The 144,179-nt window shown below is 41.5% G+C and overlaps 1 long non-coding RNA gene and 1 other non-coding gene across 2 annotated transcripts; both read right to left on the bottom strand.

Annotated features, from left to right (window-relative positions):
* Positions 1-349: 349 nt before the first annotated feature.
* Positions 350-54,891, bottom strand: LOC118586576. The gene is made up of 3 exons (XR_004945385.1): positions 54,815-54,891; positions 17,968-18,082; positions 350-1,681 (listed from the first exon to the last, which is right to left on the bottom strand). It is a non-coding gene; the product is annotated as an uncharacterized LOC118586576 (long non-coding RNA).
* A 44,801-nt stretch (positions 54,892-99,692) lies between these two features.
* Positions 99,693-99,855, bottom strand: LOC118588166. The gene has a single exon (XR_004945560.1). It is a non-coding gene; the product is annotated as a U1 spliceosomal RNA (small nuclear RNA).
* Positions 99,856-144,179: the final 44,324 nt, after the last annotated feature.

Below are 144,179 nucleotides of genomic sequence, written 5' to 3' on the forward strand. Positions count from 1 at the left end.
GGTATTCCATGAAGGCAGGTAGTGTGTGCATATATGTGTGCAGACAAAGGTAGATAGATATAGTGATAATCCTTTGCTGGCTGCTTCCAGACACCGATGCTGAAAGAAATGAATTATGGGTAAGGAGAACTGTCAAGCAGGGAGTTTTGGTCAATTTGTAGGTACTTTAAAGCAATTGTGATGGATGTGGGAAGAGAGATCGATGGAGAAATATCAATAGGGATTTCGCCGTAAAGATGCCATGGCCACCAGTCTCACTAGTCACCCAAATGACTGTAATCTGAGCAAATTAAAAGGGGAAGTACAATCCTTGCATATAACAGCAAAAATAAAATACTCATGCACTTACTCTCACAACTGATAAGATCAGTCTCAGAGGCCAAGGATAGATGAAATTGTTTTTGGTCGAAGTCAGAGGTATCTTACTTGGCTGACAATCATGATCATAAGCTTTGTTATATCATTGCAACTGAGCCTCAAATACTCCTGTATGATAGACAACCAGGGTAAGTTCTCCTTTGCAATGAGAGGTGATGCTCGAGGCCCCACAATGTACAATGTCTACAAGTGTACAGGTGTAATCCTGGCTTATTCTTCCTAAAGAAGATTGTGTCTGGCCATCCCACAGTTTCTCTGTAGATTTTTGTGGACACCACAGCTATTTTGCTCTAGCCTGTCCTCACCCTTCAGGAAACCCTCTTTTCACTGGTCCCTCCTCATAGCTGGACACTTGCATACCTGCTCTCTGTGAGGAAGACTTTACCCTCGAGTCAGCATACTCTCCAGGGCTTTCTTGAATGATAACATATCATATGGTCCTGGCAGGACTCTAAGTGTCTCCAACTGATGCCATCGAGAGTTTCTTGTCATTGCCCAGTCAAAGGGAAGCTCACAGACAGAAGGTGAGAAGACAGTCACCCAGGAGCGGCCTAGACAAATGGACACTGGAATTCCAGGCGTCTGTTTAGCCCGCCCCAGTTTCAGATAATTCAAACTTTCTTGCTGAGTTCACTGGTTATTTGTTGACCATTCAGTCTAATGTCGATGCAACAACTCTCCAGGGAGACTTGTACTTCGTACTTGATTTTTGCTGGATCTTCTTTTTCATCCTTCCCTGCTCTAATTATTGCATCCTTTGCACTCGCTCTCTATCTCAAGTTGTTTGTAACCTTCTCAATCAATTACTTTCTTGTATCCTACTTCCAGTATATCTAGGGGCTTGGCTCTCCCCCTAAGTCAGGGCGTGACGATCAGGATGCTGGGAAATGTGTTGATGGATGAATAGCCCATTTTGTGGCCACTATTCTCCATCTCGTTGTTTGGATTTTTTGACCTAGGGAAAACAAACAGTGCCTTAGGTCCTTCCTCTCCCTGTCACTGCCCTTGTGATTTTCCCTGACTATTTGGGAGCTGAGCAAGGGTAGCAGTGGTAAGGATTCATTACTCTTCCTTGATGTGTGTGAATACATTACATCATTTCAATGGGATCTAGACTCCAATGACAGACTCTCCCTGCTGGCTTGGCTGTGTGCTCTGCTCCACAGACAACAAAAGATGACAGGTTGTAAGTTCCCATGTCAGAAGAGAGCAACTGGCTTCTGTTGGCAACCTTAGTTGTCAACTGGCAGCCCCAAGAAACAGGCTCTGTGGGTCATGTAAGGACAGGCAGGGTCTGACAAGTCTGAAAGGAGAAGAAGAAGCAAGGAAAGGTTTGGCGTCAATTCCATAGCCCAATGGTGTCCACCCCCACCCCAGCCCCCAGCCCCTTTCTCTGCAGAGCTCATGCCGATTGCTCACAGCCTGGTACTAGGATGGGATTATAAGAGTTAGAGTGAGCATCTCCTGACTCTGCCCCAAGAGAATTACCTGGGAATGGCCACTAGTCACCTAGTCAGTAAACAACTTCCTTTCCTCTCCACCAGACCCAGCCAGCTTGATGTCCTCTGTACTAATAACCAATAAAAATACAGCCTACTTCACTTAATTTCTTTTCAATGCAAGGCTTATTTAAAATTCAGCATAGCAAATCCAGTGAGGAGTTGGGTCCTTTGTAGTGACTAGTTTTAGTAGGTTCTTCTAGGAAGCCTTTTGTTGAGGAATAGTTTCAGATTTGCAGAAGAGTTACAACAGTGGAGTAGAATTCCTAAACAGCAGTCACCTAGCTTCCAGGCCAGTTCTACTATCTGGCTGATTTTGACCAATGCTTTAAATAAGGCCAAGCCAGGCTTGGGGAACAAATTAGAAGTGTTTAATGTGGGGTCCCCTATTAACTCCCACCCAGTGTCACAGTGCCTCCCTGCTTCTGGGATTCCCAGACTAGTATGGGAGGGAACTAAGCAGATCCAGTGCCATCTTCTGGATGCCATTAATAAGTTTCCCTATGGACACCCTAGCTATCCTGTGGATTTGGGCCATTCTATGCTGAGAACCTATTCTGGGGGAAGTGTCCCCTTTGTACCTGTATAGGGGCACATGAAAATTATGCACGTACCTCGTGACTTAGGCTATAAGTCATACCCTTTGTTGATCCTTTCTAGAACCTCTCAGAGGTTCTATCCAGCTCCTTTCATTTCTCAACATGGATTTCTGAAGCTGTCTGGGGACCTGGATCTTAAGCCCCTTTCCCCTAGTCTCCGTCTTCTACACCATCAAACCAGACCTGACCAGCATCACTACTTACTCGAGACAAGGCCTATTGATATCATAACCTTCGGATTTTGTATTCTAGGTCCTGAACTAAACTTTTTCATAATCTCTGCTCCTCCCTAAATGAGGTCTAGTCCCATGTCCAGGCCCTTCCACCCTTCTCTTTTCTGCAAGCACCAACAAGCTATTCTTAATATGTCAAGCATTAAGATAATATTCAACTTTTATGTGACCATGTTTGTATTGACATTTACTGCTGGCTGCTGCCTAGCTCCATCATTGAGGGCCATAGAGATGAACAATAAACTCTGCTTAAAAGAGCTCACAGTCAGTAGAAGCAGCAGTAAGAAAAGGGAGGGTTTCTGGGTGTTGAGAAAAGGTGCTATAAGGATAGGAGACTGTGGACAGGAAAACATTATCCTTTCATCTCTCTAGAAAGGGGCACAGGGGAAGCAAAGTAGATTTAAGTTTAACCAGAATTGCTAAGTTGGACATACTATGTCTGAAGTAACTGCAGGAAGACTCACAGGAAGAAGCCCAGAGATTGTGTTGGGATATATAGGCTGAGCTTGAGGCACTGACAAAATACAGACTCAAATAGAATCCTAAAGCCTCCCAGACCCCTATAGTGGTGGAAGGGTCAACATGGAGTAATTCCCAAAGATGTCTCTCCAGCTGGGAGAGTGGGAGGCATGAGAAAGAGGCATATTTTCATCCTCTCCTGCCCTCATCTCAGCAGTTTTCCCACAGTATAATCTGCTCATGTGAGGGCCACTGGGTTGCTCTTTGCTACTGCCAGTAAAAGAGCAAGAAAGTCACGCATGGTGGTGACCTTTACAATCAAGGCACATGGATAGCCATTATTCTGCAGGTTGTGCTGGGTGGTGGCAAAGTTAAAAAAAAAAAAAAAAAGCAGGGGGATCTAGACATCTAGACACATTCATAGTCCTTGAGTCGATTTCACCCTCCCACTCTGTGAAGCAAGGATGTGACATTACCCATCCTATAGCAGCTGGTCAAAGCCTCTGCTCCTCTGAAAGAGGTTCCCCAAGAGATCACCAGGGCAGGACAAGTGGGTGACAGCTGTTAAATGTTCTTGTTTCCCAAGAACTTAGGATACAATGAGGACCTTCGAGTAGCCTAATCAGTAAAAGATCTACTCCAGAGCCTGCATTTGGGTACTAGAAAAACAAGTATGTGTGATCTATATCCAGCAAGGAAGAAAAAAAAGCATCGAGACAAAAATGTGTAATTGTAATGAGAATGCCCAGAAACATAAGAGGCAAAGAAAGGCTTCCAAATTATTCATTGTGTTGAGTTAACAGAGTGATGACTGAGATGACTGATTAATGATGAACATTGCTTTCAAACTCCAGAATGTGGAAGAAGCTGTACGCTAACTAAATGGACTGCAGATACATCTTGGCTCCCTGCTTTAGAGCTGATTGACAGTATGTTGTTGTCCTGAGAAATCTAAGAAAATGGTGTGGGTTGTCTTTGCATCGCCTATCTGCAAACATTTACTGAAAAATTCTTGGAGTCTCCAGAAACAGGTCAGATGTCCTCATGGGACTGATTAGTCACTTAAAGTAGAGGAAGTTCTCATAGAGGTTCGTTTGTAATGCCAGCTCTCTAGGTAGCTCAGGCTGGCCTCAAACAATCCTCATGGCTATACTTCCAGTGAGCTGGGATTTCAGGCTTGCTCCACCAAGTCTGGCTCCCAGAGAGGTATTTTCAAGCAACACAGTTGCATCATTGTCTGCAACTGAGGTATCTAAAGACTGTAGGCAAAGTATATCCTTGTCCTACTAACAGAGAAGGTTGGTGCCTTGATAAGTCACCCTGAATCTATGCAACTGGATATCCCAGAACAAGTTCACCTCGGGAGAACATGGAGGAAGAGATCAGGCACTGCTGGTGAGGGGGCTCCAAATAGTGAAGGTGACAGGGAGAGGACTGGAAGCTAGGGAGGAGCCTGAGGCATCATTGTGAGGGTGTGAGCTTTTCTGAGCAGCCTGGAGAGTGCCCACATCATGACTGCTGCAAAAGTTTCAGTCTCCTGCCATAAAGAAAGAAGCTGGGTATGTGAGCCACCTCTGTAATCCCAGCACCTTGGAGATGAAATCAGGAACATCAGGAACATCAGAAGTTCAAGGTCATCCATAGCTATGGACAGAGCAGCCTGACCTACCTAGGGGGAAAAGCTCACTGTGTCATTTGACCTTCTTTTGTTTTTTCAACTGAGAAATTATGTTTGCATGTATTTATAGGATCAATGTGGTATTATGATCTTAATACAATATGCAATGATTAAACTGAGCTAATTAATATTTAATCTCTTTAGAATCCCTATAAAGAACTAATATCAACAGGCCTACTTTTCAAAAAGAAGAGCAGAAAATGTACTACTAAATAGTACCTACTAAATTCCAACACTTAGTATGTGATAAACAAAAGATAGGATCTTTATTTATTAGAACTATCCTATAGGGCAGCCCCCTGATGCAACTCACTCCCTGTGGGAATTACTTTCTTCTTTAATACCAGACTTAGACACGTGGCTTTCTCTGACCAATCAACTACAAGTAGATGTTGCTTATACTACTTTTAGGCAGAAGTTGGGAGAAGTAATGTGTGGTTTTTGTGAGTGATTTCTTTCCCTTTGCCTCAAGGATGAAGTGGCCTGTGTAGGGGTTTTTGTTCTTCCCTGTATCCTACCTATGTGGAGATGACTTCATACTCCCAAAGCCAATGTAATAAAATACAAATAAGAAATAAACCTTTTGTTCTTACAAACCTCTAACCCCTGGAGCAGCATAACCTAGGGAAACCTGACTCACATACTTGTGATTGTGGATTGTCACAGGGAAGCAAAGAGGATTTTCAGAGAGTCTTTGGGACTTTGTCTAGGATGCTGACATTTTTAATGATCTATGTGAGGTCACTGTAGATTCAACATTGTAAGTTTCCCTAATCCTGTTTGGACTGCTTTCCCACAATTGGCTGTTCACAAAAGGGTCAGCTTCTGGATGGGTTGATGGCTCTGATGGTGAAATGCTTGCCTTGTAAGCCTGAGGACCTGAGTTCAAGACCACGTTAAAAATACAAGCAAACAAAGAAAAAATAGGCATGGTGGTATACACTTGAATTTACAGTGCTGGTGAGTTGGATGGATCTCCAGGGCCCATGGGCCAGCCAGCCTGGTCTTCTTAGCTAGTTTGAGGCCAGAGAGATTCTGTTTTTAAGAAAAAAGAAGAAAAGAAAAAAACGTCTGAGGGAATAAACTAGAGGTTTTCTTTTGATTTTCACAGGCAGCCAGCACACCTGAACACACACACAAAAATGCACACATAAACCCAAACACACAAAAGATTCTGATTCTGGGAGAATGTCCCAGAACATATAACAGAGTTCCATAACTGGATTTCCACACAGACTCATGGAAATGCCAAACAATTTCTCAAACATTTACACTTGGATTAAGTCCAAGGCATGATTTGCCTCTAGCTCCTTGTTCCCTAATTGGAAATCTGTACAGATCTTCAGGGAAATGGATCCATGTGTTTCTCATTTGGGCATACTTACCTCATCAAAATATGGTTGGAATGAATCCGTTGATGTTCAAACTCTTGAAATCAAATTTTCCTTCCTAAGTAAAAAGGTTCTCTTTCTATGGCACCTCAAAGGAAGAAATTGTGTGCTCTCTTTGGGGATGTGGTGAGCTACTCAGGACAAATGTCTTCTCACTCTTGGCTCAATCAAAAGTCCTCCAAACATGACTTTCATTTCCCTCATCAGATTTTTGGCTTGCTGAGTTAAACCACAACACCCAGCCATCCAAACAAGACATATTTCTTTCAAGAAAAGCAGAGAGCTGCAGCCAAAGAGTCCAACATTTCCTAGTCACCTACTCTTGTCGCCGACACTTAATCCTTTTCTTTGCCACAAAAGGGATTTCAGCACTTAATGTCTTATTTGTAGCTGATAAGAAAAAGGAATTTTAGACTCTGCGTTTGAAACATCTTGAATACACATAACTAGCCCCCTCTTGCTTTCTTATTGTTTCAATCTCTCTCCCTCAGAACTGAAACACTGGTAACTCCCCAAACACATCCTGCTTTTGCTCCTTTGTAAGCATAGTTCTCCAGCTCTGCAGTTTCATCCTGAGCCCATCACCCACTTCTGCTGAAAGTTTCTTCCCTCTGGTACCTCTTCAGGTGCACACTTTGCCTCCATGTTCCCACTGGGCCATGTGTATACCATGTGAGCATTTACCTCTCGACATTATGGATTTCTGTGTGCAGGGCAATCTCCAATACAGTGGGCAAAGGACAGGCTGTATTTGTTCTTACTTCTCTCTCGTCACCAGGGTCTCCAATCCCTGTTGTCTAACTGAATAAATAGGTAAGCTTTCACGTGGCTAAATGACATTACAGAATCACTACCATATCGCCACCATTCTAACCCTATAATTTTGCTGTATCTTCACTGTATCTATATACCTACAATATATGAAGAAAAATATAAATGTTCTGGGCTGGGGAAGTGGGACTCAAAGCTGTATGTATAACAAAAGCATCAGAACTAGTTTTTTCTCCTCTTTCAAATTAGTTTTAAAAAATAGGAAGAATTCTGCTGTAAAGCTGGGGAGATGGCTTAGTTGGTGAGCTGCCTGTTGTGCAAGGGTGAGGACCCAAGTGTGGACCTCTAGAACTCACATTTAAAACTATCTAACAAGCAAACAGATATGGTGGCCCATGTGTGTAATGCAATGATGGGGGGATCAGAGACAGGTAGAGTCTTGAACATGGGCCAGCAGGTCTAGCTGGATCAAGAAGCTTCAGGCTCAATAAAAGACTCCTGTCTCAAAAAAATAAAAGGTGGATCTGAGAATACAGTTTGGCTGTAGAGTGCTTGACTAGCCTGTGTGAGACCCCAAGTTCAGTTCCCAGCACTGTAAATGAATGAACTGAAGGTGGGGAGCAATTGACGAAAGATACCTGATATCAGCTTCTAATCTCTACTAGTGTGCACTCTTGTGAACACACCACACAGACACACTCACACACATACACAAACACACACAGATAGTCACAGACACAAAACACACACACACACACACACACACACACACACACACACACACACACACACGCCCTGCGCTGTAGAAGTGAAGAAAGGCCAGCTACCCAGAAGGAGTTCAGGTTCAGTGGAAGCAGGAGAACGGGATGATGGTCAGTTCTTAATAACTCCCTAGTTTGCGTTGATGGATGGTTTTAGAACTTTCCCAGATCTGTTTTCCCTCCTACTCTGTTATGTCTTGTTGCTAACCCAAGTCAAGTCTCTGCAAGTGCTGAATTTTAGATAACTGAATTACAGGTGTGCTTTGAAAGGGGTGAGTAGACAGTTTCTGCATGACCTTTCTTACATAAATATTATAAATATACACATGCCACAAAGACTAGTAAATATCTGTGATATTTTATGTGTGTTTGGTATAGATACGTAACATAATGTGTATATTGGTATCATTTGTGTATGTATGTGCCCATATTCATTTAACTTCAGATGTGAATGCATTTTCAGGTCAATTACAATTCAACCTCCTAATTACTACACTGCCCTCAAGGAAAATTCTAGACTCATGTTGGGTAGAAGACAGAAAAGAATGTAACCAATTAACCATCCATTACTGCAACAGTAATAAGTACTATAAAAACTGAGTGGGTTCTGGCCATTGTGTTCTGAGTAGCACAATGAGGAAATGGTGATTTTAGGGAAAGAAGTGAAGAACTAAGCCAAGTATTCAAAAAAAGCACATGTGCCTCTTTCTGAAACAAAGGCAGTCTCAATTATTGCCTTCCCCCTCTCCTGGCTTCAAAGCTTGGAGAGGCTCTTGTAGAATGTTTGTGTTTGTTTGGTTAAGATGGCTGGTCAGGACCAGTGGGAGGGGTACTAGACCGCACCAGGTACGTCAGCAAGTATGGAGTCACATGAAAACTGTGACTACCAAGAAAGAGGAAAGCAAGGTTCTTATCTCCTAAAGAGCTTTACAACCCTCAATGCCCAGAGTGAGCTCGAGAATGCCGAGTGGGTGACCTTAATAGATAGAACTGTGCGGGGGCTCATTCTACCATGAAATTAAATTTTAAATCTGAATTGATGAACAAAAAATGCTGCCTTGATAGTTCTTTGGACAACAGTCTTAATAGTTTCATAACTCTTTCTCTTCCATAAGAATAGATCTGAATTGGAGACTGTGAGCAAGAGAGCATGGCTGAAGGTATACACCTAGCTGGCAATGACTTAAAATGAGATGCTTTGTTCTGCATCATGGGGCTAATTCTCTACATGCTGGAGTGGTCTCCATATCCTCCACCCTCTGGTTTTCTGAAGAGTCTCTCCTCTCCTCCATCTTGGGCAGTTGAGCCCTTTCCACTGTCTGAGACCTGGCTGTACTAGGGTCTCTAACTCTTTAACTGTCCAGTCCCTCCCCTCACTCCTTCTCAGCTCAGGTTTCTCCTTTCTGGTCTATGTAAGTGTACAGGTCTTTTCTTCCATAGGCGATACGTTTTTTTTGTTTGTTTTTAAAGTTTTTTGTTTTTGTTTTTCTTTTTTTTTAAGGTTCTCCATTTGCTTGCTTCACTTTTTTATTACCCACACATTCACACAATAACCACAAGCTACCGAGCTTCCTAGGTAATCACCAAAGCGTCAAGTCCAGGATCAAGAAAGTTCCAACTTTTTCACTGACCACCTTTGCCTAGTTGTTATTCTCTCCAATGTTCCCCAAAGTTCTATCCTGAGCTTTGATTTTATACTTCTGGCTCAGCACCCTCCTGCTTTCTAATGACTCTAACCATTACTGCTTTCAGATGACCCAAAACTGTACATTGTATTTGGACTTCTTGCCTGAGTACATGGTCTCCATTCCCACTTATCTTGACATTTGCACATGTGTGTCCCCCTCTCATTTCAGAATCAACATGACCTTTCCCTGCACACAAATTCTGACGTCTCATTTAGAAAGAAGCAATATATATAGGAATATAATCCAGAAACTTCCAAGTTCTGAGCAACAAAGAGCTGCAACAGGGAATGGGTAGACACTCCCATAGCAGACCCACTTCAAAGCATTTGAGAAGCATCTTTTTCTTTCTGATTTCACTTATTTCCCATTCATTCACTCACCCATTTACTCACTCACATACTCATTCATCTATTCAGTACCCCTTCTAAGCCTTATTCATTCACTAAGCTATCAGATATATATATATGTAAGATATCACCCCAACTTCAGAAAACTTCCTAACAAGATGCAAAAAATTTGCAATAAGCTCTCCAGATAGAAATATACAAAAGTTAGACTACCATTCTTGTTTTTTTTTTTTTTTTAATTTGAATGTCCCATGGAGGCTCACATTTGAAGTCTTATTCTATAGCTGATGTTTCTTTTTTGGTAAGCTACACAACATTAAGAAAGCAGAACCCAGTTGGTAGAAGTAGGTCACTATGAATGAGCCTTTGTAAACCACAGTTCAGCCCCCACTTTGGGGCTCATGCTCCCCTTGCTGGCCCACCATAATGTAAGGAACCTCTACCACATGTTTCCCGTGTCTTTGCCCTATGTCATGGACCGGGATGCTCTGAAACTGTAGAAATCCCCCTGTAAGTTGTTTCTATCATGTAGTTTGGTCACACCAGTGCAAAAATAATGAATGCACAAAATTGGCTCCAGAGAAGTGTCATCATTGCTTTGACTAAATCTGACTGCATGATTCTTAGGCCTTTAAAACTGGTTTGTGGGGAGAATTTGGACAAGACGCAGCCTAGAGAAATCTTAGAATGTTTTAAGCAACTTCATGGGCGATTTTGGCAGACTTCTGGAATACAAAAATATGAATAAAAATGCAGACAGTGAAAAGCAGGTTTATGAGATTTCAGGTGGGAATACCTGGTCTAAAGGTAACTGGAATAAAGGGCTGTTACTGTTACAATCTGGCAAAGAATTTGTCTGTATTTTACCCACGTTCTAAACATTCAGGTGAGGTTGAGGTAAACTGTGAAGAACTGATGTGGTGGAGGAGAAGTCGTGACAGCAGAGTGCTAAGGCAGTGGCCTGCCTGGTTATTGCCGATTAATCTTAGCAATAGCAATGGGATCATAGTGAGAATCCAGAGCAAAAACTGGAGTGGAAAGACTTGTGCAGCCTGGCAAGAAAGAAGCGCCAGCAAGTTTAAAGCTGTAGGCTAAAAAGTCCAGGCTCCAGGGGTTCAAACTGAAAGCACACTAGAAAGAGGGAGCATGAGGCTTGCCCTGCTTATTAAACAAGGCCACCTAGGGAGCTCTCTACCCAGGTTAGTCACCCTACCCAGGTAGTCGTAAGCTTCTGCATCAATGGCCTAAAGAACTCAGAATGGAATCTGATGGTGTCCACATTAGTGTTGAATACTAAGGTAAGACGAATACAGGAATTTGGGAATCATGGGAGCTTGCTCCTGGATTTGTGAGAAAGGTCTAGGAAGCCAGGGAGTATGTGGGCAGGGTTGGACTTCCTTTGGAGAGATACAGGTACTGCCAGGACAATGCACAAGCTTTTGACAATGAGGCTGGAGTTATCAGGATATTGGAGAAGCCAGCAAAGTGGAACATCTGCTGAGCCAATAGACAAGCAAGGAATGGAGCTGGCCTAAAGACAGAGACCTTGTGTGCTACAGATGGCAAGACCATAGCGGCAGGGCTGCACAAGCCCATTCAGATTCAGCTGGTGCTGCCATGTACCCCAGATGCTGGACACAGAACTCCAGGAATCTTTGTTTGTCTTGCTCATTACTGTCTTGACTTTTTTCTAATTTTCTCTTGCTATCTTCTTATTCTTTCCTTCTGGAATGGGAACATTTACTCTTTGCCTCTGACTAAGGGAAGTAAGTAACTCAGAACAGACTTCCAACTTTGGACTCTTGAAGAGTGTTGGAACTGTTAAGACCATGGGGATTTTGAAGTTGGTTAAATGCAGGTTTTTTTGTTTGTTTGTTTTTTGTTTTTGTTTGTTTTTTCATATGAGATGGGCATGAGAGTTTGAGAGAATGATCAGAATGTTTTGTCTTGAATCTGAAATGGTTCCCTTTGGGCTCTTTCCAATGGTTTTAGAGGCTAGGGCTTGGACTCCACCCCCTGTTTCTGCAGTTACACTAGAAAGGCAAGTATCAGCTTTGGCCCTCTGTAGAGTTTGAATTACCATAGGAGGCCGGGCAGTGGTGTGTCATACCTTTAATACCAGCACTCGGGAGGCAGAGCCAGGCAGAGCTCTGTAAGTTAGAGGCTAGCCTGGTCTACAGAGCAAGATCCAGGACAGGCACCAAAACCACACAGAGAAAACCTGTCTCAAAAGAAACCAACCAAACAAAAAATACCCTAGGAAATGGTGAAGGTGTCTGGGCTTCCTTGAGGCCCATTAAGGCAAAGCTACATCCTCAAGACAAAACTATTTCCTTCCTGTCCAAAGACTGAATCTATGTTCTACCTCTGGCCCTGCATGGTGACCCAAATCATCACATATTTCTGACTCCTTTTAAATGGTTAATACAGGTGGACCTTTTACTTACCTGGGTAGGAGTCCATGTGTGTCCCAGAGCCAGCTGAAGACTTGCTGAGAAGAGGGAGGACTGAGGACCCTCTTAATGAGCTAATGTTTTCCTTGCAGGACACACTCCCGCTTGCAGAGCTTCCATCAGCTAGCACCGTGGAGCCTCTGCCTGTGGCCAGCCTGCTGTTATGAGCCACATTCAGAAAGACGTTTCCCCCTCTCCTCCTTTTCTCTCTGTTTTTTCTTTCAGATACTGATGGAAGCCTGAGGATACTTTCTTGCTCATTTGAAGTGCTGCCCCTCACCCCAGCCACCTTCCAACATGCTGCTGCCTGCTAACCTCCATTGCAAAAGGCATAGCTTTCTCTCTCCTCCTTGAGCTCCCTATTCTGGGCTGTTGTGAAGGAGATTTACACACTGCTTACTTTATTTATCTTCTAAATTCTAATAATATTGTCCTTGAATTTTCCGGGTCAGTTTCTAAATTCCCCTATTAACAAGGCTGTGAACACATGAAAGGGAACCCTGACTTTCCTCACAACCTATGGTAATTATGAAGAACTACTAAAGAAATTCCTCAGAGGCTATGGGAAGGACCATATCCATGGCCTTAGACCTATCGGCCACAGAAGATCAAAATGAGATCCATATAGAAGTTTGCAGTCCCTGGTTAAAATGAGTGGTATGACATAAGGTATGACATTCTTTTGGACTGGGGCCATGAAATTTCTTACTACTTTCTGTCTCCCTGTTGTGCTATTTTGTGCCTGCAAACCTCAGTCCATTTTACCTGGCCACACATGTAACATCTGCTGTATTGATGCTAACCTAAATCAGCTGCCCATTTTCTTACAAAGGAATGACTGTATTTATTTTATCTATGAGGTGCATGGATCCCATGGGGGCTTATGCCCTGATGGTAGCTAGGACCATGTTACCTAGTAGCTGCCATCTCCTGAGACAGAAAAATATGTAACTAGCCAAAATGACAAGAGGCACATGACTAGCCAAAATGGTAACCCTGGCACCACTACCTAAGATGTGGATGATGACATCACTAGCCAAGATAGAAGCCATCACATGACTAGCCAAAATGGCTACGCTCACTCTGGTGAATTGAATGAGAAATGTCCTCCATAGGTTCATGTGTTTCAACATTTGGTCTTCAGGTAGTGGCACTGATTGGGAAGGTTATGGGACTTTTAGGAGGTGGAGCCTTACTTGAGGAAGTATGTGGACAGGGGCAGTACTCTAGGTTTTCTAGTCTGGCCCCATTTCCTTTCTTTCTGTCTGCTTCTTGTAAGATAGAATGTGATCTCCCTGCTTCCTGGCTTTCAGAATGTTCCCCCGATCCTGCTGACATGTCTTTGCTGCCATGATGGGTTTCATCTCTTTGGAACTGTAAACCAAGATAAATTCCTTTCTCTTCTAAGCTGCTTCTTATTAGGACATTTTAACACATTAAAACAAAAGTAACTAGTATACTCACACAACTGGTAAAGTTTCCTGATGCTGCTAGTCCCCAGAGTCTCACTATAGCCCGAGATCTTACTGCGACACTATCCTTCATTCACACATGCCAGTCTGCCCGACTTTTCCTTTATTTCTCTTTGCATTCTGAGACACCCACTGGGGTCACAGGAACAGGAAAGCTAGACTGAGTGATGTCCTGTTTCTCTGCCTGAAGGGTAAACTCTCTCTGAAAAATAAAGGATTCACATTAGGCTAAAACAATGGTTCTTTCTTTTCTCAGGATTACCATATTCAACTACTTCCCGTTCTTTGCTCTTCATTTTCCTGTAGACAATTACGTCCCATTAGACACAGAGGTGCTTCATGGTGTAAGACATTTCTCTTGAGTGTTAGATCTTAAGGAAACAATACACCCCCTGATAGGCTGCCCCAGGTCCAGTGGTTGGTCCTATGCCCATGCATAAACGGCCAACACTGACTGGACTCGGTGGTTTCTTTAAGAAGTGTTTATGATGTTGAAAGAGAAAAGGAAGGGGGCAGTATAGGAGGGATTGGAAAGGAATGGATTTGAAATCATATTATATGCATGTTTGAGATTCTCAAACAATACAGTTCCAAAAAACAGTTGCTGTAAGTTTGAACTTGAGAATCTAAAGAAAAAGAAACTAATATTTTATTTGAATATAAGTTGGCTTCACTACAAGCTAGGAGAGGAAAAATTTTGGTTAAAACAAAAAATTTAAACTCTAATACTATCCCACATTGGAACCTATTTTGTAAACATCAAAGGAAATGATCTAAAGTGCCTATGTACAGTACTTCATGGCTGTCTACCAGGATAGATGAGTATAAAAAAAAAAAAATACAGAGGACTCTAAACCCTATAGGACACACCAGGAATCACAGTTCCTTGTACCCCATGTCTACAGTGCTTTCCAAAAGAAAAATGCCTCAACCCTCAGAAACAATTAGTGTCCATGTTTCTTTTCAACCATAGATCCTAATATATAGATAGATGATGGATAGATAGATAGATAGATAGATAGATAGATTGATTGATTGATGATAGATAGATAGATGGTTGATTGATGATAGATAGTTGGAAATCTTCTACAGACAGCACTGGGCCAACTACCACCACCAGTCATGTCTCTGTGTGTTTCCTATTTTGATTCTCTCTAGTCTTATCTGGGCTTCTAAAAACCAGGGTTTGAGGCCCCCATTCCATGGCAGGTTCCTGTCTTCTCTGTACTCCCTTCCCAAATGGGTGAAACTTCTCCTCAGATTAAGCCTACTGCTCTTTTTTTATTTTACTTTCTCTTTTTCCTGCAAAAGACTTCCTAAAACTTCCTAACTCAAATAACTATGCTAGCTCAGGAACTTTCAGTAACAGAGGAAGAAACTTTAGGACCCACAGACTTGACTGCTGAACACTGTCTTCTTCATGTTAAACAACAGAGACCAGAAGAACCCACTCCTGACATAACCACCTTATGGTGCTGAAGCTACTCAAGGCAGACTGATACAAATTTCAGCTCTACAGATCCCCCAAGAACTAATATCATGCCCTCTGAAGATAATTGGAGATAGAATTATTTCCTCACAAATGTAACTGCATTGTGTGTGGAACAGAACTTATAGAATATATGTATGTATGTATATGTGTGTATATACAAAGAGTATATTTGTTGGAATGGCTTACAGGCTGTGATCTTGCTAGTCCAATGTGGCTGTCTACTGATAGAAAGTCTAATAATCTAGTAGTTGTTCAGCCCATGAGGTGGGATGTCTCAGCTGGTCTTCAGTATATTCTGGAATCCTGAAGAAGTAGGCTCTAATGTCAGTGAAGGAATGAGCTTCCTAGCAATACTGAGGGCAAGCAGGTGAAGAGAACAAGCTTCCTACTCCCATGTCAGTTATATAACCTGTCAGCTGTAAGTGTGGCCCAGAGTTAAAGTGGATCCTTCCACCTCAAAATATTTGATAAAACTGTGTCTTCCCACCTCAAAAGACCTGGATTAAAAGTGAGTCTTCCCACTTCAAATGATTTAATTAAGAAAAAAATCCATCACAGGCATACCCAGCTGCCTGGGTTTTAGTTCGTTCCAGATATAGTCGAGTGGACAGCAAAAATATCCATTACAATGTGTATTTTCATGTAGTTGCTTGTATGTCATTCTATGTTGGAATAGCATGAAATGGAATTCAACTGCCCCTAGAATTTCCCAAAATAACTGAGAAACAAACCTGAGCCCACTTTGGTTATTTTCTTTCATTCATTTATTCTGTGCTTCAACATTTCAAAAAAAAATTAATATTTTGATTACCTACATTAAATGTGTGTAAGAGAGAATATGCAAATAGAAATGCTTTGGTAATACATTTAAAAGCCTTCTAAGTATATACTTAGAAACAGAGATCCATTTACCTTCTTAAGATGTATGAAAATGGGATTTGTGGATCTATTAAATGTTTCATAAAAATTGTAAATGCTATTTGTTTATATAAAACAAAATTCACTGAAGTAATAAGATAAAAATCTTATTAGATTATAAGATTTGACATTGGACACAGAGATTTAATGATTATTTCTTTCCCAAACATGTTCTTAAAATTATTACTTTTTAATTTAATTTTTAATTAGTTCATGTGCAGCATTCATGAGTAACAAAAATAATAGGACATAAAGGTGTTTGATATTAGTTTGATGCCTAAGTGTAATATATAGTAAGTCCTTGTTGGACTAATTGCTATGTCTTATTTCTTTTGCAGGAATATTCTTAGTATGTAAATGTTAAGTACAAGGTTTTTATAAATAGCTGTACTACATGTAAGATGAGAGTTATATGTATTTGTCAAATATCTCTGTTACGTTTCCAGTTCATGTTGAGAGTTACAGTCCATGCAATACCAATAAACAGTAAAATTCAAAATCAAGTAAACTTACTCTACATGTTATTAATAAGGTATTAGTTACTAGTATTATCTTAATACCTTACATTTCTAGAGTAAATTTTAACTTAAGGCTATAACACTAAGGCAAAAACAATTGCCTGTGCACTCATCATTCAAAGATTGAATTTCCAGGATTATCTTGTACAATTTAACTTAAAGATGCCATTTAAAAACTAAGATGCTGATTTCTGCTCACTCTGCTTAAAGCCTCACCAATAATCAGCTCAGGCTCAATGTCTTTAAGATCAAAGGTCTCCTACTTTATATTTAAAATTGTATCTAAAAATACTGCTTTTTGTGTTAAAGATTGCTAATGCTGTTATTATGTGGTCTGCCCAACAGTCTAATATAAAACTGAAAAGCAATACAAAATCTTTGATTTTTTCAAAGTCTCTTTGTATATAGTTATATATGAAAACAGTGTAAAAATATTCCCATATTATGTATATTTATATATAGTAAATAGTATATGTATATGCATATATATCTTATGTGCCATATATTTTATGTTTGTATTTTATATTGTTCCTATGGTACAAAGTGGTATATATGTAAATGGTCACGTTAATTAAAACTGCCAAGTGAGCCAATTGTAGTTTGTAGTGTAGTTAAAGGTTTAAAACAACAACAGTCAGACAAATAGCTTCAGTCACATGATTGGTTGGTAAATCACTGCCTCATCTCTGATTCTATTGAGTGCTTTCAAAAATCCCTATTGCTTGAAAGATAAAGTGGCTCTCATGGCTTCTGCTCCATGGTACAACTGTCATGGACAATTGACCTCATCTGGGAGATGATCCTCTAGGCCAGTGGTTCCCAACCTTCCTAATGCTGTAACCCTTTAAAACAGTTTCTCATGTTATGGTGACACCCCCCCACCACCACCACAAAATTATCTCCTTGCTACTTCATAACTGTAATTTTGCTACTGTTGTGAATCATAATGTAAATATTTGTGTTTTACAATAGTTTTAGATAACCCCTGTGAAAGGGTCGCTTGACCCCCAAAGGGGTCACAACCTACAGGTTGAAAATCGCTGCTGAAGATTTGTAAACATAACTTAGGCCTATGGCTTCAGTTTTGTTTCAGAAATTCTTGTTTATAGTTTCTGAGTGTCTGACTTCCAACTAAGAAACTGAGTTGTAAGTCAGGTTTATTAAAATCTGTTTCTGTCCAGCTTTATCAAAGTATTATATAATAGCTAAAATTTGAAACATAATTCAATGTTCAATTCAGGTGTAACTGACCTTCTGGCTGTTAAGTAAGCATACTTGGGGGCCAAGAGGACCAATATTTTGGCGCTTACCCTCCAATGTCAGTTTGCTCCCAGGAATTGTAGGATGTCTCCCAAGGGTCCTGAAGCTCTGGAAAGTTAGCTGTCCTCTTGACCAGAGAGCATGGGGATGCAGACAGTGTACATTCTGCAAAGAGGTGAGTGAAGAGACAGAGAAGGAAGTTTCAGTCAGCAAGGCGTTGACTCAACCTCAACAGACAACAGGACTAGCGGTAAAGAAAGGCTAAAGGACTCAGAGACACATCCTGAGTCCAAATGACCCCTGAGGATCAGATCCTCAACTGGCCTTAACACACATATTCACATACACACACACACACACACACACACACACACACACACACACACACACGTTTGATTGCTTATATGTTCTTAAACACTGAGTAGGAAAATGTAACCAAAATATTCAAAATGATTGGAAATAGTATATTTTTAAAAGACTAAACTAGATTAAAACAACAACAAAAGATGATGATCCAATCCCTTGAAGGCTTCTCCATTGTACCCTAAATATGATTGTTGACATGCCAGGTAGAGTAACCAGTTGTAATCAGGTTAAAGGACTCCCATGCTCTCCTAGCTGTAAACAAAATGCTGCTTATCTATGTCCTACATTTCTGCTAATGGCTCCCTTGCTTTACAAGATTTGCAAAATCAGACTAAGACCACACCAATACCACTATCCTCCAAATCAACAGCTTTAGAATTAGATCTCTGGATTTCTATAGAAAAAAAAAAAGGGGGGGGTTATATTTATTATACTATTAACTGATTCTATTAATCTTGGACCTTGTGTAATTAACTGCTGATTTTATTTTAGCTCCTATTTACAGTCAACCAACACTCAGATAGTCCTGTAGGAATCTAATGTCATCTACCGAGTTCCCACTGATCACTCTTCTAGGCCTGAAATTCTCCAATAGTGGACACTCTAAACCCTCTGCACTCCCACCTTATTTAATGTCTATTTCTCTTTGACCACTCCTGCTTTTATTGTTTCTCCCTCACATCTCCATCCAGGTGCAGTCAAGGACTCCTCCCTTTTCTAGCCACACCTGGCTGGTCTACCAATGGGACCCCCCCACATCAATGCACTTCCAAGGTCTCTTCGATAGGCCCACTGGGGGGTTATCATTCAGCGGGAAGCAAGACAAAGGGCCAGGGAGAATAACTGGCCCCTTATCTAGGATGATTCTTTCCCAGAAGCCCCTGCTTCAGTACAACTGTTCACAGAGCTTCTGTCAATGCTTTGGAGACCTCCCCACCCCTACCGCCACCACTACCCGCCCGGCTCTGCCATGTGTGCTGTGTCCCAATTCTGAAAAACTTAGCTTTCCCATTCCTTTTTCTGTCAGATACTGATGCTCCTGCAGCTCAGTCCAGCCTCACTTCTGCTGTGCTGTTTGCCAACCCCCACTGCAGAAGGAGTGGCTTCCTCTCCTCTTCTCCACTTCCCCGAGCCAAGAGTTACTGCTTCCTGTGCTGTTGTGTTTCTCTCTAACTCCAACAGAACTGTTCTCAAACTTCCTCCCATGTCCATTTCTTATTTCTTTTATTAACAAGACTAAGAATCCACAAATGGGAAGCCCAGTTTCCCTTAATGGATTGATGTTTTCAATGCTTGGTTCCTGGCTAGTGGTATTTTGGTGTTATTTTGGTAGGCTGTGGCACCTTTATGAGGTAGGATCAGGTTGGTAGGAATTTGAAGGCTATAATCCAAACCCTGGTCCTGACCCCATTTCCTACTTCCTGGACCACCCCCAAGCATGAATCAACTCCACTATGCTAGGTCAGTACCATTTGCCAAGAGATGATGTTGCCCATAGTGGGTTGGGCTCCTCTCCATTAATTAACAAGCAAGACGGTCCCCCACAGATGTGCCCACAGACCAATCCAGGAAACTCCTCAATTAAGACTTTCCTGTAAGGCAATTGTAGGCTGTATCAAGTTGACAATTAGACTAACTAAATCAATCTTCATTGTCAACTTGATGGATTTTATAACCAGCCAGGAGACAGACCTCTGGGGTGTATCCAAGGAGGTTTAGTAGGCCTATCCTAAAAGTTGGCATTATTATACCATAGGCTGGGGACCTGAACTGAATGAAAAGAAAGAAAAAAAAAGTAAGAGAGACATCCAGAGAGAAAAACATTCATTCGTCTTTCTCTACGTTTTAGCTAAGGCTCCCACCACCAGGCCTTCCCTCACATGATATACCCTACTCCTCCCAACTGTGAGTCAAAATAAACCGTTTTCCCCCTTAAGTTGTTACTAAGATACTAGCATTGTCTGTCTCTGGAGGGCACCCATCCCTAAAGACACTAGCTACTGTTTCAGATTGATTACATCGAGAGAAAACTGTCTGAGAAGACAAAGACGAATATGACAGTTCGTTATCACCATCAACCTTTATGAAGCATGGACCACTTCTTGACACATCATCTAACATGTTATATATCTCACAAGGACCCTACAATGTTTAGGTTTTATCTGTTAGGTGGACAAATTATTTCCTGCTGCACAATGCGTTAAATGGAAGAGCTTAGTTTCCAAATGAGGTCAAACCAATTCCCATGTCTTGCTTGGGTCTGCGAGTTGGTATATGGGACTGAATGGTTTTCCTCTCTATTCAAGATTCGGAGATGTTGTTTCCCATCAATAAATCTCTATTTTCTTGCCCTAGCCTCCTTTTGCTGAGTTCCTACCCTTGATGCCACCCACTGCTTCGGAATTTGGACTCAGCCTGTTCTGTTCAGTGCAATTCAGATCCCGACTCTCCATAGCCCCGCCTCACCTGACCCATGCATGCATCTTGTATTTCTTTCTCTAGTTTGACCTAAAGAAAAAGTATTGACTCCAGCCTCATCTCTGACATCAGAGGATCACCCAGCACCTCTTTTTACATGACTCCTTACTGCCCAGCAAGTCTTCTATTTTATGGCCCATCCAACACACCCTACATGCTACAGAAACCTTTTTCCTTTCTTTCATCAAGTGTCCCTTACTGGCCCAAAGACAAATGACAGGATGTGAGCAGCAGTGTAAGGAGAAATAAGGCTGCAGACATTTGAGAAAACGATACTTTGACCCATAGTTTTAAACAACACTGCACCAGATAGACAATAGTTTCACTTCCAAGGATTATGGCCATTTAAGTCTGAAGGAGTCAATGTCTGTCTTTCTTGATGCGATGGCTTTTTTGGTTGTCAACTTTACTACATCTGGAATGAACTACAACCCAGAAATGGAAGGCACATCTGTGAGAGATTATTTTTGCTTGGTTTGAAGTGGGTGGATCCAATTTTCGTTCCGAACTTTGAGGCAGGAAGACACACACCTTTGATCTGGATCTTAGGTGGGAAGATACAACTTTAATCTGGGCCACACCTTCTGCTGGAAGCCTATATAAGGATGTAGAAGAAGGAAGCTTTTGTTCTTTGCCTGCTTGCTCTGGCCTTGCTAGCACGTCCATTCCTTCACTGGCACAGAAATTCTTCTTTGGAATTTCAGCATCTACTGAAGGGCAGCTGAGACATCCAGCCTTGTGGACTGAGGAACTTCTGGATTCATGGACTTTCTGTTCATAGCCTTCCTTTATCAAATTAGTTGGACTGTAATTGTAATAAATTTAATAAATAAAATTTTAGTAAATTAAAATTTAGTAAAAGTAAAAATTTAATAAATCTAATAAATAAAATTTAATAAGTTTTATAAGTATATATAAAGATTTATTATGTATTGAAATATATATATAAAGAGATTTATTCTATAACTTTGAGGCAGGTAAGCCAGAAGCACTGGGCCACACCTTAAGCAAACAATGAGCTGTGACATGACAGAGAGCACTCTGGCCAGAGGAAATCTGACCCATAAACTCCAAGCTGGAAAATGATGACAGGCAGCACAGAGCCAACCAAGAAATACCACAGCAGCTAGGAGCAAAAGCCCACCAAAAAGTCCCATATATACTCTAGAGAACCATAATATACCCAGTGCATGTACGTGTATGTGTATACTTGCCTGTCTGTGTAACTATCTATTTGAATGAGCAAATGGAATCTTCAGAGAAACATTCCTATGCAGAACTGACTGCTCTGCCTTCCTAAGTTCCATGGTACTGTGGCCTGTTTCCCTCCATCATGTCAATGGCCCATCCTTTCTCCGGAGCTCAAGCACCAAGGTGCCCAAGGTAGACGAAGCATCAACCCAGCTCATTGCCAAGGGAGCAATTGCTGAGAGTCCTAAGACTTTTCTGAAGCACCAGCGACTGCAATGACTAACTTGGCATCAACATCACCACCATTGTGTCACCCCTGTTCTTCAAAGCATGATCGCAAAATGTCCCCTTATGTTGATTCTAATTTAATCCATTGGTTGAGTTAGATTGGGCTAAACTCATTGCGTGTGTGAAGATCTAGAAGTTCAAAGAGGTATGTAGCATGAATCTTAAAAGGTAATTGTTAATAAAAACAAACCCGAAGACAGTTATTTGGGTGAATGCTGGAAGATCAGAGACACAGAACAAGTCACGGCTATCTCACCTTGCTAGTTCCTCAGCTGATCCTTTTTCCTCAGGCTGGAAGTTTCTGAGTCCTCCTCCACATGAATCTCAGCTGAACTGTGTTGCTCCAAAGCCTGAACGCTTAACCAACCAAAGGCTTAACTAACTACATGCTTTACTCCTCCAGTTCCTGGTCCTCAGGCATTATATACCTTTCTCTTTCTGCCCCCACTCCCTGGGATTAAAGGTTGGGTTTCTGGGATTAAAGGCGTGGGTCACCATGCTTAGCTGTTTCTAAAGTGGCCTTGAACACACAGAGATCCACCTGGCTCTGCCTCCCAAGTGCTGGTTATTAAAGGCATGCACCACCACCGCCCAACTTCTGTTATGGCTTACTCTTCCCATTTTCTAGCCACCATTTTTGGCTTTGTTCTAGTGGCTGTCTGTTCTCTGACCCCAGATATGTTTATTTTGGGGAACACACAATATTTCAGGGAACACAATACCCTCCACAGAGGTCAAACACTAAGCTAAAATCCGTGCTAATTATCTAGCCTCCTGACTTTTAGGCAAGACTTGTCCCATTACATCCCGTTGTGTGTGGTCAGGATTGTATAACACCATACACAGGCAAGCAATGTGATGTGGTGATAAGGAACAGTAAATTTTGAGACAGACAAAATTACCCAAAAAATCTTAAGATTCACAACTTTGCTATATGCTACTTGCTGGGTCTTGGACAAGTGTTTAATTGAAATATATTTTTTCACATATAAATTGAGCTCAAAAATCTACCTATAATGCTGAAGATAAAATAGAATAAACCAACACCTGTGGAGTACTCAACATCTGTATGATGCTTGACACAAAAGCAAAGGATTAGTAAGTGAGGATTCTTCTATTGCAAAAAAGGACACAAAGCCTTCTTCAGCTCCATGATAAGTTCTGAAGAGCACAACAATTCAAGTAACTTACGGGAGAGCCCAGCCTAAATGGATCGGTAGCTAATTTTGCATTTCTTAACATGTAGAACTTCTGTGTATGGGACTGAGCATGAATATTCATACATTCTCTTCTAGAGCACTATTACTATTGTTTTGCCTTTCTAAACTCCCACCGGGTGAGCTAACGTGATATTCAACGTATGTAACTGGAATGATATTCAATGTATGTGACTCACTACCAGGTTGGCCAGGTTGCTCAGTAGGTAAAAGAACCTCTCACCAAGCTTGGCCACTTGATGTCAATCCTGAGGACTCACACGGTAGAAGGAAAGAACAGAATCCTGCAGGTTGTTCTCTGGACTCCACATACATGCTGTGTTATATAAATGTGTGTGTGTGCGTACACACACACACACACACACACACACATTAAATAAATGTAAAAAAAAATGAAAACAAAACCAAAACATTCTGGAACAGAGCTCTCCACGAGGATAAGAGACAATGACTATGTATCCATGCACAGGTATTCTAGCACCAGTAAAAGGGAGATACCAGTATTTCTTAAAGGCCACCTTCTTTAGGTAGTCACGTCCCTTTCCCTGCTTGAGTTAGCTTATTGAGCCGGACACTGCAGAGTTCTAGAGCCCTGGAGTTGGAATTGAAGAAACAGTCTGGCAGAGAGCTGTGTAATGGGGAGCTCCACACAGGCCTTCTAAGAGCCCTGCTCTGGGTAGGAAGAGCTGGCTTCATGACCTCCTCGGTCTGCCACTGCTTTGGAATGCCCTATGAGAGCACGGTCTCAGCTCCAGATTCAAAAGGACAGCACCCGGGGAGCGTTAGCCAAGCTACAAACCTTTCCAAGATTCTCCTGAAGGAAGGGCTGAGAGGCATGTTTTTATGTCTGCCACAAAGCAAACATAGCAGAGGAGACAATCTGAGCCTGGCACACACACCTCAAAGTGAGGACAAGTTACAACTAGAAGGAGTGAAGGTATACAGTGAGGTCATTTCTAACGACCTCACCACCTCTCTGCTTAGTGGGTTTGGGTGTGCGCAGGTTTCCTGAGGCTTTAGAAACGTGTTTTGAGGTTGACCTATCATCACAGAAGAGAAAGCAAAGCTACAGAAAGCATTGCCAGCCACCGGAGCCCTGTAGTCATCAAAGGTCACCAAGGTCACCAATCACACCACCTGTCCTCCTTGCAGTCTTTTCCTGAATGTTGTCCACAGAGTTACAAGGCCTACAGGTGCACACACACACACACACACACACACACACACACACATACACACACACACACATACACACACACACACATACACACACACACATACACACACATACACACACACACACATACACACACACACACACACACACACATACACACACACACACACACACACACACACACACACACACAGAGCACGAGAGAGTGTTTGCAGGCACAATCTGTGGTCTAACCTTAAGGCTAGAAGACGCTACTTAAACAAGAGACCTTGTGTTGATGTCTGTGCATGGGAATTGCTGCTCACTGATGTAGACTCTTCTGATGGCTTTCCAGGTTGGCTAGTTCCATTCAAACCTGAAGCCCATCTGCACCCCATCCTTTCTTTGGATTTATCTTCTGTTCTGACTTCAACAGAATGTTCCCTCAAGACAACCATATTGGGAGACTTCTTCTGAGCTAAGGATTGGGGAACTTGATTTTTGTCTGGAACAAGGAAAGCCTCTGCACTTGGTAGACAATCCTGCTTGCAGAGCTGGAGGTCTAAATCAATGCCTTCTTCCTCCAAAGATCTATACTAATATACTTAGTTCTATTGAACTTCATTAAATATGTGTTGTTATTTTTATTCATGCTTAAAATTATTCTGAGTCTGTTCTACAAGAAAATGAGTATTGAAGCTGGGAAGCTAGACTGGAGAGACAGCTCATCATCTAATAGCACTTCCTCCTGAGGACCAGGTTCAATTCCCAGCACCCACATGGCAACTGACAACCATCCATAACTCTAGTTCCAGAAGATCTGATGCCCTTTTCTGGCCTTGGTGGTCATTGCACACACACACACACACACACACACACACACACACACACACACGGTGCACAGATATACTTGAATGCAAAACACCCATATATGTAACATGACAATAAAGGTTAAATTTTATATATATATATATATATATATATATATATATATATATATATATATATATATATATATAGAGAGAGAGAGAGAGAGAGAGAGAGAGAGAGAAAGCTGGTGACAAAGGTTCGAATTAGGTTGGATGAACATGTCCCTAAGTGGGAGGTGTTTGATGAAATCCAGCCTTGCATCTTAAAATGAGGATCCAGTGAGCCCTGCCCTGAGCCTGCCAAGCAAAGCTCTTGGGAAACTTCTCAGTGGAATGCTTTCCTGTTGACTTGGGCTTATATGCTCTCTTAACACCAGGGGAAACTGAGGATGTGCCCCAAGCCCCACTGGGTTAAGCTAAAGACAGCGGTAGCATTTAGAAAGTGCCATTCTGGGGCATCGTGAGTCTAAGGAATGAAATGAAGTGTATGCTTCCACATAGGCCCCCAGTTCACTCTCCTGACAGCCCATCAGCCCCTCAGGCAGTTTGCAGGACGAAGAGCATATCCCAGGTATATGTGACTTGAAAAGGAATGACTTTCCAGTCACCAAGTTAGGCGAAGTAATCCACGTACTGCTTGTAACCTAAGAGGAAACTATCTCTGAAATCTCTTCTCGAGCAAAAACCACTAAGAGACTCATAAATGGCGATTTAGAAGATGACTGTGCAGGCACTGAAAAAAAAAAAACAAAACCAAGTTCAAGTTGTCTCAGCTCTACTAACAGGTTTGCAGAAGTCTGGGTTCTCCCTCACAGACATTACCACTTGAGTTTTAATTAGAAGAGGAGTTCTCTTCTGGAATATCTAACACCTTTCTTGCCAAGGAGTAAAGGAACCTCACAGCCCATCAAAATCTGGGAGAATTCAAAACAGAACTTGGGGTTTGGGGTCACCAACCTGCGATAAAATTCTGCCTACCTCAAAATTTCCACCTCTCCCCATCTACCGTGGTCCCTCTCCTCTAGCTCTAATAAAACACCGTGACCAAAAGTGGCCTATGGTAGCGTTTGTCTACGGTTACAGAAGTAACTGTTAGAGCCTTACTGTTACAGAGGACTGAGTTCTTTGCCGTGGGAGGCATGGCCACAAGCAGCAGGCATGGCAGAAGGAGCAGGGAGCCTAGAGATTACATTTTTCACTCCAAAGGCAAACCGGAAGTAGGATGAGGCTTTTAATCTCAAAGCCCACCCCCAGTGACGTATTTCCTCCAGCAAGGCCATACTGCCTAAACATCCTCCACCAGTACCACAAACTGGAGATCGAAGTGTTCAACAATCCGTGCCTATGTGGGGCATTTGTCATTCAATCATCACACCATCTTTTCATACAAAATAGGCACAATGCATAGGACCCTTGCATGGATGCCAGGTACTCTAAAGGTGGTAACTCATATGAATTGTTTGCACGTAAGGTGCAATGGGGAAAATGGCAGCTTCCTTCCATCTATAAAGTGAAACCATGATGGATTTATTATCGCTATTAATTGCTTACTTTAAAAGGCTGGATGAAGTAGATTTTATGGTGTCATAGGGGGCATAGGTGCATAAAGTGAAAAAGAATGACGCTCTTTAAGAGCGCAGTGACATCCCAGAGAACATACTTCCCTAAAGGTGAAAGCCAGCACCACTCTCCTCTAAGAAATGCTAGCTCTGTATACAGAAGGCAGAGAAACATGCTCCATGTGCATCGGCTGCTGCACTTCCATATGCTCCCGGGGACAGATCTCACGATCCTGGAACCCATAGCCAATAAAAAATACCAGCTCTGAGGGGCATGCTGAGAAACAGTCTAGGACAATTTACCAACCTTTATGTGATCCTAAAAGAAAGTCCAGTGCTCCACATGATGGCAAAGGAGTTAGCATGTAAGAGAAAGTACTTCACCTCAGTAATCTATTTCTCTGTCTTAAATGATTACAAATCCAGAGGATTGGAACAGTAAATGCCTTAGCATCTCATGGATTCTATGGTTCTCAGTTCAAGGAGTGGCTTAGCTGACTTGGGACCAAGATGTCCCCTGAAACTGAAGTCAAGGTGTTGGATGGGCTTGCAATTTTCTACAAACTCACCTAGGAAGAGATCCACTTCCAAGGTCAACCCACACTGCCTGGAAGACTCCACAGCGCTTTCTTGTTGACTACCTAGAGACTACCTAGATGTCTTCATACTATGGCAATTGGCTCTCCATTCTCCAAGGTGGCTCATGACATCACAGCTGGCGCCTCTCAGAGCAAATGAATCAAAAAAGAGAGGGGAAGAATGCTCCCCACACAGACCCAATAGTCTTTTCAGAACATAACAGATATATATAATTCCATTGTTCCATTCTGCTCTCCTCCCCAAAAGTTAATCACTAAAAGCAGCCCTTAAAGTCAAGGGGAGATGAATTGCATGCCATCTAGTGAGGAAAAGAGAAGCTAAGAAAATACTGATCTATCTTTAAAACTACCACATGCATTGAAGAGAAGAACCCAGTTGTAGAGACAGGGGCCTATCAGCGGTTGTTCTAGGGAAGCTCTTAGATGAAAAAGACACGATAGCATCCAAACAGGCTGTTACTTACTCAGAGCAAAAAAACTAATGAGATCTGATCTCAAACTAGACACTGTTGTCTTTGCAGACTGTATTATCTTTTGTTTTGGGTCCTGAACCACATTTCCCAACCTCCTTTGTGGACCTGTGAGAATCAATCATAGCCAATTAAACATGGTCAGAAAAGATAGCTAACCCATGATGGTTAGTTTTAATTGCCAACTTGACACAATCTACATCCTCCTGGGAAAAGAGTCTCAATGGGGGATTGTTTAGATCAGATTGACCTGTGGGCATGTCTGTGGGGGATTGTGTTGATTATATTAATTGATAAGGAAAGATTCCACCTAAAAGTGGGCAGTACCTTTCCTAGGTTTTGGTCTTGGGTTGATTAAGAGTAGGAAATGTAGCCAGGCAGTGGTGGCACACACCTTTAGTCCCAGCACTCTAGAGGCAGAGCCAGGTGGATCTCTGTGAGTTCGAGGCCAGCCTGGGCTACCAAGTGAGTTCCAGGAAAGGTGCAAAGCTACACAGGGAAACCCTGTCTCGAAAAACAAAACAAACAAACAAAAACAAACAAACAAACAAAAAGAGTAGGAAATGTGAGTTGAGAGGTAGCCACACACATATGCTTTCTCTCTGATCTTGACTGTGGGTGTGACTAAATGCTTCAAGTTATGATGGATTATAACTTGGAGTTGTAAGCTAAGTAAATTCTTTCTCCCCAAAGTTGTTTTTTTTTTAATCCAAGAAATTCTATCACAGTAACAGAAATAAAACTAAAACCTTACTAGACAAGTCCCAGAAGTTCTCCACTATACTCCTAGTACTCAGGAGGTAGAGGTGAGTTCACTAGGAATTTAGAGTTAGCTTTGGCTACACAATGACTTTGAGACTCTGTCTCAGAAACCAAAATAGAACAACAAAAAAGTCTTCCATATCCTTATTTTTCTTAGATGAATGAAAATACTAATTACTATACTAAAATACTAATATAATTACTATTATAGATACAAATATATCAATATAAATACTATAATGCTAATATAAATTACTATACTAAAATACTAACACTTCCTTAAGAAGACTTAAGGACTCAGTGAAATGAAGTCATAATGAAAAGGAGTCCAAGTCTCACAATGAGTAACTGAAAATTTGCCAGAGTAGCAGCAGCTAATATGAATTAACACAAGCAAGATAATCTTTTATTATTTGAATCACTGGGGACTGGGGTGTGTTTGCTATAGCAACTGTTCTGATCTATTCTAACTAATTCACCATATTTTATGGGATTCAGTGTTAGCACCTCATTACTATAATGAAATGTTTGGGATAATTAACTTATAAAGAAGAAACTTTTATTCTAGTTCATGGATGTCCCTGTACACACTTGATTGGCCATATTGCTTTGATACTAAAGCAAGGCAGCAAGTCATTGTGGGAGCATGGGATGGGGAAAGCGGGGGGGGGGGGGGGGGGGGGGGAGGAGGAAGAGGAAGGATCTGGAACACCACAACCACCTTCTAGACACACCCAAATGACCTAAAGACCTCTCTTAAGAGCTTGCCTCCTAAATACATCACCTCTTTCCTATATTCCACCCTGGGAAGCAAGCCTCTAACACCTGAACCTTTGGGAAACTTGGTAGACACCCAAGTTAGAAGAAAATGTAGATTAGATAATGCTAAGTCAATAGGGCAGTGGTCCTCAACCTTCCTAATGCTGCGGCCCTTTAATATAGTTCTTCATGTTAGGGTGACCTCCCAACCATAAAATTATTTTCACTGTTATTTAATGTCTGTAATTATGCTACTGTTATGGACTATAATATAAATATCTGATATGCAGAAAATCTGATATTTGACCCCCAAAAGGATTGTGACCCACAGGTTGAGAACCATTGCTATAGGCTGTTCTAAGCATGACTGAGCGAGCTTTTATTCATCTGAAGACTTGTAAAGAAATTCAAGAATAAACTTGGAAAGTGATTATCTAGAAGCTGTGCCCTATGACTGATTCGTTCCTGGTGATATTCAGATTCATAGAATGTTCTCTAGTGAGTAAGCCCCCATACTAATAAGAATATGGAATCATTTCAACATAAGATTAGTAATCAATTAAACACACACAATCTACTTACTTCTGGGAAAACCAATAGTAGGTGCCATAGATATGGTGAGATATGTGAGTTAGACAGGTCTGTGGTTCTTTCACATGTACAACTTACATCACTTTATGCTTCTCATTCAACTTCTTGGAGTTGGAGTTTTCTAATCTACTAAGATACTGTGATGATAATAATAATGACATCATTCACCTAAGATTGCAAAATGAATTAACTGAGATACATTAAAAATATATTTAAGCTATACACCATGTTTTAAGTATTTTTTTGTTGTTGTTGTTGTAATACTTTTTGAGGAGGGAATTTCTCACTTTGAGTCTTCTAGTTGCTTCTTATTATTATTTGTGTGTGCTTATGCTCCTGTGTATGAGTATGAGTACACATTTATTGTATGTATGTGGAGGTCAGAGGACAACTTTGAGAATCCATTCTCTCCTTCCTCCTACCATGTGGTTTCCAGGGGTTCAACTTGGGTCATCAGACTTGGCAGCAAATATTGTTGCCTGCTGGGCCATCTCACTGGTCCATGAAGGCTCTTTACCAAGGTTCATTGAAACAATCTCCTACAGATCCCACTGAAAGCCTTTACTGAGGTAGAATTACTTTGTTGGAAACCACAGGACACAACCACTGAAAACACATGTGTTATGATACAAAAACCTGACTTCCAACAAGAACTAAGAGGAGGAGAGTCACTTAGACATTCCTGTCACTTAGCTTGTCCCTGGAGATGGCTGCTGTCCTGAAGTATGATGCTCCAGTAATGTATATAAAAAGTGGAAGGTAATGACCATAACCTTGGAACTTCGGACTTGACTGTCCTTGACTGTCCCAGAGATTAGCTGGTAGTACAACATATTCATGGGTGATGAAGAGCTCAGGCTGTACCATGCAGATACCACCCTATCCAGAAAAAGTGCTCTTTGGTAATATTGTGTTCCCCAATATATTGTGCACCCCAATAAACTTATCTGGGGTCAGGGAACAGAACAGCCACTAGATATAGAGGCCAGAAAATGGTAGCACGCACACACACACCTTTAATCCCAACATTCCAAAGGCAGAAATCCATCTGGATCAATGTGAGTTCAATGTCACACTGGAAATAGCCAGGCCTAGTGACACACACCTTTAATCCCAAGAAGTGATGGCAGGAAGCAGAAAGATATATAAGGCATGAGGACCAGGAACTAGAGCTGGTTAAGCTTTTAGGCTTTTAGCAGCAGTTTAGCTGAGATTCATTCTGGATAAGGACTCAGAGGCTTCCAGTCTGAAGAAATTGGAATCAGGTTCAGCTGTGACTTGTTCTGCTTCTCTGATCTTCCAGTGTTCACCCCAATACCTGGCTTCAGGTTTGTTTTTATTAATGAGACTTTTTAAGATTAATGCTACAATGGTCTGTTCTAACACTGGCACAGAAATAAGTCAAGTGGAGTCTCGGTTGTGCTGGACCTTTATCCACTCCTGAGGTCTAACAGCCAGGCTGATGAGCAAACTGCTAAGATCTAGAGACCAGGTATGGTTTGAGGAAGAACAACTCTGGGATGAGATTACAAGGGAAAATGAGACACAGAATATTGCCATTGTCTGAAACAGCCAAGAGTGTTGGAGTAAAGAAGTAGGAAGGAGACATCACTAAAAATTCTACCATAACAAGAGCCAATGTTAGCAAATGTCTGTCCAAGAGGTGGCCCTTCACGCACCCTGTCAGGTGGCAGACTGCCTTGCATTTACAGAAAGGTACCGTCAAGATTGGTCATGGATACAAAGAGCTGGGAAAGATGGAGATGGGGAAAGTGGTCACAGACTGACCCAAAAAGCTTCAAACAAGTCAAAGAGGGCACATCAGAATGATGGAAGACAAAACATACAGTGAAGAATACTCGTGACTCAGGAAACCAAATACCATAGTTTTCAAATTCATGAAGCAAAACCTCCAGAAATCAGAAGAAACCTATCAATAGGGGTGGATCAAGAGAAGGTATTGTGGATAACATTCTCAGATCAAGCAGTAAAGGTAAAACTAAATTATAAAGAGAAGTAGAAACTCTTTTATAACCCTTAAGTCAAAGATGGCAACATAGGAAAAGTAGTAATAATTAATCATAGATTCTATGTTCTATAATAAAAGCAAATCAGTGGAATATCCAGGATCTTAAAGACTTTTTAGATTGGCAAACAGGAAGATTGAAAGTCACCAAGTGAGTGTGAAATGCAAGAAATTAGGAATAAAATGTAACCCAAAAGAAAAGAGAATAAAGGCAAAAACAGAAACCATTGAGAAACCACAATAGGAGCCAGGTGGATGTGGTGCATCCTTTAATCCCAGCACTCAAGAGGCAGAGCCATGCAGATCTCTGTGAGTTCAAGGCCAACCTAGTTACAGAGTGAGATCCAGGACAGCCAAGACTACACAGAGAAACCCTATCTCGAAAAACCAAAAAAAAAAAAAAAAAAAGAAAGAAAGAAAAAAGAAAAAGAAAAAAGAAAAGAAATCCCAACAGGATAAAAAAAAATGTTCTCAAGAAATGGACCTTTAAAAAAAAAAAAAAAGTAAAGTACAATGTAGATAAAATTCAGCAAAGTGCAGCAGAAACACATAAGAAGTAAGAATGTAGAAATCACCACAGATGAAGACGAATTTTTTGTTTGTTTGTTTGTTTTTGTTTTTGTTTTTTGAGACAGGGTTTCTCTGTGTAGCTTTGTGCCTTTCCTGGAACTCACTTGGTAGACCAGGCGGGCCTCGAACTCACAGAGATCCGTCTGCCTCTGACTCACGAGTGCTGGGATTAAAGGCATGTGCCACCACTGCCCGGCTATGAAGATGAATCTTTAATAATTACTCTGTTTAGCGATTTGTAGATAAATATGAACTTTTCTATGAAACTGTGTTTCCTAAAACCAGCCTCAGAAGAGATAAAAAATTTAAAGAACAGATAACCAAAGAAGTCGAGAAGAACCTAAAAGAACCATACCTACCCTTGTTCCAAACAAGCTCAACCAACCAGAGGAGGAGAAGGAAGATTGCAATTCATCTTGACTTCAATACTGATAGGGTGATTGGAGACCAGCAGACAGTCAGTCATCATCCAGGAGCTGGTGAGAAATGAAGAGGCTTCCTACAAGCCCACTGAAGAAAACCTGCTTCCAACAAGCTTCTCAGGAGCCTATGTGCAAGTTAAAGTCTATGAAGGCTGCTTTATTTCAAATCTCCAAAAAGAGTGGCCTGGGCGCCAAACCCAGTCCACCTCTCCTCTTCAGAAATACAATTGTATTGGAGCATAGCTAGCTATTTATCTGTATGTTCTTTACAGCTGCTGTCCCACTACGCTAGCAGAGCTGGGACACTGGAACCATGATCATGTAGCCCACAAAGCCTAAAAGATTTACTATTTGTCCATGACAAAGACATTTGCCCACTTTGATTTATTCTGTTCTGATACCTGATACAAGGGGAACAAGCAAGAAATGTTTCATTTCTGTTGTGACACACGTTTAACACTGATTATAAAAGTTATCAAATAGCAAAGGTTATGAACAGTTCCGATTTAGCCTAGATTTCATAAGCCATGGCAATTTAATGCCATTCTTACAAACATCAGAACCGAAGGAGAACTCAGCAAGAAAATAAAATATCTAGGTGTCCTTGCACACGCCTGTAATCCCAGTTTAAGACAAGAAAAGAACCTAGAAAAGTTTCTCTGAAGTATCCCCAAAGAAACTGACAAAGCTCCACGTTATTATTTTTTAGCTGCTTATGAAAACAGAAAAATTAATTTAAAAAAATTAGGAATTTCATTCAGCACCACACTGCCTGCCAGGTTGGTTACTGATCAAATAATAAAGTGATTTTGGCTAGAATCAGGTTCATTGTATGTATAGAAAATATTGCAACCCTAAGAAATAAAATCAGTGGCAAAATTTGAAATACAAGAACATAATCCAGTAAGTTATATGTATTAACGATTGGTTACTGCTTGACAAAATGTCTCAAAACTTGATATTAACTATTGCTTTAGATTCTTAACCCACAGCGTCTGCTAACTCAAAACTTAGTGGTTATTTTAGACTGTTTCATCTACAATTTGTATGTTGACATGTAACCCTGGTATGTACGGAAGTAGGGTGATTAGGTCATCTTGATAGATGCTTCAAGAATGGAGTTAGTGTCCCTCTGAAAAGAAGTTTGGGATCTGCCTAGCCCTATCACCATGCGAGGACACAGTTGAAAGGCACTATGTGTGGACCAGAAAGTGTGATCACCAGAAAGCGTACACCAGTCTTGCGATTCCAAGCTTTAGACTATGAGAAACAAATTTATCTAGAAATGCCTTCATTCATGATATTCTATTATAGCGAGCGAAATATACTATGATGCTTAGGACAGCAAATGTTTATTATTCCACACAGGTCATGAGCAGACTGGCTGGGTGGTTCTTGTTCAAAGTCTCCCTTGAAGCTGCCTCTCAGCTATTGACTGGGACCACTGCTGCCTGAAGGCTGGCAGGGAGGCGTTCAAGGATTCACATCTAAAGCAACACACTTCCTTGACTGTAGGCAGGAAGTCTCAGTTCCACCCTTGCTGCTGGCCTTGGCTCCTAGCCGAGTGAGCCTCTCTCCAGAGCTGTCTGGATGATGTTCTTGCAGCATGGTGGCTGCCTTACCCCTGGACAAGTCACAAGAAGTAAAGTGGAAACCTGCAGGAAGCCACACCCACTCTGTGACCTAATTTGATTTATGAAGAAGCATACCATCACTGTTTCATTAGAAGAGAGACACTTAGACCAGTCCACCGTCAAGAAAAGATCTGAGCACTGTTTCAAGTATTAAAGAATGTAACATTCTAGGTCTCTATCACACATTCTTTGAAATATGGTCCATAGCTTATACACAAAACCAAAACAATAGTATTCCTATAAAAGTTACATTTAAAATATAAGAAAATGCTTCCAAATAGATAAAAGAGATCAACAAGCAAGTCTTTTTTAGAAGCTGTTGTTATTTTTAAGATTCTTATGTATTTACGTGTATATGTGTATGTGTGCCATGTGAGTGCAGGTGCCCACAGGGCCAGAAGAAGGTATCAGATCTCCTGCAGCTGGGGTTATAAGTAGATGCGAGCTGCCTGTTTCTGCTTCTGGTAACTGAACTCAAGTCTTCTAGAACTTGTAACTGCTCAGCCATCTCTCCAATTGCATAATCCATTTATTTAAATACAAAAGAAATTTTGTTAACGAGCACATGAGTTCTGTTTATATCTATAAAGGTAGAATGCTTGCCTGTATGAATGCAGCCCTGGCCTCAATCCCCAACACTGAAGGAAAATAAAAAAACAAACGAACAAGCAACAAAAGGAAGAATGTTCAAAGTCACTGTCCTCAAGTGAATGAAACGGAACAGGGTTCTCTTTTGCACCATCTCAAATTGGGAAACAATTATAGTTTCACAACTCTAAAGGCAACTAGGGATTAAAAAGCAAGGGACCTCTCAAGCACAGTTCCTGGGACCCTGCTTCCCTGGAAATAGTATTACAGGAGCTGGGATAATGTGCAGTGAATGGAATCACACCTTTCAATTCTGTGCTGGGGAAACTCTCTACTGTTCAAGATCCAAACAAGGACTTCTTTGCCTCTTTGTTTCTAATAAACAAAAGACAATAGGGACATCTGATTGTCCACTTCCAGAAAGACACATGGGTAACTGTCAAATGCCATTATGATAAATTGTCCACTGGTGTGGACAAAGTCTTACAAATATATTGAAGGATAAAGCAAGCTGCAGAGAAGAAGACACTGGACAATTCTAGGCCTTGTTTAGGAACACATACCCAGGTCCTTAAAGTCTTTTGAATGTGCAATGCTCTCTACAGGCTCATGTGTTGAGCATCGAAGCCGAGCTGATGCCGTGTTCAGGGAAATTATGGAACCTTTGGAGGCGGGGCCTCACTGGAGGAAGTGGCTCATGAAAAAGAAAGGCCTGAAGGTTCACAGCCCTGCCCTATTTTCGGACCTTTCTCTGATTCCTGTTTAACCAGCTGTAGTTCTTGCTGATATGAAGCCACCTGCCACCATGAAGCCATCTGCCACCATACCTACACTGTCGTGATAGGATGTGGCAGAGTAGGAGGCAGGTAGAGGTTTCAACTTTGTTGGTAATGTTTTATTTAAGCTAAGTGACGGGTGTGCATGCATTTTTTAAAAAATACTTTTCATACTTTCTAAGTGCCATTTCATAATATATCTCATAATAAAATATTCTAAAGAAAATGTAATGAAAAAATATATCATTTAAGATTCCAATATGAAAAGAAGCCAAAATACCTAGGAATTTAAAATCATCTCTCAACGGAAAAGTGACCAGTTTAACTACATTTTTTGGCATGGTAAATTAAATATGAATAAAACATAAAGATGAATGAAAACTGGGAAAATGTTTTCATAGTCTAAAGGGCTGATGCCTTTAATGCATGCAGAGGTCCTTGTTTTAAGTCATGGGCAATAACCCAGAACAATAACAGGATAACTCACAAACTGATGACCCATAGAAATATGAATAGCACATTAAATATATATGAGAAATGCAGACCTAGGAGATGGCTCAGTTGGTAAAGTGTTTGTTGTTCAAGTGTGAAGAACTTAGTTTTAGTCCAGAGAACGCACCAAAAGGGTGGGGGGATTTGAACATGTAGAGCCACCATCTGTAATCCCGGCACTCCTATGGGGAGACAGGAGGTAGAGACAGAGGTTCTCAGGAAGCTTGCGGGCTAGCTAGTCTAGTGTACACTGCAGTCTGACCTCTATATGAGTGTTGTGGTATATGCACATCCGCATTCACATGGGAAAGTATGTGAGTACACACACATACACCATACACACACAAGAGGAAGAAGGAGGGGGAGAGGGAGGAGAAGTGGAGGGGGATGGGAAGGCAAGTAGAAACTGTGAAAACATGTGCTTGTCCAGTATCTTCTCCCAAACATGAACCCTGGTGAGGGTGAGGAAGCAACATGTTCATGTAGTGTCGTCAAGCACAGGAGTGGGTGTTGTCATGCTATCTGTGGAGAGTAAGCAATGATCTATCTATGGAAATGTTGAGTTCGTATCCTTTGACCTCAAAATTCCATCTCTAGACCTCTTCCCTGCAGGTATGTGTGCACACACATGGAATAATCTAGTTTTAGCTATTAAAGTCTGAAACAGATTAAATACCCTTTGATAAGAACTTTACCGGGTAAAATATAAAGACGCACCGATTGTATTGAATAGTAGTCAGTGGTTTTCAGATGGAGTCACTTCTCCATGCACACTGAGTCTTCAGGATAAATTACACACACTCATGTGAGGGATACTGTGTGCACTGATTTTTCACAGAAGTTGGAGGAATAGCGTACTCACAGTTTGTTTATATGTAGAAAGCCCTGGAAGGAGAAATTGGAAGCACAGCAGGTACTTAGAAGTTACTTTGGGTCCTCAGGGCATCTAAAGGCAAGATGGAGGCCTGGCACCTCTGCCCCTCTGCCCTCATTTTGAGTCTGTACCTTGGCTGAAGGCTCGGATATAACTTACTGTCCTTAGAGGTTCTTCTTTGACACCTTGAACTCCATCTGCCCTTCCCCCACTCCCCAGATGAGGATAATTAGCAGTGAGAGTGAGGCGGGATCTCCAGCAACTGACGACTTCCTGCTGGACAAGTAGAGCCTATGGGCTAATGGTGGGCAGGACCACACCTTGACCAGAGTTGCTTAATTCTGAAGATCTGTCATCTCCCTATCTATTGAAATCTAAGTCCATGCCTGGACCCCAAGGAAAGACTTAAGGAATCTCTGGACCCCTTAATTTGCTCCTTCTCCTGGTGTGTCTGCATTAAATAAACCTCCTTTACTCTGCTCTCACCCTTAATGCTCATTCTCTCTCTCTCTCTCTCTCTCTCTCTCTCTCTCTCTCTCTCTCTCTCTCACACACACACACACACACACACACACACACACACACACACACACACAGGGGAGATCATCATTGTGTAGCAGCCCTTCTTGGCCTGAAATTCACTTCATAGACCAGGCTGGCTTTGAACTCATAGAGATTCGACTGTCTCTGCCTCTCGTGTGCTGGGATTAAAGACCTGCAACACTGTGCCCAGCCCTTAGCCTGACCAAATCTAATCTAACCTAACCTGTTTTGGCTGCTAGAGGCAGGCAGGACAAGAAATGCACTTGCTATCAATGCTGCCCCACAAACTCAATCAAAGTGCTTAGTTGATGCTTTGGAGTCCTTTCTAATGAGAGATAATGATGGCAGGGTGGGTTGAGGGTGTCTCAGGGATGTCCCTGGAAGGTCTCCAGCAGACCGGGTCCCTTTAGACTCATTACATACTGGACTTTTCACTTTTTGTGCCTTGGCACATTTATAACCATTAGGGGGAAATTGAGCAGCACCGTGAATCTAAACCAGTCAGCAAAACTAACTCCAGACCCATTCAGATGGCTGTCATTAATGTCTATCCATGATGAGATGCTGGGGACAAATGTCCCTGCTCTGGGAGACATAAGGGACTCTGCCCTTGGTGGGAGTAAAAGGAGACAAAACAATCTTCACCAAACAGAGCAAGGGGAATAGAATGTGCCATATACTGGCTGCAGATTGAGAAGAATATAGAGTGAGGAATGCCGGAGAGGTCCATTAGCAAAGGTTTTGTGACTTGGCCCTACTAGAAGCATCCCAGATGGAAGCATTCAATCCAGAAGTCAACATTTCTTGAGCTGTGGGCCTGCTATGGGCCTGGTACCATGTGGGGCTTGGGGATATAGCAAAGAATAACATAAAGACTTGGTCTTCATACTGCCCACACTCGCCAGACAAGGCAGAGTATGGGAACAGGTGGATACAGAGAAAATCCAGGATTGACATATAACTGAAAAAAGCCTGTGATATAATTCTGGGTCTCAGTCCATTTGCCTGCCAAGTGAAGGAAGGACAGATTAGTGTAGACAGTGTGCTGTTCTAGATAAGGTGGTGATGGTGGGGTCCCTTCCCCATGAGGCGGCATTTGATTAAAGAATCGGGGAAAGTCAAAGACCGGCTGAGAATGCTACATAAGGGAGAGAACTATACAATGCCCTGGGGTGGAAACCAGATTGACCACACAGGCAGGTAAAAGAACAGCACAGGATAAGAAAGCAGCTAAAGCACAAAACCGTTCTCCATGACTGTGTGTCCATAGAGACTCTGACCAGAGAAGATACTGACTACTGGAAATCCCAGGAGCACTTAACTGAAGGGATATGGACTGGTTGTTCGTCAGGGGACAGCACCAGTGCATCCACTGAGTCAGATGAAGTGGGCATGGCATATACAGCATCCAAACACTATCCCATGACTAAGTGGATGAAACTGAGATGCTTTTGAAAATATTTTGTTCATTTTCTTTTTTAGTGAAATGGAAGGAAATGATGGAGGGAGAGCTTTGCACTTAAAAGCACTCGCTGCTCTTGTAGAAGACCTAAGTTCAGCTCCCAGTGCCCATACCAGGCAGCTCATTACTGCTTGCAACTCTAGTTCCAGTGGATCTAACACCTTCTTCTGGCCTCTGAGGGTACCTTCACACAAGTGTGCATACACACAGGTATGCACACACATCCACAAATCCAAAAATAAAATAATTTTTAAAAATGAAATGGCAGATCTCATCCATTTCTCTGTCATTGGGTGATCCCTGTGTCTTTCCTAGGGTCCTGTTGTCTAAGTAGCATCCCTGGAATTGTGTAGCAGTCTAGTCATCTTTGTTTTACATCTAGTATCCTCCTATGAGTGAGTACATACAATGTTTGTCCTTCTGAGTCTGGGTTACCTCACTCAGGATGATTTTTTCTAGACCCATCCATTTGCCTGCAAACCTCATGATGTCATTGTTTTTCTCTGCTGAGTAGTACTCCATTGTGTATATGTGCCATATTTTCTTTATCCATTCTTCAGTTGAAGGGCATCTAGGTTGTTTCCAGGTTCTGGCTATTACAAACAATGCTGATATGAACATAGCTGAGCAAATGCCCTTGTGGTGTGATGGAGCATTCCTTGGGTATATGCCCAAGAGTGCTACAGCTGGGTCTTGGGGGAGATGGATTCCCAATTTTCTAAGGAAGCGCCATATTGATTTCCAAAGTGGCTGTACAAGCTTGCATTCCCACCAGCAGTGGAGGAGAGTTCCCCTTGCTCCACATCCTCTCCAGCATAAGCTGTCTTCTGTGTTTTTGATCTTAGCCATTCTGACAGGTGTAAGGTGGTATCTCAGAGTCGTTTTGATTTGCATTTCCCAGATAATTAGGGATGTTGAGCAATTCCTTAAATGTCTTTCAGCCATTTGAACTTCCTCTGTTGAGAATTCTCTGTTTAGTTCTATAGCCCATTTCTTAATTGGACTGTTGGGCATTTTGTTGTCTAATTTCTTGAATTCTTTATATATTCTGGATATCAGCCCTCTGTCAGATGTGGGGTGGTGAAGACCTTTTCCCATTCTGTAGGCTGTCGCTTTGTCTTGTTGACCGTGTCCTTTGCTCTACAAAAGCTTCCCAATTTCAACAGGTCCCATTGATTGATTGTTTCTCTCAGTGTCTGTGCTACTGGTGTTATATTTAGAAAGTGATCTCTAGTGCCAATGCATTCAAGACTACTTCCTACTTTCTCTTCTATCAGGTTCAGAGTAACTGGATTTATGTTGAGGTCTTTGATCCACTTGGACTTAAGTTTTGTGCATGGTGACAGATATGGATCTATTTGCAGCCTTCTACACATTGACATCCAGTTAGGCCAGCACCATTTGTTGAAGATGTACATGAACAACCTGGACAACAGTGGGAGTAATAAAGGGCAAGATTTGAGGGAAAGAAAGCTTAGGGGAGCAGGAGATCCCAGCTGGATCAAGAACAGAAAGGGAGAACAAGGAATAACAGACCATGATAAATGAAGACCACATGAGAACAGGAATAGGCAGAGTGCTGGAGAGGTCCCCAGAAATCCACAATGATACATCCTCTGGCAATGGTTGAGAGAAAGCCGGATCTGACCTAGGCTGGTGATCAGATGACTAAACACCCTAACAGTCATGCTGGAACTCTCATCCAATAACTGATGGAAGTGGATGCAGAAATCCTCAGCCAGGCCCCAGGTGGAGCTCCAGGTATCCAATTGTCAAGAAAGAGGAGGGACTGTAAGAGTGTGAATTATTGAGACCAAGATTGGAAAAAGCACAGGGACAAATAGCCAAATGACGAAAGCACATGAATTATGAACCAAAGGCTGTGGAGCCCGCAGCTGGATCAGGCCCTCTGGATAAGTGAGACAACTGAATAGCTTAAACTGCTTGGGAGGCATCCAGGCAGTGGGACCTGGACCTGTCCTTAGTGCATGAGCTGGCTGTTTGGAACCTTGGGCTTACACAGGGACACTTTGCTCAGCCAAGAAGGAGGGGACTGGACTTGCCTGTACTGAATAGACCAGGTTTAAATGAATCCCCAGGGAAGTCTTGGCCCTGGAGGAGATGGGAATGGAGGGGAGGACAGGGGAACCCATGGCTGATGTGAAAAATTAAAACACAAATATAATAATTAAAAAAAATGAAATGGCGGGTTGGGGATTTAGCTCAGTGGTAGAGCGCTGGCCTAGCAAGCACAAGGCCCTGGGTTTGATCCTCAGCTAAAATAAATAAATAAATGAATGAATGAATGAATGAATGAATGAAATGGCTGCTTTTAAATTTTAAGTTTGTAACAGCATATATTTGCATTCTGGTCAAAGCAGGGGTGTTCTAGGAGGATAGGACTTTACTCCAAAATAGATCTGGGCCAGAAATACAAAGCTCAGCTGTATCAATAAGTTAACGTGTGCTATGGACTTATGTGTGCAGGGTAGCCATTACATTAACTCAATGTGGGAGACAGTATTGGGCCCACATGTCCACTGAGGACAATGTAGCTCAGAGAAATTCAGTTTCTATCTACCACACACAGGCCAGTAGATGATAGAGTTCTTGTTCCCATCACCCATGAACCCAAAATTCACACCTCCAGCAGGCTTTTCCATTGCTCCCAGCTGTGGTTGGTATTTGTGTGTGACTTTCCTGTTTCTAGGGTTCAGTGGGATTTCATTTTTCCATGCTGGCCCAGGGTGACACCTGACTGATGATGTCCATTTCACCTTCTCATCTCTTACCTATGTGGCAATGAACTAGTCCCAATGCCAGGCATGTAAGGCACGGCTGTGCAGGTTGTAAGTTTAGCCCTCAGAGACTGAGGCAGGAGGATTTCAAGTTCAAGGTCAGCTTAGGTTGCACAGAGAGACTGTATTTCAGAAAGAGCAAAGGTGAGCAGGAGAAGAGGAGAAGGAAGAAGGGGGAGGAAGGAAGGAAGGAGGGAGGGGGAAGGGAGGAAGAGAAGGAAAGAAACTGGGTTCAAAATTGGCATTTACCTTCTTAGTAGTGGTGTGACACTTGACAATTACCTTAATCCTAAGTTTCACTTCTGTAATTTTAAACTCAAGGTAACCATATTTATTGGTCAGGGTTCTCTATAGCAGTGGTTCTCAACTTTCCTGATGCTGCGACCCTTCGATACACTTTCTCATGTTGTAGTGACCCTAGCCATAAAATTATTTCATTGCTACTTCATAACTATAATTTTGCTACTGTTATGAATCATAATGTAAATACCAAATATGCAGGATATCTGTCATGTGATCCTCAAAATGTCCCTGACCCAGGGGTTGAAAACTGCTGCTCTAGAGGAACAGAACCATAGGTTCTTACGGTAACAAGGATTGCCTCATGCCTGAGAGGCTGAGATTCTCAGCACTTGGGGCTTGGTGCCTCAGCAGACGGAGCTGTCCCACAGTGGCTGTCTTATACTGGAGAGGCCTACAGATTCGTAGTTGCTTAGTCTACAAGACTAGGTGCCTCAGGAGTCTCAATACAGTGCCCCATACCTCAAGAGTTCCTGGAGAGCTACTGGTCTTCAGTCCATGATGGAAATGGAGGGATGTGCATCCTCATCAGCAAGGGAATAGATGGAAGGCCACATGAGCCACAGTAAAGAATCTTCCTTGGATGGATCTCCCCCAGGCAATGAAGGCAAACAGAACAATTCTTCAGCTGAAGTTCTTCACTCAGGAAATCCTACTTTGTGGCAAGCTGACATTAAAACCAGCCGTCATGGAGCTAGAGAAATGACTCTGTGTCAACAGTATTTGTTTCTCTTCCAGAGGACTGGAGTTCAATTCCCAGTCCTCACATGACCCCTCACAAACTTTGGTCTCAGGGGATTGGATGCCCTCTATGGCCTTCTCAGGCACCAGACACACACGTGGTGCACAGACATACATGCAGACAAAATACCTATACACATAAATTGATTTTAACAACTGTCACACCATGTGTGGGTGTTATAGAGCACAGCCAACAAGATCAGGCCTTGGAAATATTTTGGCCCTTGTCTGATACAGGGCAGATACTCAGTAAGTACTGTGAATATATCTGTGCTTGACATATGTCTTGATCTAGCTAATAATCATATAACGGCTGAGCACATCCTGGATTAGTTACCAATGATGATACTGACATAAAATATTGCATCTCCACAATAACACTTACAGCTTAACACAACTTCAGAAATGACTGATAGTAGACCAGTCATGGCTACTAGAGACGACCCACCCAGCCCTTGACCTTGCTGCTTCCAGGAAAGCCAGTCCATTTGTTCAACAGTCCATAAGTAAGACTGAGGCTCAGAATAAATTGAACATATAGGTAATCATCACATGTTTAACAAAACTGGTACTGGGACAGAGTTTGCATGCACAACCCCCAAACTCAAAATTCTGGGAAGAAAAATCTTCCAACTCTCTAGAACATTCTGAAATGAGTCAGTCTAGTGAGTTATGCTTTCTGAAATACAATGCCTATCTTTTCCTATGACAACTTTATTTTCATAAGCATGCTGATGAAAGACAGGAGCATGAGGTTGGTAGGGCGTCTATAAGGTAGATAGATCTATTTCCTAAGGCTGCCACAGTAGAGTGTCAGAAACCAGGCAGCTTCAAATAGGACAGCTTTATCACCTGACTGTGGTGACAGCTGAAATCTGAAGTCAAGACGTCAGCAGGACCATGCTTCCTCAGAAGCTCAGGAGTGACCTTACCTGGCCACATGAAAGCACAGTTGCATTCTTTTCAAAGCAGTGGAATTTCCCCAAAGGCTGCTCCTTTGCCTTCTGTGGTGGCAGTCCCCTTTGTCTTTCCTTGGTTGACAACACCTTACTCCAATCTCTGCTGGTGTCACCAAATGCCTGTCTCTTCCCTGGCATCTCTGTCTCTTGTTGCTTTTTGAAGCACATTGATTGCATTGGATATTATTTCCACCCTTCTCCACTAAGTCTTCATCTTAGCTAATACAGCTATAGTCACTTTATTTCTAAAAAGATCGCATTCTGATATACCCAAGGCTAGGCACTCAATATATCTCCTCTCTCTCTCTCTCTCCTCTCTCCTCCCTCCTCCTCCCTCTCTCTCTCTCTCTCTCTCTCTCTCTCTCTGTGTGTGTGTGTGTGTGTGTGTGTGTGTGTGTGTGTGTGTGTAAAACTCAGGGTCTAACAATGGGTAATAAGCCATCTCTGGGACTTGAGACAGAGGGCTGAGAGCCAGGCAGAGGTTTTAGTTGGAGAAGCCTGTACCTCTCATCCTAGTGCCAATGGGAATATAAGAGAACTAGAAATTCCTCCTCCTTCTCCCCTAGAGAGGTGTTCTCAGAGCCTGCGGATGTAGCTCAGTTAGTAGCATGCCTACCTAGTATGCATGCCACTTTGGATTCAATCTCTAGCACCACATAAAACAAAAGTTGCTCGGGGCTACCAATTCAGTTATCTCAGAACTGTGGAATGTGCAGCTTTGGAGCCAAGGGAAACGACCCCTCTCTGTTTTTATTTTAATCACCAGATCTTGATTCCAGTCCTCATACTGCGTGCACCTCAGCACTGATTATACAGTTTGCATTAGGTTTAATCATTGGAATTCTAATTTTTATAAATAGAAATTGGTCAAATGCTGGCAATTTCACAGGATTTGACCCATACATTTCATAAGGCATGGCCACAAAGATTTCTATTTAGCTTTAATTCTTCAAAGTGGTCTCAGGATCTCAAAGTTTCCACTGTCCAGTTCCTGCCCTTATATCCCACTGAGGTGCTCTGGGAACCTGACACACCTTTCTGTGCCCAGTAAACACCTCGCGTGTGTGAGCTCACCAAAGAAGAGTTATGAGAGCCTAGATTCAAACTATTTAATCTCTCTGTGGTTAGTAGGTGTTTGAGTAGTTAGTCTCCTTTGTATATCAACACCATCTATTGTTAATTAGTAACAAAATATAAGATTATTTTTAACATAATTTTTATTGATTCTTCTGGAATTTCACATCATGCACCCCAATCCCACTCATTTCCCAGTCCCTCCATGTCCACCTTTCACCCCCACAAAAGGAAAATTGATAAGGAAATAAAAATAAAATAAAAGTAGTAAAAGAAAAAAATTTTTAAAAGAAGCAAAACAAAACAAAAACAAAGGAAAATGACACTTCACTCCTCTGTCTTTTCCACCTCTCCATCACCTCTTCATTCGTTTCAGTGGCACTGGGAGCTGCAGTGTATCACACAGTAGATCCTTGTGTCCAAACAGCTTTACTTGCAAATGTTCATTGTGTAATGAGTTATTGGTCTGGTTCAAGGCCTCAGGCTTCTGGTGCACCACCAAAACTGAACCCTCACCAAAATCCTCTTGGATATCCTACTGTTGTCCCAAGTTGTGGAGATCCTGTGGCTATAGTTTCTCAGGACCTCCGCGTGACCCAGCAGGTCATAGATAGGGTAGATGTTGGGGTGTGCCAACCCAAGGCCCAGGATGTGTGCCTGTGTTGTAGCTGAGTTGGTCAGTCTGGGCCACTGGAACTACTCCCCTCAAGTGAGGGGCAAAACCAGCTCTCCTACACCTGTGATGAGGTATGGGGCCAACTTTCCCAAGTTGTTAGCAAGGCCAGCTATCCCATGCTGGGATTTTTAGGCCCACTATCCCATGACCAGAGAGGGATGAGCACTGCCCTCAGATTAATAGTAGTAACTTGGGCAAAAGTCATCAACATAGATCTCAGCTGCATCAGAACCATGGACCCAGATAAGGCCCTCAGCAGAACTTTGGCTAGATGTCACTATGGCCCTGGGTGCCACTCAGATCTGCATGGTCCCAGGCTGTGTGGTCCCCAGACTCCAATAACAGGGCATCAGGTAGTGACTTAGACCCCAGACATCTGCACAGCCTTCGATGTTAACAGGAGCCATGGCCATCAAGATAGACCCTGGCTGCAGTAGGATCATGGACCCAGACATGGTCCTTGGCTGCAGCTCAGGCCTGGGTGTCATCATGGCCCTGGGTAGGCCACCAACATCAGTCAGTTCCTCACAGCCTTTGCCTTTTCAGATCTGCCTGCTTCTCTCTACAGTACATGAACCATTCTGCCTCTCTCCCACTTCCCCACCATATGTTCACTCACCATAGTGGCACACCTTGTGTTACCCAGCAAGCCCATGGTTGCCTTTTTCCTACCCAGGCCAAGCTGCACCAGGCAGGAGAAAATATAGGATTAGTTTAAGGGTTAAAATATGTGCTATAGACAGTCATACATGCACACACACACACACACACACACACATACACACACACCAAAAAAAAAAAAAAAAAAGCATGTTACCAGCACATCAGATGTTCACCAAATGATATTTGCCTCCAGCACTTTCACTATAGCCCCTAATAATTCCACCAACTGTTGAGAAAAGAGTTCAAATGATGAGACAACCTGTGGGCTTTATGAAGGTAACAGACCAAACAGTAATGGGACAAAAATAGGTACATTTGCATGTCGTTTACTCTTTTATAGTCTACAGCAGAACCCATCTCAAGGGATATATGTGAAACTCCGCTACCAGAAAGCTGTCTTAGTATGTTGCGTTTTCTCATCTTAAAATAACTAAGCTCCATTTGAATTCTATACATGATATGCCTGTGTTTACATCAAATGTCATTTTCCAACATAGCGATTCTCAGTCTCTTTTCCAATGGGAACATACATGGCATTAACATAAATTAGCAAATATCACACTCTATGGGGCGCTATTCAGAGACTTCCCTAGTTCCCTGTAGGTCCCCCTTTCTCTCCCACTCTAGAAAGCCTTGAGAGAAGGGCATAATATGGGTGACTGGTATAGCAATAACCGCCCACATCGTTTTTCAGTAGCTATAGATATTATTAGCAAATCATTGGCCCCTGTCATGCCTGTACCATACATACCATACATACCTAAAATGTGTGTGTGGTGCAATACCTACTTAGAGACTCATTCTTCTAAGGCATGTAATACTATGATCAATTATCTAATGACTAGAAACCATAAAGCCATTAGGCAATTTATATTTAGGACATTCACAGTCTCCACCATCTTAATCACAGGATTCTAGGAGCTCTGACCCACAATGAAGTCTGAATCCTTTTTTTTTTTTTTTTTTTTTTTTTGTATACTAATGCTGAAAAAATGAATCCATTTCATCCACAGTTTTTGGCACCATGGTATTCCTGACTCTGGATGAGGTATAGATAAAACCACTCCAGGCTTCCTGTCTTCCAACATCTACTTCAGGCAGGATACTGCTCTCAGTATGATCAATTCTGTCTAAACACCAGAAGCATTCTTCCATATCTTGTGAGCATTCTAGTCAGTTCCTCTCTTCTTCTCTGTGGTCAAAGTTCTTTCTTATCAGTGGTGAGTAGTTGGCTATGGAGATGCTGCTAGGGCTATCAGAAATCTGCCACTGTTCAGAGCTCTGGAATAGATGTGATATACTGTGTTATAAGTTAAAACTCTTCAAACCCAAATCTGTACAACTGCAATTATTTCACAGCTCATGAATCTTTCTGGAGTGAGATTCGGGACAGGTTTCCTCTCTCCTTGACAAAGACTTCCCTAATAAGAGACCCTTTTCCAGACCAAGGAAAATGCAGTTTGGTTGTGTTCATGGTTAATGCAAGGATTACAAGATTTGGTTCATTTTTAAGACATAGAAACTTAGAATCAGGATGAATGGAATCTGTTTTAGTTAGGGTTTCGATTGTTCTGAAGAGACACCATGACCACAGCAACTCTTATAAAGGAAAACATTTAATTGAGGTGATGGCTACAATTTCAGAGTTTGGTCCATAATCATCATAGTGGGAGAACATGGCTGTGTACAGGCAGACATAGTGCTGGAGAAGGAGCTGCTACATGTTGATATGCAGGCAACAGGAAGCAGACTGTCTCATTGGGTGTGGCTTAAGCATATGTGAGACTTCAAAGCCCGCCTCCACAGTGACACACTTCCTCCAACAAGACCACACCTACTTCACATCTCCTTATAGTGCCACTCCCTTTGGAGGCCATTTTCATTCAAACCACTACCCTCCACTGCCTGGCCCCCAAACGATTGTAGCCGTACCATAATGCAAAAACACATTCAGTTTAACTTCAAAAGTCCCCATATTCTATAACAGTCTCAAACTTATTTAAAAGTCTAAAGTTCAAAGTCTCTTCTGAGATTCATGAAATCTCTTAACTGTACTCCCCTGTAAAATCAAAATCAAAAAGCAGATCACATACTTCCAGCATATAATGGCACAGGATATACATTACCATTCCAAAATGTAGGGAAGGGAGAATAGGAAGGAAATACTGGACCAAAGCTGGGGAAACTCCAAACTCTGCATCTCCATGTCTGATATCAAAATGATCTTCAGATCTCCAATTCATTTTTGCTTTGTTAACTACAACAAACTTTTCTGTCTTGGGCTGTTTCCACTCCCTGTTAACAGCTTTCCTCAGCAGGTATCCCACAGCTCTGGCACTTCCAACATCTTAGGGTCTCTAAGGCAATCCAGACTTCAACATCACAGCTTCACAGACTTCAGCATCTCTAGGCCTTCATTCAGGGACACCCCTGACACATGCCTGGCCTCAGCAGCTTTCCTTAGTTGTAGAGGCAAATTCTGTAACTGGTTACTTCTATCCTTAACTCTAAAGACAGAACCATGTGACTGAAGCTGCCAAGTTTTGCTGCTTTCTGGGGATGGAATATGACCTCCTTGTTCAATTCCCTACCTACCCTTGGCTGTCCTGGAACTCACTCTGTAGACCAGGCTGGACTCAAACTCAGAGATTGGCCAGCCTCTGCCTCTGGAGTGCTGGAATTAAAGGCATGTAAGTTGAAATTTTAGCTAGGTAGAATCTTGCTCTGAGGTCACCACTGCCTTTACTCCATATCCTTGAACACATGATTTAGCTCTAGTCCACTTCCTGGTGCCCCTTTCTCTCAGTCTGTATTTTGTATTTTTATTTGTTCAGTTTTCTCTTTTTCATTATAAATCTTCATCAGAGTTAACACTAATAATCACACAACAGAGTCTATACTAGGCTGTTTTGAGATTTTCTCTGCCAATGGAATTAATCCAAAAGTCTTCATTTTATCCTCAGGCATACTTTTTGGACAAGGGTAAAAAGCAGCCACATTCTTCACCAAAATATCACAAGACAGGTCTCTAGGCCACAAACTAACATTCTTCTCCCCTGAGACATCTTGATCCAGGCCCCCACAGTGCAAATCATCCTCAGCACCACTGTTTTCCATGTTCCTACTGATATAGCCCATTAAGCAGTGCTTAAAGTATTTCACGGCTTTCTTAACCCAAAGTCCCAAAGTCAAAACATGGTCAGGCCTTTCTCAGCAGTACCCCAGTACCTGGTATTAGTCAGAGTTTCTAGAGTCAAAGAACTTATAGAATGAATCTATCTACCTATCTATCTATCTATCTATCTATCTATCTATCTATCTATCTATCTATCTACATGTATATATATTGGGATATTATTGGAAAGACTTACAGGCTGAATCAAACAATGGTTAGCTGTGAATGGAAATTCCAAGAATATAGTAGTTGCTCAGCCTCATGAGTCTTAGTATCTCAGCTGGTCTTCAATAGACGCTGGAATTCTAAAGAAGTAGGCTCCAATGACAGTGAAGGAATGGGTGTGCTGACAAGGTGAGAGCAAGCAGGCCAAGAAAGAACAAATGAACCTTCCTTCTCCCATTGTCCTTATATAGGCTTCCAGCAGAAGGTGTGTCTCAAATTAAAGATGTATATTATCCCACCTCAAGATCTGAAGTAAAGCTATGTGTCATCCTGCCTCAAGATCTATAGCAAAAGCCTATGTCTTCAAGCCTAAGGATCTGGATTACAATTATGTCCTCCATTTCTGGATCATAGTTCATTCCAGAGATAGTCAAATTGACAACCAAGAATAGCCATCACAGAACCAAATGATGAGGAACCACAGAGTGTTATCCTCTCAGCTGTAAAGGCCAACATTTGCCTTTCAATTCTAAGATCAAGTTCACATACGTAAGCATGATGCATAGCATCTCTATGATCTGGCCATGCTTGTGTGCTCTCAAGAATAGCACTCTGCACTGTAATAATGTGTGTGCCTTCCTGATGAGGGCTTAGCAAACTCTAATTCTTGGGGAAGATCAGAAATCCAGAAGGTGAATAATGGATTCTGAAAAATGAGCAGATTGACGCCACACAAAAGCTGCACCCAAGCTCAAAGGGCGAAGCTGAGAGCAGTGGAGCTCAGGTGGGGAAAAGTCACAAGAACTCATCATCCTGGTTGTTTTCTTGTCAACTTAATACACCTAGAATCACCTGGGGACAGGGATCCTCACTTGGAGGACTGCCTCAATTGGATGACCCTGTGCCAATGTCTGTGAGAGATGGTTTTGATTTATGATTGATTTGGGAGAGCCATCCCAACGTGGGTGGCATCATCCCCAAGGCAGATGGGTCTATGTTATATAAGAAAGCTAGCTGAGCAGGAAAGCAAGCAAGCCAGTGAAAAGTTTCTCTGTGGTTTCTTCTTCAGTTCCTACTAGACTTTCCTCCATGATGGACTGTGGCCTGGAAATGTAAGCTAAAGGTAATTCTTTTCTTCCCTAAGTTGCTTTTGGTCATGGTGTTTAACACAGTAACAGAAAGCAAACTAGAACACTCAAAAACAGGCCTTTTTTTCTGCCACATGGAACTCTAAGCTCCTTCTGGGAAGTCTGTTTATAAGCTATAACCATGAAATAATAAGCTTCAGTTCCCCCCTACAGATGTACCAGGAACTGTGGTCCTTTCTGTGCACTCTTTTTAGGAAATCATGGACATAGTCTAAAAAGGCTACATTTGCTCAATAAGCCTTTCTAGGAACTAAGGTTAGATTTTGTTTACAGAAAGCAAATCTAACTTGTATATAGGCACACTTATTTCTGGAAAAGCATTCTCCCAGTTTGAATTCCTACCAAATTCATAGGACACAGCTTTTGGATAGCTTTTAATAGCTCCCAATGACAAATCCATCCTCCAAGAATAAAATGTGCCATAATTAAAGACGTTTAAGACACAGCTTGCCAAGAGTAATGGTAAATTTGTGTGTGTGTGTGTGTGTGTGTGTGTGTGTGTGTGTGTGTGTACCTCAAGTGTCATTTCTCAAGCACCACCAACCTTTTTTGTTGAGACAGGGTCTCTTGCTGGCCCGAGGCTCTAGTATTAGGTAAGGCTAGCTGGCTAACAAGCCCTAGGAATCTACCTATCTCTGCCTCCCCAGCAGGAGAATTCCCATCACGTGCCACCATGCCTGGCTTTTTGATGTAGGGTCTGGGCATTGAATTCATGATTTTACCCACTGGGCTATCTCCCCAGTTCTCCATTCATTCAGCATTCTAAAGGGATAGTTCCAAACATGCTTTGAGTAGTGTTTCAGAACCTTGAGCATAAGTGTAAATCTAAGACAGCAGTGGAAACAATAGCATGCTTTAGAACGCTTTGTTCTCACATGCTGCTTAAGAGTCCTGAGCAGTCACCGTGAACACTAAAGGGGTCTGTTAGACAGTTGTTCACCTGTGTGCACCCTTATAGAGTACTCCAAAGAAAGCATGAAAAGGACATAAGCAGTAACCATTGACCCTGACTGAGTGTCCTCTATCAGTCAGGGACTCTGCTAAGGGTATTTCATGGAAATCTGTATTTTATAAACAAAAATGAACCTTTGAAAAAGCTAAGAATCCTGCTAAGGCCACAAAGACATTAAGAAAAGTAAGATTTGTGGGCAAATTTATCTGACTTGTTCTTAATTACTTGGATTTACATACTGTGGTATCAGCTACAGGCCCTTAACCACTGTGATATGACCTCCTGATTTTTAAAAAAGATTTATTAATCATTTTAATTATGTGTAGGGTGTGTGTGTAGGTGTGTGTGTGTGTGTGTGTGTGTGTGTGTGTCTACATGTGAGTATGTACACTTGAGTGCAGGTATCCTCTGAGGTGTTGGATTTTCTGGGTAGAGCTGGAGTTACAGATGGTTGTGAGCTGCCTGTGGATGTTGGGAATCAAACCCAGGTCCTCTGGAAAAACAGCCAGTTCTCCTATCTGCTGAACCATTTCTCCAGCCCCGACTTACTGATTTACATATACATATTCATACACAGATAGATATAGATATATACATATATAGATAGATGTAGATATGCATATGTATACAAATATATATACAGAGACATGTATAGGCATGAATATATATACTATGTTTATTATATATATATATATATGTGTGTGTGTGTGTGTGTGTGTGTGTGTGTGTGTGTTTTCTATATATAGCCTCTCTATATAAAAAATAGGTTCCAACTCATGTTTCCTTTCAATAAGAACATTGTCTAGTTCCATGCTCAGTATCACAAATTTGTAAATTATATTGGTGATAGTGGCCTAACAAGGACAAAAGAGGGTCTAAGTAGGAACAACAGGACAAAGTTACTCAATATAGTTCAGTTCCTCGACGTTCTCCCACCCGGAAAGCCAGGTTCACTGGTCTGAGCCTTAGCTCTCAAAGGAGGAATTAACTAGTAGGTACCAGGCCACGGGGCTTTGTAACTTGTTTGCTGTTCCTTTCACTCCAGGTAAGTCCCTGCAGTGGCAAGCCTCAGTCACTCCATACTGACATCCTGAATGGGCCCATTCATTTCTATTCATCTCTCTCCTTCAGTCTCCCCCTATGCATATTTATAAAGACCTCAAGAATCCTAGGATCCCATAAAAATGCAAAGTACAATTATTATTAATGATGATACAGTTAGCAAGGAAGACATTTGTTATTTCTACTCAATTGCTTTCCCCCGGGAGCAGAACCTTTTTTTTTTTTTTTTTTTTTTTGATGTGGTGTTAATGGCCGTCTTGGCTATTCTCATCCTTAGTGATTCTCCTGGAGAAAGTTGGGCCGCAGACTAAGGCCATGCCATTCTCTCCCTTTTGCCTTACTGCAATTGTCTGAGCCCTGGTTGCTGGTGTAGATGAAATTGTGGGTCATTATTTGATTTCTGGTCTCAGGAAACACTGTATTAGGATCAAGGCAGTTAGACTAGGTGACTTCCTTTCTTGCCGAGGTAGTCACTAGTCTGTGCAGGCAGCTCGGGCTCATAGATCTAGTTTTATTTCCCCATTTATTCACCTGGAACTAAGTGATTCTTTCAAGGCGAAGGGTGAACACATTTCCTTATGTAAGCAGTCTTCCAACAGTTCCTAATCACCTTTGTTTCGCAGACAAGCGCGCTAGCGGCTGGCGGGCTGAGGCTGGGGGCCATTTCCATTCTCTGTTCTCTGCCTTCCATTGTAATTTCAGAGGCGTTTACAGAAAAATACTGAACCAGTTTGGGATTTCCCCATAATGATCGACTTCCTCTAACACACACCAAAACCGATTCAAATGTGAATTTCCACGAGGAAAGGGCTCCCCGAAAATTCTCCATTTTCTTATGCCCTTCAGAAAGTACCTTGCCTTTCTTTGGGCTCCCATCCCCCGCTCCCACCCTCCCTCCAGCCCCGCACCCCGCCTTTCCCTCCTTCTTAAGAAGACTTTCCCAGGTCCCTCTTGGCTGTGGTTGAACGACGTTGGCTGCCGTCCATGCCGCAACAAAGCCCTGGCATTCCAGCTGTCTGCGCCTAATCTCCAGTGTCAGCTCTCGTTAATGTGTGAGCGTGAAATCAGAGGGGGCAGAGCTGCACGGAATATTAAAACCATGATCAGAATTCCACTGAGATGCTGGGAGGCTGCGAGCACCATTAGAGGAGGCTGTCAAATCACGGCTTCGCATTAAATAAAAGATTTCTATCGGAGCAAAGTACAATCAGTGAATCGCTGAGCTAAATTAGCATTTTTTCAATTGGAGATCGAAGGTGATTTATTGTTCTACACGACATTAATGTAACTATGTGCTTGACCCGCTAAGGCAGCTAATTTTTCATTTAAATGGTTTCTTTCCTTCCCGGTGCAAAGGCTGCAATCATATTTCAACTTTGCCGAGTGATCAGAAAAGTCCTGGAATGCTGCAGAAATGCCGTCCCCTCCCTTCTCCTTCCTTCCCTTTTTCCAGCTCCGGAGCCTTCCTCCTCCCCTCCCCTTGCCTACTAACCTCATGGCTGGTGGTCAAGGTCACAGAGGAAGAGTAATCTCAAAGCCACCGACTTCAAAGCCTCCATCAAAGAAGCCCCCACGTAGCCATTGAATTAAAAGGGAGTGGGGGAGGGTGGGGTCCAGGCACTAGCCGTTCCTATCAACAAGAAAAGACCCTTTAACTGCCCTGCTGATAGGGCCCAATCCGGGGCATCCTGGGTCCAGTCTCTCTTGCAGCCCTCTTGCTGTGCCTCCCTCTCGCATCCTCTCCAGCCCCCTCCCCTGCACACACATCGCCTCAAAATAATATACATTTCCAATTAGCAGAGCACATTCTAGCCCATGTTCTCTTTGACTGCCCTAACTATCTTCCCTTTTGCTAAAAAGCAAGGCTGTCATTAATGCAGTCCTGCAGCTCCATTAATCCGAGGTACAATGCAGCTTTTCTCTCCCAGGCTCCCCTGAACATAAAAACTACAGTTACTCAAGCACCCCTCTTCTATTTAGATTCCTTGTCAATTGTCTTTCATTACCTACCTGATGTAACACAGTAGCCATCGAAGCTCTTGAACACAGAACAGAAACATGCAATTCCATTCATTTCCCAATGCCCTTGTTTTCAAAAGGCAGCTGGTATTTTTGTTGGGGTTGTTTTTTAAGCACATGGATTTTAATCTCTGGAAATTAATGAATATATTTTAGGGTACACTGGGGCCCCTAGCATGTGGCCAACTTGTTGGTTTAGAACAAGATGGACATGCTGGCTGAACCCTGGCGAATTACATTTTCCCATTTCTCTGAATTGCTTCTTATGGAATTAGTTCATTGTGTTCCCCATTGAGAAGAAAGGGAGGAGTTGACAAGGAGTGGTGGGCAGTGGAGCTGACATCTGCCATGCCTTACCACTGTAAATGTGATTTCTAAAACTAAACAGACATTGTGCCAGTAGCTAGCATGCATATTTCCCTAGTCCTCTTCCCATCCCAACACCTACTTGGTGAGATTACAGATGGAGATATATGTAGAGGAGGTATTGAAGTACTACCTATCCTGAGGATATGCGGCCAAGGACAGACACCCTCACTGTACCAGGCTTGACTATGGACAGATGAAGGGATTGTGCCCCGCCTCACCCCTGACAGCCTCAAAACAAAAGTGATGAAGTTCCTTCAAGGGTCAGTGAATTGGGGGAAACTTCCCTCCCACCTCCATCACAATGGGACCTAATTGGCACCCCCTGGTCGGCCAAAAGGCCATGGAGTGATTGGGTCAGGGTGCTGACCTCTCTTCTGACTCAGGGAAAGGGCCTCTCCATAGGCCAAAGGTGAGGCTTAGGGTGAGCAGTTGGATGCTGAAAACTTGTACCTGCTATCATTGTGTCAAAGTTGCTCATTCAGGTTCTTTTTTTTTTTTTTTTTTTTCCTTCTCTAAAGTTAGGAAGTAACTCCATCCTTCTCCCAGATTGGTATCACTGAGATTCAACAACTCTAAATAAGAGACATGGATTTCATTACTCAAAAACAGGGAGAATTTGGTCACCAAATATACAAAAAATGCCTGCAGGTACTGCACATTGCTTATCCACTTCTCTTTTGGTTGATTTCCACAGGACTTCTGTACCAACAGGCCGTATCTGTCTAGATCAGTTTTCTTTCTATCCCTTGTCACTCATTCATGATCCAGGAGGTGTCACAGCATGCCATTCCCCTAATTCCCACCTGCAGGGCAATCCTAATCTAAAACAAATCAAAGAAGCCAAAGTCAAGGTTCAATTCTTTTGTGTCCTCTCTAAGAAGTAAGCTGCCCTCAGATGGCAGCATCTTTGGAATATCATTTTGTTCTTTGAACTGAGGACCTTCAGGATATTCTGGTCACTCCTGTTACACAGCCTAGAACTACAGCACAAGGAAGACAATACTGACAGATAGTCAAGCAGCCCACATGGTCTGCCACATACCAAGACCTCAGCAATCAACACGAACCTAAAAGATTGGCAAATGCTAGACTTGGGGCTGGGGAGACACGTTTTGGGGGTAGAAACTCAAGAGGGGGAACCAATCTTGTAGCAGAGCAGACTACAAGGGGTAGCCAGACTGTAAGCCACATTGGTTGTCAGGTATGGTTCAAAAATGCTTAGCATCCAAAGCCTGATCCAGTACACTTTTGGAAGGAGGGTGGGGCAAAGGATGGAGTCATGAGACCTACCCATTCTGCACAAACCCTCAACTCACAGAGTCTTCTCCAGAGACAGAAATGCTGTAATGAATATTAGAGTCTTTCACCAGGTGAGCCCCCAGGACAGACCCAGTCCTCAGGAACAATGAGATCTCTACCAGCACAGATGTACAGAAGTCCCAAGAAACAGACTCAGAAGAGCAACCCTGGCCTTAGAAGCAGTTCTTGGGTCCCTCACCTTAGGAAAGATCACACCAAGTATGACTCCATAGAGCAACTGTAAGGGTTGTACCTAGATTTAGACCTGCATGTATGCATGTGATAGATCATGTACGTGTGTCTGTGTGTCTGTCTGTGTGTGTGTGTGTGTGTGTGTGTGTGTGTGTGTGTGCTCTTGTGTGTATCATAAATCACACTCATTGCTCAGTGCTCATCATACTGTAAATGATGTCATGTAAGTCCCTCTTGTTAGGCACTATTCAAAGGCTTCAGGCTGACCCAGCTGATTCAGATTTCAGATTCAATGACTGTGAAGGTATTTTGTTGGTGGTGATGATTTGTTTTTGTTGTGTTGTGTTTTAATAAAAAGAAACAAACATTTGTTAAGACTAATATGTATGATGTTAGACAATTTCATATATGATTCACTTAATTCCACCCCACAATATTTAATAAATCACTACAGCAAGGCTGTGGTCTAAGGAGTCTATGATTATGCTCCTCTTTAAATTATGATTGATGTTGGTGAAAATTCTGAAAGTCAAGTTTCAAGGTCTAACTCCAAATGACTCACTCTTCAAAAACACTATGACTATTTGAAATATCCACTCCCAAAGATGGCCATTTGTAAAATTGGGATTTAAAACATTCAGAATATAAAGCTGGTAGAAAGAACCATTGAGAGTAGTAAACCACAGTAGATGATAATGATTTTATTTAGAGAATATTAGCTAATAATAGGACTCTCTTGAGCATGTACCAAGTGCCTACAGTGTTCCAAACATGCAAGTACATGCACTAATAGATTCTGATCCTCACACTGACCCAATAAAGTACCTTGTATTGTCTCCATTTTAAAAAATGGAGAAATGGGGCAAAGGTGTTAACACCCCCACCCTGTACATTCACAAACAACTGGAAGAGCTAGGATTTGAACCCAACCAGTTTGGAACTTCAGATTCCACACTCTGGCACTGTGTGTATGCTGCCAGAGAAGAATGCAGCATGATTCTCTGTTACTATTTGAATGTCTTATGGATGTTTCACGGTGGTAAATTGGAGTCCTATGTCTATGTTTGAGCCAAGAAGCTCTGAATGCAAGCTACAAGCTCCATCCCAAGGCCAGCTTTTATAAGGTTTGCCCATTCATGTACTTTCACCCCAGTACGAACATGGTCAAGGTGAGAACAGCCAAGGCAGAAGAAGCAAACTGGCTACAGAGATTTTCAATATCTACTACCTGTAACTTCTGAATGGAAGTAGCCTTCTATTGGGTTCAACTGGGCAAAGAATGAATACAGTTCACTACAGGAAAAAATCATGGAAACAAGAAAAGAAATACTCCTGGCCCTTAAGAGGCAAGGAACTTTTTCATGGACATAAAGAAGGGATAAGCTCCTAGAACTGAGGGACAGTCATGGGCAGAGCAGAGAAGCCAACAACCCCTTATGTATTCTCATTGAATCCTTCATGTTGCCTTCTTAGTATCCCTGCATTTTCTTGAATCACAGTATGTCCCCAACACACATTGAACAAATTGCATGGATGAAGTTCTCATGAGTACATGCATGAATGACATTAAAGTGTGTGTGATACTGAATAATAGGAAGTAACCCAGCACACTGAAGGTGACCTTGAAAAGCACTGGAGAATGGCTTCAAGCAGCCTGCAAATCTGGTTCCTGGTGGCCCCTGTCTTCAGTCTCTCGCCATGCCATGGCATTGTCATGCTGTGTGAGAGATTTGTTTGGGATGGGGGAAGCATATTTTTGTTTGCATTTGCTTAGCACATTGCTGTCGCACATTTTGCTCTGAGATGTAAAGTCATCTGCACACACCGGTTGTGCAGTTAGAATCAAGTCCAAACACGTGTCAGGCAGGTTGTCAGCCACATGGCCTCGGCAGACTGTCATACTCCTTTGCCCATGACTGGTGCTGTCTCTTGTCCTCCTCCCTGAAACCCCACACCTACACAGATACATAGACCTTGACATCCCCAAGGTCTAATTTCTAATTGGCTTAATTCTATAGAAGACAACAATCACACAGAACACAGACCAAGTCCACCACAGGGCAATGGTTGTTCTTGGTAAACCAACTTTACATCAGCCTCTACAGAAAGCAGTTTTGTGTCAAGAACCCTCAGGAAGCCATCTCAACCTATATCACAGCATCTCCTGGAAAAAAAAAAAAAAATGAACTGGCAGTGTGCCCAAGCCAAATGGTAACATTTTCTTTCTTTTAATCATCTACAAACACCCTCACTCATTGAAATCCTTCCCCACTACAAATTATAAGGGAAATCATACCTAGGACATCAACATCAAGATTATTAATGTTGCAAAGAACGCAAGCTCTTTCCACCAGATTGGGCAAGATTGGACCATCAAAATGAAACCTAATAGCTTCAAATTATTGGCTCATTTCTTCTATATCAGAGTTGTCTCCACCAGTGACATAAGTCCAAGTTAATGGCCTAATTTTTCACAACACATCTGTGAATCAGCAATAGGATTACAGTAAAAACCAGTCTTCCCCTTTGCTCAATAGATCTTTAGGTAGTGCCTGTCTTGTGTCAGAAGCTACACCAGGCTTTAAGATGCAGCATGCTGCAAAGCAGGCTTAGTTTTCATCCTCACAGAGCTTATCTGCAGGAAGAAGAGATAAGCATCGAGGATGGTAACTGCTAGGAGAGAGAACTGTGGATACTTGGGAGAGAGCAGTAAGTGAGAGGGCACCAGGGCCCTGTGGCCCGTCAACAGCATGAGCAGTCACACAGACAATGCACACGAGGAACTTGGCAACCGGAAGAGGACTGTGAAAAGCGGAAGACAAATTTTAATGGAAATTGTGCCTTTTAAAGAAGAGTACCTCTAACCAATGCATTTGGATGGTTGCCAAAGAAGAGATTTAGCAAAAGATGAACAAGTTCCATTTCTTGTCGTATCTAGTGTTATAAGCCACAAAGACCAAATCTCACAGGAGTGATAAGTCTGTTCAAATTCTCAGTGCCTTCTGAATTCTCCTCAGCAATATTAAATTCAACCATATCCAAGTTAATAGGTTGCAAGATATTCTTTCACATTAACTTTCACCCCTGATATATCAAGATCATACTTTAATATGGTTATACCTGTCCACTTACTTTATCTTTGTTTTGAAACACTGGATCTGATGAGCATGGATTTACTCACAGATTACATATAAAGATGTATCCAAAGCTCTTCACCAGACCAGGGCTATAGCTCAGTGGTAGATCTTTTGCCTAGCATGTACAAGGCTTTGATTTCAATCCTCAGTATCATACACAGGCACCAACATTTAAAAAAAAAAATCCATGCACCATTATAAACCTCTAGGTATACCTGCTCTGCCCAATTTAGGAATCCAATCCACAGAGCCCTCACAAATAGCCCATGGTTCTACAGCATGCATCCAAAATGTTGTCCAAGAGCCCATGTTTAAAAATCTTATTCTCCAAGATGGTTCTGTGGGACATTATGGAACCTCTAAGAGGCGAGTCCAGTAAGAAGTCTTCAGGTCACAGGTGGCATGTCCTCAAAAGAAGTATCTGGCCCACAGCCTCTTTTCCTTTCTGTTCCTTACTTTGTGGTTATGAAGTTAACAGCCTCTTGGGGTCTGCTGCCATGATGTCCTGACCCATTACAGGCCCCAAATCATTGCATCCCATCGACCATGGGGTGATGTTTCCTAAACTGTGAGTTAAAGAGAATATGATGATTTCAAGCTTAGTGTGCAGGCGATGCTGTTCTGAAAGATAAATGTCCTTCACACTATCGCTAACAGGAAGCTGCAAGGAGCATGCCTGGCCCTGGCATCCCAGTCTCAACCAATCCTTCATGTTTCGTTCCTGAGACCCAAGACAGAGAACACCCCTAGGATGAAACCTTTCACTTTCACAGACTCTTGTTTACCTCGCCTTCCTCCTCCTTCTACTTTTCATATCTAGCCATGAATAACCAGATTACAACCCACAGTTCCAGAGAAGCTAGAGGAAATAGGTGAGATATCCATCAGTAAACTGGGCATGTAGGGTGGGCAATGGAGGGTAGGGGATGGGGGATGAGAACATAAGGGAATGGGATGGTTGAGTTGGAACAGGGATGGAGAGCAATGAAAGAGATACCATGATAGAGGGAGGCATCATTGGGGATAGAGAGAAATTGGGTGCTAGGGGAGTTCCAGAAATCCACAAGGATGACCCTAGCTTAGACTACTATCAATAGTGGAGAAGGTACCTGAGCTGTCTTACCCCAGTAATCATATTGGTGAATACCCTAACTGTCATCATAGAGCCTTTCTCCAGTAACTGGTGGAAGCAGATGCAGAGATCCACAGCCAAACACCAGGTCAAACTCCAGGAGTCCAGTCAAAGAGAGGGAAGAGGGATTCTATGATCAAGAAGCATCAAGATCATGATGAGGAAACCTACAAAGACAACCAATCCAAACTAGTGGAACTCAAGAAATTTAGACCAACAGATGTGGAGCCTTCCATGGGACTAGGCCCTCTGCATAAGCAAGACAGCTGTGTAGCTTGATATGCTTAAGGGGCCCCTGACAGTAGGATAAGGATCCATCCCTGGTACACGAGCAGACTTTTTGGAGCCCACTACCTATGGTGGGACACCTTGCACAGCCTTGAGGTGTGTGTGTGTGGTGGGGGGTGCTTAGACCTGCCTCTACTAAATGTGCCAGGCTTTGCTGACTCCCTATGTGAGGCCTTACCTTCTTGTAGGAGGGAATGGGGGTGGGTTGGTTAGGGGGAAGGTTGGAGGGGCAGGAGGAGGGAAGAGGGAGATCTGTGATTGGTATGTAAAATGAATTTTAAAAAAATTAACACTGGAACTAAGCAATAGTGTGTAGCACAAATCTTAAAATGTCTTATTAATAAAAACGAATCTGATGCCAGGTATTGGGGTGAATTCTAGAAGATCAGAGAAGCAAAACAAGCCACAGCTTTCTCACCTCGCCAATTCCTCAGCTGATCCTGTTTCCTAGAACTGGAAGCCTCTGAGTCCTCATCTGAATGGATCTCAGCTGAACTGTTGCTTGAAAGCCTAAAAAGCTTAACCAGCTCTATTTAATGGTTTTCACGCCTTATATACCTTTCTGTTCCCTGCCATCACTTCCTGGGATTAAAGGCGTGAGTCACCATGCCTGGTTGTTTCCAGTGTGGCTTTGAACTCACAGAGATCTGGATGGATCTCTGCCTTCGGAATGCTAGGATTAAAGCTGTGTGTGCCACCATTTTCTTGCCTCTGTATCTAGTAGCTGTTCTGTTCTCTGACCCCAGATAAGTTTATTAGGGTGCACAATATTTTGGGGAACACAATATCACCACAATGGTGCTTCAGTGGACAGTTCTTGTAGACATCAGTGGATTAAATAGAGTTGCCCTAGAAAGGCATGATGTAATCACACTGTGCAGTACTCTTTCAGATTTAATAATGTACAGATGTCTATTTTAAAGAAGACAAACAACTCTCATCTATGGACATATCATCCTGAATGTGCTAGATCTTGTCTAATCTTGAAGCTGAGCAAGTTCAGGCCGAGTTAGTACTTGCATAGGAGAAAAAGAAAAAAAAAAATGAAGCCCCATGGTGGCCCAAATTTAATGACTTTTGTTTAGTTTTGTTTTTAATACAAGGTCTTATGTATCCTCATCCACCTTCAAATTCATTATGTAGTCAAAGATGACTGTGAATTTTCTTTTAATGATAATTTCATATGTGTATACAATGAAATGTAGTCATGATCGTATTTGCTCCCCATTTTCCCCTCCAACTCCCTCTCAAGTATTTTTCAGCATGGACCCCTCCAAATAAAATTCATGTCCTTTTATCCCTGAAAACTCATTAAGTCAAATTGCCAATATATATGGGTCATACACTGGAGCGTGAGAAATAAACCAGTGTCTACACATCAGAGAGAAAGAGAGAGAGACAGAGAGAGACAGAGAGAGAGACAGAGAGCAGAGAAACAGAGACAGAGAGACAGAGAGCTTCTCCTTTCCCACCTATCAACTTCCAAGAGCTCCTCAGCAAGGGATGCGATCTGGAGAGAACATCTTCCACCTATGTTAGAATTTTTGCTGGAAGGATCTTGTGCTTACATGTAGCTGCTGTGAGTTCAGCAGTGCAATCTCATGCCAAGTCTAGAAGGTTGTGTTTCGCAGCATTCCTTCCCACCCTCCAGTTCTTATATTCTTTTCATCTCTTCTTCAGAACAATGTTCTCTGACACTTGGTTGTGGGGAGTGGGGTCAAGAAAGATGTCTCAGCCGGACGGTGGTGATGGATGCTGTATGCCTTTAATCCCAGCACTCAGGAGGCAGAGGCAGGTGGATCTTGTGAGTTCAAGGCCAGCCTGGTCTACAGAGTGAGTTCCAGGAAAGGCTCCAAAGCTACACATAGAAACCCTGTCTTGAAAAACAACAACAACAACAACAAAAAGAAACATGTCTCACAACTGAGCACTAACTTTCTTATTCTCAGCACTTTGACACTTAAACTTCTATCCAATGACTGCTGCCCACTGCAGGGAGAAGCTTCTCTGACCAAGGCTGAGAGCAGCACAGGTGTATGGGGACAAACATAGATATTTAGAAGGTAATTTAGCAACATAACCATGAGTGTGTCACCATGTGGGTGCTGGGAATTGAACCCAGGTCCACTGGAAGACCGACAAATGTTCTTAACCTCAGAGCCATCTCTGTAACTCCTCAACCTCATGTTTCTTTTTTTAAAGATGCATAGCCACAATACTGATCCTCAACTCCTTATAGATACAGACTACTTGTTAACTAAATGGAAGCAAAACTTAATTATTATTGGTCATCATCATCAATTTAACATGACCTATGACAACCCAATGTTTGAAAATGACTGGATCTTGGCCAGGAGATCAGCTAGCCTAATTGTGTTAGTCAAAACGTGAGCACAGGTTGGTGTATTACTCTACACTTGCTTCTGTGCTTTCGTGCCTCTGCAAGCCTGAAGTTACTCTTAACTTCCCTTAACTCTTCTCCATGCAAGTGCCTAAGGAATCACCAGTTGGTCAGCACACAGGTATCTTCTGTATTCACTGCAGCAAAAGTAAATTGTGCTTCCGCTCTCTTTTCATTTGGGAGATGACAAGGTGCCCATTGCCTCAATAGCCAGTGAGGGGGAGAGGGGGGAGGGAGGACAGGGGTGGGGAGATACTGGTGTTACACCGTAATGCCGTTAGGAGTTCATTCGCATGCCGTGGAAGAAACCAGAGGGTAGAAACATTACTTGGAACATTTTCATTGAGAAATGGTGAGTTTCCAGGAATATTATTTGAAAACAATCCCTCCAATCAAGGGTCTGCATATTTCTGCCTGACATCTACTGTTCCAACATGATCCTAGCTACTGCACAGTGGCATGGATTAGAACCCAGGCCGCTGTTCAGGCATGGTCAACTATGCTAATATGTGAGTCACATAGGTAATGAAGAAAAAGATATAGCTGCTCAGCCTGAACAGCATCTAGAATCTTCCAGACAGAAAGTAGACCCCCCCCCAAATTTTTTTAAAAAACGCTTATTTCATTTGGAATAGTTTGCACTTGACACAAATGACCAAGAGATAATTATGATCAAACCTTGTGAAGGTTTCTTTTATAGATGTTATAAAATAAAATGCACACACACACACACACACACATAGGCTAGAAAAGGGAGCCAGACGATATAACGGCCTATTTCATCTGTAATTTTAGCGATTATTATAAATGATGAATAAAATCCACCTGAAAGTGCTTTTTTTATTATCTTTCCAATGTGGCATGATCCAAAGGTTGACCCTGAAATACAAGCGCCTCTTTAGATGTACCAGGAAGTGGAACAAAGCTGGAAATCCGGACCTTGACCCCAAGCTCTTAAAGAGAATACTGCACATTACTCCCCTGGAAACAGAAAACTCTACAGTAAGATCATCTGGCACTAAAGGAGTCATGCAGATGACTCTTAAGATCAAAAGAACCTACCCCAAGATTCAGGTTCCACTGGGGGACAGCTGGGGTACTTAGTTGTCAGTACTAAGCTATGCAGCAAAGACCTCCTACCTTGGGTAGGCTACAGAAGGAGTACAGAGGTCTAACTGTTGATGTTCATGACAAGGAAGCAGGTAATCCCATCACTATGTTGAGATCACAGGGTAGAACTAGACATAAGCCCCTCTCCAAAAAAAAAAAAAAGTTCGAATTCATATCAAGAACCTAAAAGGTAGCAAAGCAAGTGCTGTGTGAACAACCTATCAGATTAGATATCATCTAGTTAGGGTGGTCAGAAGTGAGATTCTTTCCCATGGAACCAGGTCTCTGGGAAGCTTCCTTAATGGCTTAGCATCTCAAGAAGGCACTGAACCACCCTTGACTGAGGTTGTTTATGACTGTTGCCCCTTAGGAATTTGTACTCTAAATGAAGCTTACTTCTGATATTGTTTCATTTAACCAAGAAGACCTCTGCTACTGTCTCCTAGTATTGTAAGGTGTGATCTAGGTACTGTGGACTCAGCAGCCAGCCAGATACCATGTCATTGCAGCATTCAGCTGTTGTGCAGTGAAGGCAGGCTGGTGGACTCAAACATCCATTCTTTATAGAAGTGGGCAGCTGAAAGGAAGGGTGTGCAATCTTTCACACCTTTCATAGGAACGCAGATTAGAAGACACCTCATCATCTGCAGCTGTCAAATCCAAACTACTCCCTTTTAGGAGCCAATCTGTTTCCTTGCCAGATCAATGCTCTTATCTGCAGTCATGTGGACCACCAGCGACAGTCAGTAGCCAGGTAACACACAATTCAATTTCAAAAGGAAAAGAAACATCTTAAATTCAAACATTTATTGTACAACTGTGAAAATGCCCTAGGTGAAATTAATGGAAGCTCAGAGACTATTGCTTAGAAATCACCTCGCCTGGCTGAAACAATATGACAGATGGAAATAATATAGGTCTGGGGAGAGACAAAGGCAACTTTGTCCAGGCTTTCAAATTTTACCCTCCTCCCCCACCTCCACCCCTACCTCCGGCTGCAGCCATTGCTACATTGTGGTGGTGATGGTCCTAAGCCTGCAGAGATCTTAGCTAGCAAAGTGGAATGTTTTATGCCTCCAGAACTCCAGGGTATCATCTGAACAGACTAAGGCAGCTTTGTTTACTCCCTCCTCCCTCCTAGTCTCTTCAGATGAGTAGTGCCTTGGTCCCCCTCCACACACCTGTTTCTGGAAGCCTGTCATTAGAGCATCTACCATGAGAGTATGTCCTTAGTTTGTTGTTGTTGTTTTGTTTTATTTTAATTGAGTTGATATAAACACAGATTTCTACTTACTGAGATACTCTTGTGTTGTAAAGAAGCTGGGCTGTGAGTTATGCTTTTATAGATGGCTCTTATCTCAATATTCTGTCAATATTTTTTTATCATAAAGCAAAACACTATCAAGAGTGCTCTAAGAAAGGCAAGTTTTCCAGGTGAGAAAACATAACAACAGGTGGCATAAAGCAGTTTGTTCCGTACTCTGGTTCTTGGTGTGTGTCAGAGAATGGCTGGCTGGTCACCGAATCTGAACCTTCTTTCCCCTGCTGATATAGCTAAAACCTGCTCCCACTTTATTTCTATTTGATTGTGGCCACATGACCAAGCTTGGCCAGAGCAATTTTAACATAAGCCACAGGCTTATTTCAAAGTCCAGAGCAGAGTTATCACCCACGCACCATGTCCTGTGTTTCCTCCTCTTCTGCTGCCTTCAGATGGATGGCGGCCATTTTAGAAGGCAGATGCTAAAGGGAGAGAAGGAATTGGGTCCTTGATTGACAACTTGAAAGAAAATGTTCCATTGTTCAAGAACACCCATGTCAGACTTTACCTAGGGAAAAAAGGAAATCTTTTTTCTTGTTAAAACAATTCATGTAGTTTGGGACTTATTTGTTACAGCAGCAAATATTGATTGAAATGACACAGTGCATTCAGCAGCCATACAGGTGGAAGGTGCTTTCCCAAGATTCCCATGAACTTTAGAATATTATCGTGCACTGACATCCACGTCTGTCATCTAAAAAGACAAAAATGGAGACCAAGTCCTTGTGAACCAATATGTGGCTTCTATTTTGCTCATGCAATTTAAAATCATCCCATTTGGGAGGAACTTTTTTTTTTTTTTAATTAGAAGTAAAACCATACAATGAATACTCCTCTTTTGGTAAGTAGACTTGCAGAGACCAAGTCATTGGAGAAAATAAAATAAAGAAATCTGCTAGCATGGAGCCAATATTTTAGTCATATACATGGATTTAATTGGTTGGTGTTGCTTTTGAAATCTCATTAACAATAAATATATTTAAGTTATAATTTGTAGAACATATGTGTGTCAAAGTAAGTTCAAGAGTATAAATATGTACTTTCCAGTAGAATAGCACTTCCTGAATGGAAGAAACAAGACATATTTATGAGATACAACCTGGACTTTTTATGAGAACAACTATTTCTAGGCATCTGCTTGCTCATTGTTACAACCAATGAATCTCACATGGACACAGGCATTATACCTTCTGACAGGTACACTTATACACATTGTGTGAATAATTCTCCCTGAGTACTGATTCCAGGGATTGATAGACTCCTGACTCCTATCTTCCAAACAAACTTATCTTTTATGCATCTATAATACATCTCTTTCTAAGTAAAAAAAAAAAAAATTGCAGATGAAGAACTTTTAGTTAACTCCACTATCAAAAGCAATTTACCATTAACTGTTTAAATTGTTCCCAATTATACTTCATCCTTTTCTATGATCATAAAGGGTATTATAGAAATTGACTGACACATATCAATCCAATAGAGTCAATACCCACAATACACACAATGGCCTTGTATGTCCATGTGCTGCTTCATTGGTTGGCTTGGAGCTACAAAGTCACCATGCACCACAACTCCAGATGCCCAACTCCCGGCTTAAAGGCACAGTCATCCCCATAGTTCACTGTTCTAAGTAGGGAGAGCAGTTCTCTTATGATTCACATTTCTCCAGACATGTGAGAGTAACATGAGGCCAAGTCTTTCATTGGCTGACTCGTTCTTACTCTCAGGAGGAAGGGGCAGATTTGAGGTCATTTGCAAAGCACCTCCTTGAATGTCTCATTAACATTTAGTTTTAATCTCTTAAACACTAAAGTTTTTAAACTTCATGGAGAAATGACCTGCCTAAAGTTGGCTAAATTTCTGAAGGGATTCAAACATTTTTTTTAAGTCCTTATTTAATTCCTTAGACATTAAGCATGTTCAGAGTTCAAGCATAGTTCTGAGCCTGGGAATGGAGGGTGAGAACTTGTTGGAATTTGCCCATGCATTCTCTGACTCTCAGTAGCTCTGTTTCTTACCCAGTGCTCATAGATAAATGAAGATGGCTGTAGCTCCTGGGAGTGTCACCCATCGCTGGCCCCTGGCCATGGTCTGGTATGCCATGCGTTAGTCACAGGCTTCAGTCACTGTGATAAAATACCTGATAAAATGAAAGGCGAAAAATGGTTTCAGAGGTTTCATTCATGGCCACTTGTCCATGTTACATCTGGGTCTGTAACAAGTCAAGACATCAAGACAGAGGGCCCATGGCCAAGCAGAACTCGATCTTCCTATCTGCTTTTTGAGTTAGTGCCCCATGTCATTCTACAAGGATTGGAACAGGTCCTGATGGGGAAGAAGGGAAGAGGCCCTGTCTAAGAAGCTAAACATTGAAATATGCAAATTGAGAACAGTCAGTAATGCTTTATGTCTGACTGAGGCTTTTCAAATTTGAGAAAGTGAAGAAACATGTAAAACTACTTTAGGAATAATTCATCATCCAATGACAGAGATTTATGACAGTTAACTTTTTAGTGTGTTCCTTCCCTCTGCCTCTCTGAAACTGATCATCACATGTTCTTTCTCCCATGTCATTAACTGCTCTGTACAAACATTATTTGTTCTGATCTTACACGGACGTGTCATAATTTTCCAAACCTCTCATTAGTATTAGACACTTTGATTGCTTCTAAAATTTGGCTACTATGAATAACTGATGATGAATGTCCTAATACATAATCTTTTTATGCATTTCTCATAACTTTATGAGGGTGTATTTTTACAAGTAGAATTACCAAACCCAATCACACAAATCTCCATAGGTCTGGAAAGCTACTGAATAGTCTCTTCCTAGAAAGCAATACCATGTTCTACCTACCATTCATATTCATGGAAGTATTTTCCAACATACTTGCCAAAAAGAAATGTGATGATTTTGAAAACCTTCCCTGATTTGATAAGAAGAAAATCACATTTTGTTGTTTCTATTTTCTTTGATTTCTAATGAGGTGGAAAAAAAGATTTCTTCTTTGGCAGACAGCCTATTTATATGATTTGCAAATTTGTATTTAATTTTCAATATATTTTATACTGACATGTTTTCTGTGCTTTCATACAGACTTCCACTTTTACTTGTTATATTTATGTTATTTTATATTCTGCTTATATTCAGATCCATTGTATTTATAGTAGAAAGTAATTGAGTATCATATGTGGGGTTTGTAATCCATCACTTGACTTAATGCTAATTCATGCTAAATTTTTTCAGCTCATTGTGAAGGGATTTGTAGTAGACAATAAGGTATTATGGAAATTATGACTGTTTAGTTTTTCCTTTTCAAACAATTCAGCTTCTTAATTCTGTTCCATTTTGTCAGCATCTTCACCCCCAAATTGTGCCAACTTTAGTGAGCTTGGTATTTGGAATTGGTTTAAGATACAGATACTTTTACATATTAAGAAGTAATATTGTTGGCCCAATTTTACTATAATTCTTTTCAATATAGATGTTAAATTTTATAGTGTTACTGGCATGTTCATGTGTGTGTGTGTGTGTGTGTGTGTGTGTGTGTGTGTGTGTGTGCGCGCGCGCGTGTGTATGTGCAGGTATCTGCAGAGGCCAGAAGAGGGTGTTAACCCTTTGGAACTGGAGTTATAAGCAATTGTGAATAGCCCCATTTGGGTACTGGGAACTTAATTCCTCTGTGAGGGCAGAAAGTGCTCTTAACTGCTGAGCCATATCTCCAGTCCCCAGAGTCTTTGTTTTGATTGTTTGAGAGTTATAGCACTTTAATAAATATTTATTCTTTTATTCAGGAATGTGCTCTTCTATGTGAAGAACAGCAAGGGTAATAATACCTGTTCTCTAACTTATTCTTTACTTTATATAATAGTGTTTTATTTAAGCTTTGTATCTACATTCATAAAAGAGGTGGTACATGTAGTCTAATTTTACAAATTATAGGTAAGATTTTATATTACAGTTACGTTAGTGTCTTACAAGAATCAGTACATGCTCAATATTTTCCCTTTACAGGTTACACTCCTTTTGATATTTTGATAGATTCATCAATGAAACTATTTTCTCCTGAAATTTTTGTATCATAGATAGAACCATTTCATAATTATTTTTTTCAAGTTTTTTGTCATATTATTTCATCTACTCAAAATCCCCATTTCTTCCCCTGTAAGTCTTGGATAAATGTAATCTTCCTAGAGATCCACCATTTTATTATGGATTTCAGAGTAGCAGAAAGTTTTTCATTGAGATGATTTTTGCAGCATGTACCCAAGTCACATCAACACTTTCCTAATATTTTACTTCAAGTACACTATACTTCCCTTTTATTTCCTGATTTCAACCAAATTTTGTATGTCAGAGGCTTTCCTGCTTAATCAACTCATTTTATTTTCAAATTTATTTCTGCTCTTATCTTTACAGCTTTCTTACTATCCATTTCCTTCTTCATTGTTTGACTATTTTCCTAGCTAGTTTAGATGAAGGATTATCTGTCTACTTTCCCAAACTAAACCATTTTAGGTGATGAATTTCCCTCAAGTTACAAGTTTGGTTATATCATACAAGTTTTAGTCCTCTGTTTTTATTATTATCTCCTATTAATATTTTTGTGAGTATAGCTGTGGGTTCTTGTCATATTTATTCACTCAAAGATGGTTTGGCTGACTTTAAGAACCACCTTCCCCCAACTATGTACACACCACTCTCACATAAGCTTCTTAGTCTTTGTTAATGCTATCTAAACTATGTAAATACTTTTCAAATAGGTTTCAATGACAATATCTCATATGTATTTTCAGTTTTTGTACCCAAATTTATGGCACATGGTAATGCTAAACCTTTTTCTCTGGCAGCTACATTTACAAACAACTCATTGTCAATTTTCTTAAAAGAACTAATGGTGATCATAATGCATTTTATAAATGAACAAGTCTTCCATTATTTTCATGTCCATGTTGTCTGATGCAGTGAACTACAGCATTGGATCTGAAAGTCCAGTTTTCACAGGAGAGCAGCTGGAACTGATCTCCTAAGCAGATGTTCTCTGCCTGTGGCAACGGCTATTTTGTTGGCATCATATTTACAAATACAAACCCGCCATCTTTAGTACAGTTTTCCCCTTGTCTATCAAACCAGCCTTTATCTGCTGTGTTTAACTACTTCCCCTCAGGATGTTTGAGCGCATCCTGTGTGCATGTGTGCACGTCACTGTGTGTGCTCCTGATGTTATCTCATTTCAATTGTTTAAAAATTTATTTTTGTCCACATGTGTGTTTGTGTCTCTCTGTGTATATTTCATGAGTGAGGGAGCCTGTAGAGGCCAGAAAGGGGTGTCAGGTGTCCTGGAGCTCAGTTGCAAGTGGTTGTCAGTTGCCCAACATGGTGCTGGAAATTGAACTTGGGTCCTCTGGAAGACACTAAGGACTCTTAACTACTGAGTCACCTGTCCTGCCCCCTGCACTGCCGATTTGATGTGATCACTCTTCTACGAAATATTTTGAGGGCAGTCCTGAGCACAATGCTGGACCATTTATAAATACTTAATTCAGGTTTGTTAAATGAGATGAACTGGTAAAATATTGACTCAATCAATCATCTTAAATTAGTAATAACTAATATCAATTCACCCTTCCATTCTGATTGGTTCTTCAATAATGGAGCTTGGGGAAAAAAAAAAAAAAACCAGTCCAATGAGACCGCCTAAGAAATGGAAATGAGACTTTCCTATGAAGTCATAATGAGATCGTCCTATGATTACAGACAAGCAATGTGGTCTCCAACATCTACTGTACTAGCAGGTGCATTACTCATTGATCTCAGGGACATTGGTCACAGAACATTGAACTTGGGGAGGGGGACCTTGTAACTTATTTCTGTTGGATAACTTTGGTTTTCTTTCTTCTCATATATGTGTAAGAACATTCTCTTACTTCTTCTAATTTGGGCTCATGCCCCTTCAAACAGCTTTTCATAACCACTGTTAGAGGATTCTGTGTCCCCAGAAGTTTCCCTTGCTTACTGATCAGGCTTCTAACACTCACTACATTTTCCTACATTTCTGTCATTAACAGACCTTGGGATTTCTTGAGAGGAAATAAAAAAGTACTTTTCCATCTCTCAGTTTTGAGCAAAACACCTCACAATGCATGTACCAAATAAGAATGTCCACATGCATGTATATGCATGTTAGCACATAGTGATTTTGTGTGTGCTTGTGCAAAATTATGCAATGCACAAATACCTATCTCAAAACTTGTCTCTTTCAAGAAAATTCAGAAAAAGATAGATGTGGTGAGTTTATATAGAGAGGGTAAGATAATCTCAACTGAAAATTTTTTCCAAATGCCTTCAATCTCACTTCCTTATTTTCTCTTAATAGCCAGACAAAAATGTCCAGAAACTGTACCTTCCCTGTTTTAGAAAAGACCATCAGTTCATCATCAACTGCCAGATAATTTCTGTGGCTCCTTCTGCTGACACTGGAAATTTCCTAGTTCCCCATGGAAGCTTAAAATACCATCCATCCAGTTCATAAGTTCATTCTAAAATCATTATCATTATCAATAATCAAGAGAAACCCTCAGAAATCATCACACACACACACACACACACACACACACACACACACACACACATCAATATTCATACACACACAGATCACTCTCTAGAGTGATGAGATGCATGCATGCCTAACACATACATACATGCATACATGTCCCTACACATGCAAACACACACATAGATGTTCAGTTCACTCCCTTCCTGAGAGTGAGAGTGGGACTCGAGGGCTCTTGAAGCACAGTTGGATTCTAATACCAGCTGCCACAGAGCACTGGTCCAGGAAGGCAGAGGGACCATGTGGCTGAATTTCAGGGTAATTAAGAATGTAAAAGGGAGCCCTGGGTGCCACTGGGCACTTAGCAGCATGTGCAAAACTCTTCTAGCAGATACCCAGGTGGGCGCGAGGCCAACAATATCCCCACTCCCTGCCTCCGTTGGCAAAGGCAGTTGAACCTGCTCTGGGGAACAGAAGTGGAAGAGCCGTGGTGGTGAGGAAGACTCAACACAGTCTGCCATCCAGGCTGGAATATTGGTTGCATGCTGTTCTCCCTTAATTTGTCCGCTCTCCTCAGCAGCCTAGGGATAGTGCCCTCCCTCCTCAGCCAGACAATCTGCAGCAACAATTGTAAAGGAGTTGGTACCAGCAGCTCCAACACCCAATTTCTCCTTACCTGTCCCATATCAGCTGCTGCTGTAGGAGGCTTGCAATTCTAGTGAGAGCATTTCCCACTGGCCCCACATTTACCTTCTATTATTTCTGGGCCTCAATTTCTAGTTGGTTTCCATTGTCACATGAGTGGCTGCCAGCGCCAGGTAACAGTAAAATTTGAAAATGATTCTTACCTCCTCTTAATGTTCCCTCGAGTTAATAAACGTCCCTGGTGGTAGAATTTCAGGCCAGTTGATAATCAGGTAGGGGGACAATTTTGGAAAGAGGATTTCTGGGGAGCTGTAAGGATAACTACAGAGTTGAGTGTTTAACTTTTCTCTCTTCCTGCAACACCCTCCTTAGAACTGCCTCGAGCCTCAGTTTCCCTCTGAAAGATCTATCCAATGGCTAGGAGGCCACTTTGCTGTTTGTACCAGTGAAGGGTTGCCTGAGATTTTCCATTTTGTTTTTCTTTGGAAAGAGCATTTTAAGGGAGCACGAGAGAGTGGAGGTCTTCAGCACAGCAGAGGAGTCCCTTCATCCCCAGCTAGTCAGATTTTACTGTAGCCATACCAGACTCCCAAGAACTCACTAGAAAGGCCAGCCTCTAGCATACCTCTAGGACTTCTGGTTTGATGAGTTATCATCAAACATGCCTTCTGTCTAGTCTCTCCCTGTTACGATGCCTTCACCTCAGAGACTCTGAAATGGTCCATGCTTGCATTTCTCATAGTTCTGGCATTTTGTCTTGTAAGAAGGACAATCAGTTGTTATGTCATGATATTTTCAGCTTATCTCGGCAAGACTAGAAATGTATTCTAACGCTAGGTATGAGAAAATGGTTTCATCCAAACAAGAAAAGACTCAGAGGCAGGCTCACTTACCTCGTTATCTGCTCTTTTAGGAAGGGAAGTATTGGCTGTGGGGGGAAATGGTAGTGGCTTTCATGGAGTAATTTCTTTCCTTAACATAACACCCCAAGCAAAGCAGCTCAGGGCTAACATGGAGACTTCTAGTTGTCCCTTATTATAAAGACACCAATTTTGAAGAGTAGGGTTACTCTATTGGCCTCATTTCAACCTAGTTATATCTTTAGAGACTCTACTTCTAAAGACAGGCATACTGTTAATATCTGTTAAGCCTGTGAAAGAAGGCAGCACAATTCAGCCCATCATAGGCTATTCTATTTCAGGGTCTTTGTGAAATAAACTATATATCTGTGCTTGTTTTGGCCACACATATACTAAAATTGAAATGCAATATACTATGTAGAAAGCTGAGAGTCAGATTGTAAAGAACTTTGATAGTTGGACTAAGGAATTTGAACTTTCCTCTGAACTAATGAACAATGAAGAGGGCTTTTTCCAAATGAGGATATGTTTCGTTCAGACGATGTCTAAGCTAAACGATTATATGAAATTAGTAGCTCAAACCTAAGGAGAGAACAGAGGCCAGTTAGGAGTCTATCACAATGAGGCAAGAGAAAGACATTGACAAGCAGAGTGACAACACAGTCAGTGAGGAGTGGGGAAACGATAAAATTAAGACACATTTTGTTCACAGAATTGAAATGACATGGATATGAAACCTGGAGACCTACATGTTCATGGTGTGGTTGGCAGAGGAAGGTGATGTCATGAGCCAAGGTCAAGAATACATTTTGGTGAGGGGTAGAGATGTGATCTCTAACACCAAATAAACTTGTGTAGAGGCACAAAGATCAGGAACTCAGGGTCATCATCAGCTGTTTAGAGTTCAAGGGCAGCTGGGACTACCATCTGAAAACATTCAAGAGACGTGGACATGAATTCAAGAGAAACAACTAAAGGTAAAATACAGCATGCACCTGGCAGCTGAGGTTAAATTTTAGAATAGCCTTAATCATTTATACACCAAGAAGAAACATAAAACCCAAATAGGCACCATGGGGAATAACAATATGTAAAAGACAATGTAATAAGGACAATAAACCTGTAGTTGTCTTTTGTTTTGGTTTGGTTTTTGTTTGTTTGTTTTACTATTTGGGTGCTCTCCACCCAGATCCCAAATAAATACATGGAGACTTATTCCTACTCGTCACAGTATCTGTGAAAGGATCTCCGAAGAAGAACAGCATTCTGATTGACAAAGGGAGTCCACCACTGCCCTTCCTAATGTGACTGGGTCACATCAGTCATTCAAAAGGATAACCATCTGTATTAATTAGCTTTGTTGTCACTGGAATCAAATACCTAACAAAAACAGCTTTCAAGGAAGGATTTATTTCAGCTTGTAGTTTGAACGAATGCAGTCCATCATGGTGAGGGAGGCATGGCAGCAGCCTGCTTCCTGGTGGAAGAATGTGAAGCTGTCTCACCTCTTCACACATCAGGAAACAGAGATGGGGATGCTGGAACTCAGCTGCCTTCCTCCTTTTCCCCTTTACTCAATCAGGACCTTCAGCTTCTGAGATTGCACCATCCACATTTGGGACAAATCTTGCTCCCTCAGTTACCCTTTCTGAAAATACTCATCTCACATACACACCTAAAGATGTTCTTTCCCTGGAACCCAAAAGTGTTTCAGAATCCAACCAAGTTGACAACTAAAATCAAGCAACACACCATCTTGTAATTATGATGGAACTCTTCCTTCCAACTGCTTTGGGGTAAGACATCAGTTTTCTCTGGCCTTCATAGTCAAACTGCAGGTCCAGGTTTCCTTGGATATCAAGTCTGCCAGAATTTATCACGGGGCTTATCGTAACAGCTCTCAAGGGTTCAGGCCTCAGAGTTAGACCTGAATGAACTCTACCTGCCCTCTTGGATCTCTGGCTCAATAGTGACCGATCTTAGGACTTGCCAACTTATTTAATCTCCTGAGCCGATTGATACCTTATAGCAAACCTCTTGCTATATTTACATTCTCAAGAGAACCCTGACTGATGCAAGTATTTTTGAAAACTTGATCTCTATGAAGGGATATACTGGGAATAGTTTAGTGTTTATTTTATAAAAGAAGGAAGGCAAGAGCTAAGAGCAGTTACATTTGATCTGCTGAGCTACGTTTTGTTTGCCTTACACTGTGCAAAACAGAACACAGGACCATCTCATCGCTCCTGAACTGATTTCATCTGTTAGCTTTGCTGTTTCCTAAATCAAGTTGTCACAAACCATCATCTGAAATACTTTTCACCATCAAGTTCTATGGCATAAAATTAGACTTTATTGCTTTGACTATTACTGATTTCCAAGGCCAATGAATGATCACATAGAAAGGCAGCAGAGCCTAGGCTAGAATGGCCTTTTAGATGAAATACAATTTTGCTGATGGCTTTCTGTTAAGCACTGACATAAAGGGATTGCAGGGCTCTGGGGTGTTTCCTTAGCCTGCAAAAGCTAAGCATATGTATGCTGTCCATGTGGTTGTTTTTGATAGTTATAAATTCTATTGTTTTTCTTCTTGATACTAGGGATTGAACCTACAGCCCTGTGCACATGAAGTAAGCACTCTACCACTGAGCTACATCCCTATCTTTTCACACATTTGATCTTGCCCTTATAACTACTTTCCCAAGGGATAGCAAATGGTGTGAACTTTGAGTCCACACCTGGGAAGTCTTACAACAACACAGCCTCTGTACTGAGTACCAATTCAAGACAGGGATCAAGGCACTTCCAAAGAGGCTTCCCAAGTAACAGACTTCATTAGTCACTCAAGCAGGAAATAAAAACTTCCAGATATTTCTCCTTCAGATGATACCTGTTTTCTTTATAAAGAGACCTGCCTGATTAATTCATAAAATCAAAAACACCATGCCCAAAAGCAAGCTGGGGAAGGGCAGGAACTCAAAGCAAGAACCTGGAGACAGGAGCTGATACGGTGGTCATTGAGAAGTGCTGCTTACTGGCTAACTCTTTATGACTTGCCCACTTTTCTTTCTTATGTGGTCCAGGATCACCAGCCCAGGGATGGATTGCCACAGAGGTCTGGGATCACCACCACCATCCATTAATCATGAAAATGCCCCACAGGCTTTCCCATGGCCAATCTGGTGGAAGAATTTTCTCAATTGAGGTTCTTTCCTCCCAAATGACTTTAGCTTGTGTCAAATTGACATAAAATTAGCCAGGATGTAGTTTGAGATGGAGAAGGGTCAGAAAATTCCATAGATTTTTTTTCTTTGAGAGTCACCCCCCTTTGTGATACTTCATTAGTCATTGCTGTCTCTACACCAGGCCTTAGAAGTACATCTATACAAATGTTCACATTGTGTTTTCTGAGACTGGAGGTGCATTTTGAAGCAGAAGAGTTGATGATGAGGTTGACATGCATTTTTTTTAACTGTTCAACCACCATGTCTAACACTTCTAATGCATTTTTTAACTGAAGGCCTGCAGAGTGTTCTTGGCTTTGTTACTGTGAACATCATCAATTTATCTGATAGGAAAACCAACATAGAAAGGATAACTTTGCCTATGGGTCTAAATTATGTCCTCCCCACCTCCTTCCTGAGATGTGTTGAGGTCCTAACCCTTGATGCATTTGGATGTGACCTTCTTTAGAAACAGGGTCTTTGCAGGTATAGTCAGTTCAAGTGAGGTCATTAGGGTGACCAGTATCTCCAAAAGAAAAGGGAACTTGGACACACACAGAAGACAGATAATAAGGAGACAGCTGTGTGACAGTGAACATAGACATCAGAGGGGTACATCTACAAGCCAAGAGAGGCTAAGGACTATAGCTGGGTTAATATCCAGATCCTCCAAGAAGAAGGAACTTCCTGACACCCTGATTTCACAATTCTAGACCTGTGAGATAATAAGTTCCTATTTTTAAAGTCATCCCTATATAAAGTATTTTATCACATCAGCCCTAGGAAAACAGTACAATTCCCTTGCCCCAAATCACAGAATTAACAGACTTATACACTGGGATGTGGGACCATTCCTAACTGTATATAAAATACACACCCATTGCTCATAGGTTTCACTGCCTGTGATCTAGTATAAGCGATCAACACTACTGAAACAGTGAAAAGTGGGGTTTCTTGAGTGCAACAGAGGCTTCCTAGTCTCAGGTGGATTTTAACCCAGGATCTGGGTTGCTGAAAGCTCACAGTCACACAAAGGTCTCATTGAATCAGTGCTTCTGGGTTCATGTTTGGTGGATTTGAAGAATGAAATTCATGGACGTGGACCACAGAAGAGTGAGTTTTCAGAAAGGTTTTGTTATAGGATTGTAGGTGGGAGCTTAAGAGAGAATAAGGGTGAGCTCCTATACAGAAGAAGGGGGTGCCAGGAAACTGGATATCATCACAGTCCCCTACCTAGGGTTAATAATGCACAGGGGTGGGAGATGAGCTTGTCAGTCCAGTCCACCTATCCCCAAGAAGTTCGAATGCCTCTCATCCCCTCAGTTAAAGCTTGTAGGCAGGGATACTCATTTATGTTAGTAAAAGGGGAAGGAAGGGCGCCAGCAAGATGGCTTGATGGGTAAAGACACTTTCTGTACAAGCCTGAGGACCCAAGTCTGATCCCAGAGCCCTTATAAAGGCAAAAAAAAAGAGAGCCAACTCTACAAAGTTGTCCTTTGACCTCTGCAGACAATATTAATCTCAAAAGCTCTTAAAAAATAATAAGAGGGATGAACAATAACAAGAGACCAGGTCAGGAGCCAGAGCCTCCTCCTAGCATTCCTGGACTCTGTGCAAGACAGACCCAAGGACATTTCCTGCTTCTGGCCAAGGGCACAAATTAGAAATGCTTCTAGGGTCCCTGACCTAGAACTACCTCACCAGCCTCTGTCTACTGTTCTTATGATCACTTAGAAAATACTTCAGAAGTGGCGCTGAAGTCTGCTGCCGAGGAGAGTGAACATCTGAGTGAGGAGGGAAGAGAGCAGAGAAAGCCAGGCTGGAAGAACAGGGCAAGCACAGAAGACAAGATGTGTGTTGTTTCAGGGGGAAAGTATTGCTCGAGCACAAAGCGGCAGGGAGGGACACATGACAAGGACATGCCAACCTGCAAACACCTACATTTTCCAGGAATGTCTGGATGCCGGCCCACAGGTGCCTTTCTGTAACAGAGGACTGTTGAAAATAATGGTCCTGCTTTATGGATGCTCCTGCCCCGCCATTCACTGTGGGAGATTTTGTGCCATAGTCAAACCTCTTAGGCAGAGTGAGCTGGAAGTTTCCACTCACAAAGAGACCCACAGAATCAGGGACATTTTCCTTGCCTGTCATTAGGTGCTTTCTCTTAATTAACTCACTGTCTTACTCCCAACTGGAAGAGCATACTCAGAAGCCCCTTTCTAGGAAAGAGCTTATTTCTCCTCTTAGTAACTACATCCACCCCACCCTTCCTACTCACCCACTCATTGGTAGTCCAGTGCGGAGGGGCAATAAGCCCAGGGGCTATAGTGTGAGTCCCTTCCATCTTAATGTGGGAAAACATAACAGGGGAGGCATTGGGGCCTGACCCCATGGGTGGTGTCAGGAGGGTGTCCCATGCACCCATCGCAGATAAAGTCATGCCACACTGTGGGATTCTAGTGGCTGATCTTTTATGTCACCCAAGAGGGGAGGTCATGAGTTAGTTATTAGAGGGCAAAACTAGCATACCTCTAGGTTCCAGGCTCTTCCCTAACTCTACCAATGAAGACTCTTACTGACCACTTTACAAGTTGGTCCAATTCAGGTCAGGTTCATTTATATGAAGCAATGGGGACTCCACAGGCAGTAACCATTGCCACTGGGACATCTTTCCATGAATAAGTGAGTAGTACGTGCCATGGATAGGCTTTTGTCCTTTGTTCTGTGCCCCTAGTGAAGTGGTCTCCAACTGCTGTTTATTCCTTTCTATTTCCAGGACATAGTTGACAAGCCCTTCAGGCAGCCACTCCTTCACCCCTCCTACAAACACCTTCCTGACCTCCTTCTGCCTTTCCTTACTATGCTGACAGAATTTCAATTACAGTTTCAGCACAGACGACCTGAGAACCATCATTCCAAACCACGTTCACTTGTTTAGCCTTCCTTGTGGTTACATAAGAAACCACCCAGGAAACCAGCTTCTTAAAACAGTACTTATTATTATTATTATTATTATTATTATTATTATTATTATTATGTCCCATGATTGATTCTAGAGCTTAACTGAGCCCACCTACTTCTCACTCACTACTGCTATCAGATCACAGCCAGGAGGCTGGGGTTGTTAGCCAAGAACCTGGTCACTCACATGTATACTACCAGACTGGGATAACTCAAATCCCCTAGGCCCTTTTGGGCATCTTTTTTCTGTGTTGCCTCTCCTCATGGCTACTCCTTCTTGGTAGTCTCAGTGTGTCTTATATGTCCACCTGAGGCTCTAAAAGAATCTTCTCAAGAGATGCTGAAACAGGGTAAGTACTGTGTTGTCTTTTAATACCTAGCCCAGGCACACAGTGTCCCATCTGTCATAGATGGCCCCAGAGCTGACGGGGAGGGAACATGACCCCATTCTCAACCTCATAGAAAAGGGTTAGCATCACAGAACAGGAAGAGCATGTGGGATGGGGTATATTCATGAGGTCATGCTTAGAAAATACAACCTGCCACAGTTACAAATCCAATGTCTGGCAAAATGCCTGGTGCTTAATGGTCTCTCTATAAATGTAAATGGTTGAGTGAACGAATGACCCTCATCTCCCTCTATAGACTGTATTATCTTATGTCCAGCCATTGAAACAGCTTCTATTCTTGTCTTTTTTTCCTGCAGCCCATCCTATGTCCAATTTATCACCTAACACCATTTTCTAAAGATCCATTTTCTAAAACTCCTGCTCTTCCCATGTCTCCTTTTCAAAACCTTCAGTAGTCCCTAATTACTTACAGCAGAATGAGGACTCTGCCCCAGTATGTCATATTGTGGAATTCCTGACTACAACACAAGTCTGTATATCTACAGGATATCTCCCTTACTGCAGAGGAAAAGAGGAGTATGTCTGTATTGTATGAACTGTTAATTTTCACATGGGTAGCTTTTGTTTATAAGACTCCTGAGTCCTTGTTCAAAGCAGTAGAATACAGCACCAGAAAGGAGAAATACTCAAATTCTCAACAGACAGTGGCTGGGGATCCAGCTCCATGGGTAGAGCACTTGCCTAGCATACACAAAGCTCCAGGTTCAATCCTCAGCACTGCAGGAATTGGATCTGGTCACTCATGCCTCTAGTCCCAGCACTGAGAAAATCATCAAGATTATTCTTGGCTATATAGTAAGTTCAAGGCTAGCCTGAGCTGCATAAGAACAAAACACAAGGCAAACAGATAAACAAACAACAAGAAATCCAAACAAACGAAAACTAAAAGTGAGATGATCAAGAAAAATGCCTCCAATATTTGGAAGCTGGAAGGACAATGGGAGCTGAGTTAGTAACTGAACTGTGAGGCTTGTGAGTCACAGCTGCCTTATACCCTTGGGGTTTAAGGACTAGAAAGAGCACAGAAAAGATGAAAAGACCTTAAAGCTTGAATGAGAAGTAGGTGCGGCTCCTACTGCATCTTCTCTGAGAGATTGAAGCAGGGGACTCTCTGCATGAAGAAGAGCTGCTGTGGGGGTGTTGTTGAAAACAGAGGGAATTAAATAAAAAGTCACACATGGGACAATGACAATCTCATTATTTCTTTTTCTATTAGGCTCATGCAGTGCTCAAGATAAGTTGTGACCTGTACTGCTCTACCCTCCTACCCTGCACCAGCCAAGAGCTTGTTGAGTCCTCTCTGAGGAGGAAGAATTCAGACTATTAGCTCTTGAATAATAGATTTAGAGATTTTTATATTAACCTGCAAGGAAAGTCACCAGGGGACTAGTGCCTTCTAAGCCTGAAAGAGATAACCATGATGGTCCTCTGCCTAGATTGTCAAATATCACCTCATGTTAGGGAATACACACACACACACACACACACACACACACACACACACACACACACGTATATGTATATACCTAAAAATTCAGAGACCAAAATAAATTTATTGGACAAAAAAACTCAAGTGAACAGAGACATTTCCTCTAGGGGCAGCAGAAGGAGCAGTAAGTACAGGAGGAAGAGACCACCATTAAGAGCTGCAGAGAGTTAAAGGACAAGGCTGACAGAGGAGAGAGCCTGTATAAGATCAGAAGTGGGCTGAGCATATAGAGCAGAGGGCAGAGATTTAGAAGAAAAAGACAAAGGTTCTGTGGCCCCCTAACATTAGGATACCCAGGAATCTCAAAAAGAGAATGAAGAAGACCGAAGAGAGAAAAAGAGAGTCCAAGAAAAAAATTCCAGAACAGAAAGACACAAGTCTCCAGACAGAAGTGTCTGTAAATATCCATCCAAAGAAAATGTGCACTCAAAGAGGACATCTGAAAATCCTACAGTCTTCTTAAGGCACAACCAGGATGACACCACAGAGTACAGATATGAACAGCTCATGACAGTGGCAGGTTGGAGTCCTCAGGAAACTCTCTTCACTATCCTAAGAGAGAATGCTTTATGCTCAGAGTCTCTCCTCATAGTCAGTGAAGTGTCCAAGTAAAGCCAATGTTTCCAGATAACAAAGCTCCCCAAAATGCAATCTCTTTATATTCTTTCTTAAGAGGGGGTGTGCCCTACCAAAGGGAGGACACAAGACATGGAGAATTATAAAGTCCAATAAAGAAAGGAAGAATCAGGAGTGGGGTGAAGTTTCCAGTGCTGAGACATCTGCAGCACACCTAGAAGAAAGTATCTCAGCAGCCCAGGCTCCAGGCTTCATGGAAATTCTCCAAATTGCTGTGTTTGTTCAAAAGCTCAGAGAAGATTCTGCCCTCTGGGGTAGTCTGGTTGTAAATAAGTAGTAGGCACGTTAAAAATAAATAAGGAAACAGTACAATTACCAAGCAGGATAAATGACGTGGCGTAAAAGAAAATGGCTGTCAGTACACCTCACAGCTCAACCCTGGATGGATTGCACGTGGTGTTTCTACAAGTGTGAACCTTGGGAATGACTTGTCATTGTTTAAAAATAGATGAGCACAGTGACAGAAAGTGATGATGAGAAAGAGGGAAAGAGAGAAGAGGAGGAGAAATGGGAAACCCTGGGAAACTGTTTCTCTTAGAGAGTTTCAGAAGCTCTTGCCTGCGTGAGGATACTGGACCTCTGTCTTTCACACCAGCAGGACCAACTCCGGGTTGATTGGGGTTACCCAACATTTCATAGCTGTGCTTATTTCCCCTCCTGGCTCAGGATTGTCCTTAATCACCTCTCTTCTCCAGTTTTGTTTATCTAAACTATTCTATTCTCGGTACTCTGTAAGACTCTTCATGGCCCACCTCCATTTCCAGAGAACTTCCCCCTTTTTCACTCCCAGGGCAGTTACTGCTGCCAGCCAGCTAGCCTTGGGCATTGTGCATTTCAGCTTTCCAGGCATTGTGTACAACACCCTTGTGCAAGCTTTGAGGACAGATCCCCCACTGTGGCTCATGTGGTGCCGTGGAGCTGTCTACATGGTAAGAGTGTTAACATTCTTTTTTTTTTTTTTTTTTTAACAAATTAGCTAATTAATAATTAAGTTACTTTATGTGATGCCTTCCTCATGTTAGGCTTTTGTAGTTTCTTCCAGTGAGCAATAGGGGTCGGTTGTAACTTTCCACTGATCTCCTGTGCCTGTGGTTCTGGACTGTGACTACATAGTCTGTCATTTCTTGGACACCCTGCGACCTCCATGCTCAGAGCATGGTGCCCAGTGGGAGGGGAAGATTTGGACGCAGATGGAATGTCCCCCACTACAATAGCTTATTGGTGACAATTTTGTTTTGGAAGCACTGTCCCTAGCGAAGCCTAGCGGGAAAAGAGTCATCAGGTGGAGACAATGGTCAAATTGATTCTCGGCTCTTCGATGAAGACAAAAGGCAATAGGACTCCCAAATACCAAAAATCCTGGAGGTTCACCCTCTTTTCACACCCCTTCCCCTGAAAAAGAAAAGAAAAAGTGGTTGTGCCTGAGCTCATAGGAGTTCACAGAGACTGAACTGACAACAAAGGAGTCTGCATGGAACTGACCTAGGCCCTCTGCATATATGTGAGTATTGTGTAGCTTCGTCCTTTGTGGAACTCTTAACAATGGGAGCAGGGATGTCTACAACTCTTTTACTAGCTTTTGGTACCCTACTCCTCACACTGGGTTGCCTTGCCCAGCCTTAATACAAGGTGAAGTGCTTGGTCTTACTACAACTTGATATGCCATATTTAGTTGGTATCTGTGGGAGGCCTGCCCTTTTCTGAATAGAAAAGGAGGAAGAATGCATGAGGGGTAAGTGGAGGTAGAAAGAGGCACAGGGAGGAGAGGAGGGAGGATAAACTGCTGCGGTGAGGATCTAAAATATTAAAAAGTGGCTATGGAGATGCCAATTTAAAAGACACATAGAGTTTATGGTCATTTGATTCAGAAAAGATCCCCATAGACTCAAGTGTTTGAACACTTGGTCTCAGTGAGTGGCACTATTGGGGGAGGTTATAAACCCTTATTAGAGGAAGTAAACACTGCATTGAGAGTTTATAGCCTTGCCCAAGTCCTACTTCTTTCTCTACTCTGTGTCTGGCCTTTGTAGATGTGGTCTCTCAACTTTCTGCTCCAGCTGCCTGCCTACACACACACACACACACACACACACACACACACACACACACACACGGTTACAGACTCTCCCTCTCTAAAAGGGATGGAACACAGGCAGTCTGCAGCAAAGAAACAGTACGAAAGTGTCAGCTGAATTTTCCAAGACCAATTGTGGACATCCTACCTCACTATCCCGACACAGATCCCAGCTAGGGGACTATGTAGCCAACACACTGCATGTCTTGTGCTAGGGATCAGATTCCTAAGCCAGGAAAACAGTGAGAATAACATTTTCCCTCAAAAGGAAAATAGGAAGGGAATGCCTATTACATGGCCAGAAACTCATCTATTTGGGGAAAATATTCTGCCCTATACTTCTGCTTCTACTGACAAACCCTGGGATTTGCTTGGTGTCCAAAGCTACAACTCAAGCTTACCTGATAGTAGGAAGAGGAACGACTTCCCTTTGGCAAACCAATGGCAGGAGATCTCTGTGGCTTGGAGACTTGTGCCTGGTTGGCAAGGGTATAGTTGAACACAGTTTGCCTTTATGGCAATGGCTGTTTGTGTTTTATAATCATAACCTCTTCTCACCCTACCAAGAGAAGATGGAGAAAGCTTTCAAGACTCTCCAGAAATAAGCATCTAAACACAATGCAGTTTGAACATCTCTCATCCAAAGATGAAATCCAGGATGCTCCAGAATCCAAAGGATTTGAAGCGCAGACATGGAGTCACCAGGGGATGGTTCTGTGAAACTTTGTTTCATGTGCAGAATTATGGAAAGTGCCACATAAAACCATCTTTAGACCATGTATATAAGGTATATATAGTATACATGATTGTATGTCTAGACATGGTTTCTGTCCCAAAGATATCTGTATGTCTCTCTGTCTCTCTGTCTCTGTCTCTGTCTCTCTCTCTCTTTCTCATACACACACACACACACACACACACACACACACACACACACACACACATACACATGGACGTATTCGAAATTTAAAAGAAAAAAATTCTGAAATCTAAAGTACTTCTAGTTGTGTGAATAAATCAGCAAATGGTACTGTCCTATAAACTAAAACTACAACTAAGTGATCCTGACCCTGAAGTAAATAAAAACCCAGTCTTGAAAACTGAGAGCTTGGGCTTCAACTGCAGCATCAGAGCATTGTTCTCAACACCAGCCTGGACCAACTGCATCTCTGAGATCCTGCGAAGCTTGAAAACACTTCAAGAGTGGAGTTGCTGCTGAGTGATGATGTGGGGTTGGAAATTCCTTCAATGTGCTACCCACATTGTTTATAGAAACCCACGCTCTTTACCATTATGTTGGCAACTTCCACGATTCTAAAGGTTAATGATTCTGTGGATCCAGGCCTCACATATATTGAACCTTTCAAAAGCTTCATTTATCTTTCATTTGGAGGATTTCCCAATGACTTTTAATTACATGTATTCTCTGTTGGCAGGAGTAAGGCAATGGAGTACAAGGCTTTGTATATCCTTATTCACAAAGCCAGTACGGTGTATTCGCTGTTAATGAACAGATGGAAGGCTTGGGTTGTAGTTGCAAAGAATAACCCACAGTTAAGTGCTGCTTGCTTATAGAGGCAAGCTGGGGAAGGCAGCTTTGATAACATTTCCGTGATATATTGCATGGTCTGTTTGAACACCTGAAGTTTTCACTGGGCTTGGGCTCTGGCTGCAGAGAGCACCACTTCCCTAGTAAACTGGAGGGTATGCAGTCAGCACACTTAAATGATGCTGATAAAGAGCGGAAGAAGATGCTTGGGGAAGGGAGGAAGAAGTACCGGGTGATTATCAGAGCAGGTGAGGCCCATGGTGCTTCTCAGGAGCAATGAAGAGTTCTCTATTGTGCAAGGTGAGAGAAGACAAGAAGCAGACTTCATCCCCCAATGTCGACAACTCCTTACTCCCTAAGCAATGAATCCATCTTCCTGTCTCTTGGCAGAAGAGCACGAAGATATATTGATTGGGAGGGGGATTTCCCCCCTTCTCTTTTCAATATTCCTTAAGAAAGGCATTCTAGCCTTTCTTAACCTTGCATTCCAGAGTCTCACGGTGCCTGTACTCAGGAAATACTTCCTCAGGTTTAACTAAATCCCTCTCTGCAATATGAGACCATCGCTATCCTCCAAGGACTCATGGAACAGCTGCCTGGCACCTCGCCAGTCACACCATCCCACGTTTCCATTGTTCAGGGGAGGAACAGCTCCAGGCTCTTGCTGATTGGCTCTTACCACCCAGCAGGAACTCGGGCCAGAACACCAAGCTGCTCTGGACCTACTTTGCTGGGACATAAAGTACTTTTTGGAGACACTATTGTCCCAGGACTCTGAAGTCAGTATATGTGACTTATCCGTTTCTGAGAATAAAATGCTCTAAGAGGGGATTTGAAAGGTGGCTGGGAATTCATTATAGTGTTTCACCTAGCAATTGTATCTATTGTCTTTTTAAAATATCACCTCAGGTAGCCCAGGCTGGCCTCAAAGTTGCTATGTAGCCAAGGATGGTCTTGAACTCCTGCTTCTGCCTCCAAAGTGCTGGAATCCCCCCTCATGTGTCATTATGCTCGGCTTTAAGTATAACTCTCATTTTTTAAAGATAAAGAAAGGTTGGCTCAATCAAAGGCCACAGAGGTAAGGAAAGAAGACATGGGCTGACCCTCAAATTATGAGAGTGCAGGTATGGTGTCCCTCCTAATATGGCTCTCCAGGGGTCACTGACCACGTGTGTTCCATCTTTGCAGACCTTACTGTAACAAATTGCAGGAAAAAAGGAGCGCAAAAGCACATTGAAAACTCCACACAAAATCAAGTTCTCAGTCACGATAAACTGTGAAATGAGTCGGAGCTGTTGGTTAACAAGACAAGGATACGCTGGTTATAGACAAGGAGGTAGTTATGGGAGGTTTTGGAGACAGAAAGCTCTGCTGCCCAGCCCAGACTGGAATCCAATACTGCTCAACCCTAGACAAGCTCATTCCCATTGAGCTTCAGTTTTATCATTTTAGAAACAGAAGAATAATACTTTCACAGGATTATTGTGAAAAGTAAATGAGATAAATAATAATGAATGAGCAGTCAGATAGGAGAAGCTGAATAAAGGCTTCAATGATCATATTCCGGAGCAAATAGAGCAAACTGAATGAAGTTAAGTTAGGAAAGGTCTTACGGAAGAAGAAAGAGAAAGACTGAGACTTGGGGAAGAAGACAAGGTAAGCTGCATTCTTAGCCCCCACCTCCAACAGGGATGTCAGGTTGGCCTTTGAAAGTGAGAACCCACACTGTCCATCTCCATATGCCATGTTGTGTCATATTCCTGTAATAGCCTGTCACAGGAAAGACCATGAGTGGATGGCCCATGTGATACCCAAGGAGATGCACTAAAGCAGAAAATACCCCAGAGTAAAGAGTCTCTTTGCTATGCTGTGTGCTGTAATGTGGAACAGTCATCAGTATGGATAATTTCTGAAAATGTTAAATCTAATGACTTGACTTGCTTGCCATGGACCTGTGGCTTCTGATTTAGATGGGAGAAATGACCTTTTCAAGACCCCCCAAATGATTTAAAATAGAGCTGTTGCAATCATTGGACACTTCTTATCAACTGATTAAGTAAATCATTTACTAAATGGAAATCCAATTTGAAAGGCATACATTTAAATGAATTAATAAGTGAACTGATAAGGCAAAATAGCAGAAGTTGCAAGAGAAGATTCCAGAATGGGTGGGAAACTTTGAAACAAGCTTTAAACAGTCAGGAGCCAGAGAGAGGAAACCACTGGGTGCTTATATGGACTGTGGCAAAAGAGCTTTTGACATTTGCCCAACCCAGTGTGGATCTGTGGAACGCAAACCACAAGGCCACAATTATTCCCAAAGGCATGCAGCACTCCCTGTGGCTGTACGATAAGCTGGTTAAGGTGCCCAGACTAAATCCAGCCTGTGCTTCCATGCTGCCAAGTCATGATGTGGGTTTCTGTGGCTAGTGAAATGGAGCCAGGGGGTTTCAGAAGCTTCATTACCCTGAATGTTGCTTCTGCATAGACTGCTCCCTAGAAGCAGTCCCAGATCAGAAGATTCCCAGACCAGAACCTACTAGGAAACGATGTTCCCCAAATACAGGTGAGAAAATGAAAAAGATTAAAATAAATGTATTTATTGAAAGTCTGCTCTGTACCAGGCACTGTGCACACTGTTTTAGTCAATCCTCATAGCAATTTGCAAGCTAGAGCTTCTAAACTCATTGACAGAATCCTAATGTAGAGTTGCAACTTTAACCCAGGTCTGACAGACTTTGAAGTATATAAAGACTGTGGCTTTTCCATCTCATAAATTGACCTCTACAAAATAAAATACAGTCTGAGTTCACTGAGCTATCAGTATATATATATATGCCAGCTTAGATGAGCACAGGTTTCAAAGCTGCATCCATATTATAAACCATGAACTCACTGAGTACTTGGATTAAGAGGTTTGAAGCTTATTCCAATGAGCAGTAGAAGTTAAAGGAGCTTCTAGGAAGAAGCTGAGGTTGAGGTTGTCTTAGTTGGCTTTCTGCTGCTGTGATAAACGCTATGTCCAAGATCAACTTGGGAGGACAGGGTTTATTTGGCTTATAGATCCATGTCACAGTCCATTACTGAGGGAAATAAGAACAAGAACTCAAGACAGGAATCTGGAGGCAGGAATAAAAGCAGAGAACATAGAAGGAAGCTGCTTACTGGCTTGTTCCCTGTGGCTTGCTTGGACCACATTTTTGTGCTATCTACAACCACCCACCATGAGTGTCACTATCCCCATTTACTAGTGTGTTTGGCCCTCCCATATCAATCATTAATCAAGAAAATGCCCCCACAGACTTGCCTACAGGGCATGTGATGGAGGAATTTTGCCAATGGAGGTTCTTTTTTGCAGATGACTCCAGCTTGGGTCAAGCTGACAGAAGACAACAACAACAACAGGATAGGGGTGTGGTTATAATTTTCTCTCCCACTGTTAGATTGGAATTCACTATTTGAGAATGTAAGAAGAGACCAACTGGAAAAGCAAATGAAGAGGAGAAAGCAAGCCATAGCTGTGTCAAGCTAGCAATAAAGCTTTTAATTAAGTGACAGAGGTATGATAGATTATATATGCCCATCAAGATGACCACAAAAACATTTCCCATGGACGGGCCTTCAGAAACGTGTGGTTACTCACAAAGAGGTGGAGCCTATGTCTTCTCCCATGATCCTGGCTGTAGTAGGACAGGCCCATAGGGTTGAGAAAATTGGCTCAGACCAGTTGCCAAGGCATGCACGCAATGTACTTCCTTATGAACCAACCTGTAGTCTGTCTGAGGGCCTAGCAACAGGCACTATCAGAGTTCCTGGTCACTGTCAGAGTTCCTAATCATGCCCAGCCAATGAGAAATGACCATACAATGCCACCAGATTGCAACACAGACTGGGTGCTGGGAAGGGGGTATATAAGTCCTTCCCTGTTATTAAATGAATGCATTTGTTATTTGCCTTCAACTGACTCCCAGTGTCTGTGCCATTGACTCTACACCTTCTCACCCCCTTCCCTGAGGGAGCTATTAGGATGGAGTAACACCTGGTCAGGCCTTTGTGACTGCTTAGACTTATAGGGTATGACCAAATGACACTACTTGACTTCCAGGGCTAGGTCAGACACAACAATACAAGTTATGCCTGGTTCTCTTTGTGTCAAGATGTGGCCATTGGAAGCTAGCTATTACACTGTGATAAAAACTAGCAAGCCATATAGAAAGAACCATGAAGAAAGAAATGGGCCTCAACTGAGATCCCTGTCAATGTGGATTAGGATGTTACTAGCTATCTGAGGAAGATACCCTGGAGCAGGTCTTTTAGCATTTAGTTGTGTCCTGTGTGACACAGAACAGTGCTGAGGTAAGCTTTCCTGTCTAAGTCCTGTCCAAATTATAAATTTGTAAACAAGCTTGGTTATGTTAATAAGTTTGCTGGTGATTTTTAATGTGGTGGTAGACAGATACCAAAATTGACAGCCAGCACAAAAGAAGCCAAGAGGAAAAGGGTTTGCTGGTCCTTCAGCCAATGACAAGTCACAATTCATGGGCAAATGACAGCAAAGGTCAGCCTTACTTACTCATTCATGTCGCTATTACTCTGAGAAGTGCAAAGTTTTTACTGGGGTGTATTGTGCATCCATTGATAGTCAGTGTAGTTCCAACCACCTTATTTCTAGAATATACATTCCTAGGGTGGTGAGGCACAGACCACTGATCTGAGAGAAAAACACAAACAGTCTACTTATTGTGTCTTAAGCGAGATGTTAGACCTTTCATATCCTTTTTCTTACCAAATGAATATCAACTAAGAAAAATCTAGAATCAAGATTAATATACAACAAATGTGTTCCAGGTACAAGATTCAGACTCAAGCCTAAATTCATCACTTAGTCTCTTCCCTCTACATCATAGTCCATATTTGCCCCCAGAGGATTTCAGTTCAGTTTTGACACGTGTGTACCATTGGCTTTTATTTTTCAGTATTGGGGAGTGCAAGCCAGGCAAGCATTTACATACAGCGCTCCATCCTCAGGCCCACTATTGACTTGTTTGCTGTGGATTCATTTTCCTTCAGGAGCAAGCCATTTACCTTTCTTGGCTACTATTCTTAAAGGAAGAGTTTGCATTCCTGAAGCATACACTCCACAGCCCCCACAATATTGGAAGCAGATGGCCTACAGTATGCTGTGAGACATGGGAATCAAATTAAAAAAAAATTCTGTCACGGTTTTGGAATGCTGTGCTTCTATGATGAGAACAGAGGGTGCAGAGTGGGACTTTAAAAGAGGTCTTTTTCTTCTTCATTACATTGGCCACTGCCTTTGTTTAAAGGACTCTTGAGATCAGAGTGAAGCCATAGCTTGCAAATTGAAGTGCACAGAGTTAGCCATGTGGAATTTCTGGCCCTGCACCCTCCTTAGGTGACTGAGGAAGGCAGAGCCTGACACAGGCTTCTGGATAGTTGAGTGGGAAGAATCCCCACTCTAATTTCTTGGGATAAGAAGCTATGGGGCCAGCAAGAGGTGAGTCCTCTTTCAGTGTGGGATGTTCAGTGACTCCTGCAAGTAGAGGCCAAGGTTCCACCATCTTACCTTGGCATAGCCTCTGCACACAGTGCCCTCACTCAAGCCATTAGCCACTCATCTTTACTCACAAGTTCCTAAAGGACAGCTGTGTCATGCCAGCCCTGCTGATTTCAAGTCACTTCTGAAATATAAGCCATCAGAACATGCGAAAATCCAAATGTCCTCTCAATAATCCAACTGTATCACCCTCTCTTCCCTGCAACAGACATTCATTTCTTTCTTAGCATGATATTTTCCAAACCTTTGACATGGCACCACACTTCATCATTGCCTCCACCATGGAACATGCCAGTTTGTCAGTTTTAATCTGTCTAAAATCCTGCACCTGCCAGCATATACCTTTGGATTTCTTACATGTTCATACAGAGATTTCACACATTGATTTTTGTGGAGTTCTGATTTCATGCAAGCTAAGCAAACAGTGGCAGGTTGGTTGTTGGGGTAATGAATGCTCCATCAGATTAATAGAAGTTGATGGCATTGGCAGGTTCTGGAGGAGACACAGGGCCTGGGATCTGGACAGCATGTGCTGCCAGAATAAGACAGATGGTCAGAAGCCAACACTCTTACCTCTTTAACTTGATGGGCTCATTAGCAGATTTCTATCCTTTGGGTCTCATTTGAGTTTCTTGATTTTAAATGGCAGCCCATAGATTGCCCACTGGTCTGGAAAACTACTGACAGAGGCATCCCATGACCTGGCATGGGGAATATTCTACTGCCCAAGGTTCATTCAGTAGCCTGGGAAGCTAGGCCTTTAGCAAATGGATGCTGGGGATATTGCTTATCCAGTGAACCACTGGGCTCCAGAAATTAATGCCTCTTTGTTAAAGAACCATCCTTTCTCCAAACAAACGTGTAGGAAAAGATCAAACCCTGTAGTAGGCACATGGTCTACATGGTAACTGCAGATGGAAGTTTCTGTCACACCTGGTCCACTAGTTGCTCAGTCCCAAATAAACACACAGAGGCTTATATTAATTATAAAACTGTTTGGGCTATTGCTCAGGCTTGTAACTAACTATCTCTTAACACTTAAATTAATCCATAATTCTTGTCTATGTTTAGCCATGTGGCTTTGTACCTTTTCTCAGTTCAGCATTCTCATTTTACTTCCTTTGTGTCTGGCTGGCAACCCCATCTCTGCCTTTTCTCTTCCTAGAATTCTCCTAGTCTGGTCACCCCATCTATAGTTCTTGCCTGGCCACTGTCCAATCAGCATTTTATTAAACCAATAGGAGTGACAAAACTTTACAGTGTACAAGAGCATTATCCCACAGCATTTCCCCCTTTTTTTCTTTTCAAAACAAAACCCCTAAATCTAATGTCCTTTGTTTAGCTTTTTTCCTGACCATTATCCATAACAATTTGTAACCAACATTCTAAGAAAAGACAAATATCCATAATCCATTTTTTTGTGGAATGTGGGCATAGTTTTCTAGGCTACTTCCTGCTGATTTGGGGTGCCAGTAGTCTTACAGAACCCAAAGAAAATTTAGGGTTATGGCCAAGTCCTGACTAGAGTAGTCTGTGAGGCTGGATCATCTCAACCAGCAGCCTTGAAGCCTTTCTGGATGCAGAACTCAGAGGTAACTGCAACAGAGGCTACCTGAAATGTTGGATCATCTGGGCCATTTGTTCCCGTTGCAGATTTTTAAGGGGGTCTTCCTCAATCGAACCATATTTTCTTTAACTCAGAATGAATCCATAGCCTTTATTTACCATGGAAATAAAAGCAAAATATCTTCTCCAAAGTAGCATGCCTTTTGACTTAAATTTGAAGTCAAGATATTTTCAAAATATATAGGTTTGTTTAGTCCAGCAGCATTTATAATCAAATGTCTTTTAGCAGCTGTTGCTCCTTCTTCAGCAAACAATTTAAGGACAACATAAAAACATGTATCTCTGTATATTTTCCATCTTTGCATGGCTTATTATATTTTTATTAGTCTATTCATTCTTAAGGATTTTATTTTATATTTATGATTATCTATATCTTTTTTCTCTCAAGCATATTCAAATATATTGTAACTCATTTGGAGGGTTTTTTTGCATCTGAGTCTGATTTATTATTTATCTTTAATCCTTTTCTGACCAGGAGAGTTTTTAAACTGCTAAGCTGGGTGGCTGGAACCAAAGCTGCAGCCTTAGCTGCTGGAGCTTTGTTCTCAAGCCCAAGGCTGTGTGCTCCAGCCTGCATGTAGCAGCAGGGGCTGGGAGAAGCCTTTCTGAACTGCAGCCTATGAGCCCACCATGCCACTTTGCTCAAGGCAGCTGGCAGCCAGCTCCATCACACAGGCATCTGTCACCTCTATGCTGCTGCTGGCATGAGACTGCAAGACCAGGAAGCTCAGTGTGACTCTGTTTCTGTGCGCTAAGAATGCTTTTTAAGCTTTATCATGTCTATATGGATCAATGCCCTATGGTGAACACCAATGCTGTGAGATAATGCTCTCGTACACTTTAAAGATTTATCACTCTGTTGGTTTAATAAAATGCTGAATGGCCAGTAGCCAAGCAGGAAGTATAGGCAGGGTGACCAGACTAGGAGAATTCTGGGAAAAGGAAAAGCAGAGACAGGGTCACCAGCCAGACACAGAGGAAGTAAGATGAGAATGCTGGACTGAGAAAAGCTACCAAGCCATGTAGCTAAACATAGACAAGAACTATAAGTTAATTTAAGTGTAAGAGCTAGTTAGTTATAAGCCTGAGCAATAGGCCAAACGGTTTTATAATTAATATAAGCCTCTGTGTGTTTATTTGTGACTGAGAGGCTGTGGGACCAGGCAGGACAGAAACTTCCATCTGCAATTGGCAACCCACATTGGGCACCAGATTTTGCACAAACCCTAAATGGTCTTATGAAAAAAAAAAAAAACAGAGCCAGATATCAGGGTGAAAGCTGAAAGATCAGAGAAGCAGAGCAAGCCACAACTATCACCTCTTACCTCACCAACTCTTCAGCCTGACAGAGCCTCTAAAAGAGAGTAAATTCCTGTCTCCTCCCACCTTATATTCCAGCCATATTGCTTCCTGTTTCAACCTTTCTAGTGCTGGGATTAAAGGTGTGTGATCCCCAGTGCTGGAATTAAAGATGTGTGCCACCACTGCTTGGCTCTGTGTAGTGGGTAGTTATTCCAGCTTTGACCTGGCAGTATTGCCCCTAGTGAGACTTCTGGTAACTGGTACACCTACTTATGACCTGCCTCTGGGGCACAGGGCCAAGACAGGAGCCCATCCAGATGTGCCAGGTCTCTTGTTTCCTTTTGATCCTGGATGCTGGATGGTAGACTGAGCAGAGTTCTCCAGAGAACACTGCTGGACTGCACTTCACCTCTCCTGGATCCTGTAACCAACCCCTTTACTACCTATAAGTTACCCAAAATAAACCTCCTTGTTAACTATGTAGAGTTGCCTTAATAAATTCCCACAATAACTCTGTTTCTTTTTTAGACTATTTTAATCTCGTATAGCTCAATGTGGCCTTGAACTCACAGAAATCCAGACGGAGGATCTCTGCCTCTGCCTCCCGAGCTCTAGGATTGAAAGTGTGTGCCACTACCACCTGACCTCTGTGGCCAACTCTATGGCCAGCTCTGTCTAATGATCTTCAGGCAAGCTTTATTTCTTAGATTACAAATATCACCACCAGTAACCATGAAAAGTGGATTACATTGTCATTGCCATTGTATTTACTTTCGTTACTTTGTAGGTAGAGAACTAAGGACTGAGAATTTTGTCCAACAAGAAAGAGAGAATAGAAAAGACAGAATTTGTCTCTTGGTCTATAGGTATGTGAGCCCTGCGATCACCCATATTGGTAACCCTTCAATTTATTGCTGGTCTCAGTTATGAAGGCAGATATCTAAGCCAGTGGCCAGCATTTGGAGCACTAAATTATTTCCTACTCATGACTTCTCCGTCTTCTTGTAGACCCCAGGGATTCTCAGCTCTCTTTCTCTTCCTTTTATTTATTTATTTTTTGAGACATGTTTCCTTCCTTGGGATTCTCTCTTCTCTCCTACTCTTGTTCCAAATGAGTATCATCAAAGGAAAAAGACAGTGTGGGAAAGAAGCTTCAGACCCATCAGGGTTATTACAGTCAATATTCAACCAACAGAGACACAAGCTTTCTCTTTGAAAAGTCTCATATTCAGTGATTTCCTTTCTATGTGGCCTCCTAGCCTTTCTCTTGATTTGGGTTGTCTCCTGCCACTGTAGCTTGAAAGAGCTGCTTAGATTATGAAGATGACTCTAAATCAGTTTTACACTCTTTACCTAGGTCTGGTTTATTTCTCTATTTCTTCATCCCTTTACCGGTGGCCAGCCTCTCAGCTGGAGAAAATTCCCATCAAAGACCCCAGAAGCTCACCCACATGCTTTAAATTGCACTCTGAGGATGCTTCTTCAGAGAGCCATCTCCTTGGCCCTGATGCTATATGTATCCTGGTAATTGGCCAGCAGAGTGTTCTCCAGCCAGACTCCACTGCTGCCCCTGACTAGCTAACATCTTTTCCATACACTCTGCTTGTGAGCATCACCACACTGCTCCAGTCACTTTACTCACTCTTTGGAAAACAGTACTGTCCTTGCTCTTCCTAACTTTACACTTTTCCTCTATCTTACTTTGCCATCCCTTCCTCAAGTGTCAATACCACTGTTCAGCCTTGTCTTTTACTTTCCAGACTTGACATGAGTTGTCCTGGAAGGCGAATACAGCTCATGGCTCCAATATCACCATAATGATGACACACAAACTTTCATACCTTAACTCCAAAATAACATCCAGCGGGAAATGTCCAGGTAGAGTTCACTATAAATCTTTAACATACTGTCTCTTAGATTCATATTTCTGACATTCCCATCTTTCCAGAATTCTGTGTGAGTATACCAAATGTATTCCTTTAACTATTTATTCATTATCTTGTCCAATAAACATTTACCAAGTGTGTATCTGGGCATGGCAGTGCCAGCACAGGAACAAATGTGCATCTTGAGTCTAACATTGAAGGTCTTCCATCCATTAATATCACCTTCACACAAACTGTTCTCCCATGGTTCCCAGCATTTCTAAGAGCTGTAATCTAACTTGTTTCCATCAGTCACACAAATGAGTTTTTTTTTTTCTCACCTCTATGTCTCTGGTCTTTTGTTATTCCTACCTACAATAACTTCTTCTCATGTTTCTGTCATCTAAAAAGTCAATATTTCTCACAAGCCACATCTATTTTGAAAGAATTAACATAATTCCATTTCCATTTTCTGAATCCCTTTAGGATGTTGTGACTTAATGGCCCCTTCTTTCTATTGTGATGATAGGAACTAGGAAGGCGTGACAGAGAGTATGTTGGGAACACGTCTTAGAGTCCTTTAGTGAAGTTGTTGTAGAAAAGAAAAACTTCCTGACAAGGATAAAATTAAAGCATTCTTTCACTCACTCCTTTATTTTTCCACTCATTACTCAGCTCTTTGCAAAAATCCTATGAGTTTCCAGAGAGTAAGGGGCCTGTGATAGGATGGCTATCCATGCATCTGGCTCCCTGAGCCCTGGCTGTGCTGGTCCTGCTCCACTGAAGCCTAATAGTATTTGCTGGCAGATTCAAGCCTGGCTACAGGGGAAGCTAGTGTAGACTATGGACCACAAGACTACAGTAAGCAAACTGCAAGGACTATTCTGATTCCCATGGGACTTCATGATGGACCTCTTCAAGTCCATCTCAATTGGATGTCCAATGAACCCAACATCCTATGGGAAATATAAGCTGGTATTTTAAGGAAAAGAAGCACATCCACCCAAACCATAAAACACACCTTTTCCTCAACATCTCTAAGACTTATCCAAGTGAAAGTCCCTAGAGCTGACCCCACTGTTCAGATTGTGGCATCTCCATAAGACTTGACCCATGACAAGTCTCCTATGATCACTGGGTCGATGTCCTAAAAGTCATGGATGCACAGTGTCATGTAGGGGCCTGCTTTCATCAAAAATTTTTCCTCTGGCATTTGAAGACTCTTTCAAATGATGAATGACTAGGCCTTATAAAACAACTAAGCTACAACTTTCTAAGACAGACCACAGAGTCACTGAATTATAAGTACTGTATTATGTGATCCAGTGGAAGGGGAGTATCAATGTAACTGGAATTCCTTACTGGTCTTCTACCCAACAACAAGAGCAAGGCATTTTGGAAATTGACCTCGTCCCTACTCATCATGCTCTACCTACTCTCAGAATTAGAGAACTAGTCCCAGGCATAACAGTCTCAGACTTCACTCTCCCAAGAAGTAGTCTCAAAGTGCAGCCCACAGCTTGATAGAATGTGCTGTGGTTAAAATCAAATGATCCACATGGACTTTGGGAGACACTGGTTTTGTGCACAAGAGTATCTGATTATGAGATTATGAGGCCAGCACAGAAGACTTCACCCTATGGAATGTCAGTCAACACCAAAGACTCCCAGAGAGTGTGAGGCCTGTGCTAGGATGGCTATAGATACATTTGGCTCCCTGAGCCCTGGTCCGACTTTCATGCATAGCTTTACTCACATGGGCTGTAAAGCTCGAAAAAATGAGGATAAGGCAAGCAATAATCTCCATCAGTGATCCTAAAGCCTGGGCTTCTCATCCTGATATGGTGTTTAACTTGAGAAGTCAATGATTCTTTCTATATCCCCACAAGCCTATCTATAAAATAGGCTTATTTTTATAAAATCAGATATTCAGGCCCTGGAGAAAGTACTGAGAAAGCACAAATCTTAGGAAAGCTGACACTGATGTATATTGGGTTTCTTGTTGTGTTGTTTTTGCTTTACAGTATTTACTTTCTATTGCATCCCCAGGACCTGTCAAAGTACACGTCACATAGTAGACAGGAATGCATGAAGTGTAAAAGAATGAATGGACCAGGGATTTGGCAATCAATAAAATTTTTAATAAAATTTCTTTCCTGTGTCTCTTTTTCTTTCTCAGCAGTCAGTTTACAAGCATCTCAATTTGAGTCTCAATCTGCATTTCATTTCATGGGCATAGTTGGCTTTAAAGTAGGAATTCTGTGTGATTGGGTTGAATACCCATCACTCACATAGTTAAATGGACTTTCTTTTTATAAGTAACAAACAGGGAGAGCATGAATGTTGGCTGCCTCTCACTACCTCAAATTGTGTAGTTGAGATTCCTGTATTTGAGGAGATTAAAAGGGTCAAAACACCCAGAGTGTAAAGGATGGACCTCACTCTAGGAAACTATGTTTGTGATCATAGTCTTTCCCCTGCCAGATAAGCATAGGACACTCTTAACACCATTCCTAATATTGGGTTTAAACTATGGATCAGTGTAGAAGAAAAGGAATAATCAGAAGTCAAAGTTAGAGGTCTGGGTGGAGCTAGTCAAACTTACACCTGACCTTTTCTCTGGAAACCTGGACCAAGAAGTTTGGCAATACTAGAGCAGAGGGAAAGTGACAGAGATGATCAGATAGAAGATATGTGTGCATATTACCAGAGCCAATCCTCAAGCTACTTATAGACTGCCTTGAGCCTTCATTAACCATAAATAGCAGAGAAGGCTTGAGCTCTACCTGTTCAGGTCCAAGTGGCAGGATATCTATTCTGCCATGGGGCTCAGGCCACAGAAGGAGAAGCCCATTCTGATAGCCATGGTTTCGTCTCTTGACATTGTTGCCTGTAATGGCTTGAATATGAGATACCCCCATAGGCTAACTGTTAAAGACATGGTCTCTAACTGGTGGATTTTATTCAAGAAGTGGTGGAAGCTCTACATGGGGATGGAAAACCATAGGAAGCAGGTTCTGTAGTCATGTTCTATGGAGTTGTGTCTGGCCTTGGGCATCTTAAAACCTTTCTATTTCCAAGTCTCCACAAGGTGAAAAGCATCCTCACATGCTCCCACCTCTGTGATTATTTTGTCTTGCCTCATGTTCAGGGTGACAGAGCCCAGTGTGACAGAGTTGGTTTGCCATGGACTAAAACCTTGGGGAGTGTGAGACAGCAAATCTTTCCTCTTTTAAACATTGTCTCTTAGATATTATGAGGGAGGTCATTGCTATGACCCATTCCACTAAGTGGTTCGGAAGACTTTCAAAGCTATTTGTGAGAGAAATTTGGAAAAGCAACCTAGAGAGGCACTTGAACACTGTGGTCAGGCTGTTTTCTGCAGTTCTCATGGGAGTTTAACTTATCAGAACAATAATGGAAACAGACAGTAGAGACTCAACTCAGTTTTAGGTGAGAATAAGGACTCCATCATGAACTGAAGTAGAGACCATTCCCTCAGTCTTGGTGGAAAGCTGAGTTTAAGTATGACAAATTAGTTAATATGGCAGAAGAAATGTCAAGGCAGGCTATCATTCAGTATGATTATTGGTGCTGCTTTTAGCCAAGTTTATAATGAGAACTGGGAGAAAAGAGCAGAGGGGAGAGATTAGAAAAACAATTTGGCCAGAAAATAAACTCATTAGTACATTTCTCAATTCTCACCAGAGCTTCTTTTTGCATTAGATAGTAATTAACACAAAGACACACAACTGGCCAAGGTACAGAGAATAAGAAAATTGAGGAATGCCCAGTCCTTAATGAAATATCTGTATCACACCTGCTTCTGCAAAAAATCTCAAGAATCACCATGGAAGAGGAGGCAGAAAGATTTTTGGGAGCCAGAGGTGATAGATGATTAAGAGGAAATAATGTTTTTCACACACAACAGGAAAGTGAACTGACAATGTTGGTAACAGTATACATGAGATCTGTGCAGGTTCAAACCAGAAAAAATACCAGCATTGAAAGAGGAAGTAGGCATGAAATCCCACAAATAGCTTAGGACCTATTGATATGTAGTTACTGTGACAGGTAGAGTCAGTTCTCTTTAAGGATATGGTCCCTGGTAGGAAGGTCATGCATCCAAGAGTAAGCAGGCAGCATAAATTGGACCTGGTATATTTTTTGTTATTGACGTTTTAAAGTTGACCCAAAATTAGGTGGGTAGGGAAAGCAGGGTAGATCTGAAAGAAGTTGGAAGAGGGTGAATGTGATCAAAATATACAAAATTCTCAAAGAACTATTAACAAACTGTGAAGATAGAGAGTTAGGCTGTTCAAAAAATTGAGACTATTAAAAAGAAGACAAATATGTTACATTAGGACAATAGGTAACATTGCAAAGTGTCTCAGGAATCTGCCAGGCCATGCCAAATTGTATATGACTCAAACTCATCTAAAAGTATTTTCTTTAAGAAGGCCTAGATTTTAGGGAAGCTTCTTGATCACCTCTGGCTAGCTTTTCATCAAAGTCTACTTTGTTAGGTATAAGTATTTTGGGTTTCCATTTGCTTTGTAAATGACTTGCACACAGCTGTATAGTGAAGATTTTTGCATATTAAAGTAGGTAGACATTCAAATGACATTGGACATTATAGCTGTGGTTCAAGAAACACTGTTTTGTTCAGATGAGTGACAGATTTTAACATTATTCACATAATACTAGAATTAGAGACATTCAAAATGCAAGAATAATGGTGCTGTGGAAGCTTCCAATTAGACTTCAAGGAAAAGTCTGACATACTATGGCTGAAGATTTCTCAGATCTAGACAAAGAAATAAAGCTTCAAGCACAAGAGTCACTTAGAACCCCAAAATAGATGTAAACAGAGAAAATGTACAACACAACAAATAATAATCAAGATGACAAAGTAACAAAACAAAGAAAAAACTATCAAAAAATTCAGGCTAAAATACTCAATTCACAAGGACAGAAGCGTCAGCATAATGTCAGCAGAAAACTTAAAATCTGGGAAAGCATGGGATGATGTATTTCAAACCCTAAAAGTAAATAACTGCCAAAAGAGATTGCTACCTCCAAAGTCAAATTTATCTTTTAAAATCCACAGAAAACAAAAAACATTTCAACACAAGTACAAACAAAAGAACTCATGACCATTGAGCCAGAATTGGAGAAGATCCTTTAAGGAAATCTAAACACTGAGGTGGAGCAATGACAACCTCAACCATGAGAGGACAGGAGAAAAAAAAAAAAAAACATTTCCTAAGAATATTAGATGAACAAAGGGGAACTGGGAATGAATCAGTCATGTCCAGCTTGGCAACACACCAAACTCTCATAAAGGAACAGGGTAGAAACAAAAGAATAAATAATTTGGGCCACCAGAAAAACAACCATCAAAGTTAAAGAAATTAGTAACTCCCTCTTCATAATAACTTTAATGTGCATGGTCTTAATTATCCAATTAAAAGATGAAAACTAACTGTTTGGATTTAAAAAACAGGGTCTAACTTTTTGTCATCTAGCAGAAACACATCTCACTGGCAAAGATCCATGCAGACTGAGAATGACAGGATGCAAGTCATTTACAAAGCAAATGGAAACCAAAAATACTTATACCTAACAAAGTAGACTTCCAACAAAAGCTAGCCAGAAGTGATCAAGAAGGTGGCTGACTACATGTGTTGTTATATAGTAGTTTTTTCCTGAGTTGAAGTATTCCCTCTAGGGGGTAAACAAAAATTCACATGGCTAAGAAAGAAAAAATATGAAATGTTCTCAAAGGCCCTTCCCAGCTTTGTAGAATGAGTAAATCACAGATGGAGGAGACTCTGATCAGCTGAGATACAGAAAGGAGATATAGTGGACCTGTCCAGCTTTCAGAGAGAGTTCCAGGGTTGCCACTTTCATGAGTCATTATCTGTGTTGGAGTGAGATATTTTTTTAGAGCTGATTTAAATCAGCTACTGTAAGCAGCTCTTATTACCTACTATAAACAGCCTCTTATTCGTGTTCCTACTGGTAACCTTAATACAAATTCTGGTTCACCAAGTTGGACTTTGGTGCAGTGGTTACTTTGATCTGCCATGGGTTTCTAGGTGAACATGTGTGTGTTGCATCTCTCCATGAAAAGTCTGTCATACAAGGGTTATGAAAGGGACCAGTACAACAATATGTTATAATAATTGCAAATACAATTGCACCAAAGGTTACTACTTTCAATTTCATAAATAAAATTATAATAAATTAATAAGGACTAACACCAAAGTTCCCCAAACTCATTCAGAAAACAAGTGCCATCAAATACTGGTGAGAATGCTGGTGAGCTGAACTCTTCCAAGCTGCTGCTGGGGATGTAAATTAGTCTAGCCACTGTGGTAACTAGGATGGAAGCACTGCAAAAAGCTAAAAATAAAACTTCCATATGGCCCAGCTTTACCACTCCCATCAGCAAATCATGGGGTGTTTGTACCCCCATATTTATCATTCATGCTACTATCCATTCTCCTTACAATATGGAACTAGTCTATATGCCCATGGATAAATGAATAAACAGAAAAATTTGTCTATGTGATACATAAATATTAATGAAATATATATATTATCACAAAAGTGATAGGAACTAGAGATCTTTGTGCTTAAGCAAAATAGGCCAGATTTATAAAGATAAATATTGCAGATTTTCTCTCATATGTGTGCACAGGCAATCCAAGAGGAGGGAGGCCATGTGCTCGTAGTCAGCAAGGCCAGAGGAGTATGTCTCCCAAGCCTACTAGGGCTCACATCACATTACCATTCATGCACCTCCGTGCCAGACATGGAACTACAGGGCTTTTGTACTGATGGCTTTTATTCTGGTTCTGGTTAACTGCTTCCTTGCTATTTCTCTATTATTCTCTTTGGACCGGTAGTTTGCAGTAGTCTGTGCCACAACGTGCTGACAGCATGTGATTTATTCTTGATTTGACAGGGGCTCGGCACTAAGAGTTTGCCATGAGTCACAGAGGAGACCTTGGACTAACTTCAGAATTGCTTTAGAAGGAAGTTTGTGGGGATTCCAAGAGATGAACTGGATGCATTTTGTACCAAGAAATGGCCATGTGCCTTTTAGAGACTTAGTGTTGGGAAGGTCATGGAGGGAACACGCAATATCCCCGCAGGATGATTGCTGAAGCCTTTGTCCCTAGCTGGTTGCTCCATTTTGTGAGATGATGGACACTTTTACAGGTAGAACCTGCCTGGAGGAAGTAGGTCACTAAAGATGTGTCCTTTGGTAGGCTGAATCTTGTCCCTTTTTTGTCTTTCTTATTTTTGGCTGACAAGGGGGTCAAGATGCTCTTCCGCATATTCCTATTACCATGAGGTTTCCTTTGCCCCAGGCTCAAAGCAACAATGACGGCCAATCATGGAATAAAACCCCTGAAACAATGAGCTAAGTGAAATTCCTCCTTTTACTTTCTCCTGGGTACTCCCCCCAGCAGTTGGAAGTGTACTAACACACTGCCCAAGTTCTAGGTGAGACTGTCAGAGCTGCAGCAGAGACCTAGGCAGAGCATCTGCCTTTTTTCTATTAAACTGCCTCAGTTAGCAGCTGGCAATGGCAGACAGTGTCTGCTGCTATGGTCCATTGTGGATACACAGTAGCACAGCTTTCATCTCAACAAGGCAGACTTAAGATGGGTGACTAACAGATCTCTACATACAGGGCATCAAAATGAAATCAATTCCCTGCAAATTTACAGAGAGATTTCATCTGAATGTTCATCTGCAGAGTTAGCTGATAAAATTCTCCACCCATCTGCCTACCACAGATAAAGCAATGAACTCTCTCTCTCTCTCTCTCTCTCTCTCTCTCTCTCTCTCTCTCTCTCTCTTGTGTGTGTGTGTGTGTGTGTGTGTGTGTGTGTGTGTGTGTGTGTGTGTGTGCATGCCATGGCACATGTGTGGAGGTCAGATGGCCACCCTGGGCATCAGTTTTATCTTTAACTCTTTTTGAAGCAGGATGGCTTTGGGGCTGTTGTTTACTGCTGCACATGCTGGGCTAGTCAGCCACAAGGTCAGGGTTTTCTTCTGTCTCTGCCTCCTGTTTCACCTTAGCAGTGTTATGATTACAGCTGTAAACCACCACACCCAGCTCTGTGTGGATTTGGGGATTATAATTCAGGCCCTCATACTATCAAGGGAAACAGTTTATCCGCTGAGCCACTTGCTCCCCATTGCTAGAGACATCTTTTAAATGACAGTGTAGAAAAAAACTTGCCATGAGTATCTTTGTGTATTTCAGTTTATTGTGGGTTTTCTTTTAAGCTGAGGATTGAACGCAGGGCCTTGTGTTTGCTAGGCAAGTGCTCTACCACTGAGCTAAATCCCCAGCCCAAGTTTATTGTGTTCTAATGGCTGCAGTTACAGTAGTCAGTGCCCCTCCAGGCTCTTTTATAAAATGCTCTGGGGAAGAGAAAAGCACAAGGACATAGCTACAGGGTGGACACCAGCCAACACCCCAATATGCAGCCTGACACACTTTTGTACTTTAGGATCTTATCTTATCAACTGCCCCAGAAGCACCTTGAAATCAAGAGTCAAGTGTTTGCCCCCACTTGTAGGAATTTGCAGTGCAATGCTGATCTTGATGAGGAATGGTGTGGAGGGCTCACCAATATTCCTCTGCCACCAAAATTAGTCTGTTATTTATGTTTGCTTTGGGCAATTACCAATGAACCAAGATAAATAAAAATAATTGGCTTTCAACTGGCTAAATGGATTTGTTAATTATTCACCAGGAAATTAATCAGCCCCATTTATTTAAGGGGAGGTCATAGAAGAATCTCCCTATACACATCATTTAAAAATATTGTTGTAAACAAGAGACAAAGTCAAACAAAAGCCAGGAATATAGCATGGAATGAAAGATGAGTTGATATATAAGCAAACCAAATGACCGGACACTAAGCCAAGAAAATAGACTTCCTGGTTCTGCCTTCAAGGAGTTTTGACTCAAGGAGAAGGGTCCAGATAAAAAATGGAAATCAGGGAATAACGTATTTACTGCAGGTTCAAATCAAAGGATGTGGAAAGAAACCAGCCTTTTGGGATAGAAGAACACAATTTAAAGATAGAGTATACAATTTTTAAATTGTTGTATACTGATTTGTCTAGTGGCACAAACACATCTTTTAAATCAGAAATATGGATGATCGAAAATTTTCAGTGATAAATTATTCAGTCTCTCATAGATGAACACAGTCTTGGTATGCATTCCGTTAGAGTCAATTTTGTACAAACAGAAGGATTCTGAGTGGTTTAAGATCATTTTATGTAATAGTCTTGTTGGTAATATGTGTGAGCTAGTGCAGGAATTCTTTGCACACAAAGAGCTCTCGCATAAAAGAAATATTTGATGCATCTGTTTAACTGCAAGTTGAAAAAACAGCTGGGTAATTCAGAGCTGATCCTTACAGAACCTGGAGGAATATACACATCCAAAGAGTCTAATGATGGGAGATGCTATTTGCTGCAAGGTGCTACCATTGTTTGACAAGTCCCGGGTAGGAAAGAGAATATCATAGAGACATCTTGACTGGAATTGAAGAATCCCGTGGTCTCTTCTGACCTTAAGAACTGTGAAGTAAGGTGAAAATATTGTTACCTAATGAAATACATTTTATATTTGATTTGTGGTTTTGTGCATGTATATATGTATGAGTATGGATCTTCAGAATTGCCTGTATTTTAAAATACTTATATCTTGGAAATGGTCCCTTAAAATGTATCTGGAGCTTTCATCTAAAAAACGTTTGCTTGCTTGCTTTCCTGAGACGCAAAAGAGAAAGACTGCATGTGAAATCCAACTGCATTTCATAATAGAAGCCCGACCTTCAGAAATGAGGTTAAATGCATTGAATTTTGTTATCTTTATCTCCGAAGGAAAGAAACAGCACACAGATAAAGGAGCATCATGAAGATGAAACGGCTCATTGCTGTCATGATGCCTGGTACATATTAGGTCTTAATACATAAATACTATTATCATAATTATGAATAATACTGCCTTGGTCTTCCCCATCCTTGTTTCGGCACTTCCCTGCCCCTCCTTTTTCTTCTCAGTGTTTTCTTCCTCTCATACCCCCAGCTTCATCTCTCAAGGTACCAGGATCAATGCCAGTGTTCGTCCATCTCATTCCTTCTTGGATGTCCACAGTGGAGATGGAGAAAGAGGCTGGCCAGAGTGTGCAGGGTGTAAAATACAAATAAAAAGGGAAGAGGGAGAAAGTAAAAGAATCCTGGGAGTGAGAAACAGAACCAGCCAGCTCTTCCCCTCCTCCAGCCCTTCACTTCACAACCCCACAAAGAGGAATGAACTCATGAAGGAATATCCATGAGGAAAAGATACTGTCCAAAGATCAGGTGTGGAAACTTTGGATTGAAGCAGTATTTCATATGGGAAGAGCCAGAAGGAAATGAGAAACAAGAAACTGCCAGGCTCAGAGAAAGGGCAATGAAAAAGATAGATGATCTTTTAAAAAAAAAAAAAAAGATAACAAATGAGTCTCTGATAAGTTTAATTTTCTAGGGCTGGGTGAGCTTTGCCTAAGCTCCAACTAAATGGAAATATAAATAGCTGAGAAAGATGCTGGTGCATAGGAACTGACATAATGGACTCTATTGACTCTCAGAAAGATAGGAGGGACCTTCTTAAAAGCATAATATTTTACATGGTCATTTATCAGGCTTCATCTGGGTGAGTAGAATCCTTGGGGGGAGGTAAGTAGACTGGCTAATCTTAGTGTCTTGTTTAAAGTGCACCCTGCACTGGGCTAGAAATCAGTTAGCTTTACTAGGCAAATGGGAGGGGGAAAGAACTATCTTCCAACAGCATTCATTAGCTAACTACTGAACAGAAGATCCAACATGCACTTTTCTCCACCTACTATGTGCCTCCTAACCCATCACCTCTCCTTGGGGTCCCTCATTTGAAGGACCAAGCTATGTTTATCTTCCTCATCTCATAGAGTACAACTAATTCATGGGCTCTATAGGTGTTTACTCAATGGACACTCACCTGCTAAAATCATTCATTCTTTCCCAGTTGTAGATCCATCCACACATACACCCTCAGGTTCATGAACTTACAGGTGGGAGTTGTTCTAGCTTTCTTTCTCTTGCTGTGATAACAGAAGCAACTTATGGAGGGAGGGATTTAGTTTAGCTACTTTAGAGTTCTTCTGTCATCAAGAGAAGTCAGGCAGGAACCCAAGACAAGAGCAGACACAGGAACCATAGAAGAAAGCTGATTACTGACTTGCTCTCTGGTTTGCTCAGCTTTCCTATACAGTGCAGGTCCATCTGCTAGGAATGGTACTGCCCAGTGTTGTGGACCCTCTCAAATCAATCATCAACCAAGAAAATGCCCCACAGATGTGCCCAGGGGTCAATCTGATGGAGGTAATTTGTCAGGTCAAGTGACTTTAGTTTGTGTCAAGTTGACAATCAAAATCACCATTATAGGGAGATACCCTAAGTATTCTAGCCTTTCCCACACAACATGGTCTTTGACACAGGTCTTCAGTAGAGTTAGAGCCCATTAAATGTCCCAGATGTATTTCTTTAAAATAGTCATTGTCTATTTCTTCTTTTGAGAACTGTCTGTTCACTTCATTAGCTCATTTATTGATGATAGGTGTGTGTGTGTGTGTGTGTGTGTGTGTGTGTCTGTCTGTCTGTGTGTGTGTGTGTGTGTGTGTGTCTGTCTGTCTGTGTGTGTGTGTGTGTGTGTGTGTGTTTAATTTTTGCACTTCTCAAGGAAAACAAAATTAAGACTATTTTAAGATTCTATCTCAACCCAATCAGAATGGTAAAGATCAAGAAAATAAATGACAAGAAATGCTAGGAAGGATGTGGGTCAAGGGGAATCCTGATTCATTGCTGATGGGAGTGTAAACTAGTATAGCCATTCTGAAGAATGGTATGACGATTTCTCAAAAGATAAAAATAGATCTACCATCTGAGCCAGCTATATTACTCCTGGGCATACATCCCAAAGACTCTGTATCCTACCACTGAGATGCTTGTACATCCATTTAATGATTTACTACTTACAACAGCAAGAAAATTGAACCAGGCAGGGCGTCCATCAGCAGATGAACTGATAAAGAAAATTGTGGCATATACACACAGTTGAGTTTTATCTGGCTGTTAAAAATGAAATTTTCAGGGAACCAAACTAATCTAGAAAATATTATATTATTAAGTGCAGTGACCCAGACTCAAAAGTGACTCAGAAAGACAGAAATCTCTTCTTTACTCTCATGCATAGATCCTAACATTGCAATCCTAACTAAATGTTCATATACTTGGAAGTAAGGGGGTGTGAGAGTGGGTGTGTACTTCGACACTAGATGGAAGACATGCAAACTAAACAAGAAGCGTTGAGAAGGGAAGGGTACTGAGGGCAAAGGGTCACACAAGTGGCATGAATGTACAAAGGAGGCTACTGAGGGAGGGAGGAATACAAGATGGAGGAGGGATGGGAAGAGTCGAGGGGAGGGTAAGAAAAACAAGAACAAATTTTATTTTTTAAAAATCCCCTAATGTAATCTAATGCTGCATGTGTAAACAACAATTAAAAAAATAAACTAAGACCATGATGCAAAGGGCTAACCCGAGAAGAGGGTTGGAAGGTAATATCTTCACCAGTCTACAGCTCATTCTGAGGAACAGTATCAGAGAGCCAATGAGTCAACTAAGGACTTAATGAAATGCTAGTGTTTCATGAGTTAGATCTAATCAATGAAGGGAATCACGATCTTCTAATGTACTGGGCCCATAAAACACTCTTCTCGGGATTTCCATCTCTGGCACAAAGGGAAGTACTGTATAGATGGATGCTTCCGTGACCTTAGTGAAACAACTGCTTGTGTTTGGAATTTCCATAACACAAATGTTGTGACTTAAGCCCACCATTCTCCTGTATCACTTCATCTCTTCAGATGAGCCAAATCTAGAGTATAGGAAGAAGACAGCACAACCACTGAACCGTATGACTCCAAACAGAACAGAAAGATGGGGGAAGGGAGAATTACCCCTCTTGTTTTTCTTGAGTTATGACATTCATCTTCCATCTCCTGCCTTCAGATATCAGTGATTTTATTTCCTGCACCTTCAGACTCCAGAATGCATGCCATCAGTTTTCCTGTTTCTCAAATTGTTGCCAACATATTGTGGGAATTCTCAGTCTCCATTGTTATGTGAGCCAATTTTAAATAAATGTCTGTCTATACATCTATCTGTATCTATCTTTGATCTATCATCTTTCTATATACCAACATATTTCCATGTCTGTCTTTCACTACATCTATATGTCTGTCTATCTACTTATCATCTACCATCTTCTTAGATCTACTGCTCATTCTGTTTCTCTGGAGAATTCAAATAATACAAAAACACAGCAGATATTTCTAGGGATATAACTAAAGATGTTGATCATGTAAAACTCATGAAAGAAGAGGATACATTAGGGTGGTAACTAATTAATTCTGAAGCCATACACATGCACATACATACATCTTAATTTTGTGGATAGGAGCTAGATGACATTGAGTTAACTTGGATGTACAATGGCAGTCTCCAAGACTGAGCTGAACACAGTTGCCAGTGAGAACCTAAAATCATTGATTAGGCACAAAGGGTCTCCCTTTGAGGTACATTTCCACCCAAGACAGTGTCTCCACCATTGATAACAATTCCTTGCATGTCTGTCTACACCTGAGCATGACATAACACAAATGTAAGAAACAGAGTTCTTTTATTAATATTAATTGTTAATAATTCTATGTAATTATTGTTTTCAGTAGGCAGAAATGTGATTGCCTATTTATTATGAATACAGTTTCAATATAAGACCTAAGGGCTCACTTTCAATCCAGATGAACTGCTACCCACAAAAAAAATGTTCCAGCTACAAATCCCACCACTGTCTACAATCCAACTCAAGCTTTGCTTCCTCCTAAACTATGAGTCTAGTGCCAACCTCAAAAACAGAATAACACTCTTAGTCTCTTTTTTTCATGGTACTTCAAGTCCTCAGTTAGGAAGATGTGAATTTCCCTGCTGTTTCCTGAACTCAGTTTACCATTTCTACTACAGGCAGTCTTGGCCATACCTCAAGCTCTCTTTAAAATGTACCCAGACTTCAAAGCTCAATCCCAGTAATATATTTCTTTTCAGGGCTTTCTCCAGCACTTATTCTCAAATTTATCACCTGGCAACTGAATCAATTACATGGGTTGACTATCTGATTTTCACATTTTGGTGTTCAGCTTTTGTCTTCTCTAATAGACTATAAATGTTTCTAGGTTTTAATATCAGACCGACACACTGGCCTCAGATAGTGGTTTTGAGAAAGTTGCTTGTCTGTGCCTCAGTTTCCTTTATATAAAATGGTGATAATGTAAAACTTCATGGAACTGTAGCAAGGCCTGATTAAAGTAATGTTCTGTAAAAGATGAATTTTATTTAGTGAGGATAGGTGAGCATGCCTATGTGTTGGAAGGTCAGAGGACAACTTTAGAGAATTAGTTCTCTCCTTCCACAGTGGGTTCCATGGACCAAACTCAAGTCATTAGGCTTGGCAGAAAGGCTTTTCCCTGCTCAGTCATGTTTCCAGCCAAAGTTTTGTTCCTTAAGTATCAAATATATCCACATTAACCTGTGCCTGCTACAGGAGTAGCTGGCTCACTGTCCCAGTGCGATGGCCTCATGTTGTATAACTAAACCTCTAAACTTGTTGACATCCCCCCCCAGCATCTGATGTAATCTGTGAACTTTCCATTAATTTCTCAAACATTGTGATAGAAGAAATCTTCCTATACACATATTATATGTACCTATTTGTGTGTGTATACACATCTACCTGCTTTCTCAAATTAAATAGACTTCCTAATGAATAGATGTCTTTGTAGAAAATATCCCCCTCACTGTCTGTGAAGGTGTCTTTGCCGTTGTTAGTACAGTATTGCTGTCCTGAGACAAAGCCACATACAGCTTTCAAAGCAAGGAGCCCTCTGTGGCATTATGACTGAGTTTTCTGTATCCAAAACTCACACATGGAAAGTCCTAATCCCAGTGTGCCATTTGGGAGATAATGGCCTTGAAGGAAGTGGTTAAGGATAAATTAGGCCATAACGTGGAACCCAATATGGTCCATAGCTTTACACAAAGTAGACACTAGGGATGTCACTCACAGATAAAAGGCCATGTGAGTACTCAGCAAGTAATCTGACATCTAGAAACCAAGGACAAAGAAAGTCAGCATATCAATACTTTGGACTGTCCACTTCTAGAACTATGAGGAAATTCATTTCTGTTGTTAAGCCACCCAATCTGGAACCCCATATTAGATCACAACTCTATTAACAAATGTGCCCTCAATTAGACTAATGAGTAAGAGCATCCAACAAGCACACAGAAACCCAGGCCACTCTAAAGGGAAAAAGGGAAACTGACATCATACAGAATGTGGACAGCCCTGGGCAGCTTCTGCTTGAAGGGATGTAGGGCTTATGCAAGAAGTAAATCAGGGCAACAGAGTCTGTGAACCCCGACTACTTACAGGTGGTGTGGTCTGAGGGGAATGAAAGAATACTGGCTTGCTTCCCATCCACACTTGCCTCCCCCAGCTCTCATAGTCAGTTTCCAGGAACTGGTTCTGACCTGATGCATGGGCTGCACTCAAACTGTGTAGCCAGAGTAATTAATTCCTGCAACCAGAAGTGCTGTGTCAGCACATCCATTGGCGGGGCTGTCTCAGCTCACTTGGACCCAGCCATGTCTCTGCATCTCTTGACATTTTTGAAGACTGTGTAGCCAAGTCTTCATTTTTGAAGACTGGGGATGGTGGAGGTTGGGGTTCAAAGAGGCCAAACCTCACAGAGTACAGGGCTTGGAGAGGGTGGAGGTTCTTTTCACTGCGCCTTTGCTTTTCTAAGTCTCCCCGATCTTCACGTGAATGTCTTCCACCAAGGAGGAGCCTGCTGTGCGATCCAGAGACCTGAGTGCAGAGCCCACCCATGCAAATGACTTCAAATTGCTTTCTGGCTGACGGAAACACTGCCAGTTCCCAGGCTTGAGAGCGTGTTTCTCCCCCTTAGACAATGTGAAGGTTTTAGGTGGTGAGATGCATAGAGAACATCGGACCTGTTTTAATGTACATTTGAATCTACATGCCTGGAGGGACTTGCTGCTTTGGGCACCCATCCCCCCTTCAGTGTCTTTGTCTATACATAATTGGGATAAACTTTATCATCCATAAAGCACCTATTAATTCTAGAACTCTGGTGTGCTATTTTAAAAAATCTCTGAAGGTGACCCCCACCTCTCAGTGTGTGTGTGTGTGTGTGTGTGTGTGTGTGTGTAAGAAATAGCTAGGTAGTGTAAATGTTCCCTAAAACACCTTCATCATTCTTGCTTTGATTTGTTTAACTAGAGGCATCACACATTGCCACAGTGCCTCTACCCGCACACTAAATAATCTTACCCAGAAAAATGTGTGATGGTAGGTCAGCGGGAAACACACGTGGAACGGAGAAAATCCAGCTGAGAGAGGCTGTGGGGCACAGTGGAAGAGAGGCACTCGAAACTGAATCTGCCAGGAGATGGAGGGAAACTCGCCCATGTGACCCTCTGGCTACTCGGAAATGCCGAGGCTCAGCACAGTCATCCAGAGCCACACAACGGTTGCATTCATTCACTGCTCCAGAGCCATCCGCTGACCCACATGCTTTGGCGCTAAGACTTGATGTGTGTGCCAATCCCTAAAATGCAGACAATTCGAAGCAGAATCTGCCGAAGACTAAACAAAAAACTGACCAGGTAAAACCCAGATATGATAAACTTCCCAACAGCAGGAGGATTTGAAAAATTACATTTTACAAAAGAATGGCGAAAGGGTTTGGGGGGGCGGTGGAAGAGGAGGTCCTGTCTGAAACAAGGCAGCCATTGAGATTTACCAAGCAGCTCCACTAAGGACAGTCTCTTTCAGTTACATTAACCTCTCCGACCCTTTTCAGGGTAGTCCAGAGTGAACAATCGTTTTGTTTCTGGCTGAAGAGACGCCAAGTTGAAGGCAGGTTTTGGTTAATAAAACTGTCCTGGACCATCAGAAAGAAATCCTGTCTGCTTCAAGTGACAGAGAAAAGCTAGTTTTCCTTGATCTTCAAGAAAGAGACCTTCTTTTAACCTGTAGCATCCTTTTGTAGCACATTTGGGACAAATGAGAAGCAGGATTCAATGACATTTGGACCGACTCTTCTGTTCCAGAGGATCTCTCTTACCTGATTGCAGACAACTCAAACTATGACTCTGACCGATGTCCAGGAGAGTCTGCACACTGTTGCCAACCAGTCTACAAGCTACATTCTTTCATCTCCCCTGCTCAAGTACCGGTATTGGCTTCATATTCACGTGAAAGATCTCACTCTTGATTCTGATATGATTTGAGGCAATTCCTTTTCTTCCCTGGCCCCACCTGGCCCCAGCCCCAGCAACTGAACTCTAAATCAGACACACCTCTTCAATCTCTCTCCAGGATACAGACCTTCACACTCTCCCTCTGCTTATGCCAGTTTCTACTTCACTTGTCCAAATCACTGCTCGTTTTTCAACTTCAGCATGAAGCCAGGCATCTGGATGACACAATAAGTCTATGCTGACCAAAGAGAGAAGCAAAAAAGAATGGACCGAAGTTTGAAAACGCTCATGGCTTCTACTAGTCTACCCTGTAGTCGTTCCCAAGACATTTCATGTAGAGCCTGTGTGATGAGTCAGAAGCTCCCCTCTTCCCATAGCCTCTCCTACCCCTCCAGACTGTGAGGACCAGTAGGATTGCCACTCATGTTCTCATCACGCCTAGAACTAACCTCTCAAGACAGTCTCCCAGGGTTGCATATGATGAAGGAAATTGCTAATTAGGAGATCTGGACACTGGATCAAGCCCTCAGTACTGCCTACATTGACTGAATGCTATGACTTTCCCTTTTCTTCTGGAATGGTATCATATGGTTCCTGCCAGGGGTCCCTTTGCTGCCTCTGCTTGGGAACAGGATGGAACCTGATTGATTGTCTTGGCTCATAACCCAGACACAGCATTTCAGACTGAGACCTGAGGCAAGCCACTTACCTTCTTCTCCGTGTGCTCAGATTCCTCATCATAGACTCAGTGTGGATGGTAAACCAATTAAACTTATTTTGCCAGATACACATAATGCCAAATTAATATCCGATATTACCATGCTCTGGCCACACTGATCTTCTTATACCTGACAGCTGTCTTCTGTACCTGCATTCTTTTCTTTGCTCATTCTTTTTTTTAAGGTCTCATAATAAACATCTTTTGTTTGTTTGTCAAGGAGAACGTTCCTGACCTGTGTGCAGTCTAGACTCCCTTAGCTCCCTATAGACATATGTGACCAGTGTTCACAGATCATTTCTCATTTAATGACCATCTTCCAGGTTAGGCCTTATAACAAATAGCAAGAAGGAAATATATCCTGTGGTGATACATTGTGTACCCCAATAAAACTTATCTATGGGTCAGAGAAGCAGAACAGCCAGCCCCTAGCTTACCTCTATGAAATCCTCAGCCTCAAGAGAGTGAGTTCCTATTTCCTCATGCTTTATATACCTGGCTGTGTCCTGCCATATTACTTCCTGAGATTAAATGTGTGTGCCACCATTGCCTGGTTCTGTTTCTCTCTTGTAGTCCAGTGTGGCCTTGAACTCACAGAGATCCAAGTGGATCTTTGCCTCCCAAGTGATAGGATTAAAGACATGTGCCACCACTGCCTGACTTGTCTAATTTTGTGGCTGTCTCTGTCCTCTGATCCCCAGGTAAGCTTTATTGGGGTACACAATATATCACCACAAAATCTGCCTCATTTGTCTTTGGACACTATCCCTAGTTTGTATTCTAATATTGCAATAAGCACTATGATCAAAGAAACTCAGAGAGGAAAGGGTTTATTTTGTTTACATGTCCCAATCACATTCATCACTGCAGGAAACCAAGGCAGGAATTCAGACAGGGCAGGAATCTGGAAGCAGGACCTGAAGCAGAGGCCAAGGAGGAAAGCTGTTTACTGTCTTACTCCCTGTGGCTTGCCTAGGCTGCTATATTATACCACCCAGGACCACCTGCCTTTGGTGGGCTGGGACCTCCCACATCAATCATTAATCAGGTAAATGTCCCCACAGACTTGCCTACTGGCCAGCCTAATAAAAACATTTTCTCAATTGAGGTTCCCTTTTTCCCAATGACTCTAGTTTGCGTCAAACTTTCAAAAAAACAAACACAACAACTAACAATGCTAGATTTTAAGATGAAGTTCCATCTGACAATAAAATTGTAAAGTGCAAGATAAGGTTAGTTTAGCTACTTGGAGGTCAAGCAGCGAAGAGCTAGTCAAGGGGGTAGGGGAACATACAAGGTCCAGGCTAGGTGAGTGGAGTGGTTCCCAGCATGAGCTGTGCAAACCAGACACTGGGAGCTGGAGGGGAGTGTGCTGGATGACAAGTATTTTGCCACCTGCCATAAATTACCATGGCTTTCCTTTCTAAAGGCGTTTAGGAGTGTGATAGTGCCTCAGTAATTTTAATAACGGTCTTTTTAGCTCCACACCTGAAGAATGATGATTTTCACGTTGTACTTCTTCCGTGTCTGTAAGGGGAGGCAGGTGGGAAGTAGCAGGAAGTACATAAGCTGTGAAAATACACAGTCACCGCAAACTGCCCCTTCCCCACATCTAGAGCAGAAAACAACTAAGCCCCAGATATTTCAAAAGTGAACTTGCTCAGCACGACTATCACCCACAGAACAAGTTCTAAAACAACTTGCACATCCCCAAGCTTCCTAATTAACTAGAGCAAGTTGGAACCCCACGGTGTGGCAGACAGCCCTAACAAGCCTTGCTGTAAAGGAGTTTGAGAAATGTGTTGATTGGAGCCTGTCAGGAGCAGGTACAACAGAGATAGCGCATTCTCAAATGACTGAGGCAGCTTGGGAAGAGGGGAAAGTTGGGATGTAAACCATGGGGCCATCAAGAGATGGGTGCCTTTCTCTAGAATCGGAGCCTCAAGTTCATCCATCTTGTCTCTTCTTCAGATGGAACAGATGGTACGGATGCCTGCATTCCGGTTTCAGCTCCTGAGACTCTGGTAGGTGGACCAAGTGTGAAGGAGCAGAAAGTAGCCCGGAGGAGGAGTGTGGGGAGAAGGGAGCAGAGGTCACACTGCAGCCTTTAGAGACACATGGGAGGTGAAGTGATCCATTCACTCTACCCAGCGGGGATGAGGACAAAAGAGGCTCTAGTTCATGCGCTGCTGGGACACCTTTGTGAAGAACCAGCACCTTTCATCTTGAAAAGAGTTCATCATTCTTTTGATAGCTTTGAGAGGAGAATGGGTAAAAAGTTAATCTCCCTTTGGTTCTCTTATCAAGAGTAAACAAAGTTCAACTATGCAAGCTCTCTGTTAGCCAACCCCACCTTCTGGGGACCCAGACAGAGGTCAGGTCTGTAACTGAAGAGATTGAATAAATGCACAGAGAGACTGGTTGAGGGAGAACACCTGCTCCTTGCTCCTCCACAGTGGGAAGCTGATTCCTGCTGGCATCCCTATCAGCCTCAGCTGGAGAAAACTTCACATGCCTGTGCTGGGCCCCTAGGTAAATCTGTTCTAGCCCCCAGGCCTTCAGTGTGGATCTGCTTCAAGGGAACTACTTTGGCCAGGAAGACTATGAATGGGTCTGGTCAGGTCAGTGGCTTTTCCACTATATTCTCCCAGCTTCCATCTAGGTCACAGTGGGACCTTTATGGACCTTAGCATTCCATTCTGTATCTAGGAGAGCCCACATTGTTCAATGGCAGGTTAGCTAACAAGGTATTCTACCTGAGGTTTGTTGTTAAAAAAAAAAACAAAAACCTCAAATGTTTTAGTCAAATAGGTAACATCAATGAAAAACAGTTTCAATAAATGCTTTAAAGACGCTTAACATTGCTCTCTGTAGTTGTCACCTACTTCAACATAATTTTATGTTTAAAAAAATCTTAGCAGTAATTATGGAATGTTTCCACAAATTGTTGGAGGGTGGGGGTGATTTATTGGGAATTGAACCCAGGACTTCATACATGCTAGGCCAGTACTCTGACACTGAACTACATCCCCACCCCTCAATTAGTTCTTTATGTACTATTTTGCATCAAAGTTTATATGAGTGAGTTTTTCTTTGGCTAGACTATTGCCTTGTAATTTATCAGTATTCTCTTACATTTTAATCAACAATCCTTTCCAAGACAGTACAATCCAGGGCTGTCTATTGCCCCAGATGGTAAAATATCCCTTCCACTTCAACCAGGGGTCTTTACCAAGAGTGATCTCAGAACATATGAAACATCCTGTAGGGATTTATTGAAAGGTCTTTTGTGAACATCAGTTCAGAGCAAATAGTAGCCTGCTCCATAAAAGTCAGGAGGTCTAAAAGGTCATCTCATTTGCTTACAGATGAGATGACCAAGGTTCAGAGGGGTTAAAGTTGTCTGAAGTATAGAACTAATTGGTGTCAGAATTTAGGTTTAAGATTTAACTTTCCAGAACCCACTAGGATTAATTTACCAATATGCTATATTTCTATTCAAATTAGGTCAATGAATATTTAGGAGTTCCTCGAAAGTCAAAGGCACCCTGCTAGATAAAATGAAGGAAAGAAAATGGGAAATACACACTTCCTATCTTCCAAAGGCTCAGGTCCTTGGAGAAAGACACCATTTAAGAGAGAATAGAAAAGCTTCAGTATCCCCGATTAGCCAGCAAACAGTTGAAAGAGATCAAAGGGAGTAATTTGGACAGAAGATCTAGCACCTTAATAATGAAGGGGTCTTAGAGCTGAGCCTTGAAGGACAAATACAATTTGAATACTCCTATATTTTGAGACAGGGCACAATTGGAAAGTCAAGTGGGTTCCTGAGTCACATGCTGGTTTTATAGGTTTTCTGGAAGTGTTTCCTGCCTCTCTATCTAGTGATCAGGTACAGTTCCTCACCCTGCACTGGACTTGGACAGCCATCCTGTGATCAATATCCAGCAGCTGCCTTGACCACGGGTTTATTGGTTGATCCAAAACATAGATTGTATGCATTCATATTCTACTCTCCACCTCTGATAAATAGTAAGATGTTGTACAATATAGCTACCATCTCTGACTCCATTTCCAGAGATGAAAACAGTATCCATGCTGCCAGTTTATTCAGAGAGTTAAGTTAGTTAATACGGGTAACGTCCAAAGGATGATGTCTGAGACATGGTAAGTGCTAACTCAGTGTTTCTGAAAGCAGTACCAACTACAGGCTGTGGGTTTCTTCTAGTCAAAGATCTTCTGAGAGCCAAGGAATTGGGGCGAAGTTCCACTTCTGTTACCTTAGTGCTCAATTCTGAAGTGAGCTCATGGAAAGGGAAATGCTTGGGGGAGAATGCCTTGGGCCATTTTCTCAGTGTCCTTACTCACACCTCCGCTGGCAGATCCCACACACGAAGGATGACCCCTGGGCCCCTCCTCACCCTGAAATGATGGATTTGGCTCAGGCCAAACAGCAGTCTGCTCTGGTGATGCTCTGAAGCCTCAAGCTTAACTCTCCACAGCTCAGAATAGCTTCTGCCCTCCCCATGGACTCCCCTTTGCTAATGGGTTTGTGTACTCCAGATCACATTACTACCAGGAATCGATCTCTCAGCCCTTTAAACATGCTCTATTTTAGTCATCTTTCCCCGATTCTTAGATATATTTATTTCCCAGAATATGTAGCAACTCTTAGACAAAATAAATTCTGATTACAAAAATGGAAGCAATCTGCTGTCCCGTTGTTGGGAAAGCTGGAAAGTTTTCCTTGAGAAATATTTTTGTAGGTCAAAGCAAAGAGAATTCATTTCTGTCACACAGTAGGCCTAAAGTGCAACAGGCCACCAAGCCTTGAGAACTGCACAGAAACTGTTCATGGGTTTTCTAGAGCTCCACAACTTGTCCTTTGGTTGTGGTCTCCATGACCACAGGCCACTGAAGGCAACTAATCACTGAAAATGTAGCTGCAGTGATACAGGGACTGAACTTCTCATTTCAATTCCTTTTAATTTGGGGTTTAGGATGCATGTGAGGCAAGTTCTCTAGCCCTGGGTTTGGTCCTCAACTCTAAAAGTATGCAGGAGCAGAACCACATACAAAAAATTTAAACTAAATTATTTTATCTTGGTGACTGCACTACAAGCTGAAAAGTTGTAAAGTTTGGGAACATTTGGAGATACGAACCTACTTCATAAACTGTAGCTATTATGAAATTTAAATATGTATTAAGTATTTCTGATGTGAATTTAGCATCTAAATTGAAATGTGTAGTAACCATAAAATATATAGGCTTCATAAACCTAGTACAAAAAAGATATATAATTTATTTTTAATATTTGATAAATATGTTTTGATCATATCTAGTTTAAAAAATTAAAATTAAGTACACTGACATTTTTCTTTCATTTAATTTGGCTTAGACAAATATAAAGTATTTAGATGGTTCACATTGGGTTTCTATTGGTCAATGGTAATGAGAGCAATCTCAAGTATAAGCTGCTTGTTCTTTAGAACAACCCTATTAGTTGGTCAGAATGCTCTGGTTATCCCCATCTTAAAGATATGAAAATGTAAGTTCAAACAATTGTGGAGCCTTAAACCTTTGAATGAGAGACAAGCACGATTCTAAGGCTTCTGTAAGAGAGATGGAAGGGTAGCACTAAGGATGTTAGAGAAAAAGTCATATGAAAATCTACAATTTTATAGACTATGGATATATAAAAGTGTTTAATCAGTGTTACCCTACATGGGAGATAATGCTCAGAAACCTGTATGTTGACAAATAAAAGGCCCAGTGCCAGATGTGAGCTAGTTCCCCTTGAGTTGTTGGTGATGAGTGTCCTAGAGACCTCAAATAACATAGGCTACAGCCATTGTTTTTTGCTGCCTACTGACACTTGATATTAAGGCCCTGTTGCTGAGAATACCATACACTCTGGTCACAGAATATGGAGAAATGGATTTGGTACTGACCAGGTAGCTAGCTGTCATAATACTTGGGGGTACTATGCAGGCTGCTATGGGGGAAAGTCATCAACAGTCTTACCCAGTGAACCCCATGAACTGCAATAATGGCGACTGTGGCAAGATGCACCCACAGGTACAATGATGGCATGAAAGTTATAGGGGTTAATGAGCCACTTTCTGATTGAATTTAAGGCTCACTCCACAGGACAAAATACATGGTACTGTACACCTGGTCACAAACCCCTGGCTGTGAAGGTCACAGGACCAGGCTGAACACTACCATCATTCTGCTAAATAGACATATCAAACTGTCCTCGTATTCATCTATCTGTCTCTGTACCTTGGTGCTGCTCCCAAACCTTAGTAGAGGAGTTTCTTTGTGCAGTGGGTAGTGCTTACCACAGAAACTCACAACTTGTCAAAGTGTAGAGGACAAATGATCTGTAATGGGAGAATGGACAGATTGGAAACCTCAAGAGAAAGCACAAGTCTTGTTTTTTGAGCTTCTTGCATATTGTGTATGTCAATGCACATTCTTCTGCTGACACACTTTTGTGTTGTTTCCAGTCTGGGTCTTCTTTGTAAACAAAGCTCAAGAGAATTCATGGACATGGAAAGATGCTGGGAGGACAAAGGTTTTTAATTATTTGAAAAATATATCTAGGATTAGGAACTCTAGGTCATGTGACAGTCACATGTGTAGCTTACAGGAATCGGCCCAACAGTTCTATGGTTTCACTTAAGCCAATGAAGTGTCCTGCATTTGTCTGTGCTTCTGTGGTCCTAAGAATCTTTTCTCATTTTGAGGGCATGGAAGTAGTCCCTGGAGGTTTTGTCCATTTATTTCACAGTCTGGCCTTTGCATTTCTGGTTTATTGCCATTCCCTTTTGTAAATGGCAGGAGGCATCGATGAAACATTTTCTTCTCCATACATGAGTCAATTTATCCTTGATCATCCGTTTCATACCCAGCTGTTCTTTTTCCAGTGACCTCCGTGATGTCTCAGGAACTTCTGATTTCACATATTAACCTTGATTTTTAAGAAGAAAATTCAAAAATACATTACAAATGTTTTAATAAATTTTAATTTCACTGAATGTGGATACAATTGAAATAGAACATTTACAGTATGAATTGCTAGAAATAATGAGAGAGAATTGGAGAGACAAGTCAGCAGTTAAGATTGCAGAGACCCAGGTTCAGTTTTCAGCACCCACAGTTCCAGGAAATCTGATGAATTCTTCTGGCCTCTGTGGACACTGAGCACACACACAGTGCACATACACACTCTCAAGTACATGGTGCCCAAAAATTCCACTAATTCTTAGATGTTTCATAGTTTCTGTGTTCCTTTGAGTGGTGTTTTACATCTCTTATTATTATTTACTATGTATGTGTAACACTACTATCATTTTATAGAAGTTCCTTATTCTATCCCTAAGTTTATATTTTCTGTTTAGAAAATCTTATCATCTATTAATAAAAATACTTTTATTTTATTTCTTCCTGACTTGAAGTATCTAATACATTCTTTATTTCTACTGTATAGTTCAGTGTTTTCATTACTTTGCTAATTTATAGCAAAGATAATGGTACCCTTGTTTTATTCTTGATGTTAAAAAAAAGTTTCACAAATAAGGATTATGCTTCATTTTTTTTTTTCTTTTTTTGGTTTTTCAAGACAGGGTTTCTCTGTGTAGCTTTGCATCTTTTTTCCTGGAACTTACTTGGTAGCCCAGGCTGGCCTCAAATTCACAGGAATCCGCCTGCCTCTGCCTCCCAAGTGCTGGGATTAAAGGTGTGTGTCACCACCGTCCAGCCCATAGTTTTTTTAAATATATGTTACCATGTTACTTTCCTGTAATTTTTTGTTATTTGATACTGTTTATCTATAAATCAGTTTCTTATCTTCATCATATATATTTTGTGAATCTGAGGTAATCATGAATTCCCTCTTATTTCAGATAAAAACCTTAAGTGTTATTAACAAATTTTAATACATTTTTTATTTCAATGGCTTACAGTTTCTTTAGATTTCTTGGTCTTATAAATAAAATAGACATAAAATCTTTTCTGGTACCATCTTTAACAAGATTTTGTAATCAAAATTATTATTTCCTGTAAAATACGATTTGGAAAATGAAGAAGAAATCAAGCCTGTTTCTAACAGCCACAAATTTGCCTAGAAATGAACTGAAGCAAAAATATGAGCAATATCTACAATAAAGTTGCAAAACATTGGTGAAGAAAAATGAAGACATAGAAAATATTTTCATATTTTCTGTGTTTTTGGATTGGGAGAATCCATATTGTTACAATGTCCACAGTAGCCAATGTAACCTCTCCATTTGGAAGGCTTCCTATCCAGACATCAGGGACATTCTTCACAAAACTAGAAAAGAATCCTAGCCTTTGCACAATACAACAGCAACCTGAATAGCCAAAGTCATGATAAGCAAAGAAAACAAATCAGGAGGCGTCACTCTATTTAACTTCGAATTATATGACAATGGTAGAGTCATCTCAAGAGCATGGCATGGAACTAAGACAGAAGCATACATGGCTAGAACAGAAAAGGAAACTGGAAGTAAACCCACACACACATTCACCTGATTTTCTGCAAAGATGGCAAAGGCTTGTGTTGAAGAAAAGACGGGCCTTTTTGTAAAAAAGGTGCTGAGAGAATTGTGTATTCATATGAAGAAGATTAAAACTAGACACATCTCAGGAGTGAAACTGAAGACTTGAAACTGCTCAAGGAAAACAGGAAACACAGCAAGACATTGGGATGGGTAAAGTTTTTCTGGACAAGGTGCCCAAAGCACTAGAAATAAGAGCAAAAATGGGAAAATAGGATGGCATCAAACGGAAAGCCTTCACACCACAGAAGGAAGAAAAGACACGCAAAGTATTTATCTGGTGAAGAATCAAGATCCAGAGTGTGCAAGGACCCCAATGATTCAGAAAAATGCAAAATAACTAGCTTAAAATGGACAATGTTTCTAAATGGACCTTCCTCAACATATATCAATGGCCAGCAAATACATAAAAAGGCTCAATATCACTAATCATTATGGAAATATAAATCAAAACCACAATAAGAATAGCTATTATTAAAAAACAAAAGCTAATAAGCGATAGTTAAGGTGTAGAGGAAGAACATTTGCATACTTAGAAGGGATTGTAAATTAGTGCAATAATTGTGGACATACAACTCCCCTCCCCCCCTGAAAAAAAAGAATGACCATATAATCTGCCAGTTTGATTACCTGACTACACAGACCAAGTAAATGAAATCAGGTGGTGAAGAAGACAACGTTGTTTGGAACATTATCAACCATATTAAAAAAAAATAGAAATAACACACAATATGAATCTACATGAGCTGGTAAGCAGATAAAGTGGCATGAATATACAATTGCCATAGAAAGAATGAAACGCGGTTATTTGTAACATGGGTAAAGCTGAAGTGTGAAATAAACCAGGCATATAAAGTAAAATGTTACCTGATCTTATTATTTAGAGAACATACAAAAGTTGATCTCATTTATGTTGAGAGGAGAATGGTACCTGAGGCTGGGGCAGTAGGAGGTAGGAGGAAAGGATGGAGAATGGCTGATTAATTGGTACTAAGACACATTTTGGATGAGAGTAAGAAGTTCTTATAAGCTATTGCACAATAGGATGACTAGGAGAAATAACTGTGAATTACCATAATGAAACAGCAAATGTATAAATGTTGCATGTATACATGGTATTTCATCAGTATTGACCACTGTTACATTATATATAATTTTAAAAGCAAACTTCATTTAAAATATACATTTCACGTCTATCTGCCCTTGTATGTTGTTGTACAAAGATTTACTCTTCCTTGAACTCATTTGGAAATTACATGAGCCAATGGCTTATGGGTTGGGGAATTGGAAGCTTCTACATCCACAACAAATAATCTAACATCTGTCTATCAAGTCACCGAAGGAGAGGAGGAAAAAGGAAGGGCTGAAAAATTAAAAGAAGCATGGCTGGAAACGCCTCATGGTTGGCAAATTACACAAACCTGTGACTCAAGAAGCTGAGAGAATGCCAAACAAAATAAATACAAGAACTGTTGTCAAGGCACATTGTAATCAAATGTCTGAAAACTAAACACAAAAGAAAAATCATGGGATTAGAGAGAAACTGTGCATTACCAGTAAGAGGGAAAAAAAAAAAAAAACTATTTAAATAACAGCAGATTTCTCCTAAGAAATCCTGGAAGCCACCAGGAAACAGAACCCATTTCCAATGCTCAGAGGGAAGAACTGCCGTTTAGGAATTCCAGCAAAATATCCTTGGGGTGAAGCTGAGAGACCTCCTTAGATGAAGGAAAGCAATGGGAGTTGGTTGTCAGTAGAATCACGGAAGAACCACTAATATATAAAAACACAATAATAACCTTTTCACATAGTTGTCAGTGCACTAGTTAAGCTGACTGTATCATGAGAGGGAGATGAGACTGGAAGATGAGGATTTAGGCAATTACAAGTAGCAGTGGACTCTATTTGAAGTAGAAAAAGGCTGCTGGCAGTTGATGCGGGGCCGTGGAAAACAACAATGGATGAGTATTGTAACCCATAGAGCAGACATTACAAACTGTGGAAAATGTGCATAAAATAAATCAAAATGGATTTCATAAAGTTTGAATACTTTACATGGGGAAACAGAAGAGATGGAAGGAAAGCAAGGGACACAAAAATAAAATAAGACACAGATTCAATCCTAATATATGAGTAATTATTTAATTACTATTATTTAATAGAAGTAAATCGTACATGTCTGGGGATGTAGCTCAGTGGTAGAGCACTTGCCTAGCGTGTCCCAGCTTTGGGTTCCATCCCCAACACTGCACATGCACACACACACACACACACACACACACACACACACACACACACACATACACACACACACACAGAGAGAGAGAGAGAGACAGAGACAGAGACAGAGACAGATGTAAGTCTTATAAAGATGCAATTAAAAGATAAAATAGCAAAACAGATTAAAGTGAGGGGTGAAGGAAGAACATCTGTAATCCAACTATATGCTCTTCATCAAAAAAAAAAAAAAAAACCCTTCAAACTCAATTATACTAGTAGATTGAAAAACAAATAAAAGGGACTGAGAGGCAGTACTTGAGCAAGCATGAAGACCAGAGTCTGGATCTCCAAACTCAGTGCTGGGTAAGCATGGAAGCCCTACCATAACTGTGACCTAAGAGGAGATCTAGAGCAAACTGCCTAACAAGACTAGCCAGGCAAGCTCTGGGGTTGACTGAGAGAAATTTTCTTATTGGTTAAGGTAGAAGACCAATTGAAGACTATCTCTATATCAATCTCAGACTTCCATATGCATACATATTTACATGCATGTACACCCACTCCCCAAACACTTATGTGCACACATGTAAACGTGCATACACATACATGCATACTGCATACACATGCACACACGTACAACACTAATATGGAAAAAGGAAAATTAAGGAAAAGGACAGAGGAAATATCAAACAAACACTAATCTTAAGAATGCTAAAATGTCTATATTAATATTGGTAAAGATAGTCTTCAAAACAAAGAAAATTGCCAGAAACAATTAAGGACATTATACAGTCATAAAATGGCCAATTCCTGAAGACGATATAGCAAGCTTAAAAGTGTCTGCACCAAAAATTAAAAAAGACCCGCAGAAGCAGTGGCTATGCTTCTGACAGGTCAGGAAGCAACAGCCAAGCTCAGGCTAGGGATGTGGCTCAATGATAGAACACCCGCCTAACATGGATAAAATCCTCGCTGTCCACAATACTACAAAAACAAAAACTAACTAAAAATGGATCGCTCATAAATATGAAAAATCAGCAATAGCATTTTAAATCACTGGAAGGTGGGCACAGTGGCTCACTTCTAGAATCATAGTACTTGAGAGGCAGAGGAGGCCATGCATCTGAGGCCAGCCTGTGAGCGCCAGGGAAGCCCACACTACAGGATGAGCCTCTGTCTCAGAAAACAAACAAATGCACAATACAACAAAGCATTTTGCTCACTCTACAGTGAAGAGCAAGGATAAGGTAAGGTTAAAACCAAACAAACAAGAAAAGAGGCCGACAGCTAAAGGCAGGACGCCTAATCTTTTGGATTCTCTGGGCCACAGTGTACTCAGAACTGGCTTGGCCACAGATAAAATGTCTATTGGACTAGCCTAGGTACTCCATAACACTGGCTTTAAGAAATGCAATGATAAGTAAGAGAATGGGACAGAAGAGACAGCCACTAGAGAGTCACTCATGGACATGAACTGCTAAATAGATCCCCAAGAAGAGATGCAAAGGATATAAGAAACAACTACACAGATGTCGTAGTCTGAGATGTGGGTTTTTCACCTAAATGAAATCTCCATGTATTTCAGCTGTTAGTCATGACATCCATGGATCTGTTCCTGGTGTTTCCTAATGGGTGGGACTCATGCTGTCACCTTTGTCCCTCAACTGTACCTTGTGAAGATAGCAACTGCTCCTAATTTAGTAAATACAGTTCAGCTTTTGGATTCACTATTATAAAGTTATGATATTATAATAACCATGTAGGATAGATATAATCTTGTTTTAGGATAAAAAATATTAATGTTCAAATAACTGGTTTGCCTGAGGTCCTAGAGCTGGTGAGTGTCACAAATGAGATTCAGCTGAGGACTTCCCAGGGCAGACACAATAGCTTCTTCTTCCTTAGTAATATGGATCCTACTATAGACTTCATTTCCCAGCTTCCTTTGTAACCACACCTGGCCATGTGACATCTTTATGTCCAATGAAGTGTTAGCATTCTACTGTATCCTTGTTCTTTTTTTAAAATTAATTAATTTATTTTTCTATTATCACATCGATACAGTATAAATTCTTATTCTAATAATGAAATGTTTCATTGAGGCTTGCCCAGTAATTGAGTAAAACCAAAACTTATTGTAAGCCACAGTCATCCTAGGGTCCCCCTGCTATGTAGCCTCCCTGAATCTGTGGGTGGCAGTCTGATTGTTCTTTGCTTTATATCTATAATCCACTTATGAGTGAGTACATACCATGCTTGTCCTTCTGGGTTTGGGTTACCTCACTCAGGATGATGTTTTCTAGTTCCATCCATTTGCCTGCAAATTTCATGCTGTCATTGTTTTTCTCTGCTGAGTAGTACTCCATTGTGTCCTTGTTCTTGCTGGGATGAGATGTGTCTTCCTCCTCCTTGCTGTTGGCTAGATGAGCACACAGCACCTAGAACAAAAGCATATGTCTCCGATGATTAAATTGAAGCTAGATGTTCCAGAAAGAATTAAAGCAGCTCAGACTTATTTATATATATACTTACTATGTATTATATATACACACTTAAAGTATGAAGCTTTTGTTCTAGCTTTCAACTATCTTTGGAGAAAAACCCTGAAATTTATACCTAGTTTAAGCCACGTTTTGTGAGTGAGTGTGTGTGTGTGTGTGTGTGTGTGTGTGTGTGTGTGTGTGTGAGTCAATTTGGGTCACTCGGCTGACTTGCTCTCCTAATGTGTGCGGACTTCAAAGCCTGTACTCTTTACCTGTATTTGTGTCCTCTCTCAGATAAGCTGCAATGGGTCACAGCATGCCACAGCCTTTTCCATCGTGCTCAAGCAATTTAGATTTATATCTCTCCCCAAGCCACTCACAGTGTCTAGAGCAGAGTAGAAATTCAAGCAGTATTATAAATTCATTAACTCACAAATGTGAGAATCAATATTTCAAATAATCTAGGAGCCCAATATGTACCCGATGCTGGCCTCCAGGTACTACTCATCACTCCTGTCAGCATGTTGGTGTCAGCTCTGAAGAACTGCATATTGACTTGATATTGACCCCAGAAAAATAGAGCAGAGAGCATTTGCCTCCAACACCATCAATAACAACCACAAAAACCTGGGCTCAGTCCTCCTGGATTGCCAGGTTAGCTCCCATTAGTCCAGTTCCCAAAGGTTCCCCTGCCTTGCTGAAGTCCTGGCATGAACCTTCAAGACATTTCAAAAGCACACAGCTCACTAGTTCTTCTTCCAACATCTGGGGACAAAACAGTAGAGACTCCGGCCACCTTATCTCTCAAAGAGAAGTAAATTCTCCTTACAAGCTACATGCCTATGTGAAAAGGGGGTGAAAGAGACCTGAATAAGCTTGTCCCAGACCATCCGAAGAAAAGACCACCAAGCAAAGTAAGCCTTGGCTTTTGGTGCCCCCAGTGAGGCCATTAGGGAAACGGCTCAGTATTTAGGAGGAAAAGGAGATTTAGTCTGGTCTAGGATGCAGGGTTGAAGGTCACTTCAGTCCTTCTGAAGTTTCTATGCCATATGAGCTCTCAAAAATTCCATACCAGCTAATAGATTTTTTTTTTCACTTAAAAAAAAAAAAAAAAAAAAAAAAAAAAACAGATGTGGATATGCACCCACATCTGGAAAGAAAAGGCACAAGGCTCTACCAGGCCTGGAATTAAGCTGGTATTTGTAGTTGTATCGTGGCAATTGGCTTTACCTTTTCATTTTGCATAATCTCCTCAATGGAGAGGAGAGTAATTTCCCTTCAGTTCCTAGACCGCTGCTTGGAGAGGACAGAGAGGAAGTCTCTGCATTTTGTGAAAGAGAAAATCACCAACATCTCTTTTGTTCCCTTAGGCAGGATTTGGATGGATTACTTATACTTAAAAGGGAAGGCGGCTTTTAACCTTAAAAAAAAAGGGAGAGAGAGAAAGGAAAGAGGAGGTGCGGAGAAAGAAAGAAAACTCACCGCATTGACACGGTGCATTGGCATGTTACTAAATCTAAGGAATTTTGAAGGATAAATTCTCAGACTTTATCCAAAACATGAAACAAATTCTTCAAACATAAGCTGCCAAACTCATCAACTTGTTCAGATCCCGGTAATGTGGGTCTCCCCAAACGCCGCTCTTAGCCCTGTGATTGGCTGTTTAACACTTGCAGGCTGTGGAGGTGGTGGGCAGGGAGGTCCGTTCCGAGGGGACTGTTCAACAAGCCTGGTGTGTTGGCCCCTCAGAAGATCAGACTTCTGGAATCGATTTGGGTTCAGAATTGCATTACCGAAGGAATGCCGAGTATGCGCGGGCCTTGATGGCTTGTGAACCACACTTCCTGAAGCTGGCCATAAGCCAGCACCAAGACCATCAGCATCTTAAAAATGAATTCTTTATGAGACAAAGAACAAGCTACCCAATTTCTAAAATCACTGAAGTGGAAAGCTTGTCTGTAAGTAACCTAAAACTGGTCCACACTTAGACTCCTTTGTGTTTTGAGTATATGGGAGGGATCAAATGTCACTCCCAAAATGCCTTTTCCTTTCCACAGGCAGGCATTGTGAGGCCCTGGGTAGTCTGGGATTATTATCTGGCTGAAACTGAATTGCTCTGGTTAGGCATCTGCTATTCTGTAAAAAATATTGCCAAATAACTGCACCAAAATCAGGCAAATAGGACCAAGTATGTTAAGGGAGGGTAATAGCTCTGTCTCTCCAAGAATTTAAAAGTCTGGATGAGATGAATACCCAGGAAAGATTCCCATAACTCCACATAGAACAACTGTTGGAAGGGGTCTCCTGTAGGGCTTCTATAGGACTGGTCAGCTGTACAGCCAAGACTAGAAACAAAGAGAACATTCCAGCTGCAGACACGAGATGGGATGAGGCTCAGAGGCAGAAGCCAGCCAAGTTAGCAGTGAGTGTGTGTGGCATGACTACAGGAATGCCAGCCCAAGAAGATGATGAGGGGAATATGGGGCCAGGGTAGGACAGAAGGAAAGCCATGTGGCATAAGGCTGCACTTCTCCTATGGTTATAGAATGATGCTCTGTGAGGGTAGGGTCTGTTTCACCTGATGTCTCACAGGTTACCTTATTTCTTTTGTCTCTAGTTTGAGTTCTTTCCTTCTAAATCAAAATTACCCCACTCTAAAACAAACATGTGCTGTTGGCTCGTAAGCACCACTTCTGACTCTCAAATCCTATGTCTTCATATAGGCTACCAGCCTCACATCTTGCCCTTTTTTGCAAAGAGGGAAGTAAATCTTCTGGTTGAAGTGATGCTTGGAGAGTTGGGTCATATCCTGTCTAAATAACCCCAACACTGACTGTCCAGGACTGCAGACAGGCCTAAGCAGCTTTTCTCTGCCTCCATCGTATCATAGGTTTATATGATATAGGCTTATATCAGGGTTTCTCAGACAGGTTCCGCTCAACAACCTTCCACTGGGCAAAATATGCACATGACCCTGAGGATGTAAGTGTATGAAACAGGTCTACAGATCAAATGTTTACTAATAACAAACCATAAAGAAATTTATTTCAAAACAATTCTTTGTTATGCACATAATTGTTGCATGTTTTAAGATGGAAGGGAATGAGTGTACTAATGATATAAATGTGCCTCTTTATTTTTACATGAACAATTAAATCATGCTTGTATATCTAGTGCTGCAGGATGCTCAGCATCTTCAATGTTTTTCAGAGTTGATTGATATTTTGACTTTATGATTATCAATACTGAAAATCTGCTTCACATAAACATATAGTATAAAATGGAAATATTATAGGGCTCTTTCAGAAACTTCTGGAAAATATCCTAATCCCATGTCAAAATTCATTTCATGACTTTTTAATGAGACTCAAGGAAACAACTCAAACTTTAAAAAAATCTAACAGCACAATTCAAAGATATACAAATTTGGTACATACATGCTAAGGAATGATGCTAGGAAAATATTAAAGTCTTTATTGCAGTACTTAATTGATTATGTTTCCATAAGACCAAAAAAAATGTTGCTTGAACAGCAGAAACTCTGCAATTTCTAACATACAATAGTCTCAAATATGATCTGAGTATTTCAGGCAGCCTTTGTTGGTGCTATGCAGTGTGACATCACGTGCAAGCATGACATTGTGTGCAAAGTGTTTGGAACCAAGTCTGTGGTGAATTCACATGATACAATACAAACAAATGCTGCAAGAAAAACACTTCAGATTCATTATGTGATTGGTTTTTAAGTTAATTTCTCATGCTCAGAATCCTTTCACCATTGCCAAATTTTTCATACCCTCCACATTCAGCTACACCCATGTTGTAAGACCCAAAGCCTTAGGTGATGTGGTGGTATGAAGGAGAAATGACCCCCACAGGCTCATATATTTGAATGCTTAGCTCTCAGGGAGTGGCACTATTTGAAAGGATTAGGAGGTGTGGCCTTGTTGGAGGAAGTGTGTCATTGGATGTGGGCTTTGAGGTTTCAAAAGCCCAAGCCAGGCCCAGTGGCTCTCTCTTCCTGCTGCCTGTGGATCCAAATGTACAACTCCCAGCTGCTTCACCAGGTCTGCTTGTGTCCTGCCTTGCTTCTGCCATGATGATAATGAACTAAGCCTCTGAATCTGTAAGCCAGCCACAATTAAATGTTTAAAAAAAAAAAAAAGATACAAGTTACCATGGCCATGGTATCTCTTCATAGCAATGGAGCACTGACCAAGACAGAAGATAATGAGGTTTTGCCTTCAGCGTAAATTTTCATATCTATTTCCTGAGGAATACCTTACAAAGAAGACAAAGAAAAATCTATTTTCCTTACTATGAGAATCACACCCTCGTTAGCCCATCTTTCATGTTAGAAAAACTAAAATGGTACTTTCTTAAGGTGTAACAATGGAGATTTAAATGAGGCCCATGTCTCCAAGTGAAGCCCTAATGTTAAATCCAGTGAGCTGAGTTAAAACAATTTCATCAGAACCTGCAGCCAGCCTGAGAGACTTACTTCCAAACTGAATACCTCTTTTTATAAGTTCTAGATTTTTTTCACTTGCTTTCTAAAGCAATACTGGCAAGTCCAGACAAAACTGCCCTTTCTAAACAGTATATAAGCAATAATACTAAGTTAGTTTGAGCATAAATTCCTAGAGGCTGCAGATAGTCTAATTGTCTAATACAATCACCTAGTGAACAAATGAATGAATGAATGAACAACTTTTTTAAGTGAAAGATTTATATGAAGAGAAATCAGACTATGAATGACTGCTTCAAAGCTCTTCTTCAGTGGTTGGTGATCAATAGGAAAGAGCTGGAAATGGCAACACATGAAACTGATAAACTTGTGCAATCTATCTTAAAATGATATTACCCAGACTGTTGAAGAAAGAAATCAGTCTGTTGGGTCAGAAAATCAAAATTGTTATCACAGACTACCACAAACTGATTCAACTAGTTTTCCGCTGAGCAATGCATTCCAGGGCTTTTGAAAGTCCCCCACACTTCACAGCAGGCTTCCCCAGTATGAAGGGCCCTTAAACATAATTTGATCCAGTCCGTGTGTTTAGCTGAAAAAAAGTAAAGACCCAAAGAAGTGGTGTAGCATGCCCTAGGTCACACAGTTATACAGCTACCCACTTAATGCTCCTTCCAAGGCACCATGGCACCATACTAAGAATTCATAGGAGGAATGAAGAACCAGTCCAGAGAAAGTCAGGATGTTGGACACAGAAGAGCTGATTAAGAAAAGATGGACTGGCTCAAGGTACTCAGGGTGAATCAAAAAATCTCCAGAGAATGTGACATTCTGGTGTAAAGGAGCCACAAGACCCCAGCAGAGCAAGGGGAATTCAAGACTTTGCTGATGAAAGTATGTAGAAGGATCATGGCTGTAAACCCAGTTGGGACACTTCTCTTCTAAAAGGTTCTGTCCCACATATAGCAATGTCACAGGAATGCAGGCTTCTTTTGCTATTGGCTGGGAGAAAGAGATAGTGGCTTGTACGATGCCTCATAGCAAGCATTTCTGAGTGAGATCCCATCATCCCCAGTGATGCCAGAACCCCCAAACCACCAAGGACCACAAGGAAATGACTGGATGCTCTGATCCATGCAGAACCAAGGCCTGAGATGTTCCAGGAGTTGTTTTCAAAGAAAGTGTTTTGCCACCCCGCCAAGGAGAGAAAACCCACGAAGAAGGGAGAAATGGAATTGTGTTAAGATTTATCACCATGTGTCACTGTGGCTGAAAGCAGGAAAGAAAAAAAAAAAGGCATGAGCAAGTGAGTTAAAAACTTTCCATAACATGAAAAATGTGGGCCTGAAGCAGAATACAAGGGGAACTTCCAACATGGCAGGCCAGGATTTAGTTGATGTGCTGTCAGAATAGCTCCAGAGACATAGAGAGGAACAAGACATACTGCATTGCTAGGATTAGCTTAAGAATAAGGCCTGGACAAGAAGGAACACTTGCAGCCCAATGCTTAAATGCCTTAAAGCTCCAATGTTAAAGCCTGTAGACATAGCGCTAGAACTTGCTCCACATGAGAGCAATGAGGTTTCTGCCTACTGAACTAAATCACGCAGAGAACCCTCTTACTTCCTACACAGTGATCAGACTGGCAAAGACCAAAATGAACCAGTCACTCTGGACCAGTCCTCACTACTCCTCTGCTGTTCTGCCTGTAGAGGCTTCATACTGTTCCAGCCCCTTTTTAGTCTCTGTGGGAACAAGTTGATGACTGGACAACCAGTAAAAAGAAAATTAAACAATACAAAAAAAAAAAAAAAAGAAGGAAGGAAGGAAGAAATCAAGAAAGGAAGGAAGGAAGGAAGGAAGGAAGGAAGGAAGGAAGGAAGGAAGAAGAAAGAAAGAAAAGTGAGTGATGACTTGAAGTATTTAATTACGAGATGATAAACCCTTGGGACCTTAAAAAATAAAAATAAAAAAAGCACAGAGCACTAAATTGTCCTGAATCGCCAGTAGTTGCATGCACACAAAATAACATATTGAAAGAGACAATGTGTGTCATATTGGCATTTTGTGTGCATGATCTTACTAAAGTCTTCAATTTCCCCCTTTTACAGAAAGAGAAACTTAGAGTTTAAAAGATTTAACATCTTACTTGAAGTTGTTTAGAAAGTCGTACAAACCCAGCATATCAGTGTCGGCATTTAACCACCCCACTGTTTGCCACATCTCCTTCAGCCTTTTAAGAAAATAAATGTTACATTTAAAAAATTAATCTATTCAGTGTTCTGAACTGCCTCTCTGAAGTGGAAAGTCAGCAAGTACCACAGATGAAGTCATGGCCTGGAAAACCAGGCTCTGACCAGAACAGGGCCACTCAGTACTGAATGTGGCATTTAAATCTCTCACTCTGCTTGTCTGCCTTCACTTAAAGTCACAATACTTTACCTCTGAGGTGCATCCCATCCCCACAGACTGATCGACACTAGTGAGTGCCATGAATTAAGAGTACAGGTTTTCCTGATCATCACACACCACCGAAAGGACAATTCCTTAGTCTTCACGTGGAAGGACCAGTAAGATGGGTTTCTGTATCTAAATCTCAGGACCCAGCACTTGCTACCATTGTCTCTCCAGTTTTACTTGTCATTGCTGAGGACCTCAGTGTCTGCTCTCCTAACTCTTCAGTAACATTACCCAGAATCCCTTACTAACCAGAGTACAATTAAAGAAGGCAATTGTATGGCAAAGCTCATCAGTTCTGTAGGTCCACATCTAAAAATTCTCTTTAAGGCACAGGATCTTACTGAGTGTTTTAGAGCACAACTGTGGTCTCCCTGGTAAGTTACACAGTTCTATTAATGATGGCTGAGGTTTGGACATTATTAAGAAAGTGTGTTGATTTGTAAAGTTGGCCAGGAGAGAGAAGGAGAGACGATGTCTTCCTGATGAGTGGCATTGATGCTCTCTGTTAATAAAAGTGCTCTTTTCTATTTTACATGCCTTCAGTAAGCATAAACTTCTAACTCTTGGGGATCGAACAGGAACGTACAGAGAGATGTCACCCTGACAGCATTATTTTCGTTCTTTGTGGTACTACCAGGTACTTTCTTGGCAGGTAAAAAAAACAATATTTTTTAGCTGAGCAATGGTGGCACACGCCTTTAATCCCAGCACTTGAGAGGCAGAGGCAGGTAGATCTCATGCATTCCAGGCCAGGCTGGTCTACAGAGCGAGTTCCAGGACAGTCAGGGCTAGGGATACAAAGAGAAATCCTGCCTGGAAAAACCAAACTTAAAAATAAAAAATAATAAGAATAGTTTTCAAATTCACCCATTAGAAAACACGTTGTGTGTTGGTTTTCATTAGCCACCAACTTGACAGAATGTAGAATTATCTAGGAGAAGGGGGATTACCTTGATTGCATTGAAAGAGGTGGGGAGATTCACCCACTGAGGGTAGCATCATTCCCTGGGCTGGAATCTTGAACTGTATAGAAAGGAGAAAGTGAATTGAGCCCTGCACTCATGACCTCCTGCTTTACTATCATTGTGAGTGTGACATGACAAGCTGCTTCAAGCTCTTTCTGACTTAACTTTCCTGTCATGGTGGACTGTTCCTTCAAGTCCTCCATGGTGGACTGTTCCTTCATGTCTTCCATGGTGGACTGTACCTTCAAGTCCTCCATGGTGGACTGTACCTTCATGTCTTCCATGGTGGACTGTACCTTCAAGTCCTCCATGGTGGACTGTACCTTCAAGTCCACCATGGTGGACTGGACCTTTGTGTCCTCCATGGTGCACTGGACCTTCAAGTCCTCCATGATGGACTGGACCTTGAATTGTGAGACAAAATAAACGCTTCTATAAGACATCTTCATCAGGGTATTTTATGACAGCAATAGGAAAAGAAACTATCTGGCTTTTGAATGGACATCACAATTGACAGGTTAGGTGACCTGAACTTGTTGTTTACTTACAACTGATAAAAAAACCATCCTGTTTGATGTGAATAGTTAACACTCTATTCATGCAGAAACTAAAGGTTTTCTGAACCAGGTTAAATAATTACACAGAAGGTCAAAGATATCAAAAAAATTGCCCCAAATCTTGAAGATACCATATTGACATCCCCCAAGAGGTGCTGGGTAGAAAAATGAAAATAAGAGATGTTAGAAATAACCACCTTGAAATTAGATCTGGCCCTTAATATTCAAAAGAGGGGTTTATTCACTTTCAAAGAATGGCTTCTGTTAATATTTGCTTTAACTTCTTTATCATGTTTTCTACTTTGTGATGTAAAGATGAAAATGTTATTTTCTCAAGGTCACATGTGCTGGAGATGGTTCAGTAACCATACAATTCTAACTCAGAGCTAAGTGAGCTCTTCACTATAACCAGCATCTCCCAACCCCCAACAGAGCTGGACAGGCTCCAGTCAGAAATCAGCTTGCACCAAATGCTCACACAGTTGGATCCTTAACTAGAAACCATAAGAAATGGAAGGAAATTCTGCCATCCATGTCTGTAACAGATCCTCCAGCCATCAGAGGAAGGCAGGTGCCCCATTGGTCATGCTGTCTCCATGACTGCTGTCAGTCTGCCTGCACACAGACATGCCTCAACCTCCACACTGAACCTTGTCATTCTCAACAGGCTCTGGGGCCCAGGTCACTTCTTGAATCTTTGTACTCACAGTCCGTCAGGTTGTGAAATGAGTGTGTTGCTGTTTCTTCTTCCTCCACCCTCTTGTATCAGCCCATCTGTTGGCTCCTTCTTCAGCACCCTTCAGTGTGGAACACAAGGCAGTTGAACAAAGAGAAGGGAAGTAAGCCACATGCCACTCATCCACAATAGATTAGTCATCAGTAGCATAGTACTCTATGCCTCCTTGTCTAATTCTCCCCTGCACTCATGTTTCTAGGCATGCTAGCACATGAGTTTGATCTCTTGCCCTGAGGTAGAGAGGCCCAGAGAGTCTGACTTTGCCTTTCTTTATAAAGACACTTCAGCCTGCATTTGAAAGAATAAAGAATGTCCTTAATACAGTAGGACATGATCAGGGAGAAAGTTTTCTATTTTCATTTTATCGAGAAATATCAGAACTAAATCTTTAGATATGACCTTACCCAGTCCTCTGGCCTTGCAAATCTTGGGCCTGAGACAGAAGGCAACTTGCTAGAAGCCAGTCTCACAAATTTTGGCAAGGTCAGAAAAAAAAAAAGGTGAATGGTCCCAATGACCTATCCAATGACTGTTCCGGAAGTACTATGTTATAGATTTGTGAACAGTGACTTTGTCTCCCTAGAATACCTCGAATTCTGAGATGATGATTCTGGTCACTGTGCAGTACTCTGATATAGTAGGGAAGCACCCATGTGCAAGTGAGTCTTAAAAAACATAGGGGAAATTGGCATGTGCACAGAAACTTATACTTGTTTATTCTTAGATGGTATTCACTTGAAGTATGCATATGTCAGATTCTCCAGATTCTTGGATAATCTGAAACCCCCAAATTATGTGTATCTGAAAAACTGTTTAACTCATTCTTGCTAATGGGGGGCAAAATCAATTCAATCACTGTTAACAAAAATCAAGTCTGGTTTTGTTTGCTAGCTAAGACTTGAGACTAAGCACAAGTCAAAGAACCAAGCAACCAGCCAATAATCAGAGAATTATTAGGGAATTGCTTAGTACCCCTAGGGGTTATATCTCAAAGGACCATCTAAACTCAAACATGTGTCCCACTCAGTCTTGTCAATGTGGGAAAAGAAATGAGTGAAAGAAGCCATTTGAGAGAGAAGTTGTTACTGTGGCTTCTAAAGAAAGTGATTCCTGGCCTCATCTTAGGAAACATCCTTGCTCAGTACCTGAGAATTACTTTGTCTGGTTTCTGGGGAAGCAGACCTCATTCTGTAACAAACATGCCTTGAGCTGAAGAGCTCCCCTCTCCCTGAGACTGATACAGCAGGACCAGAGAGACAAGCAGAGGAAGTGAAGTATGCTGTTCCCTCCTAGGATGCAGCAGAAAGATACAGCCAAATCCTCCAAGATGCCATATGGGAACTAGCAAAGCTGTTCTCGGGAGAGGTCTTTATTGACCAGGCATGTTCAAGACTGTTTATGGACTTGTAGCTGTTCACGAGGAGCTAAAACAAGAATCGTGGCTGTCTAAAGATGGGACTGTATTCTGCTGGTCATGGGAGAAAATTCCCCTTTGTTTTCCCCTTTCCCTTTCCTGCTGTTCCAATACCTGACACAATCTAGAAGTTATCTGAAAGCCAACCCTACAACCATCTTCACTCTAACTGGTGAAGTATAACACCAGTGGAGAGAAAAAAAGCCATCTGCATAATAACACAGGGCAGAAGTTTTCATAGGAAGGCACTTAGGCAACCAGGAGAACTAACTAGAATTCTAGAATCAAGCCTAGATGTCATTGAGATCCATGATCTGGGTTGTAAACTGAAAAGTGAGTTGGACACAACACAGGGGACAGTGATAGAGAAAATGCCAACTAGTTCAAGTTAATGTCTCCCAAATATGTAGTTCACTAATGACTGAGCTTCATATAGAAAACACACACACACACACACACACACACACACACACACACACACACACACACACAAAGTAGGGGTGATGGGATGCAGAGAGAGAGCATTTTAAACTTCCCATAGTTTCTCTCTAACTTATCTAATTTATAAGCTAAAATTGCCCCAAAGGAAAAACTAGGTCTATAAAACCCCTGCCTTGGTCTGATCATAACCTTAGCCCTGGCTAATCTCATAGAGCATCTCCTGCTTCCAGTCGTGTGGGTTTGTACCTTTGACTCATCTTTCCACTAACAGCCCTATTTAGTCATTAGACCCAACACTTTGTACAGACGTCCCTGGGTATGACCTTCTGATTCCCTCTTCAAATATGATTCATAGAGTACCTGCAGTATCAGAGCCTTCAATCATCCTGGGTCAGCATCTCCCTGATTGGTCTTGACACCTGGTCTCATAGGAATCAGCACCTCCCTGGCTGACAGGGGTCCTATTAATTCTGATCTAGACCTTGTCTGAGGAGTTCTACAGTGTCAGAACATAAAGAGGGCTGGTTTTTTCTTTTTTTTTTAACCAGGGAAAGGATTGTTGCTTTTGTTCTTAGATCTTAACTAAATTTGATGTTCTGTCTAACCTGGACCCAAACATTCCTGGACCTAAGGAGTCATGGGCCAGAAGTTAATCAAACAGTGCTAACCTCATTAGCATCAAGCCTGATGCAAGATGGATAGCTAACCAGAACATGTTGTCATAGAAACTCACCATTTTATAGTTCATAAATAGTCACTGAAGGTGAAGAGGTGTCAATGAAGACTTTCAAAAAGAAATATTAATTTTAACTGAAAGCAAATAGAGAGAAATTTTTTTAGCCATCCTATAATTTGTTCAAATTTTCTTCTTTTAGTTTAAATCTTCTGACCTGAGTGGTACCTAGTCTTTACTTCCTAAGTAATAGTTCTAAACTTCATGCACAATCTCCAGGTTTGTTCCTCAAAGTGAATCCAAATCTTAATGTAATTTATTAAAGAAGCAAAGTTCTGCCGGGCAGTGGCATGCCTTTAATCCCAGCACTTGGGACACAGAACCAGGCGGATCTCTGTGAGTTCAAGGCCAGCCTGGTCTACAAAGCAAGTTCCAGGAAGGGCGCAAAGCTACACAGAAAAACCCTGTCTCGGGAAAAAAAAAGAAAGCAAAGTTCTGTCTTCCAGAGTTTTACATTTTTTTTTTAAATAAAAATTTTCAGATTCTATTATAAAATCAAGAGCAGTATTTAAAGACAAACCTTGAAAATAATGCTATCTTTATTGGCTCCTTTCAAAAAGACTTCAACTTCGTTTCCAATTAAATTGAAAAGTATCTTTTTTTGTATTCACATTCCACTGCTTTATGTAAAGTCAAATTAAACTTTATAGTTGGGGATCCAGGTACAGTGAGAACCAAATGGTTTAGGAATCACCTTCAGTGGTTTTTGATAAGCAAACCATTTCTTTTTTTTCTTAGCAGACTTGTACAAGTTGACTGGAAAGTGCTCTAGTAGTTTGAGTCCTAGCTAGGCTGAGGAAGTTAATCAGCATGTGTCACAGGGAAATTAAGAATTTCCATTAATCCATCACATCAGCTGAGTATACCTATGTCCCAAGTCTGCTCTACACAGTAATGGCCCTGCTAGAGTTTGAATATGAAATGTCCCCTGTAGACTCATGTGCCTGAACACTTGGTCTGTGACTTTTGGCACTATTTGGGAAGGTTGTGGAATCTAGAGTAGGTGAACCCTTGATGAAGGAAATGGGGTGTAATAGGCCCGCTCCACTTCCTGTTCAGTGTCTCCAACTGCACATGCAACACAGCCAGCAGTTCTACTTCCTGTCACTGTGCTTTTCCGTGCAGCATCTTTCCTGCCATGATGGATTGTAGCCCCCACAAACTGTAAGCCAAAGTAAAACTTTGTTCCCTTAACCTGCTTCTCATCAGATAGTTTGACACAGCAAAGTAAGTCACATTAAGAAAAGTAAAAAATATAATAGAAATAGCCAGTGACAATTCTTTAGCATGTTTTACAGTTTGCAGCATGCTCTTGCGTGTTGCCAGGCACATACTTACACCATTCTCTGTTAATGCTTTCTTCAAAATGTTTTTGTTTATTTTCTCTTTTGTTGTTGTTACTGTTTTTTTCTTTTAATTGAGGTGTCAACGACATGGAATGTGTGAAAAGTTAGAATTGGATGGCATTTGACATATGTATGTAACCTTGAAGTCATTAACATAATCAAAATAATGAACGTGTTGATCACCACCAAAATGATCGTCTAAGCTCTCTATTGCTTTCTCAGGCCTCTTACATCCTAGCAGGAAACTACTGATGTACTAGTCATGGTATCGGCACTGTATAGACCCCTATACAAACGGACTTACATGGCTTCCTCTACGATTTTTTTTTTCTTTTATACATTCACTTTGTTTGCCAATCTGTATACATTGTACATATATATCACCAAGGGTCTTCTTTTCATAGGCCCTTCCTTTCCCTTTTTTTGAGCAATGGTTTCTCTTTTTTGAACATTATAAGTGAAGATTCTGTGAAATTTTCTGTAAGTGTTTGTATAGAGAAATGCATCATTTCTAAGGTGTGTATGCCCTAATTAGTTTTAACTGTCAACTTGACACAGCCTAGTCATCCATTGAGGAATGGAAGAAGGAAGTTTCCATTGAGGGATTGCTCAGACAGATTGGCCTGTGGACATGCCTGCGGGGGATCCTCTTGATTGTTAATTAATGTATGAGGACCCAGCCCTCGAGAAGTCACACCATCCCCTGGGCAGGTGGTCCTGGGCTATATGAGGAAATTATCTAGGCATGAGCCTCCCAAGGATCCAGGAAGCAGCATCCATCTATGGTTCCTGCTACAAGTTCCTGTTTGAGTTCCTGCCCCAACTACTCTTGATGATGGACTATAAGCTGCAAACTGAAGTTTCACTGGGCAGGTATTTGTCACAGTGTCGGAAAGGAAACTAGAACCCAGTACTAAAGTATAACTGAGTCAGAAACAGTTGTATTTCTTTATAGTTAATTCTCATTTTTACTTCATTTTGAGCTTCTTTATTCCTTTAACTTTTCTCCGAACAATTTCCTTGAAATCTTTAATGTAATCTTTCTACTAAATCATAAGAAAATAAGAGTAACTGAAATCGGAAGCTTCACTAGTAACTAATTGTTGGTGATGACAATTAAGGATATTGTATGGGATCACGTATTCCTGGACTCAGAGAAGGCTTCATGACAGATGCATTTTCTATACTAAGCTTTGAAACTAAGTTTTGTGGAGTCAAACTTTGAAACTAGATGTGTTTCAGATGACTAAGGGGAGCATGAGAAGGAAAGTCCTTTCCCCCAAAGTGAATGGCATGAGAAGACTGGGAAGGTATGGAGATTTTAATAGATTGTGCTACAAGAGCAGAGAGGAGAGGAAACAGGGGGTGATGCTTTAGGGTCACAAAATAGAGTGAAACCTCAGCACTGGGAGAACTAGGGAGAGCCCAAAGCCTGGGCCCTGAGAGACAGATGACTAGTACTCTCTAGAAACCACCAACGTGGATTTTATTGGGTTTAGATTTTCTGAAGCAAACTGAGAGAGATTTATCTTTTCTGGGTCTGGTGGTTTTAAGTTTTTGAAACCACAGCCTCAAAGACAGGAAAAGAAAACCACCCATTGGATGAGGCCACCCATGCAAAAGCTCGAAGCCTCCAGCCAGGCTATTTACCCTTGGTCATGTCTTTGGGCACCAGGCAACTGTTTGGGATAAGAATTCGGGATTGTACAGCAAGTGTAATCGAATACAGACAAGGCAGAGGGGATGTTTGCTTTTACAATTGTCAGGCATGCTTGCCGAAAGGGTACCATAACCAAGAGGTATTGTTTTGGATTGCTTTTGACACAGTCTGTCACTGGACTATTGATATGAAAAGTCTTTCTCTTCATAGAATATTTTAGAATTTAGCTTAATATAAAATATGAAGTCCACAGTTAATACACAGGGTGGCATTTGGTGCCAAAGATTAAATATTTACTGGTAAAATATACAGTGACGAAAAGAATTTTCAAACAGGCAATAAATCATAGGATCTGAACTCTGTATTAATATTGTTTTACTGGGGGGAAAACTTAGCCCAAAGGAAAAAAATTAACCCATTGCTGTAGGTCCCTCAGGCAGAATACATGAAAATAATAATCAAATATCCATTGCTAAAGCAGGCAAATAGGAGAGAAATTTTATTTACCTTTGAATAAATTCATGACTTCAGTGAAATGAGGAATGTTAGTCCTCTGTCCTTCA

Source organism: Onychomys torridus, chromosome 7 (genome assembly GCF_903995425.1).
Source record: "Onychomys torridus chromosome 7, mOncTor1.1, whole genome shotgun sequence".
Taxonomy (NCBI): Eukaryota; Metazoa; Chordata; class Mammalia; order Rodentia; family Cricetidae; genus Onychomys; species Onychomys torridus.